At 37.3% G+C, this 144,179-nt stretch overlaps 7 protein-coding genes and 1 long non-coding RNA gene across 10 annotated transcripts; 4 read left to right on the top strand and 4 right to left on the bottom strand.

The window, feature by feature from the left end:
* Positions 1–20,480: 20,480 nt before the first annotated feature.
* Positions 20,481–21,615, top strand: LOC113321697 (MADS-box transcription factor 51-like). Its single transcript, XM_026569598.1, has one exon. The coding sequence runs from the start codon at positions 20,658–20,660 to the stop codon at positions 21,288–21,290; it is 633 nt and encodes a 210-aa protein (XP_026425383.1). The 5' UTR covers positions 20,481–20,657; the 3' UTR covers positions 21,291–21,615.
* LOC113321698 (ubiquitin carboxyl-terminal hydrolase 13-like) lies at positions 20,688–23,957 on the top strand. Of its 2 annotated transcripts, XM_026569600.1 has the most exons (5): positions 20,688–20,791; positions 22,003–22,620; positions 22,708–22,816; positions 23,395–23,450; positions 23,558–23,957. In XM_026569600.1, the coding sequence occupies exons 3-5, from the start codon at positions 22,775–22,777 to the stop codon at positions 23,718–23,720; spliced, it is 261 nt and encodes an 86-aa protein (XP_026425385.1). In that variant the 5' UTR covers positions 20,688–20,791; positions 22,003–22,620; positions 22,708–22,774; the 3' UTR covers positions 23,721–23,957. The 2 variants fall into 2 exon arrangements, with proteins under 2 accessions (XP_026425385.1, XP_026425384.1); XM_026569599.1 differs by lacking the exons at positions 20,688–20,791; positions 22,003–22,620; positions 22,708–22,816 and adding an exon at positions 22,900–23,243.
* A 37,821-nt stretch (positions 23,958–61,778) lies between these two features.
* On the bottom strand, positions 61,779–71,928 carry LOC113321470. Its single transcript, XR_003346681.1, has 2 exons — positions 71,466–71,928; positions 61,779–62,584 (listed from the first exon to the last, which is right to left on the bottom strand). It is a non-coding gene; the product is annotated as an uncharacterized LOC113321470 (long non-coding RNA).
* A 5,108-nt stretch (positions 71,929–77,036) lies between these two features.
* LOC113321535 (plant cysteine oxidase 2-like) lies at positions 77,037–80,639 on the top strand. Of its 2 annotated transcripts, XM_026569433.1 has the most exons (6): positions 77,040–77,880; positions 78,663–78,784; positions 78,884–79,028; positions 79,238–79,441; positions 80,008–80,067; positions 80,204–80,639. In XM_026569433.1, the coding sequence occupies exons 1-6, from the start codon at positions 77,664–77,666 to the stop codon at positions 80,344–80,346; spliced, it is 891 nt and encodes a 296-aa protein (XP_026425218.1). In that variant the 5' UTR covers positions 77,040–77,663; the 3' UTR covers positions 80,347–80,639. The 2 variants fall into 2 exon arrangements, with proteins under 2 accessions (XP_026425220.1, XP_026425218.1); XM_026569435.1 differs by lacking the exon at positions 80,008–80,067 and having other exon boundaries at positions 77,037–77,880.
* A 791-nt stretch (positions 80,640–81,430) lies between these two features.
* LOC113321536 (ubiquitin-conjugating enzyme E2 2) lies at positions 81,431–84,263 on the bottom strand. The gene is made up of 5 exons (XM_026569436.1): positions 83,873–84,263; positions 83,735–83,760; positions 82,430–82,519; positions 82,165–82,253; positions 81,431–81,862 (listed from the first exon to the last, which is right to left on the bottom strand). The coding sequence occupies exons 1-5, from the start codon at positions 83,995–83,997 to the stop codon at positions 81,734–81,736; spliced, it is 459 nt and encodes a 152-aa protein (XP_026425221.1). The 5' UTR covers positions 83,998–84,263; the 3' UTR covers positions 81,431–81,733.
* Positions 84,264–94,988: 10,725 nt separating this feature from the next.
* On the top strand, positions 94,989–114,034 carry LOC113324313. Its single transcript, XM_026572631.1, has 6 exons — positions 94,989–95,247; positions 103,441–104,317; positions 112,719–113,282; positions 113,367–113,461; positions 113,570–113,732; positions 113,842–114,034. The coding sequence occupies exons 1-6, from the start codon at positions 94,989–94,991 to the stop codon at positions 114,032–114,034; spliced, it is 2,151 nt and encodes a 716-aa protein (XP_026428416.1).
* Positions 114,035–118,445: 4,411 nt separating this feature from the next.
* Positions 118,446–119,655, bottom strand: LOC113320917 (histone acetyltransferase KAT6B-like). Its single transcript, XM_026568814.1, has 2 exons — positions 119,429–119,655; positions 118,446–119,169 (listed from the first exon to the last, which is right to left on the bottom strand). Exons 1-2 carry the CDS (start codon positions 119,464–119,466, stop codon positions 118,494–118,496), a joined length of 714 nt encoding a protein of 237 aa, XP_026424599.1. The 5' UTR covers positions 119,467–119,655; the 3' UTR covers positions 118,446–118,493.
* Positions 119,656–120,068: 413 nt separating this feature from the next.
* On the bottom strand, positions 120,069–123,397 carry LOC113320172 (coenzyme Q-binding protein COQ10 homolog, mitochondrial-like). Its single transcript, XM_026568109.1, has 4 exons — positions 122,633–123,397; positions 122,316–122,511; positions 121,116–121,247; positions 120,069–120,399 (listed from the first exon to the last, which is right to left on the bottom strand). Exons 1-4 carry the CDS (start codon positions 122,959–122,961, stop codon positions 120,289–120,291), a joined length of 768 nt encoding a protein of 255 aa, XP_026423894.1. The 5' UTR covers positions 122,962–123,397; the 3' UTR covers positions 120,069–120,288.
* Between the last annotated feature and the right edge of the window lie 20,782 nt (positions 123,398–144,179).

Here is a 144,179-nt window from a genome sequence, read left to right as displayed (position 1 = left end):
TATTCTCCCTGCATATCTGACTCCAAATCAAGAGACGGGAACATAATCCTTGGGAATCTCTACGTAATAAGCTAAGATAATAATATGCGTTTGGAAAAATCTAATCATATTTTTCATATTTAAACTTGACTCTTGACAAGTTGTTAAAATAAATTCTCAATATAATTGGGACATATCAATCACCTCATTCAATGTTTTCATTCAGATTAATATTATGTTGTTAATGGAAACTCACTCTCTTGCAAAAATAATTTTGAATATCTTCCTTTGAAAGAATGACTTTATAGTAATTCAATATTCAAAATTAAAATTCTAGCTCTCTTAGAGCATTGATCAGTTAAACCCGCCAGGTGTTGGTGTGTCAAGGTTGGTTGTCAAATTTTAGTATCAAAACTCAAAAGTCGCTTGATTAGATTAGTAGGTCAACTTCGTTAGATTAGACTAGGAAGTCGAGAAATATTGGGACATGCAAGTATTACTCTGAAGACCTGAAGAATACGAAGATGTATCGACATTAACGAAGACATCATCCTTTCACTTGAGGTTAGTAATACATGAATTGACATATTTCCGTTTTTATTATGTTACTTTCAAGTCATTTAGATTGACAACATAACATGTGAATTTATATAATGAAACTATAGTATTAGAGACTTGATCATCTTATTATGATCAAAGTATCAAGGAAGAAATACAAGTGTTGATGGTTGATTTTTAACGAAGGCTATATTTCTAAAATCACGTCGGAAATTATATATCAAATCGTCTGAGAAAGAAAAATAAACGATTCTCTAAAGACCCTTCATCTTTATCAAATCGTCCTCACGATCGTAATCCTCATCCTCATAAAAATAGGAACAACAATGATGGTGATGATGAAGATATGGATCATTGCTACAAGTTATAGGTTTTGGTCACCTAACCAAATAATGATCCCATTTAAAGAAATACACTGGAAGTAAGGCTCTTGCAACAACTTTTGATGATGCATCTGATTGCTACAATTCATAAGAGGAAGAAACTGCATCAACATTTGTTATTTTTATACGACTTCCTGTCAAATGCTTGATGCATTAACATAATGGTTTATGATCGATACAACACTCTCATTAAACCTATTCAAGTCATTTGATTGTCATTACTGCTTCAACTGGCATGATGATATGCCACAATCATCAGTGTCCTATTAGTCTCAACTTCTATGGTGCACAAAGCATATTGATATTCCAGCAAACACTTCATATTTCATCCATGGAAATTTTGAACTACGGACTAGGTTTAATTCACCAGTCGAGACTCATAGTCTTGTTAGGTTAATGCTTGACCATATAAAACATGTCTACAAAGCATGGGAGGATATCACTAGGGTTTTCGTCTTGCGGCCTATAATACGTGTGATGTGCAATACATCTGAAAAAGCGGGGGTCTAACAACCACACCCAATATTTCGTTCGGAAATATGTATGGACTAACTCCAGTATAATTTCAAGAGAATCAACTAGACAGTCAGACTCAATCAAGGAAAGATATCCAAGAGTTATACAGTAGAACCTCTATATAAGAATATCCTAGGGACCACAAAAAAATATTCTTATATGGAGGTTATTCTTATATGGAGATCTACCTAAAAAGATCCAAATTTTTTTGCTATACATGTACCTAGGAAAAAACACAAATACGCACAACAAACATCAAAATGTTCTTAGGCAATACAAATACTAGTTAAATTTTATTTAGTGTCACATGTATGGATATGTAAAGTTTTCTATGTAGAAAATTCCACACAAAACTTAATCACGATATAGAAAATTGACAAATGAAATCATACGATCAAAGATATTTTTATGAGTCGTGCAAAAAATAGCATCTCATGCCCGCTTAAAAATTAAAGGATCTTACCAAATGGTTAAAAGAATCTCTTCATCTTAAACTTTGATGTATGATAAGACCTATATTATTTATATTATAAGGTCACTTATATTCTTATATGGAGGTAAATTCCTTAAGACAGGACCAGAAAAAAAACATGGCTTATTCCAATATGGAGTTTATTCTTAAATATAACTGGCCCAAGTCGGGACCAGAAATTTTTATTCTTATATGGAGGTTATTCCTTTATGGAGTATTCTTATATAGAGGTTCTAGTGTATCTCTTTCTCAAATCAATCAGCAAATAAACAGGATGGAATCCGTGAACTGATTGGTATGAGAATAACTTGGATGGTATCAAAAACCAATGTTCAAGCATCAATCAATTTCTATCCAACAACCAAAGGTCGGATTTACCAATTGATTAAACTATACACAACCTGTGATATTTCAATTATATAAAAATATAATGTGGAAATAACACAGACACCAGAAGTTTTGTTAACGAGGAAACCGCAAATGCAGAAAACCCTGGGACTTAGTCCAGTTTTGAACACCACGTTGTATTAAGCCGCTATAGACACTAGCCTACTACAAGGTAACTTCGTACTGGAATGTAATTGAGCTCTAACAAAGTCTCACACTGATTAAGCCATTAAGGTACAGTCGCGCTCCTTACATCTCTGCCCAGCAGGACTCTACGCACTTGATTTCCTTGGATGATCTCACCCACAACTAAGAGATGCTACGACCCAAAGTCGAAGACTTATAAACAAATCCGTCTTCCATAGAAAAGTATATTCTGATAGATAAATCTGTCTCCCACAGAAGTACCTATGAAGTTTTTGTTTCGTCTTTTGATAAATCAAGGTGAACAAGAACCAAATGATAATCCGGTCTTGTATTCTCGAAGAACATCCTAGAAATATCAGTCACCTCACAATAAATTAACTATGTGGTAGTAGAAGAAGTTATTGTGGAATCACAAAGAATGAGACGAAGAGCTTTGTGATTACTTTTTATATCTTACCTATCAAAGATAAATCTCGAGCAAATGTTAGAGAATATAGTAATCAATACGAAAGAACAAGTAAGATCAAAATACGCAACTACAGTGAAAATAGTTGGATCTGGCTTCACGAATCCCAAATGAAGTCTTCAAGTCGTTAACCTGTGATGGTTTAGGAAAAAACTAGGTTAAAGGAAAATTGACTCTAGTTGCAACTAGGACGTAAGAAAGTGTCGGGATAAGGTTTTCCAGTTGCTAGAGTTGTCTTTTATATAGTATTTCAAATCAGGGTTTGCTTTCAATCAAAGCTAAGATATATTAGTAAAAAAAACATTCAATATTCACCGTTAGATGAAATCCTGATTTAAAATTCAAGCTAAGTTTGCTTAAAACCAAAGCAAGATCTCTCCATCATTACATGGTCTTAGCTTGTTACACACAAATGAAATATACCTTCATTTAGATATGGGTAACCGTACCTAAACGTGTATATTGAGTTGGCTCAACAATAGTTAACCGAAGTTAGATGAACACATTTATCTTAACCACATTCATCTAACACTTCTAGATCAAACATGATAATCAATCAATCATGAAAGATAATCAAATGAATCTAATTGTGTTACTAATAGAGTTGTTCAATTGTTCACTATCTCATAGAAATATATATGAACCAATTGAAACAAAATCGGTTGATTTGTAATCGTACAAAGTACTTATACAGAAGTCAATTCATGAACATTAAGTTACAGTTTGAAAAGATTGCATTCCTTAATCTATAAATGTATTTGTTCATGAGTATGAAAACATACTTAACCGATTTTAGAACTTTAACCACTAAGTTTGCAAACTGGTATGCGAACTATAGCATCCGGACTTTGGTCTTTTCCAGCCGTTTGCAAACTAGTATGCAAGCAGCAGTCCCGGACCTAAGTCAGGTAGAACCGTTCGCATACTGGTATGCAAACTTGGTTCCCGGATTTTAACAATTAAAACCGTTCGCATACTGGTATGCAAACAAAGTTTCCGTACCTGAATCATACCAAAACGGTTTCCATACTGGTATGCATACCGTGTTGTATCCAGACAAAGGTTAATTGTTCTAAACTCCCATTTCAATCATTGAAACATCCTTAAAAGACGACAATAGCTGTCTCACACAGACTATTAGCTTACAGGTAATCTTCAAGTGATCAAATGATCAATACGAAACATTCCGAGTCGACATCAAATGATTGTCTCACATAAATCGTGTAAGATGTTTTAAGGCAATTTTCAAAGGATCATCTTTTGACTTACTATTTAGTTTCCAACAATTAAATTGTTTCCAACTAAATTCTTCAGGAATAATGATGATCGTAGCTAAAGCAAAAAATTTCCAACACATATTTCGAGAAATAGGTAAGCGAGATAAACTCGGCTCGAAATATCAAATGTGTATAATATAAAAGTTTATATATCTACACAACTTAGTCTCATTAGGAGATAGAATAGAATAGACTTCCGAGTGATAGATAAGTTTTAGTGTCCACATACTTTTTGTTGATGAAGTTCCTCCAACCTCACCTCAGTAGATCTTCGTCTTCAATCGATGAACGCCGTAGTCTAAAGCTCAAGTACACATTCTATCCTAATCCGAGACATAGCTATAAGTAGACTAGAAATCAAGACTTATAGTTTTGATCAACTAAACTTGACAACCAAGCTTGATATAACAACGCTTGCGAGTTCGACCGAGCAATGCTCTAACAATCTCCCCATTTGTCAATTTTAGTGACAAAACTATCAATACATATGGATTTCCAAATAAATAAACTTTGTAGCTTCTCATCCAACATGCTTGATTTCCTTGGTTCTTCAACATTCCTTGAATTATTCGTCATTTCAAGTACTTCACCGACTCTGAACGTGTTCCACTCAGAAATTGTTGTTGAAGATCTATAGCTATAACAATACGAAAACAATTGTTTTCAATTATTGTTACATAGTGTCATAGTACTATTACACATCATCAAAGTCCAATTGTATCACGACTTTTACAATAATACTAGGTACACGACCAGAAGTCCCGGACCCAATTCAGGTGAAACTGTTCGCATACTAGGTACCCAAACAAGGTTCCCGGACCTGAATCACTACAAAACAGTTCGCATACTAGGTACGCATACCATGTTATATCCAGACATGGTTAGTTGTCCTAAACTCCCATTTCAATCATTGAAACATCCTTCGAAGATGACAATAGTTGTCTCACACAAACTATTAGCTTCAAGTAATTTTCAATTGATCGAGTGATTAATATGAAACTTTCCAAGTCGACATCAAATGATTGTCTCACACAAATCATGTAAGATGTTTCAAGGAAATTTCCACATGATCATGTTTTGACTTAATATTTAGTTTCCAACAAATAAATTGTTTCCAACTAAACTCGTCAGGAATAATGATGAACATAGTTAAAGCAAAAAGCTTCCAACACATATTTTGAGAAATAAATAACTGAATTAAACTCAACTCAAAATATCAAACGTATATAATGTAAAAGTCTATATATCTATACGACTTAGTCTTATTAGCAGATATAATAGAATAGACTTCTGAGTGATAGATAAGTTTTAGTTTCCACATACCTTTTGTTTACAAAGTTCCTCCAAGCTCTCTTAAGTAGATATTCGTCTTCAATAGATGAACGCCGTGAAGTCTAAAGCTCAACTACACATTTTATCCTAATTCGATACATAGTTATACGTAGACTAGAAATCAATACTATAGTTTTAATCAACTAAACTTGAAAAAGCTTGAGATAGAAACGCTTGCGAGTTCGACCGAGCAATGCTCTAACAATCTCCCCCTTTGTCAATTTCAGTGAAAAAACTATCAATACATATGAATTACAAAATAAATAAACTTTGTAACTTGTCATCCATCATGCTTGATTTCCTTGGCTCTTCAACATTCCTTGAATTCTTCGCTACTGCAAGTACTCCAGCAATTCTGAATGTGTTAAACTCAACATCATTGTTGTTGAAGATCCGTAGCCATAAAAATAATCAACAAGATGTTTTCTTATTGTTATACAGTGTCATAGTATTATTACACAACATCAAAGTCCAATTGCATCACCACTTTGACAATAATACTACAATGATAAGTATCACTCCCCCTTAGTCAATACTTTATCACACAATGAAAACCACTCACCCTTACATAATGATTTGTAAACCATATGTATGCAGTGTGAACTACCAAATAATTCTCCCCCTTTGTCAATATAAATTGGCAAAGGTACGAAAACTACGGGATCATAATGAAATTCTCAAAGAGATAATTCATGAGTAAAATAGAAAATATCAAATTTGTTTCCATGATTTCACATAGTCCAAACTTAGCGTATTCATCAAGGAGTTTATAAAGATACAAGATAACTCCTGCAATATTCCACATCTGCACTCCCCACAAAGATTTGGCAATAAAACACAAGAGCGACCTTGATAGATTTGATTGATTAGTTGCATAGATCGTCATCAGTATTTAGCATCTTGATAGATCCTATTGCATAATCTAAACTCTGCTACTTTGGTAGTTATTGGATAGATTGATCTAAACCAGACAAAAGAGTTTATTAGATTAAACAGAAGAGCCTTTGTCTAACTTATATCACTGAGATTGAATAGAGTTGTTACCGAACAGATTTGTTATTCCTTTACTGTTTGGAATACGAACCAAAAGAATTGTTCTAGTGCGTGCACTTATTGAATGTCGGAAGCGCAGGATACTGAAGAAACTAGGTGAACAATAGGTTTAGTTTCTTGGTCTCAACTATACGAAGTTAGTATGATTTTGTATAGCGGCTTAATTCTGAGAGTATTCAATTTTAGATTAGGTCCCGGGGTTTTTCTGCATTTACGGTTTCCTTATTAACAAAATCTTGCAGTGTCATTTACTTTTGTTTTCCGCAATTATAATTGTTGTTATTATAATTTAAAGTAAATTACACAAACGTTAACTCCGTATTACTTGATAGTGATCCTATAGAGTTTGGTTAAGTCCAAACCTATTATCAAGTAATCACACTTTGATTGTTGTATTGTCTCGATCTCGTATCCATAGACGATCACACAAAGTGTGAATACCGATTCGTTGTATTGTATCGACTCAGTCCATAGACAATCACTTTCGGCAAGAGGACTTATAGGTGGAAAAGTTAAGATTGTGGTATATTTGGGTACCCTCATCTTTTCACAATCTACATGGACTAACTCCAATATAATTCCAAGAGAATCAACTAGACAGTCAAACTCAATCAAGGAAAGATATCCAAGAGTTATATCTCTTTCTCAAATCAATCAGAAAATCAACAGGATGAAATTCGTGAACTGATTGGTATGAGAATAACTTGGATGGTATCAAAAACCAATGTCCTAGATCCAACAACCGAAGGTCGGATTTACCAATTGATTGAACTACGCACAACATGTGATATTTCAATTATATAAAAATATAATTCGGAAAAGAAATAACACAGACACCAGAAGTTTTGTTAACGAGGAAACCGCAAATGCAGAAAAACCCAGGGACCTAATCCAGTTTTGAACACCACAATGTATTAAGCCGCTACAGACACTAGCCTACTACAAGTTAACTTCGGACTGGAATGTAGTTGATCCTTAACTAAGTCTCACACCATTTAAGGTACAATCGCGTTCCTTACGTCTCTGAATTCCAGCAGGACTCTACGCACTTGATTCCTGTGGGAGACATATTTGTTTATAAGTCTTCGACTTTGGGTCATAGCAATTCTTAGTTGTTGGTGAGATCAGCTAAGAGAATCAAGTGCGCAGAATCCGACGTGGTTCTAGAGGCGTAAGGAACGCGAGTATACCTTAATCAGTGTGAGACTTGGTTAGGGCTCAACTACATTCCAGTCCGAAGTTAACTTGTAGTAGGATAGTGTCTGTATCGGCTTCATATAGTGTGGTGTTCAAAGTTGGACTAGGTCCCAAGGTTTTTCTGCATTTGCGGGTTCCTCGTTAACAAAATTTCTGGTGTTTGTGTTATTTCTTTTTCGCATTATATTTGTTTATTTAATTGAAATATCACAGGTTGTGCATAGTTCAATCAGTTGATAAATCCGACCTTGATTATTGGATATAACTTGATTGACACTTGGCATTGGTATTTGGTACCGTCCAAGTTATTTCTCATATCAATCGGGCTCACAGGTTTCTATTTGTTCGATTTTATGATTGTATTGAGAAAGAGAGATAAAGTTCTTTGATATATTTATTAATTGAGTCTCACTTTTAAGTTGGTGCTCTTGGAATTCTATTGGAGTTTAGTCCATATATATTGCTGAATGAATTATTGGGTGTGGTTGTTATACCCCCGCTTTTTCAGACCTGATTTCTACTGAAAAAGATTGAAGAAAACCAGATTTTACTAAAACCATGGAGAAATCTACATTTGGTGAATCCTAGCAAGAACAAGATTGAAGAATACAAAGAATACACAAATACTACAGTAGAAGAAGAGAGTACAAGTAGAAAAATAGTAGATGATCCAACTGTACATATTGATCAACAATACATATTGATATGTACCAAAAGAAAATATGTATTGAAGGAAAAAGTATGATTCAACAATACATATTGATATGTACTCATGGAAAATATGTATCGAAGGAAAAAGAGTACATGATCCAAAAGAACGCGCAATTGGGGGATACTTAAACTAATTAGGGGATAAAGGAAAATGACAAAAACTGGATCCAAATATCAAATCAGGGTCACCCCTTATCTAAGTATTTTACCTAATACCTAACCTAACCCTCATTAATCAAGATTAATGCTTAATTATAATTAGTAAAATCATAAGATTATTTGATAAATGATTAGTGTGTATTTTTATTTGTATTTGGGTGAGTGGGGTGAGAGTAGAAGGAGATGGAGGATGATTGTGAAGATAGAATTGCTACTGAATCTTTAGCTCAACTACAACAAGAAGCATATATTCAATCTTCTGCTAATGACAACAACTCACAACTGCAAGTATTTGTGGATCCAACACCTTTAGATCATGATTTTTATGAGCATGGAGAGTTTTTTAAAGAACCAACCCAAGAGAGTAAACTAGTTCAACATACAAGCACCCCCAATTAAATACTCAGGTAAAGGTGCCAATGTGTTGAAAATTGATTTTTTTTTTTTGAATCCACCATTGTTGCAGCTGAAATAGCTCGGTGCCGGCATGGACGTAGTATGAATACAATGCCGGCAGCACCATTACCGGCATGGTATTCATATTATGTCCATGCCGGCCTAAAATATCCCCCATTTTGAATGGCAGGCGGGCAGTGTGCCAGCGTTGTTGCTGGTCGTCCATCCATGCCGGCATTTGTTGGAAATTTTCATAAATGTTTGCCACTGCCGGCACGGTTAGTCCACTGCTGGCACGGTTAGTTAATTCTCGAGCATGCCAGTACTGCTAACAGCATAGTATGTTGCTTAAATTTATTTGCCGGCACGTGATGTAAAGTATCCAGAAATTTGAATTTTTTTTCACTTGACTATCGGCATTGATAGATTTCTATCGAGCATGCCGGCATTTAATTACGGCATTGAATGTTAGTTACCAAGCATGCCGACACCATTTTTTGGGCATGGTCTTCATCAATTCCGGCATGATCTTCATCACTTCCGGCGATGTAAAAAAAATATTTCCAACATGGTCTTCATCACTACCGGCATGGTCTTCATCACTTCCGGCATGGTCTTCATCACTACCGGCATGGTCTTCATCACTTCTGAATGTAAAAAAAAAATCGTTTTCAAAGTGAGGAATATTTAGGTTTCAAATCCCTAATCCTAATGAGAATGCCGGCAGTGAAGATGGAAATGGGGGATATGATTTTATTTTTTTTATTTTAAATTTTTATTTTGAGGGAAGGGTATTTTAGTATTTTTGTCCCCAAAACACCTCTTAGCAGACACTATTGGTTGGGGGAAGTAATTTATATCCCCAATTAGTTCAAGTATCCTCCAATCGCACGTTCATCCAAAAGTACATATTTATCCAACAGTACATATTGATATGTATTAAAGGAAAATATGTACCCAAGGAAAAAAAGTACAAAGAATAAAGAGTAGATGATCAAATAGTACATATTTATCTAATTGTACATATAGAGTAGATGAAGGAAAAAATTTATGATTCAACAGTACATATTAATATGCACTCAATGAAAATATGTACCAAAAAATAATAATTTTGGGTTATTGTAAGATCATATAAAATCTCCAATTTTTTTATACGAACCTACAATAACATTGAAAAAATAAAAACCAAAAATATTTGTTAAAAATTAAAATTAACAAAATCTATAAATCAAAACTAACCGGAGACGAAAGGAGGATTAATCGTCACTTTAATCAACTAAATCATATCGTTTTGAATGGACAACCTTCATCTTCAATATTGAATAACAGATTCAGATGATAAAAAAGATTAAAAAGTTTAGAATCCCAAAATTAATTAAATTTATATCTCTTTATTCTTTTTCTTTGCTGATCTATTAATGGAATTATATATTCTTCTTCTTCTGCATGAATATGCTCTCGATCTCCTTCTTCTTAATCGATTTTGGATTAGTTTAATAAACATTAATAAAAACCTAAATTGGTGAATCTGAGCTAGAGATTTAGATTGAAGATTTAGATATAAGGTAATTGAGATATAAAAGATGATTTTGATTTTGATTTTGATTTTGATTTTCAAAGATCTAATTGTGAAACTACGAGGGTACCCAAATACACCACATTTTTTTTTCGAACTATAAGTCCTTACCGAAAGTGGTCCTCTATGGATAGATTCGAGACAATATGACAATTCGGTTCACACTTCGTGTCATCATCTATGGATACGAAATCGAGACAATAAGACAACAAGATAACTTGTGTGAATGACTATAGATACAAAATCGAGACAATATAACGACAAAGTATATTACTTGATAATAGGTTCGGTAATAACCAAACTCTATAGGATCACTATCAAGTAATGCGAAGTTAACATATATGTGTATTTTAATTTATTATAATAAACAATTATAATGCGGAAATCAAAGTAATATACACAACAAGATTTTGTTAACGAGGAATCCACAAATGCAGAAAAACCCGGGGACCTAGTCCAATTTTGAATACTCTTATAATTAAGCCGCTATACAAAATTTAAACCAACTTCGTATATTTGAGACCAAGCAGACTACCCCTAGCTACTTAGTTCCTTCAGTATCCATGCGCCTTCGACTTCTAGAGTCACGCATGCGAATAACAAGTCCTTTAGATCGTATTCCAAACACCAAAGGTAGAATCTATTTGGTAACCACTCTAATCAATCTTTGCTACAAGATATATATGAGTCGTTGACAAAGGCTCTTCCGTTTAATCTAATAAACTTCTTTGTCTGGTTAGATTAATCTAAGTTTAACCACCGAAGTAGTCATGATTTGCACTCAATCAAAATAATCTCAAAGAGATATATTGAAGATGTCGATCTCACGCAACTAATCAATCGAATAAATCCGATTCTAGTTGGATCCCAGCCGATCAAGGTTTGTGCACAAAATTCAGAAGATGCGAAGACCAATAAGAAATCTTCTTCGTCTTCAAATATTCTTTAATCATAAATAACCTGCACAACACCACTTGAATATCTTGTGATCAATCACGCACAAAACGGAGTCTGTTAACAATGGATTATCACAAGATGTCTTTAGATCTAACAACAGTTCTAAAGATCCCGTCGATACTTCGATCTAGTTTGAGTGAATATTATATTAGAAGAGATGATTCTCGAGAATAAACAAACTAGGTGCAATCAAAGTTTCAACAACTGTTAGTCAATCAAATCAATCCAAAACTAATAAAAATGCAATTATCCAGTTTCCCACCAACGGTACTCGTAGAGCTTCTTGATCCCACAGAAGTGTTTAAACGAGCGGTCGTAAGAGATTCATATAATTAAGATACTTTCCTCTCTGAATAGACGGCTCCACTAGAAACAACAAAAAATGAAGTTTGCATAGATCTTAGGATAGTTTGCTAGAAATGCAAACTTAGGTATTTATAGACCAAGGATGTTTGGACACCAAGGAGTTTCCAAAACCGAAAGTATTCTCAAGATATGCAATGAATGAAAAAATTTGGTTTTCATAGTTCCAATAAATGCTTGTCCAATATTTCCGAAATCTGTCAATAGAAAATCTCCAATTAGTAAATACACAATACTAATTTTTATTCTTTAGAGATATGCATTAATTGCTGATAATTAAAAAAAAAAAAACCAAAAACCTTAATTAAAAGATTCTTAATTTATTTTGGCACATGATCACCTTGAGTACTAAAGAATATTTTTGAACAATAAATGATAAGAGTTACTGCTCGTGTTCAAAGTATGTTACACTAGTTACCAGGACCAGGTACACCAATTACAAGGATAGGTTACACATACTCATGACCGGTCACACCAATTACTAGGATCGATCATATTATCACATGGTGATTACTTAGTATTGGTTACACCAATTAATAAAACAAGTCATATGTCATGTACCCGGTATGGTAAGGGAGTGCCCATATCCTATATGTGTCTGTTCTTAGTAATAATGGTAGTATTTAGTATAGTTAGGAGTGGTAATTAGTAGTGAGTTGTACCGGTCGGTTGAGATGTAATCATCTGGTGGCATTGTAGCCGTTGGATCTAAGAGTAAGGGTCTAGTTGTATAAGCTGAAATTCCTGTAATAGTTAGGGTTATGGAATTATTAATCAATCAGAACATTTGTTCTTCAGGTTGTATTCCTAGTGAACCGGATAGGCTTGATTTGTGAGAATCAAGAGAGGTTTATCCTCAATTTATCCATCCAATCTTGTTATGTACATCTTGGTACATAACAATTGGTATCAGAGATGTTCTTTCCTATCCCACGCAACAAATTCGAGCATAATTTTTTTTTCTCGCCATGGTTGCTCAAACTTGTAAACAACTATCTGATACAACTAATAGACAACATGCTCAGCTCGATGAAATTCAACTTCAACTCGATTCGATGCTGACCAAAGATGAATTTGAAAGCAAGCTGAAAGCTAATCTTGATTCACAGATGCTGAATTTACAGAATATGATGAAATCTCAGATGGAGAATTTCTTTTCAACAAGAAATTTCCACCCCGGTGAACATAGTGGAGCTCTGGATAATTATAGTGGTCTTGCTAATGATGGTGGTGGGTTCTCATCTGATGAAGGAGAATCTACTAAATCAACCGGACTTTGTGACCTAATCAGTGAATCGGTTGCTCAAGATTTATGTGTTGATACTTCTAAAGAAGAAAAATCAACTCCTACTTCGATTCCGTTAAGTTTTGTTTCTCCAGTTCTCAATCAGGTTGAATCTCAGAGAGTTCGATCGATTTCTACCGCCGCTGATAAGGACAAGGAGGATTTATTTGATAGTGTAAATTCTCAAGTTGATGAAGATGCAAAGATTACAAATGCTTTCGTCAAGATAAGTCAGGTTACAATTGATGAGGCTAGTTGTGCTGAACTTGAAAGCTTGAAGGATTATTTCTTCATTATTCACAACAAACTACTTGGTAAGGAATACCTTGCCCTTGTTTATGACTATTTCCGAAGTCTATTTGATCGAGGTAAACGTATCTCTATTTCTTTCAATTCAAATGCGAGATTAATTGTTCCATGGACTTCAAGTTTGGGGTACCAATTAGATTTCCGGTATATCCATTTGATTGTGCGTTTGTGTATTAAGGAGGGTGCATGTCTAGATGAGTGTAATATATTTGATATAATGTCTGAGAGTGTGAATTTGAGTGTTGTTGGAGAAACTTTTATATGGAAGCTCAAAATGGGTAAAGTATTTGATCGTGGCAAAGAATCGGATGGTATTACAATGTTTTCTAATCATGTTGGAGAATATGAATGTGGCTTTGTTCCATTTACTCCTCCCATGAAGGTTCTTCTTGGGTTTGTATTACTATAAATATACAATGAGTATCCGTCTAAACTTCATTTTCTGAATTCATTGAGTCTTGGATTTGTCTATGTGGTTGAAATTGGTGGTGAATGGAAATCAGTTGTTGATTTGTCGACGAGAAATAGAATTTTGATTTTCTTGTTGGCTAGAATGGTGAGCATTATCAAGGCACATAACTGGTATGCTCCAGTGCTTGAAATTAAGGGGGAAGAAAAAAATTTCTTACAGCTACCATGTAAATGCTTTGAGGTGCTTGCAGTTCATCTTATGTGCTTAATGTATGTCGTCAAAAGTGAGGGAGCTCACATACCAGTCTGGACTTCAACTGGTGCTTAGAAATTTTCTTGTCACATTACACTGTGGAGTTTGACTTGTGCGGAAGATGATAAAGTTCTTCCTTCTGCTGCAGTGGATTCCTATAAGTTCTTAATGCTTATATTTGCTAGACGAGAAGATTATGTTCTACTTGGTAAATTGTTTGGGGTTCGTGTTGTTGAACACGGGCATACAATTATGCTGCCAATACTCATCCAAGGGTTCCACTATCGATGCTCATTTTATCAGGTCTCCAAAGTGTGAGAGATTTTTCACAATTCTCGAGATTCAGTTACTTATTCCTTGTCCCTAATATCTACAACATTTTTATGATGCCAGTGGGTATCATACTGGGAACTCAGACCTTAGTCGTGGTATTTCAACTTCTTAAAATGTTATTGTGGGTAGGATATTTGAGGTGGAAGTTCAGATTGGTTCCACCTGGGTTGTGGAGTGTGAGATATGTTAGTTGGGTTGCTGATAGTTTTACCTCAACGACGTGTACAATGCTCCAATGGGATACTGCATCTCAGATTTCAGTGGTGTTTGAGGTCCTACAAGATTATACGGTTGAGAAAACAACAGAATGGGTTAGTAAAAGACATACAATATTTTGTATGGAATTCAGTTTATTTCTGATCTTCCTCACTCCATCTCTTCTCAATACAACGTTACTACTAAGAACACCAAACAACTTTGCTAAGTTTATGGAATTCCCTAGTTTATTTGTATTTGATAGGGGTAAATTTCTTTTAAGTCATGAGTGGGGGTTGTGGTACCAACAACGACTGGATTATCTCCGGATAGTTATTGCAGCTCCTTTCAAGATCAAGCAAAACACTAAGAGCCAAGACTCGTGTGTACCATTCTGCAATCGAGCAAGATACCAAAGAGGGGGTCCTGAAGAAATGGAAATAGACGTAATGAACAATCCTCTTACGGAAATTGTACCATGTACAAGGTTTTATCATGCAACACTGTCCATATGGCAGAGGTGGTGAGGGCTTACATTGAAGCTACTTCGCAAGCAACTATTGCAGTTTCAAGGGGTGCTTTTGTGTGTGCCTCTTCATGCTGGAGATTTTGGGGATAGTGGGCCTTTTTACTTTTGGACGTCAAATACTAGGGAGATCAGTTTCTGCTGGGCATGGAAATGAAGTACTTAAAAGTCCTGCCAGGGCATTTACTCGCAGTGGGCTCATGTTATGTACCCGGTATGGTAAGGGAGTGCCTGTTCACCCGAATATTATCTTGTGATCCTTAACCTAGACCTTCATCCTTGAGGACAAGGATGTTTTTTAGGGGAGTGGAATGTCATGTACCCGGTATGGTAAGGGAGTGCCCATATCCTATGTGTGTATGTTCTTAGTAATAATGGTAGTATTTAGTATAGTTAGGAGTGGTAATTAGTAGTGAGATGTACTGTTCGGTTGAGATATAACCATCTGGTGGCATTGTAGCCGTTGGATCTAATAGTAAGGGTCTAGCTTTATAAGATGAAATTCCTGTAATAGTTAGGGTTATGGAATTATTAATCAATCAGAACATTTGTTTTTCAGGCTGTGTTCCCGGTGAACCAAATAGGCTTGATTTGTGAGAATCAAGAGAGGTTTATCCTCAATTTATCCATCCAATCTTGTTATGCACATCTTGGTACATAACATCATACCAAATCATAAGTCAGGAATTGTGATTAGTTATACCAAGATACATAACATAAGTTAAGATCGGTTCTACCATCTCATACATATTGGTAATCCAAAGATTTACAATGAATAGCCGGACCAATAAGCCTAATGATTTCCCTTTCGATTCATGAAACAAGTTCATGAACGTAATTCTTTTAAAAGAATGTAATACATTGTTTCTTAGGATGAAATCTTCACCATAACCCATTCACATAATCATAACAATATATATAAGATTATGTCGATGTCATATCTACGAAGTTCAAAAGATATGCGTTATACTTCATAGTCTAATTCCCTAATACTATGATCATACTTCTATGATCATGTCACATCACTGGAGTATTATACAATATGTACATTATATACAGCTTCGTAGTTGTGTTTTCAATATATCACGACTTGAAAGATACGTTAGGAATGAAACAGTTCAAGTCAATATTACTAACCTCAAGAGAAAGGATGATATCGTCGTTGTAGTTCGTTACTTATTCACATTCTTTCGGTCTTCGGAGTAATACTTGTATGTCTCAGCATTCCTAGACTTTCTATTCTAACCTAAACGAAGTTGACTTTAGTATTTAATCAAGCGACTCTAAATGAGTTTTGATACTAAAATATTACAACCAAACTTGACATATCAACGCTTGGTGAGTTCAACCAAGCTATGCTCTAACAATTTTGATTTGAGCGAAAGAAGAAAAATCAGAGCTCAATTTTGATTTTCTCATCTGATATGTCGTTGCAGCAGGGTAAAATCGAAAAAAAAAAAAAACACTAGCGACATGCACATGTGTTGGACTAGAGAGTAAACAATCTAGTCCAAAAACATGTTTTTGGACCAGCGAGTAAACCCATTTGTATGGGTGGATCAGCCATTAAATGGATTTCCACAACTGGATTAACCAGTAATTCCTAGAAAGCAAAATCCTACTTGGTTTTCGAAGGACATAGTTAAGTGTTTCAGTCAAGATTAAACTCATTTGAAAATACCAAATGAATGCTTGTAGGACCGCCAAAAAGTCCAAAACACTCAGGAATGGCCCGCAATCACCACCATCGCTAGTCTCTGGTTGGTCCCCTTTGCCACCAATCGTCAGTTCCTCCATAAATCATTAAATTGGTCTTTGCTCACCATTTAATTAATCATTCACAATCAGTTTGTTTTATCCTCATTACACCACTTGAACTGTCATCCATACACCGCCTAGCCGGTCCCACCACCGCCAATGGGCAATGGCCAGTCCCTCTCTATTTAATTAGGATGTACACCTAATGTTACACAGAGCTAATTTTAATTGGTTCAAACACCAATCATCGGTACAACTACCAATAGGTTAACCAACTATATTGATACAACTACCAATATTTTAATTAAATACTTTATATATTCAACTATCAATATTCAATTGCTATGGAAGCAATATTTATTCATATTTATTCAACTATCAATATTCAATTGTTCTGCGAAACGATATTTTCCATATTAATTCAACTACCAATATTCAATTGCTTTGTGAAGCAACATTTCCATATTGATTCAACTATCAATATCCAATTGCTCTGTGAAGCAATATGTTTTCATATTGATTCAACTATCAATATTCAATTGCTCTAAAAAGAAATATTTCATATTGATTCAACTATCAACATTCAATTGCTCTGAGCTATTTTACATTATCCGACTATCAAATATCTCATTGGTCTATCAATCAATATTTTATTGGGTTGTCTACTAATTTTTTAACAATATATTCTCTCTGCTATTTCATTCGAATTATTCAGAATATGATAGATCGAGGATGAATATTCTACTGCTAACATCAGCATTATTCATCTTCATACGACTTCCTATGAAATGCTTGAAAAAAATCAAAATATACATTGGTTTATGATCGATCCGACAATCTCATCACACTTATGCTTATCAAACCAAATCATTCAAATGTCATTGCCACCTCAGATGACATAATGATACGTCACAATCATTAATAATTCACCAGACTCAAAGTTTATGATCTACAAAGCATCATTGATGTCTCAGAAGATATCTTATGCTTCATGCCTCATTCATCACGGAGAATCATGCTTGACTCATTGCTAAGACTGGAAGTCTAGCTAGGTCAACGATTGACCGAATAAATACACATTTGTAAAGCAGACTTCACATGAGACATTAATCATGTCATATGGGGGATATTCACCAGGATTTTAGTCTGGCGGTCTACAACAATGTGATGTAGCAATACATCCACGATGAGGAAGTGAATAAGTCGTGCCGGCAGTTGGAGGAGTAAATAGAGTAATGACCTGACAATCAACCAAGTCTCCCTTGCAAAGTGGAACTGGTTCAACCATGGTTTTCCCACTTTTCTACTATTCCATTCCTTTTCAACCGTCACCACTTACTGGAGATCAATGTGTTAACTACCTCTGCTACAAAACAGTTCCTGAACCTATGATAAGATAAGTCACACCACAACTTATCAAAATATACACGAAAGCTTTTTCTTGGTCTAACAAAGAGAAATCAGCTTCAAAAGAAGTTCAACACATCATCCACAATTAATTATTATTGATCTCAACACATTCTCAGCTTCCCCCTACAGATCGACCCTTTTCAGCCTTTGTGAACGAATAGAATATGGAACGACCATTTTTTGGTTTATCCAGAGTCCTACAGATTAATCTGTCGAACTCAATACACTCCCGAGTAATGCATATGTTTAAAGGTTTAGACGATTCGCTCCGTTTAACATCTGTCTACTCCATCATTTTACCTTTCAACCAGTAAGACGTTTTTACTCGCAAAAAGATTGGCGATCACAGTGGGAGATTAGTTTCTCGATTGTAAAAAAAAATTCTTCAAAAATGTTGATCTTAGATGAGGCTCAGTTACCAATCCCAACCCTAACCCAAACGCTGCTAGCATTAGAAATAATGGTGGTACTCTTGTCACCTATTTCATTTCCAACAATAGTGCTGCTGATACCACCCCTCTTGCAAATAATACTGGTGTCAATACCAGCACTAATACCGGCACTGTTAACAATTCCTTCTTCTTTTGGGCTCCTGGGAAAGTCATGAATGATCATCCCACCATAACTGATCTTATATATGCAGACGCAAGAAACTCTTGCCAAGACAAGGAGATATGGCTGCAATGCATAAGGAACTTCTCACTTATATGAAGACCTTGACAATATAATTATCATCTGATCAACGACAACATCAGAAATAAAAAGCTAAGGAAACTTCCACAACCGATGACCTTGGAACCTCCACGATCCATGTTCTAAAAGACGAGGAAGTCTGTGACGTCACAAATCATCCACCAGTAAAGGAACAATCAAACTTCATTACTCATGAAGATTTGGAGTGTTTCTTGGAAAACTGTGGAAAAGAAGGATCATCTTCTGTCCACCGTCACCAGCCTGCCAATCCTCATGATGTACATAGGGTCCCCCTTCCAAAGGGATACACCTCTCAAACATTCACGCTTTACAATGGAATTGTCGACGCTTGGGAACACGATTCACGATTCTTTGAATTATTGGGAGAGCCTGAACGTAATCACATCCTCCGTCTCAAAGAATTATTGAAGTCTCTAACATGCAAAGCATATAAATGGTACAATAACATTGCACCAGGAAGCATCGTCAGTTGGTGTGAATTGATAATGTCTTCTTCCTACCATCCCTAAGGGACCCAGTATTAATAGTTGAACCACCAAGAAATATAAAGCACCTCCACATATGTATAAGTTATTGACGATAAAACTAAATTAACCATTAGTAAATATCAGCATCTCTGCTAACATCAAGCTGAATAAAAACACCACCAGAATGGCTAATCATACCCGATAGTTTTTTTCCAGCTGTAACTCATATACGCGGCTAGGATTTTTCATTTTCCAGCCGTATGTATGTCATACATACGGCCGAGAGTTCATCATTTCCCAGCTGTATGTCATACCTACAACTAAGTTGTCATGTTTTCCCGGCCATATACTGGTGTTACAGTTAGGATTTCATGATATGTAAATACTGAAAAAAAATCCAAATTTTGTACGCACTTTACGCGATTAGAAGCAACAAAATTGTGATGTGAGTTAAGTTAGAGGTGTTCTCGTTTGAGCATATACTTCCTCGTATTCTTCTAAGGTTTTCAAAAAAAAATCTAAAAAATTCCTCCTTTTTCTACTTCTCATCTAAATCAAAAATAAAATAATAAAATAATTTAAAATATAAATCAAATCATTAAGCTAATTCAATCATTAATCTTAATTAATTTAGTTAATCCCCTTCATTAGCACTAATTAAATCGAGGGCATATTTAGCCATTAACAAAAGTAGTAGGATATGGATTTCTCAAGACTGCTATTTCACGACCCTTTTTTATTTTCTTTCGGCCCCAATAATAGGATAAGGGGTACCACCAGTGTTTTTGGGATATACAATAACACCCAAACAAAAAAAAACGCGTTATTTCCCGCTCATTCACTAGAGTTTCCTTTCCTGTGTCATCATCATCTCTTTCTATAAAGCTTCATTCACTAGTGTTTCCTTTCCTGTACCATCTCTGCAGTTACAGTATCATCAAATCTTTCCCGCTCTGTTTCTATAAAGATTAGACTTTCCTTTCCTGTCTCAACAGCATCTCTGCTGTTACAGTATCATCCCCTTTTCATCAAAATCTTCAATTTAGGGCTTAATCTTGATTGTGATTATGGGTAAGCGAAGGATTGAGATCCATAAGATTGAAGATAGAAAAAAGAGAAATGTTTCCTTCACTAAGAGACGACAAGGGCTATTCAAGAAAGCCGCTGATCTGTGCCGTCTTACCGGTGCTGATATTTCTCTGTTAGTAATCTCACCTGGTGGTAAACCCCACACTTTTTCTTCTTCTTCTTCTTCTTCTATTTCTTTGAATGATCTAAATTATAGGTTAAGCAATACCATTAATGTTAAAGAAGAAAAAGTTGCTGATGATGAGACGGCTAGGGTTTCTGATGATGGGTTTTGGTGGAATAACCTAAACCCAGAAGAAATTGATAGTATTGAAATGTTAACGGCTGTAAGAAATCAATTACTTGATGTGAAAGAGAAGGTTGCACAGAGAAAGCAAGAGTTGCTAGCAGCAGCAGCAAAACCAATTGATATTGCTACCTCTACTTCTACAACTACTACTTGTACTGTTGTAGAGAAGATGAAGGAGGATTCTTCTCTGATGGAGGATGATTTAGGAATGTTATTATCAGATTGCTATGATGATGCTCAGAATTGGTTGCCTTCTATTGATGATTCGGGAATGTTATTTGAGGGTTTAGATTATCATGAGAGTTGGTTGCCTGTCTGTTGATAATTAGAGGTCAATCTGAACTGAATTTTTGAAGGAGTTAGATGGGATTTAAAGTTATTGAACAGGCTCATTGATTAGTACTTAGTTGTTGTTTTTGTTTAATTTTGTTTTTAGTTTATTGTTATTAGTAAGTGAGAACCATGTACTTATTCTTCTGTTGCATGTGTAATTTGTGGCAACATAAGAACAGGAACTTCAATCTTGTTGCATTTAGATTTAGTATTTAGTTGTTCGTTTTGTTTATACAAAGTTCTGTTGATAAACTGCACTGTTTATTCTATGATATTGATTCTGTTTGATAATGCATCTGCTATTTGTAGCAACATAAGAACAGGAGCTTCAAGTTTAGTTGTTTATGTTTATTTTTAGTGGTTGTTTATGTTTATTTTTGTTTGTACCAAGATTTATTGTTATTAGTAAGTGAGAATCCAAGTACTTATTCTTTGTTGAATATGTAGTTTGTGGCAACATATGAACATGAACTTCAATTTTGTATTTGGTTTTGTTTATACAAAGTTCCGTTGTTGCCAGTACTTGATAAATTGCACTGTTTATTCTTTGATATTGAATCTGTTTAGTAATGCCTAAGAACAGGAACTTCAAGTTTTTGCTAATAAATCGTGTTTCGATAACCATTAAAACTTTGTTAGGGCCTTTCAATGGTACTGCTATTGGTCATTATGAGTAACTGTTTTGTTGCTTTATTGTACAGCTTGGAATTGACACAGTCCTAGTCCTTGTTGGCCCTGCAATCTTGTTGCCACCAAAATCTGCCAAGGATGCTGAGAAATCCTTCTCTTGCCTCTCCCTTCTTGGAAGCATTCTTCCAATCTACAAGGAAACCTCTCCCTTCTTGGAAGCATTCTTGCAGTCTACATACAAGTAAGGAAAACTTACTCATGCATTTCTATATTTCCTTGTGCATCTTATGATTCTTACCTAATTGGTTATGTGAGTTGTGAATCCTAGAGGGAAGTTATTGCTGAATTGAAGGCAGCTGGTGCTTCATGGATTCAGTTTGACGAACCCAAACTTGTGATGCATCTTGATACCGGGAAGTTGAACGCGTTCACTGATGCCTACCCTCTAAAATCTACTCTATCTGTTCTTAATGTTATTGTTGAGACCTACTTCGCATACAAAACCCTCCACCTGATTAGTTTTGGAATTTAGATATGGGAATTAGTTTCCTGATTATGATTCTTGTCTTGTTCAGTATTCTGACTTATGCACAACTCTACAGGAATTACATCCTATTCCTCCACCTGACAGAACACAAGAAGATATACCTCTTCTTCAAACTGTATGATCCGCAAAAAGAACAACTGCGGTAGGAATTGAGATTTGAGTTGCCATTTTTTTATCAGATAAGTTTCAGACATCGTTTGAGTTTTGAAACACTTCTATTATATATAAGGTATGTGGGGAGACTTTTTATGAAGGAAAGTGGCAAGCCTATGTAAATTCTTAGAAAGCTTAATGAGATGGCTGGATTATCTCCAGATGAAGAGATAAAACTTTTTGAGGTTTGTTCTTCTTTTATATTTCTGTGACTCCTGTTTGCGTGCTTAGTTTTTTGTTCTGTAATCCTCTAGCCAGAAATGCAAGTTTTAGTTATTTAGTGATGCAAGCATCTGATAAGACCTCATCTTTTGATGCTAGGAAATAAAATTTGAGCCCATAGTTACATGTGAGCACATATACAAGGAATTCACATTCCGCACTATCCTAGTGATTTATATTAATGGCATCATCAATCTGTGCAATTTTTTTTTTCTTTCTCATTGTTAATTTTTGTTTCTATTTTTGGCTTTTATTGCCTTTTTGTCTTCATCTTTCAGCTTGACGATGGAGACATTATTTGTTTCCAGAAACCCCTTCCCAGCCGATAGTATGACACGATGCCGTTATCCACATGTTCCTTCTTTTCTAAAATATGTTATGAATCGTCGGGTATATGTGACTCACACTTTCTGGTAGTGGTTAAATGTAGATGGTAGGAATTTGTCCAACTATACTATGACAAGGAAAATAAACCCAGTTGAAGAAGCTTGAGCACATTGATACGTTATAATTGAAAACATTGTTTATTCTGCTTTTTTAGGTTGTACGCTTCCAATATCTGGAGAAACTGAAGGAAGATGATTTCTCTCTAGAGCTGTAAGTACTTTCATGTTCCAAATGTCTATTGCTGTCTTATTTTATTTTATTTTAATTTCTTTCTTGCAGTAACTTATGTGCCTCTTTTTTTTTTTTAAATGATCAAGGTCGAAGGTATTTACTTATGATTATGTCACGGAAAGAATTGCTCCACATCTTGGTTTGGATGACCCAACCAATATCAGTCTTACTCCTCACAACTGTTACTCGCAGCAACCTATAGCTCAAGCCATTAAGTACCAAGGTTTTGACCACTTGTCTGAGATGTGATTCACCATAATCAGGTAATTCATCACTCTGAACCTAGTGTTCTAAGGCTTGCTCAATCTTGTAAATCAGAGTAGCTATTACATTTGAGCGCACCGCTGAAACTTCCTTAAAGGGTTATCAATCGACATAAATTTGATATTTTGTATTTCGAAGTCTTGGACATCCCTCTACCAGTGTTACAAGGTTTAAAAACTCTGAATGTTTCTTTTCATCATGCAAAAAAAGATGTGAGGAACATATTCCACATTGGTAAGTTACTTGAATCGTGTTTGTTCTGGCTGTAATTTCTAGTGAACTCTGAATGATATGTTTGCAGACTGTCATTTACTGAATTAGACTTCCAAGCTAAATTTCATATTCCTAAAGTTTTTGTCCCTTAATCATTGTTTTTGGTGGACAGTGATCAGTTTGTTGTTGGATTGTCTTCTAAAATATTTTGCAATCTAGTGAAGCCCAACATCTTACTTTATTCTATTTCTTCTGTTTTCATTCTTACGGATTCTAGGGGAGGAGAAGAACATGGGTCCTCGGGATTGCTTGGTTTATGTTTATCTGAGATCCAAAAGTGTTCGGTAGTAAGAATTTAGTCTCAATGTCACTACCAAAACCTACCATATCTTGATATTGTTGGGGTTTTGTTCAGTGAAGATTCCGGAAGTTACCGGAACGTAACTGGGGTGTTTCCCAAGTTATGTGGTTTCCTAGTTTAGGATTTCCTAATTAAGGTGTGAGTCTATTTTTAGGAGTTCTAAGACTTGGGGACCAAGGATTTGTCTACTATATAAGAAGGCTTATATTATGAGTAGAAATCCATTCTCTTGGTTAATTCTCTAGTAGAATCCTCTCTTAACGAGAGTGGTTGATGGTCACAACCGTTGTGTCCTACGATGGTTGGTGACGGGGTAAAATCGATATGAGAAGAGACACTTGTAGTGAGAACGGGTATGTGAGAAATCTAGGGTTTCTAGGGTTCATATGGGGAAGCTAGAATTCATGATGTTCTTCATGTTCTTGTCTAAAGTCGAAGCAACCATGGCGGTGGAGGTTTATGGAAGAAGAAGAACAAAGGAAGAGGTAAACTCTTCGTAATATGTCTTGTTGTTTCTAACGTCTAGTGCTAGTGGGTTTCATAACTAGTTGATTATATAATGTGTGTCAATGTAATAACTTGTTATGATAATGAAGATTCTCGGGGTGGTTTTGGCCGTGGATGTAGCCTACAAAGGTGAACCACGTAATCTTTGTGTCGTGTGTGATTGTCTATTATCTTATTGATTATATATTCGTGCTAGTATTATTCGATCATGCTAATCTAAAGATGTAAGAGACGGATTCGAGCTAAGTTATCTAAAGTAGGATGTTTCATGGAATTGATTTCTATGAAAACATGCCGGTTCGAGATTAACGTAACCTCGGTTTCCCGACAAGTGGCGCGGTGTAGGTGGATAAAGATGGCAGTAATTCGGTAATTTGAACAAGAGGTTTCAAAGAAGAGAAAATCTTGGTTCATTGAAGAATGATATAGTTCATGAAGATGATGAGTAAATCAAGGTCGAACAAAGAATAAGATGACATCAAGAAAGATTCGACGACTTTGCTTGATGTGATTATGATTGGTGTTGAAGGTGTTTTCTTTACAAGAGAAGATCGTTCATGGGTTCAATTGATGTCTGCAAATATTGTCAGGAGAATATTTTGAATCATGGTGGTGCTAAGTGACGATCGTTCATACACAACATATGAAGATTGTAGCATGTTTTGTCTACATGGAGGATGACTCAAGATTGTTGGTTCTTGGAGTTGGTGAAGTTCGTCTGGAATTGTTTGATGGCTCAGATCAAATAATATCAAGTGTTAGACATGTGTCGAAGAAGAAGTATTCTACTAAGGTGGAATAATGAGTGATCATGGCGACGAAGTAGTTTGATACAAGTAATGCAGAAACTTGTATAAATTATACGAAAAAGTTGTTTGTGGTGAGGCTAGAAGATCGACAAATAGCTATTCCGGTGGTGCAAGTGCAAAGGAGGAATTTGGCTTAGGTGGTGGTTCAAGTTCAAAGTACAAGACAATTTCGATTCGTGCTAGTGATGATGTCCGCAAGGATGGTCTTGTATATGGTGGTAAGAATTCATGCTTTGTTGGAGTGAAGACAAAGATTTTTTTCACGTCACAAAAGGTGGTGATTATTGGGGTTTTGTTCCGTGAAGATTCCGAAATTTACCGAAACGTAACTTGGGTGTTTCCCAAGTTATGTGGTTTCTTAGTTTAGGATTTCCTAATTAAGGTGTGAGTCTATTTTAGGAGTTCTAAGACTTGGGAACCAAGGATTTGTCTACTATATAAGAAGGCTTATATTGTGAGTAGAAATCCATTATCTTGGTTAATTCTCTAGTAGAATCCTCTCTTAACGAGAGTGGTTGATGGTCACAACCGTTGTGTCCTACGATGGTTGGTGATGGGGTAAAATCAATGTGAGAAGAGACACTTGTAGTGAGAACGGGTATGTGAGAAATCTAGGGTTTCTAAGGTTCATATGGGGAAGCTAGAATTCATGATGTTCTTCATGTTCTTGTCTAAAGTCGAAGCAACCATGGCGGTGGAGGTTTATGGAAGAAGAAGAACAAAGGAAGAGGTAAACTCTTCGTAATATGTCTTGTTGTTTCTAACGTCTAGTGCTAGTGGGTTTCATAACTAGTTGATTATATAATGTGTGTCAATGTAATAACTTGTTATGATAATGAAGATTCTCGGGGTGGTTTTGGCCGTGGATGTAGCCTACAAAGGTGAACCACGTAATCTTTGTGTCGTGTGTGATTGTCTATTATCTTATTGATCATATATTCGTGCTAGTATTATTCGATCATGCTAATCTAAAGATGTAAGAGACTGATTCGAGCTAAGTTATCTAAAGTAGGATGTTTCATGGAATTGACTACTATGGAAACATGCCGGTTCGAGATTAAGGTAACCTGGGTTTCCCGACAAGTGGTGCGGTGAAGGTGAATAAAGATGGCAGTAATTCGTTAATTTGAACAAGAGGTTTCAAAGAAGAGAAAATCTTGGTTCATAGAAGAATGATATAGTTCATTAAGATGATGAGTAAATCAAGGTCGAACAAAGAATAGGACGACATCAAGAAAGATTCAACGACTTTGCTTGATATGACTATGATTCGTGTTGAAGGTGTTTTCTTTACAAAAGAAGATCGTTCATGGGTTCAATTGATGTCTGCAAATATTGTCGGGAGAATATTTTGAATCATGGTGGTTCTAAGTGGCGATCGTTCATACACAATATATGAAGATTGTAGCATGTTTTGTCTACATGGAGGATGACTCAAGATGTTTGGTTCTTGGAGTTGGTAAGTTCGTCTGGAATTGTTTGATGACTCAGATCAAATAATATCAAGTGTTAGACATGTATCGAAGAAGAAGTATTCTACTAAGGTGGAATAATGAGTGATCATGGCGACGAAGTAGTTTGATACAAGTAATGCAGAAACTTGTATAAATTATACGAAAAAGTTGTTTGTGGTGAGGCTAGAAGATCGACAAATAGTTATTCCGGTGGTGCAAGTGCAAAGGAGGAATTTGGCTTAGGTGGTGGTTCAAGCTCAAAGTACAAGACAATTTCGATTCGTGCTAGTGATGATGTCCGCGAGGATGGTCTTGTATAAGGTGGTAAGCATTCATGCTTTGTTGGAGTGAAGACAAATATTTTTTTCACGTCACAAAAGGTGGTGATTAATGGGGTTTTGTTCCGTGAAGATTCCGGAATTTGCCGGAACGTAACTTGGGTGTTTCCCAAGTTATGTGGTTTCTTAGTTTAGGATTTCCTAATTAAGGTGTGAGTCTATTTTTAGGAGTTCTAAGACTTGGGGACCAAGGATTTGTCTAATTATCAGAAGGCTTATATTGTGAGTAGAAATCCATTCTCTTGGTTAATTCTCTAGTAGAATGCTCTCTTAACGAGAGTGGTTGATGGTCACAACCGTTGTGTCCTACGATGGTTGGTGATGGGGTAAAATCAATGTGAGAAGAGACACTTGTAGTGAGAACGGGTGTGTGAGAAATCTAGGGTTTCTAGGGTTCATATGGGGAAGCTAGAATTCATGATGTTCTTCATGTTATTGTCTAAAGTCGAAGAAACCATGGCGGTGGAGGTTTATGGAAGAAGAAGAACAAAGGAAGAGGTAAACTCTTCGTAATATGTCTTGTTGTTTCTAACGTTTAGCGCTAGTGGGTTACATAACTAGTTGATTATATAATGTGTGTCAATGTAATAACTTGTTATAATAATGAAGATTCTCGGGGTGGTTTTGGCCGTGAATGTAGCCTACAAAGGTGAACCACGTAATCTTTGTGTCGTGTGTGATTGTCTATTATCTTATTGATCATATATTCGTGCTAGTATTATTCGATCATGCTAATTTAAAGATGTAAGAGACGAATTCGAGCTAAGTTATCTAAAGTATGATGTTTCATGGAATTGACTTTTATGGAAACATGCCGGTTCGAGATTAAGGTAACCTCGGTTTCCCGACAAGTGGTGCGGTGAAGGTGGATAAAGATGGCAGTAATTCGGTAATTTGAACAAGAGGTTTCAAAGAAGAGAAAATCTTGGTTCATAGAAGAATGATATAGTTCATGAAGATGATGAGTAAGTCAAGGTCGAACAAAGAATAGGATGACATCAAGAAAGATTCGACGACTTTGCTTGATATGACTATGATTCGTGTTGAAGGTGTTTTCTTTACAAGAGAAGATCGTTCATGGGTTCAATTGATGTCTGCAAATATTGTCGGGAGAATATTTGGAATCATGGTGGTGCTAAGTGATGATCGTTCATACACAACATATGAAGATTGTAGCATGTTTTGTCTACATGGAGGATGACTCAAGATTGTTGGTTCTTGGAGTTGGTGAAGTTCGTCTGGAATTGTTTGATGGCTCAGATCAAATAATATCAAGTGTTAGACATGTGTCGAAGAAGAAGTATTCTACTAAGGTGGAATAATGAGTGATCATGGCGACGAAGTAGTTTGATACAAGTAATGCAGAAACTTGTATAAATTATATGAAGAAGTTGTTTGTGGTGAGACTAGAAGATCGACAAATAGCTATTCCGGTGGTGCAAGTGCAAAGGAGGAATTTGGCTTAGGTGGTGGCTCAAGCTCAAAGTACAAGACAATTTCGATTCGTTCTAGTGATAATGTCCGCGAGGATGGCCTTGTATAAGGTAGTAAACATTCATGCTTTGCTGGAGTGAAGACAAAGGTTTTGTACACGTCACAAAAGGTGGTGATTGTTGGGGTTTTGTTCCGTAAAGATTCCGGAACTTACCGGAACGTAACTTGGGATGTGGTTTCCTAGTTTAGGATTTCCTAATTAAGGTGTGAGTCTATTTTTAGGAGTTCTAAGACTTGGGGACCAAGGATTTGTCTACTATATAAGAAGGCTTATATTGTGAGTAGAAATCCATTCTCTTGGTTAATTCTCTAGTAGAATCCTCTCTTAACGAGAGTGGTTGATGGTCACAACCGTTGTGTCCTACGATGGTTGGTGACGGGGTAAAATCGATATGAGAAGAGACACTTGTAGTGAGAACGGGTATGTGAGAAATCTAGGGTTTCTAGGGTTCATATGGGGAAGCTAGAATTCATGATGTTCTTCATGTTCTTGTCTAAAGTCGAAGCAACCATGGCGGTGGAGGTTTATGGAAGAAGAAGAACAAAGGAAGAGGTAAACTCTTCGTAATATGTCTTGTTGTTTCTAACGTCTAGTGCTAGTGGGTTTCATAACTAGTTGATTATATAATGTGTGTCAATGTAATAACTTGTTATGATAATGAAGATTCTCGGGGTGGTTTTGGCCGTGGATGTAGCCTACAAAGGTGAACCACGTAATCTTTGTGTCGTGTGTGATTGTCTATTATCTTATTGATCATATATTCGTGCTAGTATTATTCGATCATGCTAATCTAAAGATGTAAGAGACGGATTCGAGCTAAGTTATCTAAAGTAGGATGTTTCATGGAATTGATTTCTATGAAAACATGCCGGTTCGAGATTAACGTAACCTCGGTTTCCCGACAGATATATGAAAACTTAGCTGCAAAATCTAAATGTACATTGTATTTTTAATAGAATTTCATGAACATTTGCATGTAAAGCATGACGTGTTTGAATGTCAATTTTGCGTGGCTCAACGATGGGTAAGAATTTTGGGAAACCATTTTTATTGATCATCCATGATTGAGAGAATTAGCTGAAGTTAAGTTGCACATTCAGAAGTAATTGAATGTTTCACTTAGTTGTTTTCGAGGTTTAGAAGCTATTCTATTGTAGAGGAATCACATTACATATTTACATTTTATGTAACTTTGTAAGAACATGTTAATTATTCTCAATTATATTTGACTGAAATTTCCATGTATTAACCTGATTTAATTATTTTTATTAGTGGAAGTTTGCAAGCTTATCCTTTACCTGATTACCCTGGTGACCTGGACATAGTGTCCAAATGTTTGCTGGTGTGTCTTGCGACTCTTGTTATCCTTTCCTCATTTTATTTACAATGTTTTTCTTATGTTAACCTAACCCGCAAAGATGATTCGTATCAGAGAAGAGATATTTGTGGAGCTTGGGATCAGTACCTTGTCTTGGAACAATCTGAGTCTTGTGACTCCATTCTGACAGTTCCGTACAAAGATCAAATAGAAATTAGGGAGATGCGATTTAATTTCAGGTTTGGATTGCTATTGAAGCGTGTAAATAAATTTTACCGGGTGCACATTGGCTAAGTTAAATACATAAAAGCACAGTTGAGAACATTTTGGTAAGATGTACAAGATTACAAGTTAACCTTGTCTTTCACTCTTAAATGGTCTACATGTCCACCGTTTGAACTTTGACGGGACTCAAATATGGCGTTGGAGTTCAACCGAATTTTATGTGATGCATTCATCTTAATACATCGTATATGTAAACCCTAGTTTAAACAAATTAACTGGGTCTAAAGAATCCTATTATTGGGTGTTGATAGAGGTGTAAAACGTGCCGGCCCGGCACATCCCGACACACGAAATCGCGTGCTACACGTGTCATGTGTCGTGATGTGCTATGCAAACGATTTAAACGTGTTGTGCCGTGATGTGCTTTACTAGTCAAAAGCTAGGAACAACACAGCCGACGGGCACAACACACGAATAAACGTGTCGTGCTGTGCCGTGCTGGCACACGTGTTATAAACAATTTGTTATCAATTAATGTATACATTAAGTCGGACATTATCACAAGAATTTAATTAGACAACATATCATTTGAAATTATTTCATGTAAAATTAACAAGTTTATTCAATAAAAAGAAATAGCCCATCAAATATAAAATTGGATTATTGTCATGTAAATTAATGTCCTAGTTAAATATAGGTGACGACATTATCACAACGATATTGAAACATATTTTCCAAATATTAAGATATTATATGTGTTGTTATAAATAAGCCAACATAAAATGTTAAAAACTAGCTAGAATAGTGACTCTTTTGTGAAATATACAAAAAATGTGATGTATTATGCCTTGTTATATGATGTATTTGTACATGTTATGACGTGCTTTCTTAACGTGTTGTGCTGTGCTGGGCCACGTGCTTATCCGTGCCGCGTGTTGTGCTGTGCTACTATGCCAATTAATCAAGCCCATCACGTCCCATTTAACTAACGTGTTGTGCCGTGCTGGGCTGGGTTGTGCTCGTGCTGGCACAACCCAATTTACACCTCTAGGTGTTGATACATGAAAACATTTTACCCCTTAATATGACTAGGGAGCCTCTGGCCCAACATGAATAGAGGGGGATTTGGGGACTAGGGCCCAAGTCCACTAAGGGGTATCCATGAAGAAAGAAGAACAATGAGGGAATTAAGGGAAAAAGAAGAGGTTGTATTAGAGAAGAAATGACATTAAGGGTATTTAAGGGGGTTTAGAACATGTGGCATGATGTCATAAAATGAAGGCTTTTGGAAAAATCTGTAAAAGAGGGTACATAGTACAATGGAAAGCGAGTTCTCTCTCATCCCATTCCTAGAAAGTATAACCATTTCGTGTAGCTAGGACAGGTAGGACTAAAACCATATTCACCCCCTCAACATTTGGCGACCACAGTGGGAGAATAAAACCAAAATTAAATCAAATTTCAAAACCAAAATTAATTCACCAAACCTATTTCTTCTTCTTCTTCTCAAAATCAAACAACAAAACCTATGATAAAAAAAATTGAGATTTTTTCTTAGCAAATCTTCATCGATTTTCAAAAATGTTTATTAAGATCGATTCTCAATATGACAAGATCAAGACGATTTGGATTGAATTATCATAGACTTGTTGTGATTCTAATGTTTATGAAGGTGTTGAACCACAAATTGAAGATTTAAGATTCAGTGAATGAATCTTTCAAAACACCATTAAATCCTCGAGAATGCTAAGAATTCAAAAATCCACCATTTATTTTGCCTTTAAATTGGTTTAATAGGTAAGATTGGAGAATTTGGGGTTCGGGAAAACTGGTTCTGGGCAGATTACGGCTAGGAGTTCTTTTCGACCTAGCCGTAAATGGGTAGCAACGGTTGGGACTTTTCTAGCCGTTAAATGTTAAGTATCTGTAGAAAACAAGGAAATTTCTTAAGATAGGCTAGGAATTCCTCACCGTAATGCTAGGTTCCCGGCCGTTCTACTAGTTTCCCGGCCGTTTTATGGATTCATGGCAAGGTCTTCGGCATTTTCCAGTCGTGAAGTATTGTGGCAGTTCGGAGTGTTCCCAACCGTCAACTGACAAACGGATGGGTTTTGTATTGCTTCCTAACGGTAATGGTCTGAATGAAATTTTAGTGTTTCTCTTTTCTTATATAACTGTGTCATTTTTAGGAACCAAAGAAGGGAAAGACCATACGTTTTTCATTGAAATGAAAAGGCATACATATTTCATAGCATGAACTTTAAAGAAAATATCATTAATTGCAAATATGAGTCTTAATGATAGTGGAAGAAGTCATCGTAGGTACTTTCTTCCAAGACATGATAGCAACCATGAAGGTCAAACTTCTTGTCATAGCCTTCCTCATAATCAGCTTCGGTCATCTCCACTGAAAAAACAAAACAATTTTAAGTTGGTATTACACAAAACTATTTTTGATGGACTAATTATTGACAAACGTACTCTTCGTGCACGTGGCATATTGAGATTGTTTTCCTTTACAACTTCCATTTCGTTTTTGAAAGCTTCCAATTTTTTAAAGATATGCTCAAATATTTTCTTAATGAGTTTCACCAATCTTCCATTATGATTTTTGTCTAAGGCCACAAAAAAGACGCACACGGTTCCAAAAAGAATCGGAGGTTTCATCTATGTAAATGTTAACATCTTCGTGATGCTATACTGCCGTGATTCAGACCTTGATGATTGCAACATTCTCTTCGGTAGTTTACGAAGTAACCATGTTTCTTCCCTTTTTGCAACAATTAGAGGTTGGGAGTTTGAGAGAGAGAGAGAGTGTTTTTGCACAAATTCTTTGTTGGAGAAGGGTCATTTTATAGCAAAGAATGACCCAACGGCTAGTTTTTTTTGAAACAAGTCATTCCTCAAAAAAATCAATGTGTTAAATCAGTGCAGTTGGATATTTACTGCCAGGAGTTCAAATAAACCCAGTCGTAACCTGTTTCTCGGTTGGGTTGTTACCCTGACACGGCCGTAAATCTGAATTTTCTCAGAACTTTCCTAGCCATTTTCAATGTGTCCCAATCGATAAACAATTTATGGCTTGGTCTTTCCATGCTTCCTGACCGAAAACCTGAGCAGAGGTATCACAGATAAATTTGCTTATGGGACGCATTGAAAACGGCTGGGAAAGTTCTGAGAAAGTTCATATTTACGGCTGTGTCAAGGTAACAACCCAGCCGAGAAATGGTTTACGACTGGGTTTATATGAACTCTTAGTCGTAAATATACAAATTCACTGAGTTAATGCGTTGAGTTTTTTGAGGAACGGCTAGTTTTTGAAAAAACTAGTCGTTGGGTCATTATTTGCTATAAAATGACCCTTCTACAACAAATAATTTGTGCAAAAAACACTCTACCTATCTCAAACAAACTTCCAACCTCTAATTGTTGCATAAAAAGGAAGAAACATGGTTACTTCGTACACTACTGAAGAAGATATGGCAATCGTAAGAGCGGCGCTCACGCTGAGAAAGCATGACGAAAATCAAGGCATTAATGCGGGAGAAAGTGATGATCCTTAATGGAACCATATATTTATGGTCTTTGTTGCCATAAATGGTAATGAAAATGGAAGATCAATGAACCAAATAAAGGAAAGGTTTAAGGAGATCTACCTAGAAATGGAAGTTTTTAGGGTGCAATCGGCACGGGTGAAGGCGATGAGTCCCGAAATGTTCCTTTTCAGTAGAGTGAGTATGTGCAATTTTTTTTAATCAAGTAAGTTTTGAATAAAATACTAACTTAACCTTGATTTGTTTTTTCAGCACGCCTTGGCTCTTTCCCGAGCAAAGAATTTGAGCATGAGAAATGCTATTGGATCTCAAGAGGGTTCATTGAGATTTTCAACCAAGCTTGACTATTTAAGTGTATTACACTATGTTTTATTTTATGATTTGATGAATGAAATGTGAAAAATTTGATGGAATACGACAACAAAATATACGAAACCAACCAAAGTAACGGCTGGGTAAACCAGCCGTAAGTATCTGTAATTTGGGAATCGCAACTTACAGCAAGAATATCATGCTGTAACATATTAAATCCCAGCCGAAAAACCAGCTTCCAAACCGATATACGGTTTATGGTTTGTAAACTATAAGAACCCAGCCGATATCACGTTTACAGTTTGGTCGTGGTCTGTTATCCAAACCGTAAATCTGAGTTTTCAGTTTTTATGGTCAAAACGGCTAGGTCGTTTTGATTAAAACCTGGCCGAAAATACTTACAAAAATTTGAAACTATTCGTTTTTCTTTTGAGAAATGGAACAAACATAAAACTCAATAGACCAAAATGATTTTTCATTCATTGAATCTGAAAAGCATACATCTTTCATTACATTGATAAGATAGATCATAACATTTAAAATAAACCCTTATTCATATCGGTCAAAATCATATGTAGTATTTTCCAAGATGCGATAGCTATCATTTTGTTGAAACTCTTTCCCATAAACTGCCTCGTATTCGCGGTGAGACTTCGGCCACTATGGAACAAATACGATATGTTAGATAGTGTTATTCAAAACGAGCACTAATGGAGAAACTTATTAAAAACCTTACTCTTATTGCACCCGGCATAGTGGGATTGGCTTCCTTTTGGGATTTCATTTTCTTTGTGAAAACTTCGCATTCTTCAAAGATTTTCTCGAATTTCTCCTTTACGATTGCGAAACTTCTTCCATTACAATTTCCGTTTAGTGCAATAAAAACTATGAAAACACGGTTCGAAAAAGACATGGATGTTTGATATACGTCAATTTCTAAATCTTCATCATGTTGTCTGACTGTCTCCCATGCTCTAACAATCGCAGAATCTTCTTCGTTGGTGTAAGGAGTCACCATAATGTTTTTTCTTCTTTTTTGGGATGAGAATGAATATGAGACCTTATAACGAGAATTTAGGTGAGGAAGAGATGATAAAATGTTCTCTTTTTATAGGGTTTAATGACATAACGACTATTTTTTTTTTTAAAACTAGCCGTTTAGTTTAAAAATAGAAGTCAACTAATGCATTTAATGCATTGGTTGAGAGTGTTCAAGCCTAAAAACACCCAGCCGTGTATTCTTTTTACGGTTGGGTTTGCAGCTGTGATTGAGACATGGGTGACTCTGGATAAGTATTCTTCCAGGAGTTCATATTAACTCAACCGTAAATGTGTATTACGGCCAGCAGTTCATACTAACCCAACCGTATAAGTCTATTACGGCCAAGAGTTCTTAAATGACGAACTTTAAATATTTATAACGGCTTGGAAAAGAAATTTTACGGGCCGTTATTGTATATTACGGATGGGGTGACAACAGTTTCCCAGCCGTAACCTGTAAAAAATCTCAGATTTTTCCAGTTCTAACGGATTTGAATCAATCAAAATTTCTTTACAAGGTTTTCTACGCTAGTTTCAGGATACGTTTCATCAGTTTTGAAAAAGCGGGGGTCTAACAACCACACCCAATAATTCGTTTTGCAATATGAATAGACAAACTCCAATTAACTTTCAAGAGAATCAACTAGACAGATAGACTCAATCTTGAGAAAATTATATCAAAGAGTTTTTGTATCTCTATCTCTCAATTCAATCTGCAATCAGTAAATAGGAATTTGCGAGCCCGATTGAATATAAGAGAATAACTTTAACTGTACCAAAGAGAAATGTTCAAAGATCAATCAATTTCAATCAACAACCAAAGGTTGGATTACCCAATTGATCGATTCAACGCACAACCTGTGATATTTCAATTATATAACAAAATATAATGCGGAAAAGAAATAACACAGACACCAAAATTTTGTTAACAAGGAAAACCGCAAATGCATAAAAACCCCGGGACCTAGTCCAGATTTGAACATCATACTGTATTAAGCCGCTACAGACACTAGCCTACTACCAATGAACTTCGGACCGAACTGTAGTTGAACCCTAATCAATATCACACTGATTCAAGGTACAGTTGCGCTCCTTACGTCTCTAATCCCAGAAGGATACTACGCACTTGATTCCCTTAGCTGATCTCACCCACAACCAAGAGTTGTTGCGACCCAAAATCGAAGACCTGATAAATAAATTTGTCTCACACAGAAAAGTCTATAGGAATAGATAAATCTGTCTCCCACAGGAATACCTACGAGTTTTGTTCCGTCTTTTGATAAATCAAGGTGAACATGAACCAATTGATATACTGGACTTATATTCCCGAAGAACAGCCTAGAAATATCAATCATTTCACAATAATCTTAATCCGGTAGCGAAACAATATATTGTGGAATCACAAACGATGAGACGAATATATTTGTGACTATTTTTTATCTTGCCTATCGGAGATTAAATCTCGAGCCAATCTCAGATAAGATAGTACTCAAACACGATAGAAACATCAAGATCAGATCACGCAACTATAGAGAAAATAGTTGGGTCTGGCTTCACAATCCCAATGAAGTCTTTAAGTCGTTAACCTATAGGGTTTCATGAAAAACCTAAGTTTCATGGAACCCTATAGGTTAAAGAAGAATCAACTCTAGCTTATGCAACTAGTATCACACATGAGGTGTGGGGATTAAGTTTCCCAGTTGCTAGAGTTCTCCTTTATATAGTTTTCAAATCATAGTTTGTAATCTAAGTTACATTGGTAACAAAGCATTCAATATTCACCGTTAGATGAAAACCTGATTAGATTCAAGCTAATATCTTTCAACCGTTAGATCGAACTTAGCTTGTTATACACAAATGAAATGTACCCTCATTTAGGTTTAGTAACCGTACCTAAACGTGTACACCATGTTGGCTCAACCGTAGTTAACCAAGGTTATCTATATGAACACTCTCATATCAACCTTATTCATCTTAACCATAACTAGTTCAAATGACTCATATGAAACTAGTTAATGAGTCGTTCAATTGCTATATTCTCGTAGAAGTATACAAGAACACAATTGAAGCAAAATCGGTTTGATTCACTCAAATTAATTCATAAAACATTATAGCCACGGTTTGCAAATAATGGATTCCTTAATATATAAATGTATTAGTTCATGATCCAACCGATTTTAGAACTATAACCACTCAAGTATGGAAACGGGTACGCATACTTAAGTAGCCGGTCTGAGTTTGTGTTCGCCGGTATGCAAACGAGTACGCATACTTAGTACACTTCCAAAACCCAACAGAAATTACCGGACCTATACCTTACGCAGGTATGCGTACCGGTATGTGTACTTGGTACACGGAATTTCACAACTTCAAGTATGCATACGGGTGTGCATACTTTAGTTATGGCCATGGATCACATACATGCAAGAATGCACAATATGTTTATAATCCAATGATGGTTAAGTACTCTAAACTCTTATTTCAATCATTGAAACTTTCTTAGAGGATGACAATAGCCGTTTTTCACACACTATTAGCATCAAAGCATCTTTCAAGTTATTGAAATAATCATAAAGAAACATTCCAAGTCTACACCAAATGATTGTATCGCACAAAACCATGTAAGATATTACTCAACGATTTTCACATGATCAAGATGAACTTGGTTGAAGCGAAAGCTTACCAACACATATTCCGAGAAATAAGCGAGTTAAACTCAACTCAAAATATCAAATGTGTATAATAGAAAACTATATCGTAACACGACTTATGTCTCAATATAGGAGATGGAGTATAAATATATTTTCCAAGTGATAGATTAGTTTCAGTCTCCACATACCTTTCGTTGATGAAGTTCCACAAGCTCTCCTTAGTAGTTCTTCGTCTTCAATTGATGAACGCCGTGAAGTCTAATGCTCAACTACACGATCTATCCTAGTCCGAGACATCTATAAGTAGACTAGAAATCAAGACTTGTAGTTTTGATCACTAACATTGAAAAACAAGCTTGAGATAGAAACGCTTGCGAGTTCGACCGAGCAGTGCTCTAAAAAAATTTTCTTCAAAGTTTTCAAAAAGTTCATCAAAATCAGTTAGAGCACTGCTCGGTCGAACTCGCATGCGTTTCTATCTCAAGCATGTTTGTCAATGTTAGTGATCAAAACTATAAGTCTTGATTTCTAGTCTACTTATAGCTAAGTCTCGGAGTAGGATAAAAAGTGTAGTTAAGCTCAAGACTCCATGGCGATCATCATACAAAGACGAAGAACTACACAAGGAACTGGTAAAACTTCATCGACTAAAAGGTATGTGGAGACTTGAACTTATCTATCACTCAAAAGTCTATTTACTCTATCTCCTATCTTGAGACAAAAGTCGTTTTGCTATATAGACTTCAATTATGAACATTTGCTATTTCGAGCCGAGTTTATCGTGCTCATCTATTTCTCGAAATATGTGTTGGTAAGCTTTCGCTTTGTCCAAGTTCATCTTTACTAGTGACGAAAGTCATATTAAGTTTTAATTACTTGAAAATTGCTTTGACGAAAAATAGTGTGTGAACAACAACTATATAACGTCCTCTAGAATGTTTCAATGATTGAAATGAGAGTTTATATTATATAACCATGGTTGGATATAAGCACTGTGTGGTAACTCATACGTGTATAAGTCCTTATTCCTTGAACCAAAGTATGCGTACTTTGTTACTCAGGAAAACCGGAACTAGATTCCACGTACTGTCGGAGGTTCTCTTCCCGAGAATTTCTGCTGGAGTTTGTGAACTGAAAATAAACTTATCCCGGGTACTTAAGTCCGCGTACCAGTCCGCGTACATAAGTTGGTTATTTTCTAAAAACGATTATTCGTGAACTTAAACTTATATAAACTAAGGAATGCAAGTTTGGAAACCGTGGATGTAAACTTCATGAATCGATTCGAGTGAATCAAATCGTTTTTGTTTCGATTATGTCTTGTATACTTCTATAAGATCTAAGCAATTGAACAAATCTCTAACTAGTTCATTTGAGTCATTTGAACTAGTTATGGTAAAGAAGAATATGATTGACATGAAAGTGCTCATACGGCAAACTATTTGGTTAACTACTGTTGAACCAACTAGATGTACATGTTTGTGTACGGTTACACAAATCTAGACAAACGTGCATTTCATTTGTGTGTAACAAGCTAAGTTTCAATCTAACGGTTGAAAGATATTAGCTTGAATCTAATCAGGTTTTCATCTAACGGTGAATATTGGATGCTTTGTTACTAAGCTAACATTGATTGCAAACCCTGATTTAAAGACTATATAAGGGAGAACTCTAGCAACTGGGAAACCTAATCCCCATACCTCTTGTGTGATACTAGTTGGCTGCCAAACGGTATCTTATTGTTAACCAACAATGTGGAGTTATTCCTTGTATTTATCAGTACTCGCAGTTTCTATTTGAGGAAATCAAATCAAGGAATAACTTGGATGGTATCAAAGACCAATATCCAAGAATTAATCAATGACAATCAACAACCAAAGGTTGGATTACTCTAATTGATGATCTAACGAACAACCTGTATTACTTCAATTATAAAGATAAAACAATATAATGCGGAAATTGAAATTACACAGACACCAGAAGTTTTGTTAACGAGAAAACCGCAAATGCAGAAAAACCCCGGGACATAGTCCAGATTGAACACACACTGTATTAAGCCGCTACATACACTAGCCTACTCCAAGCTAACTTCGGACTGGACTGTAGTTGAACCCCAATCAGTCTCCCACTGATCCAAGGTACAATTGTACTCCCTACGCCTCTGATCCCAGCAGGATGTTGCACACTTGATTCCCTTAGCTGATCTCACCCACAACTAAGAGTTGTTACGACCCAAAATCGCATGATTTGACAATAAACAAATCTGTATCACACAGACAAGTCTATCAAAGGATCAATCTGTATCCCACAGAAAAATCCTAAAGTTTTTGTTCTGTTTTTTGATAATAATCAAGGTGAACATGAACCAATTGATAATCCGATCTTATATTCCCGAAGAACAGCCTAGATAAATCAATCAGCTCACAACAATCTTAATCGTATGGTAGCGAAACAAGATTTTGCGGAATCACAAACAATGAGACGAAGATGTTTGTGACTACTTTTTATATCTTTCCTATCGGAGATATTACTCTTAAGCCAATCAATCTGATTGTACTCGTACGATAGAAGATTCAAGATCAGATCACACAACTACGATAAAAGTAGTATAGGTCTGGCTTCACAATCCTGATGAAGTCTTTAAGTCGTTAACCTGTTTTTAGAAGAAGAAAACCAAAGGTTAAAGGAGAAACGACTCTAGCACGCAAACTAGTATCACACGTGAGGTGTGGGGATTAGTTTTGCAGAGTTGCTAGATGTTCCCTTATATAGTCTTTCAAATCAGGGTTTCGCCTTGGTTACAAAGCAAACAATATCCACCGTTAGATGAAAACCTGATTTAGATTCAAGCTAATATTTCTCAACCGTTATATCGAAAACTTAGCCTGTTATACACAAATAAAATGCACGCTTCTAGGTTTGTTAACCATACCCAAACGTGTACATTGTTGGTTCAACAATAGTTAACCAAAAGGTTAGCCATATGAGCATTTCATACCAACTACATTCTTCTTCACCATAACTAGTTCAAATGACTTCAAATGAACTAGTTAGAGAGTTTTTCAATTGCAAGGAAATCTTATGTACTACACAAGACACAATTGAAGCAAAGATGATTTGATTCACTTGAATCGGTTCATGAACTTTATAGCCACGGTTTGCAATTTGCATTCCTTAGTTTTTATATGTTTAAGTTCAGAAATCATCTTCAGATATATAACCTTCTTAAGTTCGCACACTAGGTTCGTGGACTTAGGCAATCAGGCAGAGTTTACGAACTTCAGCAGAAAATCTCCTGAAAGACTTTCAGCCGGTTCGCGGACTGGTACTCATGCAACTAGTTTGTCAACTCCAGCAGAATTTCTCGGGATGAGAAGTTTGGCAGTTCGCGGACTGAGTTCGCGGACTTGGCAACAAGCCATTCTTCCGGTTTCTCTTGATCAACAAAGTTCGCAAACTTTGGTTCAAGGAATAGGACTTATGCACATATGTGTTTCCACAACAATACTTATGTCCATCATTGGTTATGTAATCTAAACTCCCATTCCAACCATTGAAACATTCTTAGAGGACGTTATGTAGTTGTTACACCATTTCTCGTCAAAGCAATTTTCAAAGTGATTGAAACATATCATGACTTTCGTCACTAGGTAAATATAAACATGGTCGAAGCGAAACGCTTACCAACACATATTTCGAGATATAGATAGGCGGGGTATACTCGGATCGAAATATCAAATGTGTATAATCTAAGTCTATATATAGCATATGACTTTTTGTCTTAAGAAGTAGGGGATAGAGTAGATAGACTTTTGAGTGACAGATAAGTTCAAGTCTTCACATACCTTTTTGTCGAGAAGTTCCACCGGTTCCTTGAGTAGTTCTTCTTCTTGTATGATGAATCGCCATGAAGTCCTTGAGCTCAACTACACTTCCTATACTAGTCCGAGACTTAGATATAGTAGACTAGAAATCAAGACTTATAGTTTTGATCACTAACATTGACAAACATGCTTGAGATAGCAACGCATGCGAGTTCGACCGAGCAATGCTCTAAAAATTTCCCCCTTTGTCAATTTTAGTGACAAAACTATCAATACATATGGAATACAAAAAAGATAAAGAAACTTTAGTAGCTCCTATTCCACATGTCTAATCTTCAAGATTCCTCGAAATCTTCGTCACTTCCACGTACTCCAATGATCCCAAAGGTTGTAAGTTTAGCATCATCGTTGTTGAAGATCCGTATCTATAACAATGAGAAAGCATCGGTCTCGATCATTGTTATACAGTGTCATAGTATTATTACACAGCGTCAAAGTCCAGTTGTATCACAACTTCAACAATAATACTATCGTGATATGTATCACTCCCCTTTAGCCAATACTCCATCTCACATGGAAACCAATCCCCCTTACACAATGATCCGAAAACCATATGTATTTGTAGTGTGAACTACATATTAATTCTCCCCCTTTTTGTCAATAAAATTGGCAAAGGTACAAGAACGGGATTATAATGAAATTTCCGTAAGAGACATTTCATGACTAAAAGAAAAAATACATACGCAATCATATAGCCGAAGCTAATAGCATTCAATCAAGGAGTTTAAAGATACAAGATAACCCCTTTAAAATTCCACAGTTGCACACCCCTCAAGATATGACCATTAAGCAAAAGTTCAAAAGAACTCTCCCCCATTTGATGTCATTCCCAAGGGAACAACAAGAGCGACCTTAATTTCAAAAGAAAAGAAGGATTTTTATTGGACACCAAAAACCATGAGAATGATTTTCTATATCCAAAAAACTCAATCAAATTAATCACAAGTAAACCCATGATTAATTTAATCGGATTATGCAATCAAATTAAACACAAAAGTGATCAACTTAATTGATTATGCTCGACATAAGAGAACTTACGTAACATACGATTAACATACCCATTAGAAAATGAATAGGATGTTCGTTCATATACTCAACATAAGAGGAGTCTTACGGAGTAAGAAAATACTCAACTAGATTAATTATAAGAGAACCCATAATTAATCTAATTGGAATACACAACCAAACTAATTACAAAAGTAATCAATTTAATTGTCCTTTATTTTGCTCGACATAAAAATACTTATGGAGTAAAAACTAAATAACCAAACGAGATGATTAATTTAGTTCAAAAATGCTCAACATAAAGTACCTTACGGAACAACCAACAAAGATAATCAAAAATTAATCAACTTGGTTGTATCGTGCTCAACATAAGACACATTACGGAGCCTCACAGTATTACATAAAATATGGATCAGTGAAGATCAATACTGTGGAATACACAAGGATTCATTCTATCTTCCACCACTATTTACATAACGGTTTTTAATAGACATAATCCTTGAACACAAAAGATTTTAACCTATCTTCCATCAAAGAATTGACAATATAGGTTTAACTTTTGTATATGTGAAAAGTCTATTCATCCTTAAATCAATACATGAATACCGATCATGAACGACTTTAATTTTGACAAAATATGGGACAACATAGTTCACGGATGTAAACACCAAAATCTCATAACAAATTGCAATGTAACAAATCATAAAGATTAAATACTGCAAACCATCATCCTCCAAATATTTTTAGAATTTAATACCGATAAACCTGAAAAAGAACAAGAAGATGAAAAATAATAGCTATGTGTAGTCACAATCATTGTTATTCAAGCACTGGTTATTCTTCCAACTAAACCAAAAAGAAGACATACTAGGCAACAATAAAATAAGCTAAAGGAAAACAGACTCCAGTGTTATTCTGAACACGAACTAAGATCATATGTACGGTTCAGAATCCTCATGAGACAACTGGTCTTTGAGCTTGTGATTGACATCATCCATTGCATTATCGGAGAGGTGATTCTCTTTACGAAAATCATTGATGTGAGATTTTATGAGACCAAGGTCAAGGGTAACCTTTTACAACTCAATTTTCAGCGCATCAACACTTTTCAGAGTAGCAATGATCTCTTGTTTTGCTTCCCCAAAGTACTTAAGAAAGTCATGAACAACTTCAGCAGAAATCATATCATCCTTTTCAGCATCCTCATGAACATAGGCAAAATAACATGAAGCATTAGGATGATTTTCATCTACAAGGGTTCTTTTCTTCTTGGATTCAACAACAACACCTTTGTCAAGGAATCCTCTTGCAAAACCACCATAGCAAGATGAAGAATAAGATATTCTTGACAACCCAGAAACCAAACTAGAGTATGCATACGTGACTTTTGCAACTCAATAGGTAAGTATTTAAGGGTTTCCTGAGAAAGGGATTTTAGGGTTTAAACAGTTGACTCGTGCCAGAACATGGGTACCCGTTTGAGTACAACATTACCCATAAAAATAAAAATAAAAACAATAAAGCCCAAAAGGGACTTTTGCAACAAAAGACTCGAAAAATTCCATAACTCAGGAAAGCAATTTTGAGCACAGTTCTAGCAAGAAACAAGACTCAAACGAGGACTCCCAAAAAAAAGAAGCAAATTCTACAAATAATACTTTAGGCACAGTAAGTATGCAAACATAAGTTCAGCTATGGACGATAAGAAGATAGCTCAACTCAACAGACACAGATGCCAAAATTATACCTGATATTAACACATCTTACTCAACAGGTTTTTTATGAGTAAGCTCTTCAAACCTTGTGATTAATTATCACAAGTATGAGCCACGAGCTCATCAAGAGATTTGTGTTTATGGTCAAGTCTCTTTTTCCTCCTGAATCTAGAGAGGGACTCCCTTTTATGAGAGAAATTATCATAAAACTTACTGTCATCAAAATACGAGACATAGTCTGAGTTCTTACCAGGAGATTTTTGGTTTAGGGAGGAAGACAACCTGTTGAAGAATTCTTTGTACCCTTTAATTATCTTTTTCAGATTATCCCTCATTTCATCAATTTTTCTTCTTTCTTCTGAACTTCCTTTCTCAACAGGAGCATCGTTATTTCCATAGATCATGACACGATCTTCCTTTAGACGATGTTTATTAAAACGTTTTTTTTGTTCTTGAGTGTTCGAGGAACTCATTGAAATGACTTTCATGGTAACATACACAGGGTAGGTAAGAAAACCAATTGGTTTAGTCATATGAATGTCAGTTACACCTTTAAGAATTAAATCTAAGGTGTGTTGAAGTTTAACCAAGGAGTTTCTCTTCAACCTAGAGGTTCCTTTTCGTTTAACAGAACTATTTGTCTCACAGAAAAGACATACTTTCTGATCATCAGAATGATTAGATAGTACAGTTAATATCATTGTTAGAAGATTTCTTCCCTTCATTTGATGTGCAACATCCTTGAGTGTTGGTGACTTCAGGCACATCCGTTTTACTAGAAGGGGATTTCGTTTTTACTTCCGAGCATGAATCATCTTTAGTTGTGTTAGAAGTACTTGGCATATTAGATTGCTTTGAGAATCCTTGAATAGAAAGTTTACCCAAGCGATGGTCAATTTCCAAGGAATCTCTTTTGAGGCTAGCTTCAAGAGACGTACACGAAGAATGAGCTTCAGAATTACCTTTGGGTTTGCAATCTCTTATTACACCAAGTAGAACATTGACATGGTGCTTCAACCGATTGAATCTATCAGCTTGGATTCTAACAAGATTTAGAATCAATTCACTCTTTTCAGCTGAATCTCGTTCATTAATAGAAAAGCTCTCTTTTGAAGGGTAATCGGGATCACACATGTCAGTGTATGTCTGTCTCGTATGTACAGAAGATTCATCTATATTCGAGATTGAGGAACCTTTCTCTTTAATAGAGTTAGATGAGATAGAACTTTTATTTCTGGTGACACGTTTATCAGAGATAGTAATCTTGTCCATAGAGTAAGATCGCTACAAACACAAACTTCTGAGGTTTTGAACGTGTTTGCTTGCTCTGATACCAATTGAAAAAAACGGGGGTCTAACAAAACCACCCAATATTTCGCTTATCAATCTGTATGGACTAACTCCGAAATACTTTATAGAGAATCAACTAGACAGTCATACTCAATCTAGGTAAAAGTATCTCAAGGAGTTAATATCTTTCTCTTGTTTTGATTTACTCGAGCTAATACAAATCAGCGAGTCTTTAATCAAACACAAGGAATAACTTGGATGGTACCAAAGACCAATATCCAAGGATCAATCAATGACAATCAACAACCAAAGGTTGCATTCCTCTAATTGATGATCTAACGCACAACCTGTATTATTTCAATTATAAAGATAAAACAATATAATGAGGAAATTGAAATAACGTTGACACCAGAAATTTTGTTAACGAGGAAACCGCAAATGCAGAAAAACCCCGGGACCTAGTCCAGATTGAACACACATTGTATTAAGCCGCTACAGACACTAGCCTACTCCAAGCTAACTTCGGACTATACTGTAGTTGAACCCCAATCAGTCTCCCACTGATCCAAGGTACAGTTGTACTCCATACGCCTCTGATCCCAGCAGGATATTGCGCACTTGATTCCCTTAGCTGATCTCACCCACAACTAAAAGTTGCTACGACCCAAAATCGCAGGCTTTGACAATAAACAAATCTGTCTCACACAGACAAATCTATCAAAGTATCAATCTGTCTCCCACAGAAAAATACTAAAGTTTTTGTTCCGTCTTTTGATAATAATCAAGGTGAACAGGAACCAATTGATAATCCGGTCTTATATTCCCGAAGAACATCCTAGATAAATCAATCACCTCACAATAATCTTAATCGTATGGTAGCGAAAAAAGATGTTGCGGAATCACAAACAATGAGACGAAGATGTTTGTGACTATTTTTTATATCTTGCCTATTGGAGATATTAATCTCAATCCAGTCAATATGATTGTACTCGTACGATAGAAGATGCAAGATCAGATCACACAACTACGATAAAAGTAGTATCGGTCTGGATTCACAATCCCAATGAAGTCTTTAAGTCGTTAACCTGGCTTTAGAAGAAGAAAACCAAAGGTTAAAGGATAAACGACTCTAGCACGCAAGCTAGTATCACACGTGAGGTATGGGGATTAGTTTTGCAGAGTTGCTAGATGTCCCCTTATATAGTCTTTCAAATTAGGGTTTCGCCTTGGTCACAAAGCAAACAATATCCACCGTTAGATGAAAACCTGATTTAGATTCAAGCTAATATTTCTCAACCATTAGATCGAAAAGTTAGCTTGTTATACACAAATGAAATGCACGCTTATAGGTTTGTTAACTGTACCCAAACGTGTACATTGATGGTTCAACAATAGTTAACCAAAAGGTTAGCCATATGAGAATTTCATACCAACCACATTCTTCTTCACCATAACTAGTTCAAATGACTTCAAATGAACTAGTTAGAGAGTTGTTCAATTGCAAGGAAATCTTATGTACTACACAAGACACAATTGAAGCAAAGATGATTTGATTCACTTGAATCGGTTCATGAACTTTATAGCCACGGTTTGCAATTTGCATTCCTTAGTCTTTATAAGTTTAAGTCCAGAAATCATCTTCAGATATATAACCTTCTTAAGTTCGCACACTAGGTTCGCGGACTTAAGTAACCGGGCAAAGTTTACAAACTCCAGCAGAAAATCTCGGCAAAGACTTTTCGCCGGTTCGCGGACTGGGTTCGCGGACTGGTACTCACGCAACTAGTTTGTCAACTTCAGCAGAATTTCTCGGGATGAAAAGTTCGGGAGTTCGCGGACTTGGGAAAAAATTCGTTCTTCCGGTTTCTCTTGATCAACAAAGTTCGCAAACTTTGGTTCAAGGAATAGGACTTACGCATATATGTGTTTCCAAAACAATACTTATGTCCATCGTTGGTTATGTAATCTAAACTCTCATTCCAACCATTGAAACATTCTTAGAGGACGTTATACAGTTGTTACACCATTTCTCGTCAAATAATTTTCAAAGTGATTGAAACATATCATGACTTTCGTCAGTAGGTAAAGATAAACATGGTCGAAGTAAAACGCTTACCAACACATATTTCGAGATATAGATAGGCGAGGTATACTCGGCTCGAAATACCAAATATGTATAATCTAAGTCTATATATAACATACGACTTTTTGTCTCAAGAAGTAGGAGATAGAGTAGATAGACTTTTGAGTGACAGATAAGTTCAAGTCTTCACATACCTTTTTGTCGAGAAGTTACACAAGTTCCTTGAGTAGTTCTTCTTCTTGTATGATGAATCGCCATGAAGTGATCTCAACTACACTTCCTATCCTAGTCTGAGACTTAGATATAGTAGACTAGAAATCAAGACTTATAGTTTTGATCACTAACATTGACAAACATGCTTGAGATAGCAACGCATGCGAGTTCGACCGAGCAATGCTCTAACAATCTCGCCCTTTGTCAATTTTAGTGACAAAACTATCAATACATATGGAATGCAAAAAAAGATAAAGAAACTTTAGTAGATCCTATTCCACATGTCTAATCTTCAACATCCACGAACTTCGTCACTTCCAAGTACTCCAATGATCCAAAAGGTTGTAAGTTTAGTATCACCGTTGTTGAAGATCCGTAGCTATAACAATGAGAAAGCATCGGTCTCGATCATTGTTATATAGTGTCATAGTATTATTACACAGCGTCAAAGTCCAATTGTATCACAACTTCAACAATAATACTATGGTGATATGTATCCGTCCATGCCTCCATGCCACTGGCTGCCAAACGGAGGGTTCCAACAATCAACGGCTACCCTTCCCTTTGAGATGCAAATCTCAGCCATACAAGTTCGCCACCAAACGCATGGAAACTTCTGGCCCAATGACAAATTCTTCGGTTTATGCAAAAACCCTAATTTAGTCGCGCCTAAAACATGTCAAAGCCATGCCGGCCATGCCTCCATGCCGCTGGCTGCCAAACAGAGGGTTGCAACAATCAACGGCTACTCTTCCCTTTGAGATGCAAATCTCAGCCGTACAAGTTCGCCACCAAACGCGTGGGAACTTCTGGCCCAGTGCCAAATTCCACGGTTTATGCAAAAACCCTAATTTGGTCGCGCCTAAAACATGCCAAAGCCATGCCGGCGATGCCTCCATGTTGCTGGCTGCCAAACGGAGGGTTGCAACAATCAACGACTACCCTTCCCTCTGAGATGCAAATCTCAGCCGTACAAGTTCGCTACCAAACGTGTGGCAACTTCTGTCCCAATGCCAAATTCCACGGTTTATGCCAAAACCCTAATTTGGCCGCGCCTAAAACATGCCAAAGCCATGCCGGCCACGCCTCCATTCCGTTGGCTGCCGAACGGAGGGTTGCAACAATCAACGGCTACCCTTCCCTCTGAGATGCAAATCTCATCCGTACAAGTTCGCCATTAAACGCGTGGCAACTTCTAGCCCAATGCCAAATTCCACGGTTTATGCCAAAACCCTAATTTGGCCGCGCCTAAAACATGCCAAAGCCATGCCTCCATGTCGCTGGCTGCCAAACGGAGGGTTGCAACAATCAACGGCTACCCCTACTCCTAAGATGCAGATCTCAGCCGTACAAGTTCGCCACCAAACACATGGAAACTTCTGGCCCAATTCCAAATTCCACGGTTTATGCCAAAACCCTAATTTGGTCGCGCATAAAAACATGCCAAAGCCATGCCGGCCATGCCTCCATGTCGCTGGCTGCCAAACATAGGGTTGCAACAATCAACGGCTACCCTTCCCTCTGAGATGCAAATCTCAACCGTACAAGTTCGCCACCAAACGCGTGGGAACTTCTGGCCCAATGCCAAATTCCACGGTTTATGCCAAAACCCTAATTTGGCCGCGCCTAAAACATGCCAATGCCATGCCGGCCATGCCTCCATGCCGCTGGATGCCAAATGGAGGGTTGCAACAATCAACGGCTACCCTTCCCTCTGAGATGCAAATCTCAGTCGTACAAGTTCGCCACCAAATGCGTGGAAACTTTTGGACCAATGCCAAATTCCAAGGTTTATGCCAAAACCCTAATTTGGCCGCGCCTAAAACATACCAAAGCCATGCCGGCCATGTCTCCACGCCGCTGGCTGCCAAACGGAAGGTTGCAACAATCAACGGCTACCCGTGCTCCTGAGATGCAGATCTCAGCCGTACAAGTTTGCTACCAAACGCATGGAAACCTCTTGGATGTGATGCCTAAACTCCGCGGTTTGTGCCAAACCCTAATTTGGGCCACGCCAAGAGCATGCACGAGCCATGCTGGCCATGACTCCATGACGATGGCTGCCAAACGGAAGGTTGCAACAATCAACGGCTACCCCTCCTTCTGAGATGCAAATCTCAGCCGTACAAGCTTGCCACCAAACCAAACGATTTGTGGCAGCCTCTTGGCTATGATGCCAAAATTCAGCGGTTTGGGCCAAACCCTAATTTGGTCGCGCCAAGAGCAAGCACGAGCCATGTCGGCCATGCCTCCATGCCGCTGGCTGTCAAACAGAGGGTTGCCACATTCACCGGATACCCTTCCTCTCAATATGCAAAATCTCAGCCATCGAAGGTCGCCACTGAACCGGCAAGCCTCTCAATTTTAACTTTCCAAACAATAGCAACATGCTACACGTTTTCCACGAAAACACTCGAGACATCAAGACATGTCACAAACTGGGGGATGCTCATCAGGGTATTGGTCTGGCGGTTTACAGCATGCGGCGTGCAATATGCCCGTTACAAGAAAGTGTCATAAGAGCAAGGCGGTTAGTAATGACAGGAAATAATGGTGAAACGTATCCTTCATTATGGAAACATCAATTCCAGGCGTTACCCATTACCATTCTTTTCCGTTACTCAACCGTTTCCATTTCTTACGAGGCCAGGGTACGGTTTATTGCGACTTGTATAAATAGATCTCACCTATTTCCACCAAACAACAAGTTTTGGGTCAGTAGAATACAACAATCAGAAATCACCTGTTAGATTTCCACCTTGCTAGCGTTTCACTTTCTGATACAAGTCGTAAATTAACCACTCTTCCAGAATCAACTATTCTGGTCTCAACACTCTCTTCGCTTCCCTCCGTAAGACCAACCATTCTCCTCCACTTTGTGACCGAAGCAAGTCTGGAACGGCCATTTCTTGGTTTAGGACGGATTTGTACAGATTTATCTCTCGAATCTAAAGTACTCCCGTGCAGTACATTGTTTAGGGTTTAGACTCGTTTCTCACCCATACACGAAATTACCAAAATCAGCAGAAACCATTTTCACCCTCAAACGGCTTCTCAATTCATCCGAGATTTATTTAATACCTAAAAACACAAAGTTAATTAGTAAAAGTATTTATTCTTGAAAACAGTAAAAATACAGAATTTGGGACAATATATGATTTTAAAGCGCAAAAGATGAATTAACTGCTAATAAAAAGGTGTACAAATATGCAATATTTGACACTCATCAAATTCCTCCAAACCTGAATTTTACTTGTCCACAAGTGAAACAGAAATTAAGAATTCCAAACTATACCACTGTCGCCGGTCTCTCGAATGCATTTAGTGTATGCACTAAGCCTTTAACCCCTAGGTGTCTAGTGGACAAGTTGTAGTCTCGTGAGGGTTTACCAGAGGTGTACCCACTAAACCTTCTCCAACTTCAGAGCGTATCAGAGTCTTAAGCATCCAAGAAGCTATGAGGACATAGAGTTTCTGCATGCTAGTAATAAGAAGTTAGAAATACCAAAAGAACGCATTCCCATCCTTAAGAGTTGAGCGAGAAGTAACCATACCATATGAAAGAATTTGGGTTCGAGAGTGATCACAAGCCTCGACTTCTGCCTCACCAATAGGGTTTTATGATAATTGCACTCAAAAAGACCGCTTTTTTAGTCTCTCATGTGTGCAGACAGGAATAAAGAGAGAAATCTTGCACACGTTGAATGGTGGGAAGGAGAACCTTATGAGATAATTTCTGGAGACTCCACAAAATTGTGGGAACAAGAATCTTTCTCTGATGATCTCTAAGAAAGGAAATCAAACATTAACAAGGATGGGAGTACTCACTTACCTTCACATCCAATCGGCAATCAACATCACTCTCACAGCATCAATAGAAACGTCTTCAATCTCCGGTCTTCAACTGTTGATGATGAACTTCTGAAATTCTTAGAACCTTGACAATTTCTAATTCTTCTCTTCAATTTCTTGTTGCTTGAAATTTCCTCTTAAATTCTTTTTTACCATGGTGTTTATTAAACAAAATTAAAATCAAACTGTAATAAAAAAAAATCAACAATTAACACAAGCTGAAAATAACAAAATAATAATGAAACTACTAAAGCCATGAAGGAAGGAATTTATCACTTAATTCTTCATAGAATCTGGCGTTGCTCTGCTCGTTGATGATGATGTGTTTCCATGGATCTGTTGATGTTGTCGAGAGAGAGAGAGAGTGGTGCTAACTGCAAATCAAACTACAAGAAGGAGTTTTCATCTTTAGACGTCATCCTCATGATTGACGCAATTAACACTGAAGAGATCCAAAGTAGTGCTGAAAGTGGTGCGAAGTTGGGTAGCTCACCATTAGGGCTGTCAATAATAGTCTGAAATCCGAAATCCGTTTCCGAGAATTCAAGATCCTATAGGATTTTATCCGTTATACCGGATATCAAATCAGAATTCTTATCGGATTATTTCCCCTTAACGTAATGGAATCGGTTTAGACCCCATCCGATTGTTAAGTTCCGACATCCGATAACACATAAGAATGTACTAGTAATTTCCTACCTTTAGGATAAAGATGTTGACTATCGGAAATTGTATTCTTAGAATTTATCGGAAATTATCGGAATTTCTAACCGTATTAGTAATTTTTAACATATTTTAGGAATTATCGGAATTTATCGGATTTCCGATAAGTTAACATATCGGAATCGGATTCGAATTTTCAAATTCCGTCGGATGTTATCGGATTTCGGAATTCCGATAATAGTTAGCCTATCGGAATCGGATTGGTGAAAATCCGACGAAATTTCATCCGTTGACATCCCTACTCACCATTCCTACCCGGAATTGACGTACGGTGACACACACTCTAAAAGGATTTTTTAGATAGTCACCAAAAATTAAGGTTGGTGCCTCGCTTGATGTAAAAATAGGTAATCTCCACTAAGGGTGATTACAACTCTAATACCAAATATCTTTACTGCACCTAGTTTGCCCACCGGCATGGTTAAATCCAACTTTAACGCTCAGACAAACAAGAAACCCGATTGTGTTCTCCAGTACTTCCAAATTCAGTTATTTCAGTCAGACTCTCTATGTAAACATAACTAGAAGCATGCTAGTGACTCTAAAATCTCTACAAGTTGGAGGTTTTATGCAAATTTTCACAAGGATATTTTGAAGATTTTTGAATTTTTTTTCTTTTTTAAACAAAAGACTAAAAAATCTATATGCAAAATACTCTCCCAAACTTAAATCTAACATTGTCCTCAATCTTTCAAAATATAAAAAGAATTATAATAACATACCAGGAGAACAATGCAGAGTACATTTAAAGGAAAGAGATTACCAGATGCAAAAAGAATGGTGCTAAACCAGAAATGGATGAATGCTTTGAAAGCAAACAACAAGAGTGATTAGACAAAAAGTTTGGTTAGCACACATAAAAATTATGCAAAAATAAAAAGAAAAGGGAAAGAGGATGGACTTTTAATCCATATGTATGTACACAGGTGAACCAGTTTAGTCCACATAAATGAGGTCTTCCAAGTTTATGGTCCGAACTTCTAGTGGAAGATACTCCATAAATGGTTTCAATCTATGACCATTGACTTTGAAGATGTTCTTGTTTGCTGTATTTTTGATTTCAACAGCTCCATAAGGAAAACCATTACGTAGCAAGAATGGACCTGACCATCGGGAACGTAACTTTCCTGGGAAAAGGTGCAAACGAGTGTTGTACAATAAAACTTTTTGACCAGGTGTGAAAGACTTACAAAAAATGCTTTTGTCATGAAACACTTTCATTCTATGTTTGTACATATTGGAACTATCATATGCATCATTTCTTAATTCTTCTAGCTCATTGAGTTGAAGTTTCCTTTGGGTTCCAGCCTTATCAAGATCAAAGTTCAATTTCTTAACAACCCAATATGCTCGATGTTATAACTCTACAGGTAGATGACAAGCTTTACTATACACAAGTATGTAAGGGGACATGCCAAAGGGAGTTTTGTATGCAGTTCTATAGGCCCACAAAGCATAATTTAAACGTAAAGACCAATCTTTCCTAGTTGGATTAACATTCTTTTCAAGAATGTGCTTAATTTCCCTATTAGAAACTTCTACTTGGCAACTGGTCTTAGGATGGTACGGTGTTGCTACCTTTTGAGTGATTTCATACTTGCGCATAAGTAATTCGGAAAATCTATTGCAAAAATGGGAACCACCATCACTGATTATTTCCCAAGGTGTTTCAAAACGAGAAAAGATGTTTTCTTTTAGAAAAGAAAGAACTACTTTATGGTCATTGGTTTTGGATGCAATGGCTTCTACCCACTTAGAAACATAATCAACAATAAAAAGAATGTAAAACTTACCTTCAGAATTAGGAAAGGGTCCCATAAAATTAGTACCCCATACATCAAACAATTCAATAATCAAAATAGGTTGTAAAGGAATCATGTTTCTTTTTGAAATACTTCCTAATTTCTGGCATCGGTCACAAGGAACACAAAAATCATGACTATCCTTAAACAATGTTGGCCAATATAAACCACTCTGAAACATCTTTGCAGTAGTTTTCTTGGCACTAAAATGGCCTCCACATGCATGGTCATGACAGAAAGAGATGATATCTCTTTGTTCAAAATTGGGGACACATCTTCTAATGAGTTGGTCAGGGCAGTATTTAAACAAGTATGGGTCATCCCAAAAGAAATATTTCACTTCAACCAAGAATTTAGAGCGGTCTTGTCTAGACCAATGAAAGGACATTCTACCAGTAGCAAGGTAGTTAATAATATCAGTAAACCAAGGCATTTCAGACACAAGCATCAATTGTTCGTCAGGGAATGATTCTCTAATAAGCAAAGATTCATCAACAGATTCGACATTCAACCTAGACAAGTGATCAGCAACAATATTTTCAGACCCTTTATTATCTCGAATTTCGAGATTGAACTCTTGTAACAAGAGTATCCATCGAATTAGGAGAGACTTAGCATCTTTCTTAGACAAAAGATATTTCAATGCAACATGGTCAGAATATATGATGACTTTAGAACCTATCAAGTAAGATCTAAACTTATCCAATGCAAACACAACATGTAGTAACTTTTTCTCAGTTGTTGAATAATTTAGCTGAGCATCATTAAGTGTTTTACTAGCATAGTAGATCACATAAGGGAGTTTGTCTACTCGTTGTCCTAAGACAGCTCTTACAGCATAGTCATACGCATCACACATAATTTCAAATGGTAAGGTCCAATCAGGTGGTCTGACTATAGGGGAAGATATGAGAAGAGCTTTCAATTGCTCCCATGCTTCCTTACAAGCGTCATCAAAGACAAATGCAACATCTTTTGCAAGAATACTACACAAGGGTCTTGAAATTTACTAAAGTCTTTGATGAATCGCCAGTAAGAACCGGCATGGACCAAGAATGGCCTTATCTCCCTCACAGAGCGAGGTTAAGGCAAGTGTTGAATGATATCAACTTTAGCTTTATCTACTTCTACGCCTTTTTCAGAAATGATATGCCCTAGAACGATGCCTGAGTTAACCATGAAATGACATTTTCTCCAATTCAGAACCAAATTCTTTTCTTTACATCGAATTAGCACAAGAGTAAGATGATGCAAACATTCATAAAAAAAAAGACCCAAAGACAGAAAAATCATCCATGAAAATTTCAAGAAACTTATCTACCATGTCAGAAAAGATACTCATCATGCAACGTTGAAAAGTAGCGGGTGCATTACTCAACCCAAAAGTCACACAAAGATAAGCAAATGTACTATAAGGACAGACAAATGTGATTTTTGGTTGATCTTCGGGTGCTATATGGATCTGGTTATAACCCGAATAGCCATCTAAGAAACAATAGTGACTATGTCTCGACAACCTTTCTAGCATTTGGTCAATGAAGGGAAGAGGGAAGTGGTCTTTCTTTGTTACTGTGTTCAACTTCCTATAGTCAATACAAACTCGCCACCCTGTGGTTACACGAGTGGGGACAAGCTCATTCATTTCATTTTGAACTACAGTAATATGCCAGACTTTTTGGGTACAACTTGAACGGGACTGACCCACTGACTATCTGGAATTGGTATATGATACCCGCATCAAGCAATTTCATAATCTCACCCTTAACACCATCTCTCGTATTGGGTTAAATCTGCTTTGCATTTCCCTAGATGGTATAGTATTTTCTTCAAGATTTATGTGATGCATGCAAATTGTGGGACTTACACCTTTAAGGTCTGGGATGGTCTAATCTAAGGCCTCTTTATGCTATTTGAGTACTTCTAAAAGTTTACTCTCATGTTCTGTGTCTAAACATGATGCAATAATCACATGCAAAGTATCATAAGAACCTAAGAAAGCATATTTTAAAGTATCAGGCAATGGTTTCAAATCAAGCTTAGGTGGTTCGACAAGAGATGGGGCAGATTTAGAATCAGAGAGTGGAAGTGGTTCCACTGCATTCTGCCATTTAGCAATATCCATGAGTGGTACAGACTCAAGCAAAGAGTGTACTTCACTAATGTACTCATAATCAAAGAGATCTAAGTAAAGTTATCTATAAGCATGCTTGCAAAGGTTCCACAAACAAGATGTCAGGCAATGAGTCTTGGATCAGACTCTCAATCATGTTAATCTCATGCAATTCAGTATCATCACAATCCATGGGTTGTTGGCTAATGTCAAAAATATTTAGTTCGACAGTCATGTTACCAAATGACAAATTCAACACTCCATTACGACAATTTATGATAGCATTGGACGTCGCCATGAAAGGACGTCATAAGATAACATGAATGTGACAATCTGGGTTTTGTACAGGTTGAATATCTAATACAATGAAGTCCACAGGAAAATAAATTTTTTCAACCTTGATTAACACATCTTCGACAATTCCACGAGGGATTTTTACAGACCTGTCCGCTAATTGTAGTGTAACAGAAGTGGGTTTCAGCTCCCCAAGACCTAACTTCTCATACACAGAGTATGGCAAAAGGTTCACATTTGCACCTAAGTCTAGTAAAGCCCTATTGATTGTATGGTCACCTATGGTGCGTGAGATTGTTGGACTACCCGGGTCTTTAAACTTAGGTGGTGTTTTTTTTTTGAATAATTGAACTCACGTGCTCAGTGAGAAAGGCACGCTTGTGCACATGAAGCTTCCGCTTTTGTGTGCACAAATCTTTCAGGAACTTAGCATAAGTAGGTATTTGCTTGATTGCTTCGAGAAAAGGAATATTTATATTGACTCGCTTAAACATCTCCATCATCTCATTGTACTGGGTACCTTTCTTCTGTTGCACCAATCGTTGTGGAAATGGGGTAGTAGGTACATGAGATGGTGCATGGACATCAACATTAGTGGAACTCTTAGAGTCACTATCATGCTCAGATTCCTTTTCTACAACAGGTGTTTCCTGTGGAGTTGTATGCACCGATGAGTCTGATTTAGACTCGATTCACTGTGGTACACCTACGTTGTTATCAACAACCTTACCACTACAAAGAGTGGTGACAGCATTCACATGATCACGTGGAGTCTCATTACAAGTTGAGGTGCTTGCCTGAAATGCACTCTTTTGAATTTGTTGAGGTTGACTAGGGAGTTTATCTTTTTCTCTCTCATTTAGTACATCACAAATTTGACCCAATTTGAGTACTAAACTCGCAAGCCTATGGTCATTCAACTTCTGATAATGCAAAATATTTTGATTCATTTGGTTCATACCATCATCAAAACTAGGCTTTTTATCTACAGGGTACTGTGTGTGTGACTGTACTTGGGGGTTTCTAGGATATGAGTATCCTTGGTTATTACTCGTTGTACCCGCTTGTACGGGCCCTTTAGACCGTGAGAAATTAGGGTGATTCCTCCGCCCTGGGTTGTAGGTCTGAGAATAAGGGTTGTTCTATTGCTTATGATATAAAGCATTGGCATGTTCAAGTCTGGACTCCTGAAATGCTTGTAGGTCTGGACAATTATCCACTAGGTGGTCTGAACTATGGCATGAGGCACAAGCGGCCATTTCAATTTGGTCACGTGGAGTAGGGGGAGTAGTTTTCACATTCTTCTGCAGCTCTAGCGCTTCTACTCTCCTAGCCAATCTTTGCATTTTCTTCAAAGTCGGACTCAATTCTATTGACATTAGCTACATGGGCGATCTTTTTAGGTTCACAGATGGACTCCCACTGCTGAGTCTTTTCAGCGACTTCGGTTAAGAAAGTCCAAGCCTCATTAGCACTTTTGTCAATAAATGCACCATTGCACATTGACTCAACTGTGGTTCGTGTTCTGACATCTAAGCCTTCACACAAAATTTGCACAAGTCTCCATTTTTCAAAACCATGGTGAGGACATTGGAGCAATAAGTCGTTAAATCTCTCCGGATATTTGTCCAAGGTCCCACCTTCTAATTGCACAAAACCATTCAGACTTTGACGAATTTTCACAGTCTTGCGGTTAGGGAAAAACTCTTTTGTAAGATCATCCCATGTTCTAATAGACTTTGGTTGTAGGGCATGCATCCAGGACTTTGCTTTTTCTTTCCAAGATAAAGGAAACAGTCTCAGTTTGAGGGACTCTTCCGGCATTTGGTTAAGTCCCACAGATATCTTCAAAATCTCTTACATGGTGGTAAGGGTTTTCAGCATCAACCCCTCCAAACACATGCAACATATGAATTGTGCTTGCTTTCAGTTCACATTGGCCATCATCAGCTGGTAAATTGATGCAAGAGGGTTGGCTTGCCCTAGTTGGGTGCATGTGCTCCTTCATACTACGGTCCTGGTTTAACTCTTCACCCATTGTTTCGGATTGGTCAGGACTGTCTATTTCAGAACTGGGTATGTCAACAATATCCTCTTGGCTAGTTCTAATTAGTCGATTTGTTTGGTCACGAAAAGTGACAATCATAGCCTAGCATGTATATCAGTCAACATGTTATAACACCCACACAGTCAAGAGATCACAACTCAGGGAAACAATGCCACAAAAGCTAACACTTGGAACTATGCACACAGAACTGATATTGCTTTTCAGCAACTGAGATATGCTCGCAGAACTAACAAATTTCAGCTAGCAAATAGTTACTCTAATACCACAGGATCAAGAACAAAAATGTGTTGCAGGTATTTTGACAGGGTTATGTAAAGCAACCAGTTTCAGCAAAAACGTTATAGCATTCACAGAGTCATGACAGTTAACAAGTTTCGAAAACGATATCGCCGGTATAAACCGGGTTTAGGCTCATTAAACACGCTGTCCTGCTCCTTTTTATTTTCCTTCTCCTCTTTTGGTTTGTTTCACAGTGTTGCAGGTACCACCGATTGTGCTGCTCTTTTTCCTTGGTTTGTATTTCAGCTTCACAGGTACCTGGTAGCTCAACAACAAGTCTCAGTTTCTCAAAAATGGACAGAAAAAGCAAGGAAAAGACAGTATATGCACTCAGTATGATGGACTGTGAGAGGAATCTAAAACACGTCAGTGACTTTGATCGACAGACAAATGAGCAGAATAGATCAAACTGATTTCAACCCAGGGTGCTATTAGCGAAGTCAAAAGAGACAGAGACCAAACTTAACAGAGCTGGAACAGAAATTTTACATTGAGATGGTAACTATGAGCGATTTTTTTTCTTTTTTACAGGGTTATGCAAATGAACTGCAGAACAATTTAAGTGCAAAAGTGAGAGGATGCAGTCACATGAGTTTCAGAAGTACAACAGTTTGGAAGCTACAGAACCAAGAGTTTCGACCAATATACAACCTAAACTACAGAATATTGATAAATAAAGATGCAGCTAACTCAAACTAAACAAGATGCATTTATGCGATGAAACTATTAAAAACTTCAGCAAGTGTCATAGAGCTCAGCTACAGTCACCGCTAACACAGAAAGAGGAACAATGACTTCACAACTTTTAACACTACTCAGAAAAATATGTTACAGGACATGGAAATTGCAGGGTTACAGCATACTAAAAGCTACAGCATGAGAAGCGAGATGAGCAGATGGATTTAACAGCTAAGTTATGCTAAATTATTCACAGCTACAGAAATGATTCGAGTAAAATTGGAAGCTACAGTTTCAAAACATTCTTAAATGCGACTTATAACAAATGCAGATGCAGTATCCTACAGGTTGAAAGAGTTATAACCAACTGAAAATTTAACACAAAAACAAACTAAACTACAGAATGTATTAACTACAGATTAAACTGACTCGAACAGATACAGGACAATGATAGTAAACAAAAATTGAAAGATGCAGTCCTAACAAATTTACAACCTGAGTTATAACAGAACTAGCTACAAGAACAGACAACTTAAACTAGACACAAGATGCATGTGCAAATGGATTAATTATGCTAAGACACGGTAGCAAGGTTACAAATGCAAGTGAACTACAAATTGAAAAAAAAAAAACAGGAGCTGGGATGCAGGTAATTTAAATGAAGTAAAATTAATAGCTACAGAGAATACTTAAGAGATGAGATGACAATTATATACACAGATGGATTTAACTACTGTAAGCTAAAAAAAAGTAAAGGAAAACAATTGAAACTTTTGCTAAGCAGCTACAAGATTACAGATGAAACTGACTCAGGCACTAAAAACTCTTTTTTTTTTTATATATATAATGAAATGATATGATAATGCAAGTAAACAGAATGCAAGATATATAAAATATGATTACACTAACAGGATATGAGAGGGTTGAGAGGATTTCAGTAATGAAAGCTACAAAGCTACAAAAACAAAAGCTAAACAACTTAGTTATACTAACAGTGACTGGGAAACCAGTAGAATTCGAACAAATATTTAAAAGACTAAGCTGAAAATCAGTAAAGAGAAACTTTATATCACTCCAACGCTACCGAGTCCCCGGCAGTGGCGCCAAAAACTTGGTAGGTCTATAAACAGTACCTACAATGACTGCAAGTGCACAGTGCCAATTGTGTAAGGTACAAATACAGGTCGATCCTCAGGGACTTGGAGGGTGTAAAGTTGAAGCTAAGGTCTTGCTCAAAATGATTCAAACTGAGAGTAACAAAAGGGTTTTGGTTGTCAATACAACTAGATGGTTGGTAGTAACTGAAATAGTTTAAACAGAATGTAAAGCAATATGCAAATGTAAACACTGATAATGAGGTTACTAGAGCAGTCAAATACACCACTAACTTAAACTAGGTATTCATCTGATGATACTTCTCTTATTCCTTATGACTGATAACAGGGGGGTTCTGTATATCTAAGGTAACTCCAATATGAATAATCCAATCACAGCTAAGGTATTTCTCCTAAGCATTAACTGTCTGTTTAAGGCACAACTAATCAAAAGATCAATATATATGGTTAAGCATGAGCTGCAGTTCTTAAACACAGGATTGCTCTAACTACAATGGATGCATGACATACGCTGTGAAAGTAAAGTGCTGAAGCTCTAAGATTGAATGTTATTCTAAAACATTTAAGCACAACAAGATCACTACCAAAAGCATGAATAACAAAGCATTAAGCTAGGGCTTCATCTCAACCCTGGTAGGTGAATTTAGAACATAATGAACAAGATGAAAATATGAATTATATTAAAACTTGATGATCCAGCTAATCTTAGATGATTACACAATTCACAGAGAACCCTTTTTATACCCCATTTTCTTCTCAAACACTAGAATTTGATAATTAGAAAGCAACCACTCACTCAAAACGCGTTTTCCCTACAAACCCATTCTGCAATTTCAACTCAGCAAGTCCTTGATGTGATGTTCTACAGCCGTAAAAAAAACATAGCCTTATGTTTCTCAACCCTAGCTTCTAGGGTTACTATTGTGGGGTAGAAGTTATGATGTAGATAGAAAGAGGCTAGGAGATTATTGATTGCATAGGGCGGCTGATAGGTTGGCTATGGTCGGAAATGGAAGTGATTGATGGAGGAAGAGAACTGATGGTTTTTGCAGAGCTTGTAGGGAAGAAGAAAACGAAGTGAAGGTGTGTTTGGCTTCTGTTCATACAAAGGGAGAAAATATGAGGATATGGTGTTCAGCGGAAGCAGCAGACGTTGATGCGTCGAACAGATATGTTGTTGGATGTTGTGCAGTTATGCTAAATCTGACGACCCAGACATGGCAACGGGTTTGGGTCTTGGATCTTGGGTGTTATCACTTCTAGTCCCGTGTTTTCTTCAAATTTAATATGTCAAGCCCACGTCTAGTGTTAGATCTTGCAAACAACATTCTTCACTTACGGATGAGGTGCAAACAACATTTTTCACTGCCTTCTAGCGCGAGTCTTTGTTGTCTCTCTTCTGTTGTCCCTACTTCTCTGTTCCTTTTGGCTTCTCAATTCATCCAAGCTTTATTTAATACCTAAAAACACAAAGTTAATTAGTAAAAGTATTTATTCTTGAAAACAGTAAAAATACAGAATTTGGAATAATATATGATTTTAAAGCGCAAAAGATGAGTTAACTGCCAATAAAAAGGTGTACAAATATGCAATATTTGGCACTCATCACTCATCAATTATCGTGCTCCCTCTATTGAACTTCCTCTCTCTTAGTATCGAAGAATATGATCCTTACATGATCAAAACCCTCAATAATATTACCAGCCTCATCTACAAAATATGAAAGAGTACTCTGATTGTGTCTCATGCTAATATGATTATGAAAAAACTAAACTATTATTGCGATCCCCATCATAATTAATCCAAGTTTCCTTAGCTTTCTACCTCAAGTCTTTAACATGTTATCCAGCTGAGCTCTAGATTGACGATTTTATTTTTTTTATTTTTTTTGCATCTGACAGATCTAACCTATTTATCTTCATCGTGGGAATCTTCATATGAAATAGTATTTGTTAGAGCAGTGGTCGGTCGAACTCGCAGGCGTTGCTATCTCGAGCTTGTTTTGAAGTTTAGTTGCCAAAACTATAAGTCTTGATTTCTAGTCTACTTATAACTAAGTCTCGGATTAGGATAGAAAGTGTAGTTGAGCATTTTACTTCACGGTATTCATCGATTGAAGACGAATAACTACTAAGGGGAGCTTATGGAACCTCATCAACAAAAGGTATGTGGAAACTTGAACTCATCTATCACTCAAAGTCTATCTACTCTATCTCCTATTTGAGACAAGAGTCGTATAGCTATATAAACTTAGATTATACATATTTGATATTTCGAGCTGAGTTTAACTCGCTTACATATTTCCCGAAATATATGTTGGCAAGCTTTCGCTTTAACCAAGTTCATCTTATATACTTGATGAAAGTCAAAATATGATCATGTGAAAATCGTCTGGTAACATCTTACATGATTTGTGTGAGACAATCATTTGATGTTGACTCAGAATGTTTCGTATTGATCATTTGATCACTTGAAAATTGCTTTGAAGCTAATAGTTTGTGTGAGACAGCTATTGTCGTCTTCTAAGAATGTTTCAATGATTGAAATGGGAGTTTAGAAAACTTAACCATAATTGGATTTAAGCACAAAATGCGTACTTTCATATATGTTGATCCAAGACCGGAATGTAGTATGCATACCCGTATGCGTACTGGCGAGGTCAGGTAAAGTCCGGGAGCTAGAGTATGCGTACATGTACGCGTACTGGCGAAGTCAGTTGAAGTACGGGTACTATAGTATGCGTACCAATACGCGTACTGGTTTCAACTGAAACTTGGAAGTGTACGACAGTATGCGTACCCGTTTGCATACTAGCGAACACAGTCCAAGTCTGCCTACTTAGGTATGCGTAGTGTTCGCATACCTGAGAAAGTTATGTTCTAAAATTGGTTTATTCATGAACTAATACATTTATATAACAAGGGATGCAATATTTTGTAAACCGTGCCTATAATGTTCATGAATTGATTCGAGTGAATCAAAATCTATTTTGCTTCAATTGTGTCTTGTTTACTTCTATGAGAATATAAACAATTGAACAACTCTATAGAACTAGTTTCATTTGAGTCATTTTAACTTGTTATGTTTAAGATGAACAAGGTTGATATGAAAGTGTTCATATGGCTAACTTCGGCTAACTATTGTTGACCCAACAAAGGTGTACACGTTTAGGTATTGTTACTAATATCTAAATGAAGTCACTTTTCATTTGTGTGTAACAAGCTAAGTTCGATCTAACGGTTGAAAGATATTAGCTTGAGTCTAATCGGGTTTTTCATTTAACTGTGAATATCAAATGCTTTGTTACCAAGGTAACATTAATTGCAAACCCTAATTTGAAGACTATATAAAGGAAAACTCTAGAAAATGGGAAACCTAATCCTCACACCTCATGTGTGATACTAGTTGCGTCTAGAGTCGATTCTCCTTTAACCTTATGATGGGTTTGAATGTAGAATTTTAAAGGTGGAATTTATGGATCCAGGGGATTTGGTAGAATTATGTTTCCCTCTGTATGTTTGGCTGCTCGAATCCTTGGAATCACGTTTCCTATAGGATTCCCTTTTCCATCAAATCCTCCATATGGAGTCCGACCCCTCCCCCCTAAGATTTGCTGGGAAACTTATCAAGGGATTTATGAACCCATTTTTTTTGAACTCTAAACCCCATATATATGCAATTTTAATATTTAAGGATAATACCACACAATACAAAGACATTAATACAATAAAACTCTAGAAATCCTAGGAATTTTTATTGAGTTACCGAACACACAAGGAATTTACGTAAATCCCAGAATTTGTAATCCCATGGGATTACAAATTCCTAGAAACTATGAATTCTGCAAACAAACCCACCATTAGTTTTTTTCTAAAACCCAGTAGGTTAACGACTCGAAGACTTCATTGGGATTGTGAAGCCAGACCCATCTATTTTCTCTGTAGTTGCGTGTTATGATCTTGTTGATTTCTATCGTGATTGAGTATTATCTTCTCTAAGATTTGCTCAAGATTTAATCTCTTATAGGCAAGATAAAAAGTAGTCACATACATCTTCCTCTCATCGTTTGTGATTCCATAATATCTTGTTTCGCTACCATATGATTAAGATTATTGTAGGTGATTGATATTTCTAGGTTGTTCTTCGGGAATATAACTTTGGTATATCAATTGGTTCATGTTCACCTTGATTTATCAAAAGACATAACAAAACTCATAGGTATATCTGACGGAGACAGATTTATCTATTCAATAGACTTTTATATGTGAGACAGATTGGTTTATCAAGTCTTCGACTTTGGGTCGTAGCAACTCTTAGTTGTGGGTGAGATCAGCTAAGGTAATCAAATGTGCATAATCCGGTGTGGTTCTATAGGCGTAAGGAGTGTGATTGTACCTTGAATCAGTGTGAGATTGATTAGGGTTCAACTGCAGTCCAGTACGAAGTCCATTGGCAGTAGGCTAGTGTCTGTAGCGGCTTAATACAGTGTGGTGTTCAAATCTGGACTAGGTCCCGGGGATTTTCTGCATTTGCGGTTTCCTCGTTAACAAAACTTCTAGTGTCTATGTTATTTCTTTTCCGCAATATGTTTGTTTATATAATTGAAATATCACAGGTTGTGCGTAAGTTCAACCAATTGTGAATCCAACCTTTGGTTGTTGATTAAATTGATTGGTACATCGTCCAAGTTATTTCTTATATTCAATCGGGATCGTAAAATCCTATTTGTTTGATTGCAGATTTAATTGAGTCTGACTGTCTAGTTGATTCTCTTGAAAGTATATTGCATTTAGTCCATACAGATTGCTAACCGAAATATTGGGTGTGGTTGTTAGACCTCCGCTTTTTCAGTATTCATCATGTTTGGTCGCGCATATGCATGCCCTAAACAAACATTGATATTTCCAAAGACATTCGTGTTCCAATCTCTTGAATTCTAATTCAATCGCTTCAACTTTCTAATGAAAGTAAAGATTGGAAAATCTTGTAAACGAGTATCCCAACTCTCACTCACCACTCGCATAAAATTAGCACACTAAATCCACACTTTTTGAAACTTGAAAGGAGCACAAATAGGTCTATTAGAAACAAAAGGATAACCAAAGAGAGGGGAACGATCAAACAAATCTCTAGGTAAATCCTTACATCTTCGGTCCTGTAATTTTCCAACCAAGCTTCATTGATAATATATATCTATTTATCTTTTGAATAATTCTACCCAAACCTGACTGACCATTAACGCAAGTAAAATTATTTTCCAAATTATCAACTTCAAATAGATTATTATTTGCATATATCTAGTCCCTGAATTCACTAATAACTGCTGCAATTGGTGTTTTACCACTACACTTATCTTTAACTCTTATAATATAGTTAAAATCACCAGTAACCAACTGTGGGTCTAGTTTATTGTCCAAGCTCAATTGATTCCTTAAACTTCTTTTAATGACCTACAAACCACTCAGATTTACAAAAAAAACATAAGCATCGTTTATATCTACAAAAATTTGCTTGTTTGTACTTTTACCGAATACCTCTGGAGCTGTAATATTAGTAGATCAACAAATCCAAAGATTGCTTGGATGCACTTTCTTATAATTATGATCAACTTTAATAGACATAGACTATTAATGAATTCTAGGATTTTAATGCACCTTAAACTCAACAAATGCATAGATACATTATTATGTTTGTACTCTTTACATAACTGCTTCAATTTTTTCGTAACATGATAACCAGTCATGCCAAGTATGTTCTAGAAGAACACACACCATCAATACTATTTTATTTGTAACATGCCAGTATGACTGAATACCACCGTCTATGGGCCATTTTGTGTTATATTTTTTTTGTATGATAAGTAGTACGTAGCATATTCTTTATTAGTTTTCGCTTCATTCTTCTTCTTTTTTCTCTTACTTCAAAGACGCATAATCAAATGAGGTACCATCCTTTTTTTTTAATAAAGGAGGTCACCCTCAATACATTGAAATTAAGTTTTCGTTTGTTCCATAATTGGAACAACGATTCATCATTACAGTTTCATTCCAGTCCTGAATAGTTAGGTAATTAAGCATCGTCCACAGACTGTGATCCATCCAGTAGTGTTTGATCATATACTTGTTACAAAAAGAAGCTAGATTTGTATCCCAAATGACATTTTTTGTTCTTACTAAAGTAAAATCCCGGGCTATAAAATTAATGTCAAATTTTGTGTTGTTTCCAAAATATTCACTGATCTTGTATCTTTTTTGGCGAACTTTTGCATACATTCCTATTAGCAGCAGCAAGGTTGGTTCTGAATCACTCGCGAAAGAGATTTTGTGTCCGTTCCACTGTGTTTCCCATTGGAAAGCTGCATTTGCTCCCACCTTTTCTAAATAATCTCTGGTTATACAGTCGACATAGAGTCCTCTTGCTTCTATGACTGTACATGTGTGGTCACAAAGAGTCAGTCCAACACCATCTTTTGAAGAGTAGTCTATCCTGTGTAAAGCTATGTTTATTGTGAGTATCATTTTTTTTTTCATTCACATTTACAGTCTGTTGGGTCCAGTTTCATAGGGTTGTAGTAATTTGAAGCGACTCATCATTTTTTGGGCTGTAAAACAAATCATCCATTATACTATGCCCTGGTTTGGTTGTAGCACTATAACTATTTATAAACTTAATTATGTTATTTGATATCACTACACTATTCTGCTTTTCATGTTTGAAAACAACCTTGCATCGCACTTTCCATATGAACCAAATTACAGTACTACATAAGACATACCAATCAATATCATATTCTCCCCTTCGGGGATTTGCGAAGCAATCAGTTAACCATTCATGGAAGGAAACAATATCATTCCGTATAAAATCCATATCAAAATTAAAATGCATCCATACCTGAGATACGTAGTTACATTGCAAGAAAAAATGTGTCATACTTTCTTCATGCTCATTACATAGTTTACACTTAGTATCTATATCTGGTATAACTGCCGCCACTCGCATACTATTTGGGAGTATGGAATGGGCTGCCTTCCAGATGAAAGTTTTAATGGCAGGAGAAGTCTCCATTCTCCATATCATACTCCATATTTTTTCAACTGTCCCCCCTGAGTTTATATGATTGTAAAGCGACTTGACAGAAAACGTACCTTTATCATTTATAGTCCATCTGGTAGTGTCAATTTTATCCTCCACTGGAATTTTTATTTTCTGAATCTTTGTTGTTGTGTGCGCATCAAAACATTTACTCAATTTCTCTAGATCCCAATTTTTTTGATCAGTAATTAGATCACTCACTTTTCTTAGACCCTCATAATTTGTATCAGGTCTTTGCATAGGGATTTTAGTGTCTGGGATCCAAAGATCATCCCAAATGTCGATATTCTTACCATTTATTATCTCACAGTAGCAACATTTTTTAATTCGGTTTATACCGTTTAGAAAGCCTTTCCATATCCAGCTATCTCTACTTTTAGGTTTACCATCTATATGAAGAATGTCATCATTGGGATAGTATTTTTCTTTCAAAATAGTTGCACACAGAGAATTAGGGTTTTGTTTTAAGTTCCAGCCCATCTTTGCTAACATAGCAAGGTTAAATCTCCTAACATTTTTTATATCTAACCCCCCTTCTTCAAGAGTTTTACAGATGGCATTCCAATTTTTTAAGCACGCTCCTTTTTTTCCATTTTCATTTAAGCCTTTTTCACTTGTTCCCCACCAATAATCACGTTGAATCTTGGTTAACTTATCACAAATTTTGACTGGGATTTTAAAACAATTCATTTGATACACATACAAAGAAGTACTGACATTTTTTTATCATAACAGTTTTCCCCGCATTGTTTAGGGTACTACTGTTCCATCCAATAACTCTGGTTCTCATCGTATCCACTAATGGTTTAAAACATTCGACTTTAGATCTGGTAGTAAATAGTGGCGAACCTAAATATTTATCAGTTGGGGGAATAGCAGTAACACCTATGATGTGTTTTACCCGTCTTCTAATATCTGAATATGTTTTGGAACTAAAGAAAACCCCCGACTTGTTTAGGTTTATTAGCTGCCCTGATGATAGACTAAAATCTCTAAAGAGTTTAACTAAACTTTCACAAGACTTAACAATCACTTTACAGAACAGTAAACAGTTATCAGCGAAAAGTAAATAACTAATGAAGGGAGCTTTATGAACAAGTTTTATACCCTTGATCAGCCATAAATTCCCAGCACTCGTAATAGTTCTAGATAACGCTTCCATATAAAACAAGAAGAGATATGGAAATATCGGATCTCCCTGCCCCAGCCCCTAGTCGGTTTAAAAAAGATTGTCGGATACCTATTTAAAAGAACATCTAAAGTTGTCGTCGAGATGCATTGGTGTACCAAGTTACACCATTTACTGTTGAAACCCATTTTATTCATAATACGAATTAAAAAGTCTCGTACTACCCTTTCGAATGCTTTCAACATATCAATTTTTAGGCCCATAAAACCCTTCTTTGATTTTGAATTTTTCATTTTATGGATTAATTCGTGTGCCAGAGTAATGTTTTCCGATATCTGCCTTCCAGTGACGAAGGCATATTGGTAGGGAGAAATAGTTTTTTCAAGCAGGGACTTCATTCTCCCTGCCATTAACTTAAATATTATTTTATAACAGGTATTTGCTAGAGCTATAGGCCTAAACTCCACAGGAGTTGTATGGTTAAGATTTTTGTGGATTGAAGAGATGAAAGAGGCATTCATCTCTTTAGAAATGTGCTCAGTAATGAAATTTTTTTGAACCATGTTAGTTAAATCAGCTCTAACAATTTCCCAATTCTGTTGAAAGAAATTTGGTGGAAAACCATCCGGTTCCGGACTTTTATCCGGTTCCGTAGAGAAGAGAGTTTTCTTGATCTCGTTTCCTAGAGGAGTAGCACACAACATATCATTGTCCTCTTGATCTATAGTATTTGGTATGAGATTTATCATACTCTGGTCAATATCAGGGTTTACCGTAGTAGCAATTTTCTGAAAGTGACCAAACATTATTTTCATCTTTAAGAGTTTCGATTCTATTTCTCCTAAATCTCTGGTTAGCTTTATTGTGGAAAATCTAGTGTTTATGTCCCGTAAAGCAATATTCTGGTCTCTACTCTTATCTTTCCAAAAAAATTCTTTTATAGCATACCATTTAGCAAGATCGCGTCTCAAGTTTGCTAAGTCAGTTATTTTGTTAGGTTAGTTTACCATGTTATTTGTCTTATCCATATATTTTTTTTATCTTTTGAATATTACTACTGATGTTTCCAAAACTAGTTCTATTCCAATGTTTCAAGATATGTTTCACATCTACAAGTTTCTTATTTACTTTATGGGCTGGTGACCCTCTAATTTTTTTATTCCAACTATTCAGGATCAATGGTTTACACTCCTCATGTTTAATTCATTCCCCGAAATATTTAAAAGGCGTAGGGCCATTATTCCATTGATTATGAGTGTTCAATTTTATTGGAACATGGTCAGAGGCTAGAGGGCCAAGGTGTGTTATGCTAGAGTTAGGAAATTTCCTATTCCAATTATCGTTTACTAAGCCTCGGTCTAATCTCTTCTCTATATTTTGATCATTTTGTCTATGGTTATTCCAAGTGTCGGTGTAGCTTGTGAAACCTAAATCCATGAGATTACATTCTGTTATTAAGTTATTGAAAATTCTGGCTTCTTTTCTCCTAAAAGGAAATTTAATATTGTTTTCCTCTTCATGAAGAACAACATTTAGGTCTCCTATGATTACCCAAGGATTGTTTATAGTGTCTGCCATTTGGCTTATAATGTTCCAAGACTGAAGTTTAACCTTTTTGTAAGGACTCCCATGGAAGCAAGTAAGTGTCCAGCTAAAGTCATTATTATGATTTGTAATTTTAGCATTTATTTGGTTGAATCATAATTTTCAATCTGTAATTTAACATTATTTTTCCACATGAGACACAAGCCTCCAACCTTACCTCTAGGTGGAACTAGGAAGAAATTTTGAACATTTATTTGTTTCATAATGTTTTTCATCTTTATGTTCTGCTGTTTTGTTTCTGAAAGGAATAATATGTCTGGATTTTCCTTGTTTAGAATGTCTATCAGGCTGTTTTTGGTTTCTAATCTACCTAGCCCTTGGCAATTCCAAGCAATCATAGATATAAACTGCCAAAAATAAGAGACTTCTGGATATCGAAATTTTTCTAGGACTAAACATATAACTGTGATATTGTGACTACCTAAGCAAACAATCATATTTCTAATCCACAGTATTTGATTCAAAATTAAATATAGCCAATTCAAAATTAAAGAAATTTGATAGGAAGTACTAACCTCAATTTCAGTTTGTGTTGTATCTGCTTCTGCAGTTTCAGGCCTAGCTTTTGCTTTTACTTCATCTTAAGATTTTGTTTTCTCCTCTTCACTCACTTTCTTCTGAGATTTAATTTTTAGGGTTCTGCTCTTCAATTGACTCCTTTCTCTTTCTCTGAGGGATTGTGGTTCCTCGTTGATTTGTCCTTGAACTTCCTCTAAATTCTGGGGAACAGACTTACTGATTTCTCTAGCATCTCTCTTCCAATGCCCTGGTTTATGGGATTGAGGTTTTTTTTTCAGAAGGTGGTGATTTTGATTTGGTAGGAAGGTTGTTAAGGTTTTATTTTGAAAGGGATTGAACAGGGGGTGGATGGGTTGATTTCCATAAGCAGTTAGGTTTTGATAGAAGTAAGAGGGATCAATTTCTGGTGGTTTTCCTACAGTATCAGTTAGGGATTTTTTCTCTTTTTTGCTACTCAGATGTTTCTTCGATTTTTCTGAGGAAGAAAGGTGAGTGTTTCGTATCATTTGTTTTCTAGGTTTTGTGACTGGGCTGGGCTTTTCCTGGGCTTTAAACTTCTCATTATTTCCAAACAATGGAACAACATCCTTAGTTCATATTCCACTACTCTTCTCTGCAACAGCTGTTTTTGATTTGGTGAAAGGTATTGCAGTACTAGGATTACTTGTTGCACCCTGTTCACCAAAAGGTTGTGAAGTCAAAGTATCAACTAAGGGAAACGGGATTGTACACTTACTGGTTGTACTGGACTCTCCTGCTTTGAAAAAAATAGTCGGTGCAGACCAAGTGAAAGAATTTTTGAGTGTTTCATTTTAGATATTCTTTCCCCTAATATTGACAATTTTTTCCTGCACTTGGGTAACCACTTCAACCTGCTTCTTTTCCTCAGGTTGTTTGTCACAATTTTTTATAGAGTGATCCAACCATCTGTAATGTTTACACAGTTTAAGGCTAAAGAGTTTGTAGGAAAACTCAAGCCATTCAGGCGAACACATTTCGGTAAACTTATGATCCATAAGGCAGTGAATGCTTAACTTTAACTTCTACCAGACATTCTACATTTTTTTCATCTTGACTTCTTCCATAAGGGTTTTTATGGGTTATGTATTTACCAGATGGAGCACAAATCTTTGTTAGATCTTCCTTATTTATGAAGCCGATAGCAGTGTTTTTAATGTGCAACAAAATCTTTGTTTTGTTAAAGCACTATTCATCAATGGACTGTGGACCTTGAGTAGGGCATTCAACTAAAACCATCAACTTTCCTAGGATAATCCAAGCTCCTCCTTTCTTTAGTAAATCAAAATCTTCGGTTTCTCTTAGATGAAATTCATAGAAATTTCTTCTCTTATCGAATAATTTGATTTGGACTCCTCCTATTAGATCCCAGGTAAATTTAACTTATTCAATTATTTTTGATAAGTCAAAAGATTTTTTACTGCACAATCTCCCTATAACAGTATTTTTCCAGTTTAAGATCTGAGGGGTTTGGGATGTTAGAGAATTCAGATAAACTTTGGGGGTAAAGTTGGGAGGGATGGTGAGTGAGTTCGCCATCTGTTTTGTCAAACTTTCAATGGTGTTATCCAATAATTTTTCTTTGTTTGTTTCAGAGGTATTGAATATGTTTAGATCTTCCATTTGGTAGATAAGAGAAGTTTCAATGGAGAAGAGACTCTCAACCACCCAAGAAATCTTATAGATGAGGAGAAATAACTGCAAATCTCTTATTGAATCCGAGTCGTTTCTAACCATCATAGTGATGGGACAATTGAGTGTAGTACAGTGATTCAATAGTTTTGAGACAATCAAATCATAGTTTTGAGGCACCCAGTCTATGTATTTTAAAAATATTTAGCAGTAGTTGTTTCATGGATTTCAAAACTTGTAGGTTTGTACTTACCCTATTCCTACAAGCTTGTGCGGTAAACATTTCCTCCAGTTGTCTGATTTGATTTTGTAGGTGTTGACCTACAATGGTTGTTGTTTTTAGATTTTTTTCTTGTAGACTGGTTTTTCTTAACTGAAAAATATTTCCCTCACCACCGTACGGATTTTGATAAACTAACTTATTTCAAGGAATTTCCATTTTTTATATTTAAAGAAGGCTAAAATCAATTTAAGATGCATACTGAAGTGAAAGTCACAGCCAAACAGGCACAAGAAACCACAGACCAAACACTTAAGCGAGCTTTTGGACACAGAAACAATTAACAGACTAGTAGTGGATTCAAAAAAATGAAATTAAGCTAGTCAAGACTAATGTACGAGAAATGCCAGAGAACCTGTAACCAAAAAGAAGTCACCAGGACAAGAAGAAAAAAAACTGATGAGACTAACAACAAGAAAAAAAGAAGATAGATAAAACAGATAACTTAAAAGCTTTAAAAACTTGAGAAACCAGTAGAAGAGGCAAGGTCTAAGGTTCTAAACAGTACCCATAAAAAAGAAGCAACCAAAGAGAAACTCTGAATTACAGAAAATTAGGAAAATTTGAAAATGGGAGATCACAACAAGACTAACAAGGGAAAAGGAGCAGCAATTGAGCAAGACTAACAAACAACTCAGTACTAGAAAATAGCTTGCACGGAGAATAAACTAAGAGAAATAGGCTAGCAGAAAGATGTGAAATGAAAAGACTTGTAACTATATTAAAAGAGAGCGGTAGAAATTAATTTGGACTTGAATTCGAAAACTAACCAAACTAGTATAAGTGCAGCAGAAATTATCAAACTTAACAACACAAGAAAGAAAATCAAAAAGACTGAATATAGATACTTATCAAAGAATGAGTGATCCCTGCAAGAGAAACCAAGGAAAAGAAGCCAAAATCGAGAGCTGTAGGCGACGCTTGTATTTTGGTGGTAGTAGTAGTCACAACTCAACCTTCACTGAAGAAGTTATACCATCTCCTTCTTCAAAGCTGTTCTAAGAAGGAAAATTGATCAATTTTAAAGTGTCTTTTTGGATCAAAGTGGAACAGAATGTAACTCGGTTTCAGTAGCTTTTCTCAATGTCTTAGTAGCTAGTGTCTTCAGTGTCTTAGGTAACAAAGTGTCTTTTGAATCAGTCTGTGATCAAAGTTTGAAATCTAAAAGAGTCTTATTTCTCTTTTTTGTATACTTAATCTATTTTCTTAATGTATCTTGGATAATCAGAACTTGCATCTGTTAGAAGATGCCTAGTAGGAACAATTTATGTTGAGTTCATCTGATCTTAGAATTTCCGATCAAATTCCGTTCTAAATTTTGTCGTAAAGCCGTTTAACGGTAAAATAACGGGCAAATAACGGTACAATTTAGCCTCACATTTGAAATTCCTTTCTAAAGTTTGTCTGAAAATGAATAAGGCGAGAAAAAGAGAGAAGAGAGAGAAATGGAGAATATGGGATTAAGAGATCTGGACGATAAACGTTAAGGATTAAGAGATCTGCAGAATGAGGTACCATCCTTGTCCGCTATATTGTCAATAATAGTGACAACAAGCGTTATATTTTTTTTCTAGGCTTCCGGGTAACAACATGCTCAGAGGAAATAACATCATCAATAAATTTAGTCAATTTTCTTGCCTCTGCATTGAGGACGATTTCATTATGGTTTACCTCATTAGTATCACCATCATGTGCAAGCTTATTAATGTCAATCTGTTCAACTGGATCATTAATTTGCGCCACAAAACACTTCATGATATACCTATTCATATGAAATAAATTCATCACTCGCTGGATTGTTTTTCATCAAATAAAGCATTGACGCAAACTTTTCGAAAAGATCAGTTAATTTTTGAACAATCACCTTATGTTTGTTAACCACATTTTTTTTATCTTCCCGAGTTTTTGCTAAGCTTTCAATTTTCTCCTCCATTTTTAGATTTTTGCCTTGGTTTGGCGGAAATGAAGCAGAATGATAATTTTTTTGAGAAGCAATGATTGCAAGACCTCATACACACAATATAAGATATCCTAGCTCTGATACACACACTAGGAGATATAGTAAAAGATACAATGAAATAGACTGTAAATAAGAAGTGAAGGTAAATGATTATGGTGATAGTTAAGAAGAAGGATAAATTATGATTAGAGGTGAAGATAATGGGTTTACTGACGAACCTTTCGTCCAAAGGATGATAGAAGAACCTTTACCTTCGAACATAAGTGTTAAACTAAGTTTCTGATAATTCAATTGGATATCCTTTCCATTGATTTCATATTTTTTTACAGAAGGATTATAAGATATTTCCATGACCCAACGTAACAAGAGATCCTATAAACTAGGGAATAATAAACACACTAATTCAAAACAGAACTATCCACCGTACTCTGCTAACATGTTCACAACTAATTCAACGACTAGCTCAATTCAATTTATTCTCTCCTAGCATATCCTTTTTACTGACGTAAAAGAATTAAATACCAACCAAAACAAAAATAATTTAAAAGACTCAAAAATGGACCGTAACATAAGACTAAGTCCTATGAGATAGTTTCGTTGATGGTTCAGCGCAGAGAAAATCAACTTCTCGATGTTTAGTTCAGCGCATATTGACTTATTTTTTGATTTGACGACTGAAATGATTGCGTTGTTCCATTTAGCGCGACCACAAAAATGGTTCATCCCATCTAGATACTAGATTAGAACTACCATAAGACTTTGGAAGTTATTCTCGCTGACGTAGACTTCCAATCTAGATGCTAGATTAGAAGACTTAGCCTCATCCCATCTAAAATACATTTTTTTTTTTTTGCGTAATTTACATTACAAAATGGATCCTTTTAACAATAATACTCCTTGTATCCGGTTTACATTGCTGTACCAGTTGACATACTGCTGGTGTGAGCTACAGAGGTCAAAAAGCATGCGCCCGCCATTTTTCCTCTTTGGTAACTAATCCCACCATAGTCTGTGGGTCCTTCTCCATCAAAAGATAAAGACTTCCCCTTTACATGCTTTAGGTGTGTACTGTATTCACATCCACATATCTTTTCCGGAGCCATGCGATGCCAATTAACAAAAATTTATGGAGTTTGTGGGTGGGAAGGGGTCAAACCCCTCACCTCCATCTTAGGAGGTTGATGGGATATCTCCACTAAGACGATTAGACGAATATATCCTACCCCCGAGCTCGAACCTTAGGGTCATCTGTTATGGGTTTGCTTTAGCAACGGTTCACACGCATCCCGACTGCCTCACAATTCTTCTTCAAATAAATTACTATTTTCTGTGTAGTGAATAACGCTCAATTTATACGTGTCCCTTTCGTAAGTACAGTTTGTCCATTTTGCCTTACTGTGGGACCCTTGTAAATATCTAGGTGGAATATCGCGGTTTAAACTGGATGAAGTGGGACACACTCAAGACACAGTTCTTCGTGCGAAATCACGTGGTTACTTTGTTCCAAATGTCTGTTTTTTATTGGACATAGGATCATGCTTAGTGGCATTTCGGTAAATAAGCGAAAATCAGTCACAAAACCAGGGACCGTATAATGTGAGAGAATATTAGGGGCGGGAAACAAAACTGCTATTCTTGTGTTATTATTACACGCACCGTTATTCATCCCTTGAAAAAACCAAAACGAAAGAAAGAGAAAAAGAAAGAAGAAAAAAATCTGTTGCTGTAAGTTGTATAGTCTGTCTGGTTTTCTCTATGGCCCCTTGTTTTTGCAAGACTCATCACCACCAGGTCTCTTCTTCTTATTCTTCTTGTATATTAGTATTCACTCATCCTTTACTTTTTACCCATCTTATAATCCCACAGAAACATCTTCTTCTCTTCAAATTAGATCTAGTCTAGCTATATAAAAGAAACTGATCAACTGAAGTTCTTTTGTTCTTTCTATTCTTAAGAGAATATCTGTCTTGGTTTAATTAAGAGAGAAAAGTACACTACACTAGTACTGGTTTGTTTGTACCTCTTGTTTATTCATCTTCTTATTAATTTTATGTACTCCTAGAGAGATCAGTATCTGTTATCAGACATATTTCTGTTTGGTTTTGTGTTTTTTGGCAATTAATATCAAGTTCGGATCTAGGAAAATGGATATGACATTTAAGAACAAGTTGTAGTCTAGTTTGTCGGTCGAGGAATCCGATAAGAAGATCTATCTATATATATATACAAAGATAAAAGATAGAGGGAAATTAAGAAGATAGAGAGAAACTGGTTTCAGGTTCGTTTGTTTGTTTGAGGGTGACAATGGAGGCAAGTGTAGTAGGGAAAAAAAGGAACAATGTAGTAGTGCTTGGAAACAGTATTTCTAGGAAGAAGAGATGTATAAAAAGAACAAAACAGTGCAAGAAACCGACAATGTCGATGACATTGCAGAAGTTGTTCACTTCTTGTAAACAAGTGTTCAAAGGACCTGGGACGATTCCAAACTCACTAGAAGTTCAAAATCTCCGGCACATTCTTGGTAAGCTGCTAATACTTAATTATCCGTACTGTTTCGAAATTAGTTAACTAATAGTTACAGATTTTTATTATACGATCAGAATACATGAATTTATATATACGCATTTAGGTTAGCACATGGTTTTGCAAAATACGATCATGCTATCTGTACGACTTTTGTACCTAGCTTTTTAATTACCAGCTCCAGGCAAACAAATCCTGTGACTAAACGCATGGGTCACTGCACCCTAATATGCACCCATTATGTTTCAGACATCATCCTCCTGTCGGCTTAACATTGTTCCAGGGACGTAGCTAGTATGTGGCAAGTGTCCTTCTCGTGCCATGTACTAGCTCAGTCCCTAGAAAAATGTTAGGCCTTTGGTTTGCACAATTGCACCTATAAATTTGACCCTACCAACATTTGTTTTTGGCTAAGTTGCTTTGATATTCAACAGCTGGGATATAAAACTGTACAAATATAATTTTGTGCGTCTATAACTTTTTCCTCGATTCACTTGAGAGCAAGGCTTTGAGATTTGAACACTTTATGCATCTATCTATTTTTCATACTTGTGCTCGCACACTTCTACTGTTGCTAGATGACTAATAGTGTCATGTGGAACCTATGCAATAATAAGATAAGACTATGAATGATTCTATGAATGTCTATGGATGATTTTTCTTGACTTTTTACATTAGAGAAATGGATAAATTAGAAAGTGACATGACATGAAGCTTGTTCCTTCATTTGAATTATTTCTTATGGGAATCTTCCTTAATTTCATTTTGGCTCTGTTTTAGATAATATGAATCCAGAAGATCTTGGATTAAGCACGGATTTGCTTTTCTTCAAGTCTGGTGGTGTTACTGCAGGAACTCCAAGTATTACATATACTACTATATGCAAAACTCAGAATTTCTCGGTAAGGGCCGATTCTTGAAATCCAAGTATCTCATCTGCAAATGTATTTGTTTGAAGTTGATAAAATCTCATTAGCCCTTAAATGTTTTTTTCTTTCCAGATGTGTCTTTTCTTTCTTCCTCCATCTGCAGTCATTCCACTTCATAATCACCCAGGAATGACTGTTTTCAGTAAGCTTCTTCTAGGATCAATGCACATCAAATCTTATGATTGGGTTGATTCTGACATGGCTACGTCCTCACAATGTTCGTTCTTCTGACTTTCTCTCTCTGTTTCATGTTTCTCTTTATTGTTTCCCAACAAATTAACTAACAAAGTGATCTAGTTAGTGTTTCTGAATAATAGATTGTAAAATATTAGGTTACATGAATTTACTGGTAGCTTTCAAAATGAAATAAAATGAATTTCCTGGTAACTCTCCGTTCTAAGCAATGCTGTCTTTGTGCTTTTGCAGTAAGATTAGCAAAGTTGAAGGCTGATAATGTCTTTACAGCTCCATGCAACACGTCTGTACTTTATCCCACATCTGGAGGCAATATCCATGCCTTCACTGCCTTAACACCTTGTGCATTGCTTGATGTGATTGGACCTCCTTATTCGAAAGAAGATGGTCGAGACTGCTCATACTACAGAGATTTTCCATGCTCTGTTTCTATTGGTAAGTGTAGCCTGTTGAATGGAGAATGTTTATATTGCTATCTTCGAAGGAATTTTTAAATCTTCTAGTCATACCCCCAATATGAATTAGTAGTTAGCCTCCTACAAACTGTGTCATCTATTTACACCTGACACCTGTAAGACTGATAGGCACCAGAATGAGTATAATTATAAGTTGATAAAAACAGCTAATAAACACCAGAATGAGTACAAGTTGATAAAAATGGTTAAGGAAGGGGAGCAGAGTTTTATGTTCTATTCCTATTAAAAAGAAAATAAGAGGAGTTTTATGTTCTAACACAGAACGAAGATCGAATCTAAGCAAAATAACCACCAAGAATCTTGTCTGGTCAACTGGTCCTTAGTTTCGCAGTAGTACCCCTAAACAAACAGTAACCTGGATTGGTCTTAGTGCATCGTGTTGGTTGGTGCTAATGAATTACTTGCATGTTGGTGGATTTTCTTTTTTAAAACTCACGTTGAAGAGATTATCACTTTCTTCTTCTTGGTGTATCAAATATGCCATTTTTACTGGTGTTAATGTTCTTCTACGCCTTTCTTTCTCAGACAGTGCCGTGGATGTAGCGCTAGAGAGGAGAAACTGGTGGAACATGTCATCTAAACCATGTAAACCTCTAAAACAACAGTGTTTTTACAAGGCAATCAAATATTAATATGCATCGATCACTATGCTTCTCGTGGATTTAGATCCTACCATTTTCATTGATATTAATATTTTTTTGGTTTGGTGCTTCATTTTCAGGCTGTCCCATGGACGAAGCTTTAGAAGCTTTAGAGGGAAAAGACGTTTATGGATTGTTGGAGGAGATCGAGATGCCCAAGGACTTGAAGATGGAAGGTATCGAGTATTTGGGTCCACAAATCATCCATGAAGCGGCTGTATAAATTTAGACTTGGCAACTTTCTCAGTAGAATCAGGGGTGTTCTTTATGTCCTCTTCGCTTTTGAAGTAGAACTGTAACTTTTTTTAACAGAGTTAGGAGTGTTCTTTGCTTTCTTTTGTTTGTTTATAAGTTCGGAAAAACAGAAGTCTAGAAAATTCTGTACAAAAGTTGGAGCTTCAAAGCAGTAGACATCTTACAGCTCTTTCGTGTAATACGAGTCCCACAATGCATGCCGTATAGCTTTATCAAATTCCTTAAATTTTCCTTTTTATTTATTTATGATAGTTAAGTGGATGTGGATGCCCACAAGAGTTTGGGCCAGCGGCCTGTCATCCTTAAGAGCTTTGAAGATAGTACTAGGAGGATAACCATGGAAACAGGTTGCAGTTGCATTGACCTGAGAGGCCAATGCAATGGCTGCCTGATTTGCTTCACTACGACATAAAGATGGCATAATTGTTTCCTTTACTCTATTCAAAGCCATGATGTCTTCTTTGATGTCCTCTGACCTGGAATGTATTCTCCAGTCTATGCCTGCTTCTTTCACTCCTAATTTGCTTGAATGACTCCAAGACTGGTAATTTATTTCTGGTAGGCTGCTTCGCCTGCTGTATTCCTGGGACATCTAGGGCCGGCAAGCTGCTATGACCATTGGATTGTTTCCTTAATGCCCTGCACCTCCACTTCAGTGAGAGTAGTTCTGCACTTTCTTACCCTTGTATTCCCGCATCAACTAAGAGAGCATCTGTAAATAGGAGTGCTTTGGTCCCATGTAAAAGCACAATTAATTTTTGCATCTCCAAAGTTGGGAAAAGTCCAATGCTTTGTGCTGGTCATATGAAATTGAGTCCTTAGTCTTGTTGCCTTATCATGTTCCTCTATTCCATTTCTGTTGATATGGATTGTGGAAACAGATAATGTTCAGAGTGGTATCCTCTCAAATGTGGATTTGTTATCCATTCCCAACTTCCCAAATTCAGGAGCCAGACTTGTGATTTTAGGATCAAGTAGGTGCCTAGATTTTGATTGTCTACAAAAGAAGCTCACTCTCATCTCTTTTAAGAGAGAAACCCTACAAAAAAAGATGTATCAATTAAGGTGGATATTGATTCAAGATTCGTCTACAACAACAATTGTTTTTGTACACATTCCATAAGAAAAGAAGTATTTTTATGAAAATATTACATGAAAGCAAACTTAAAAGGAGCAGCCATAAATGCAGATACTGAATCAACAAAACATCTTTTACAGCAGACTGTGATTTCGAAATTTTCTTCGGTAAACAAACAGTAAATGCAAGTTCAAACCGGTTACAACCACTTCAGATGTTTTTTTATTGGCAGAACGAAGATTGTGGTTCTCTCGATTTTCATTACTGTTATAACCTTTTAGTCAGCTGTCCAGCTTTGCTCCACCATTTCTCGCACTCTTCGGTTGTACTCACGCTTATTCTCGGTGAACATGCGTGCTGCCTCTGAATTTGCCGGGGAGTTCGGATTTGGATCACAGAGAAGAGACTGAGAAAGACACAGAGAGATGTGTCCTAGAGTTAGTACTCAATCATATGTGAATGTCAAAAACAATACAAATATGCACGATCCATGCAATGATCTGTGGAGCGTATATGTCTGCGTGTTTTAGAATCAGAACCCACACTTTTAGACAAGCTGAATACATGATTTAACGAATGGTGACTCAGTTCATACTGCTGTAGAATCGTTGACGGTACAAATGACTATTTAAGAAATCACGGTTCATAAACGCAAGGGTAGCGACTTAAAACTTCAGAATTAGAACAAATGATCAAAGGAAGTCATACCTGAATGGAAGTCAGTATAGCTGCAACGTCATATATAGGACTCCATTGGTTCTGTAAGATATCCAAGCAAATGCTTCCGTCCGCATAGACTGATAAGAGGCCAGAAAAATGAAGTTAAAGATACTGAGAAAAGCTTTAGAATATTTCATGGAAACGACACTTGCCCAACTTGGGGAGTTAAGAGAACGTTTATGTAACTGCTTACAATAGTTTTGATGAACATTAAATAACGAAGACAAGAAAAGAGGTTTAGCGTATAACATACTGTTTGGATGAAACATTCGGGAAACAAACCGCACTGTAGGAGGTTTGTTAGGATAATCCTCTGTGAACTGCAGTGTCAGCTTAAACGTTCCTGAGGAAGCCCAAAAGAATTAATATACGGAAAGACAACCTTTCAATCAGAATATTCTACTAAAAATATCTGCAATAAAATTTTAAAAACAAACGAGTCATGTTAACACCAAAACGTACCAGCTTAAACTTTTAAATACTGAAGCACCATTTAACTAGGTGCTTCTAGAAGAGGATAAGAACTAAAAGCTTACGATGAAGATATAGAACATCTGTGAACTTAAAATAGCATCAGAAGTAAAAGCTACCTCAAGATCCTAAACTACACAACACTTGCAATCAAGCTAAAAAGTTTTTAAGGATGAACGATGTTACCCAGACTTCACGATTTACTACAATTTACAACAGGTGAAATGCAATCCAAAGTTTTTTACACTAAACAGTATTGGTGAGGGCAAGAACGAAGCCCTAAGCAGTGACGAGAGTACGTAGGGATGGAACTTACAAAATGCCATACAGAGTATCCACATATTAAATCAATTAATATACTAGAAGCAAGAATCTTCAACTTCAACTACAAAATATTTGCATCCAAACATTAAAATGCCTCTCCTGTGCATGTCATTGTGATCGGAGAGAAAAATTTACCAGTGCCTATAACAGCCAGCTCAACCCTCTAACTTAATAGGTGGTAGTGGAGCAGCTTAATTACAGAGCAAATAGTATTAACTAGATAAACTCTATGCCTGAAGAAGCATCATGTTACTATACTTGAACCTTGTGGAGAGCAATATAAGTCTCCAAGCAAAGTACACAAGTCTATGCATGAGAGGAGAACTCGTAAAAAAACATATTTTTCAGAGCAAATGTAATTGCCACTAACATCATAAATCAATAAAATACTTGATATAAAAAAGCCAGCCTTGATAAAAGTAGACATTTGCGCGCCAACTTAATAATCGAACACAGAAATTAAGCCTATGCACCCACGAATGAGTCAATCAAAATGAAAAATTCAATAAGATTATAAACAAAAGCATGAACAAGTTGAAAATCAATATCACTTAAACATCAAACGCCATAGCAGCTTACAATCCTCGTACAAAAATAAAAAACAAATCATTTCTTATACAAATCCAGCTCTGAGCTTCGGAGTTCTCTTATGATTCATTAGAAGTAAGACTTCATCGATCTTAAACTCAACAGTATGGCAATAATTTCAAATAATTAAACAGCAATACTATAAAATCGTGATTGAAAAGACTAAACAACTCACCTCCATCCCATGGGGTATCATCAGGTCTGCAATTGAAAATCAAACCACAGAGATAACTTCAATTCCTCAATCAATATGAAATCGAATGATAAATAAAAACCCTAATGAAAATTAAAATTAAAAAGAGGAAATTCATACCCAAATATCACAGCGTTCCATAGAGTGATATTATTATCATGAGGAGCTCCACTGATACCAGCAGGTGGATCTTGCTGTAGTCTCTTGAAATCCCTCATCAATCTCTTCCTTGCAGGTGTTGACATGATTTCACCCCCTACCTCTTCTTCCTCTTCGTTGTGTGCTTATAAATATGAAGAATTAGGGTTTTTAATGGATCCAATTCGGAGATTGAATACTTTTCTTATCTGTCTTTATCTATTTCTACTCTTTATCTCTATCTCTCTCTCTCAAACGAAGAGGAGCAGAAGGTGAGAGAAAATATATTTTCCTCTGAGTAAAAAGAGATCTCGTTTTGAGATACTTCTACTTCTACACGCTATTATTGCCGACAGTTGTAGTAAAATCAAATCATATTTTAATGTCTCTGACTGAATTGCATTTTCTTGGTAACCCATCTACCGCTTCTCGTTTTAGGAGTTATAGGACAAGTCGCGTGGCAGAGTGCCTGCCTACATCATACCCAAACCCGCCTGTACTTGTTAAATCCGTGGATTTTAATCGGAATCCGCCCGTTATGGGTGCGGGGTTGGTTATGAAAATAGAAACCTGTTATCTATGAGTGAGAGGTTGGTTTTAGCTAATACCCGCCCGAAAACCCATCAATCACATGCTCATCACCATTTTCTGCATTGTCTTCCTTGTATCCCTGATCCCTCCATCCATCATCTTGTAATTGAAGAATCTGTTGTCATGCCAAGGTTCGAAAATTGTTCATTGATATTGTTGTCTTTCTGGTTTCCATTTGCAGCAACTTAATTTCTTCTCATATCCTGACCAAAGTTAATGGACATGTAGCAGCGTACTCTCCATTTATGGAGTTCATGAATTCCCTACTCTTTTTCTATTTAATTCAACCATGCGGATGCAATATCATGGTCCACGAACTCTCAGTTTTCTTGTTGATCTCTATTCTCATGTCACTGGTAAGCACACTGTTCTTTGGCGTTATTCTGGTGGTTTCTTGTGGATCTCCATGCTAATGGTTGATGTGCTACATGTTTTTAGGAATGAAGTCTACGTCGTTAGATGAAACTTCTTGGGAGAAACTTGACGACCCTTCAGTTCTTGCGAAATTGGAAGACACCAAAGAAGAAAGTTACAGATTTTCTCATGGATAAAGTCCCCAGAGAAATTACTTAATGAGGAGAAATATCTGGCACTGACTACTGCATTTGTCATACTTACATTGGTTTGCTTTTTTCTTCCATCACTACTCGCATGCATTTGTGAATGATTATTGAATACAAATCGGGTTTAAACCCAAACCCGCCCAACCCGTAGCGTACGGGTAACAAAATCTGCCCGTTGTTTGTGGGTGCGGGGTTGGTTGTGAAAATAAAAACCCGCAGTTTATGGGTGCGAGGTTGGTTTTAGCTAATACCCGCCCACGTGCATCCCTAATTTGGACAGCTTTATGATCGAAAATGCTAAACGTCCCCCAAAGAAATCCCCCACAATCGTCCCCCACCTCACATACCACACCAAATAGGACCCTTCTGCATTTACCCAGCCCCACTTCCCTTGTCAAATGAGTGGACAAGATTGATGCCACGGGTGGACAGATTTGGGGGACGATTGTGGACAAGATTGATGCCACCTAATTGTGGGGACGATTGTCCCCCACTTCCACTTTATGATATACCACCAACATCAAGACTGACTACGGTAGTCATTGAGTCGTCGCCATGCGCACCATCGGGCATCAAAAATGCTTTTACATACCCCGGATTCTTAGACTGGTTCGGCGATTTCTGTGGGGATGGCTAACAGGTGGTCTGGCAAACTCTATGCACTACTATGGTAGTATTGTTAAACGATGGAGTTTCTATCGAATGGTATTAAGACTCGTTAGTTGTTCGGTGGGTAGTCTATCTCCAACGACTATTTTTCTGTCGCTAAATATGTGAAATTCAAGCACAAAATTTACCCCAAAATTTTTATACGAAAAAAAAATTATTTATATCTTCTCCCAAAAGTATTCAAATGGAACAATTTGAAAGCCAAGTTGATTTAGCAATCCAATTTGATTTTTTTGGAGTGGTGCTCGAAGCCGGTTAGCAGGATATGTGACAATTATAAAGAAATAGGTGAAAAACAAAGCAGCCTACAAGTTTTGGATGTTGACCCAATCAAACTTGTAGCTAAGAAATGGCAAAGAAGAGTTCAAGGCAAGGAAAATTTGAAGGCAAAGAAGAAGATAAACAATGGAGACTTCGTTCATGAGCGCATTGATTGGAAGTTATGTGAAATGGTGAAGATAAACAAGATGAAGGACATTGTGTATGATTTTTATTTTTAAAGTCTTTAGTTTAGGTTATGTGTTAGAGCAATGCTCGGTTGAACCCACTATCATTGTTATGTAAAGTTAGTTATCAAATTTAGATGACATAATACATTCTTGATTTAGTTTACTAAAGTCAGTTTCAGACGAGATTAGGTTTAAATAGTAGAGTAGGTAATCAATGTTATCATTGAAGAACGAAGATTGAAGACTACACGAAGACATATTGGAAAACTTCATGAAAGGTTAGTAACAAATTCTTGATTCTCTTGTTTACTCTATCTCTCTATCTATCGAAACAAGTGCGCGCTCTATGGAACAATCCCTATGACGGTAAATATATATTTATATATACGCTCGAGGATATTCGAGCCTATAAACTTTATGAGAATGGCCTTTATCACTAGAAAGATCCTCATGTTGTAGTGAATGATAATACAAATGCAAAGGGCCAAGAATCACTCAATTCCGAGTTATAACGAATAAGTTATGAGTGATTTATTAAAAAAAACATTTTTAAGTGTGGCTAAGGTTGATTTCGTGAATAGGAAAGTGTACACGAACTTTTAGCAACAGTTCGCGAACCTAAACCGTGAATACGTGATTAAAATCCTATTTGGGTCAAGTATTTGGGTGTTTCCTAACCTAGATAAGGTAGCTTTGTTTCCAAGCAAACCAACCTTGATCATTCACTACAAATAAGGATTTCATGTAACCACACAATCTATCCCATGAAAAATTGTGTTTGGTTGCATAAGGTTGTTTTCCATATCTTTGTTCTTCACGAACAAGAGTGAGATTTCAAAAGACTTTACTTGGTGATCGTAAATCACAGGGAAGTTACCTTCTTTGATAGTTACGAAACGTATTCTTATGTGCTTTCCATAAACCCTAGATTAATACAAATCAACAACCAAATACAAGTTTTAAGATCTTTAATCACTATAAATTTGAGTACTCAAGGAAGAAGAATTATCCCAACATCCTCACTTCCTTATTAAAATATGAATATTTCACTTTCTAATTTCTTTCTCTCAGCATTGTTCATGCTCATGTTTTCAGTCATGAACTCGTTAGGTTTTCCCTTAACAGTATAACCAATATGTGGACCAATCCATCTTTCGGATGCGATTTCAGTGGGAAAAAAATTATTTTTCATGGAATTATGATAGAAATAAGTTTGAGGACAAAAAGGTAAAATTGCTTTTGCACTGAGACAAAACATCTCTCATCTTGTATTAATTCTATTTCTAAAAAAGTCACATTAAACATTTGAACTTCCCTATCCACATAGGAAAACACATCATTTGGGATCAAATGAGCCAGAATTTTAGTTGGGATAAGTAGCATTATTTGGATATGATAACCTATTATAAATATTATTTCCTAGTTTGTACAAAAAAATAAATAAACAAAGCTAGTGATTAAGAAACAAAGAATTAAAAAAAAAAACCTAATTTAAAGAAACATGTTTGTGTACAAAATTAAATGTAAGAAGAAAGAAAATTAAAACCTAACCTCCTTATCGACTAACTGTCATAAAGTTTTCACTTTATTGGATTTCGGTTTCTATAGAAGGATGAGTGTATTTTGAGTTGAGTTGAGCCACGAATAATATTTTTATCGTTCATTGAAGACTGCCTCAAGGTTAAGGTGAAAATGAAAAATGTGTTATCAGTAAATTACCGTGGTTAATAAATTGTATTAGTTTTTGAAAATTCAATGATAGTCAATGTATACTGTAGGTACTAAACTCCAACCGGACAAAGATTAGCACCAAACTTCAACCTGGACAAATGTTGGTAGCAAGTCACATTCTGGCTAAAATATAGGTGCTAAACGACATAAGAACCTATTTTTATTTAATAATTTCAAAACGGAATTGATAAAAGAAAGTAGACGGTTTTGATACTTGTCTTTGTTCATGCAAGGAGAATGAGAAAGAAAAGAAAGACAAAATCTAAACCAAGATCAGTTCTTATTTTTTACATCTAATTTACTTTTCAGTCATATCAATTTTAACATGAATAGTGGCCCAAGTCTAAAACTATAAACATCAGTTGGGATACATATCATATATGTAACAACATGTTTTGTTTTTTTCACTATACACCAATTTATTTGTTTATGTGCCTCTTCTATCTAGATACTGGGTAGTCACTATCATGGTAGTGAAAATCAAATAGCATTCCCTTTCCGCTTTCTTCTTATTTATACCACTATTTCGTATAATAAGTCTTTTTTATCCTTTTTACAAAAATATAATTTCCTAGCTCATTGTCCTTTACAAATACCCTCGAATTCTCCCCATGATCGTCTTCCTCATCAAAAACAACAAGCCCTTCATCTCAATTAAAACAACTTATTTATCCAAATCTTGAATTATATATGGATGGATTTTCAACTTTTTAAACTCAATAATAATATCATATTTTTCTCTAACAATGAAGATCAAATCAAACAAACACAAACTATTTGTTTTTCCCTTCGTCCCATATTGCTTTTTGTTAATACCCATTATAGTTAATCGGAAACCAATTCAACTAAGTATGTTTAATCTAAACAGAGGACCACGTTCAATGATCTTCATATTTACGAGAAAGTGAAATTTAATGTTGATGCTTCATATGCTCATGCAGATGAGAGCTTAAGTAATACTGAATTTTACTAATCGAGTTAAAGGAGTATAGTGATACTTCCTGAAAGACAATTTTGCACCTATCCTTCTAAATAATCCAGATACCAATCATTAGTGACCCTCTATCATCAGAATAAGTATTGACATCAAGAAACCAGCTCGCAAACCATTCTGACACAGTAGGACACTGGTCTCTAACAACGTCCATGTTAATATGAACGCCTCTCCAAACTGCCCTAGCATGTCTGCAATCAAAGATGATATGCTCGATAGGTTCCACCCCATTACCACAAGATCCACATCGAATATCATTCACTTCATTGTTATGCTTTGCCAGCTTACTTCTAGTAGGATGACACTCATGAATCCATTTCCAAGCAAAGAGTTTAATTATGTGTACTGCACTGCATCTGCATAAATTTTTCCAGACTTTTGGCTGAATAATCCTTCGATTAACTTGGAACTCCCTGGAGCATTTGGTTAGGTGATTGTAAGCACTTTTAACTGAAAATTTACCGTCTTTTCTTGGAGTCCAGACCATAAAAGTGTTATAAACTAAGTTTATCTATTAAAATGCCCTTCGTGTCTAAGTTTAGGGTTTACATGTCTTAGACACCAAGTCTTCTATCTATATATATAAATAGAGGCTTAAACATTGTGTTTTATACACATAATAATAAGAATTCCTCTCTTCTTTGCTCTCTATTTTATGTCTCATTCCTTATACACAAGACGTTATCAGCAACGTAACTCTACCGACTAAACGAAAAAAAAAATCTACGGGTTAATTTTTTTATCACATATACGGACACTATATATCAGAGGGATATCTTAATATTTGTTTTTTAAAATAAATTATTACATAATCTTTTGATATTTCAGAACTAACTTTATTTGTCCTTTTATAGATCAAATCCGATCCGGTCATAGCACTCACAATATACTATACTAGGGGGATGTTGATTCTCTAATCCTAGTTGACAGTTTGGTCTGCGGGACAAATCAAAACTATCCATGGATTCCATCAAAGATTCGTGAGCCAATAGCAATGGCTAAAATCTCAATAATGTTTTTATATTTTGACTAATTAATATTTTGTTTGAGTTGTTTTATTTTTTAATTAATTATTGTACATATTGAGTTATATTACTATGTAAGGGTGACAATATTCATTGATTTCCTTTCTTCTCAAATTTTTTTGTAGAGAAAGAAAAAATTGTTTACAGTTTTTATCTCTGTAATGAAACTGTAATCATCAAAAAAAAATTGGTGTTGTTTCTTTTCCTCTATTTAAAGAAAAAGAAAAAGTAAAAATCTATTGAAAGATGGTCTACAGTTTCTAATTCTATCATGAAATTGTAATCACCAATAATTGGTGTCATCACGATTTAGCTACCTTTACGGTAGTTAATCGCATGCATGGTTGAAAAACCTACGGCCAATTAAATTTGGTATCCTTGTCTGTTAGATAAGGATCATGTATATGGTTTCTATTTCTTTACAAGAAACCATACATTGACCACAAAAGTGGATTTTTCCATCGCGATGACTAAAACAACGATTTTTTATTTTATTTTGTCGATACGAGAGTTTGACAAATCATATAACCTAATTGATGGTAGATTGACATATTTTCTAATTTTTGGCCAAAAAGGAGTGAATTTTTCGACCACATTGAATTTTTTTTCTTTTAAAATAGATAATGACAATGATTTCTTTATTTTCTTAAAAAGAATCATATAAGCCAATTGAAACTGGTTTCTCTGTAAATCCTAGAAGGATGAGATGTCGTTATCATGTATTACAAATATCAATGAATTGGAGAATTGCTGCTTTCCTGAAGGATATTTAACAATTTTTAGTTATCTTCCTTGTATTATTATCCAAAATTTGAAGTTGTTCCACTTGTAGTTGGAATTGGACGCTAAAGAACAAAAAGTGTGCACCCGGCTTGTTAGCCTATATAGTTAGTCCTTGAGCGACTTAATTGATCTTTCTATAAATTTTTTTGCTAACATAAGTGTTCAGAATTTTATTCTATTTTTTTAGAGAGTTCGCATATTTTATATGTTTTTGTACCAATTAATGTTGGGTTTCAAATGTAATCCATGGTTGATGTTAAATATGTATGTCTATTAAGACTACATTTTTTAAGTCGAAAGACAATATTTGAAAATAAGTATATGTCTCGAATTAGTCGGATAATACTTTACGAAACTTGTTTTCGTTTTTATGAGATGAAAATATTTCAGCCATAATTAAGGGGAGAATATACACTACCAGCAAAAAAAATTGGTGTTAATTAACTTCAATGTTATATTCGTTTCTCTCCCATCATTACCAAATCGAAAAAGGATGCTTTTGACTAGGCGTGAAATGTTTCATTTGCTTTTATATATTCTTTTGCCTCTTGAAAGGCAAATCCAGTCACATATAGAAAAAAATAGCATTTTAGAATAAGTTACAGACAGTACTTCAATAGAGTATATCAAAACAAGATTCACATTCTCATAGTTCGTATCTCCTCACTGGAAGATGAGGAGATTATAATGCCTGCGGGCGCTGGTACCAGTATTTATGTGATTTTTTTTAAAGATATGCATACACTTGAAAATCGTGTAGGATCGTGATAAGCTAATATGATTGTCGAATATTCGGTCACAGTAGCTACCGACATAAAAAAAATGGTGGTTTTGAACCCCTTAGCAAAGGAATATTGATATATGTGATTGGTTGGCATACAATCCAAAATAAGTTGGATTAATTTCTCGATTAACGCAATTTTAGATCCAATACTTAACACCATAAAATTGCCAAGCCTATTACTTACAGGTTGGTGTGGTTATAATGTGTTATACGGCAATCATATTAGCTTATAATGGGTTTACCATTTATAATGCGTTATATGATCGTTAATGACACTTGTTTGTTGAAATAGATTGAAAATCTATTAGGTGAATAAGAAAGCCGCTTTGGAATCAGACTGAGTTGAGCTATACAACTCGGCGACCGAATCAACGAAATTTTCTTATAGTTTTTTGTGTTTTCTCATCAATTTCATCGTCTCAGGTGAATTTTGATTTCAGTTTCCTGATTAATTCAGGTGTTTCTTCTATTTTGTAATAATGTTTCGATGTGTTTAACTGTGACAATATGTCGAATCATCCCAATAATCAATCATACTTTGAGATGATTAAAAATCTCAGATTTGATTCTACTTCATCTCAAGAATTCTTTAGTACTTCAGTTTTTATTCCTGATGAGGAAATTGATGCAAGTTTAAGTGAATGGAGATTTAGTTTGATTGGTCAATTAGATCTTGTAAACTTAAGTTGGCTGTTGAAGAATCGAGTTTGAGAACGCTAACTCTCAAAGGTAATTGTCCATTCATCCCTATTGGTAAAGGTTTTTTTATTATTAAGTTGGACAATGGTGAGGATATGAAGTATATATATGAAGGATTCTGGGAAATTGAAACACAAGTTCTTAGACTCAGATTTTGGGAGCGTGATTTCAAACCAGAATTACAAAAAATTTCTACTGCTTTTGTATGGATTGTTTTTCCTGGATTATGTATAGAATATTGGACTGAAAATATTCTAATGGCAATGGGAAGAGTTCTTGGTAGACCAATTCGGGTAGATGAAACAACTTTGAAAAAGGATATTGGTATTATGCAAGCATATTGGTTGAAATTGATCTAGCTAATGTGATTCCCAACAAGGTTTGGGTCGAAACCAAATATGGCAAGTTTGAACAAGAGGTGAGAGTCTATAAACTTCCTAAATTTTGTAATCATTGCAAAACATGGGTCATTATGTTGCTGAGTGTAGACTCAAAAGAAAGCAAAAAACTCTGAAGGGTGAACCACAGATGATGCATCATCATCAATGGAGCTCCCAAAAAAATTCAGCATCAATCTCAGAATGCATTTGATATCTGCTTTACTCCAAATAATATGACTGTATCACAGCCTGGTGATCCAATAATACATGAAGTGGAGGAGGGATAAATTATTACTCCTACTTATGATCAATACAAAGCTCAAGAGGACATCTGTGGTGGGTTCACTGGTACTTTAGAATCTACTAAAGAGTTTCTTGAGTTATCAGCTGAGAAAGTGTTGGAGGTTGGAACAAGCATTCCTTCTTTAAACAATAATGTTGGTGTTTCAAATTTGGTGACACCATCTGTGGTGGAGCCTGATGAAATTATTTCTGCTCAAGTTCTGTCAAATATTACTGTTGAGACTGATAAAATGGGTAAATGGAAGGATGTTTCAAGAAAGCTTCAAAATCAAGAAAACTCAATGTAACTGCAGAAGGAGTAAATGGGGGTAAGACTATTATTTCTCCAAGCAAATTTAATGCTCTTATTGATGTAGCTGAAAAGCAAGATACGGGTTTTTCAATAGTTATTGGTAGACCTACTAAAGGGAAAGTTAAAGGTATTCCTACAGTTACAACTAGAAAGCAAGCTAGTAATTTAGTTAAAATGAACCATGGTGGGGAGAGTTCAAATACCTCTCAAATTTCTCAATCTCAATGAAGGTTCTCTATTGGAATATCAGAGGCTTGAGAAAACTTCAAGCCAAAGATAAACTTAGAATTTTAGTTCATCAATTTAGTCCTTCCTTATTATGGGTTGTTGAACCTAAAGTAAGAGTTTCAAGTAGCATTTTAAAAAAATTGAAATTAGCTGGAATGAATCAGACTATAATACATAATTCTAGTGACAGCTCAAAGGGAAATATTTGGTTATTCTGGCACATGTTTTTATCATCTCCAACTGTAGTGTCTTCCACAAAACAAGAAATCACTATACAGGTGGGAGAAGTTTTAGTTACAGGAGTACATGCTGCATGTCTTACTTTGGATCGAAGATGTCTATGGGAAAAACTTATAAGTATAAATGAATTAAATCTTCCATGGATGGTCATAGGTGATTTTAATATAGTTTTATCTGGTGAAGAAAAGAAAGGTGGTAAAAGACCTCTCAGAGTGTCAGTGCAAGATTTCAGGGAGTGTGTAGAATCATGTAATTTAATACAAGCTCCAAGGACTGGGATTAAATATTCATGGTGCAATAACAGGTGTGGAAAGAAAAGAATACTTTGTGATTTAGACAAGGCTTTTTGTAACTTAAAATGGATGGAGTTATTTGATGGTTGGTGTTATAAAGTACGAATAAGAGGCACATCATATCATGGTCCTTTATTGGGAGGTGTTGTTAGTAGTGACAAACCAAGTAACATTCCCTTTAAATATCAACCTGCGTGGACCACTCATCCTGGTTTTTTGAAAGTTATACAAGAATCATAGGAGGAAGAATGTAGTGGGAATCCTGCTTTTAGATTTCTCAGCAAACTAAAGAGATTAAAGATAATACTCAAAAAGTTGAACTGGGAGGTATTTGGTGATTTAAGAATCAAAGTCAAAACAACTGAAGAGGCAGTTTTAGCAACAACATTGGAATCAGATGTTGATTCTAAAAATATTGAATTACTTGATAAGCTGGTTACTGCAAGGGGGAAACAAGAATTGGCTACACAACAATACAATGAATTAATGAGAGCAAAAGCAAGAGTCAAGTGGGTTAAAGAAGGGGGAGAAAATACTTCTTTTTTCCATGCAACTATGATAATAAGAAAGGCACATAATAACATATCAGAATTGGAAACTGAAGATGATAATGTTGTTACTAATCAAGATCAAATTGTTGAGAATCTAGTAAGACACTATCAAAAGAAATTTGAAGCCACAAATGTTGAGTTTGTTGATGAAATTTTTGAAGTTATAGCCAAGATCTTAAGTGATGAAGATAATGAATTTTTGGATGCTATTCCATCTCAAGTTGAAATTAAGGGTGCAGTTTTTGGTATGGATTCAAAAAGTGTCCCTGGACCATATGGTTTCTCAGGAAACTTTTATAGGTTTGATTGGGAGGTAGTGGGAGCATATCTGGTAGAGGCTATATAATTTTGCTGGAGAAACAAGTTCATACCTAAAGGCCTCAATTCAAAATTTTTATTTTTATTACCTAAAGTTCCTGGTGCCAAGAAAGCTGATCATTTTAGACCCATTGGTCTGGCAAATTTCAACTTCAAGGTGATTACTAGCATTATAACTCAAAGGATAAATACAGTGATTTGAAAGATGGTCTCAAGTCAACAAGGAGCATTTATAAAAGGAAGGAATATTCATGAGAAGATAGTTTTATCCTCTGAGCTTGTGAATGAGTTAGATATTAAAAGAAGAGGGGGAAATGTTGTCTTGAAAATTGACATTACACAAGCTTATGACTCTTTGAGTTGGAAATTTTTGTTTGAAGTGTTGAGAAGATTTGGTTTTTCTGAAATGGGTATAAACTGGTGTTTGAGGGTGAAAACGGTTTCCGCTGATTTCGGGTGTATGGGTGAGAAAGGAGTCTAAACCCTAAACAATGTACTGCAAGGGAATACTTTAGATTCAAGAGATCAATCTGCACAAATCCGGCCTAAACCAAGAAATGGCCGTTCCAGACTTGCTTCGGTCACAAAGAGGAAGAGAAGGGTTGGTTTTGGGGAGGGAAGCGACGAGAGTGTTAAGACCAGAATAGTTGATCCTGGAAGAGTAGTTGTTTTGTGACTTGCATCAGAAAGTGGGAAGCTAACAGATGGGAAAGCTAGCAAACGTTTTCTAAGTGTTGTATGCTCCTGACCAGAACTTGTTGTTCGGTGGAAATAGGTAAGACCTATTTATACAAGTCGAAGTGAAACGTACTCTGGTCTCGTAAGAAATGGAAAACGGATGAGTAAATGGGAGGAGGTGGTAACCGGTAATGCATGGAATTGATGTTCCATAAAAGAAAGCGTTTCACCATTACTCCCTGTATTTACTAACCGCCTCATCCTTATGACACTGCCTTGTAACGGGCGTAGTGTACGCCGCACGCTGTAAACTGCCAAACCAATACCCAATGAGCATCCCCCAGTTTGTGACATGTGTTGATGTCTCGAGTGTTTTCTTGGAAAACATGTAACATGTTGTTGTTGTTTGGCAAGTTGAGCTTGGGAGACTTGCTGGCTCGGTGGTGACCTTCGACGGTCGAGATTTTGCATCTTGAGAGGAAGGGTAGCCGTTGATTATTGCAAACCTTAGTTTGGTAAACAGTGGCATGAAAGCATGGCCGGCATGGCTTTAATATGACCTAGTTTAGGCGTGGCCAAAATCTAGGGTTTTAGCATTGTTTGGGCGCGACCAAAACTAAGGCTTGGCGTCGAGCCAAAAAGTTTCCCTGCGTCAGCTGGTAACCTTGGAAGACTAAGATATGCGTCTTAGATGGAAATGTGGCCGCCGATTGTTGCAAGCCTTCGTTTTGGAAGCCGTGAATGGAAGGCCGGCATGGTATGGTTTAGGCGTAACAAGGTTGCTGGCACGACATGCCATTGGCACATGTGGCATGGTCGGCTTGCTTTGGCGCGGTTTAGGCGTGGCCAAAACTAGGGTTTTTGCGTTGGGCCAAAGGTTACAGTGCGTTGGTTGGTGACCTTGGACGTCTAAGATTTTCATATAAGATGGAAGGGTGGTCGTTGATTGTCGCACGACTTCGTTTTGGAAGCCGTGAGGGGAAGGCCGACATGGTATGGTTTAGGCGCGGCAAGGTGGCTGGCATGGCATGCCATTGGCACATGTGGCATGGTCGGCATGCCTTGGCGCGGTTTAGGCGTGGCCAAAACTAGGGTTTTGGCGTTGGGACAAAGGTTACCATGCGTTGGTTGGTGACCTTGGACGGTTAAGATTTGCATCTAAGATGGAAGGGTGGCCATTGATTGTCGCACGCCTTCGTTTTGGAAGACGTGAGGGGAAGGCCCGCATGGTATGATTTAGGCGCGCAAGGTGGCTGGCACGGCATGCCATTGGCACATGTGGCATGGTCGGCATGCCTTGGCGCAGTTCAGGCGTGACCAAAACTAGGATTTTGGCGTTGGGCCAAAGGTTACCGTGCGTTGGATGGTGACCTTGGACAACTAAGATTTGCATCTAAGATGGAAAGGTGGTCGCTGATTGTCGCATGCCTTCGTTTTGGCATCCGTAAAGGGAAGGCCGGCATGGTATAGTTTGACTTGGCGCGGAGATGTGGCTGGCGCGGCGGCGCGGCTGGCATGCTTTGGCGCGGAGACATGGATGGCATGGTTTTCCATTGGCACGGTGGTGCAGCTGGCATGGTTGGCATGCCTTGGCGCGGGGCTGTGGCTGGCACGGCATGCCATTGGCACATGCGGCTGGCATGGTTTGCGTGCCTTGGCGCGGCGACGTGGATGGCATGGTTTTCCATTGGCACGGTGGTGCGGCTGACATGGTTGGCATGCCTTGGCGCGGAGACGTGGCTGACATGGTTTTCCATTGGCACGGTGGTGTAAGAATTTAGGGTTTGGTGTACGAAGGTGATGTCGGCCAATACTAAGGGTTCTACCGTGGAACATGACACATATATATATAAAAAAAAGAGAGGGTACCCTGGTAATTCTTACGTAGGCGTGTTGAGTGATTAAATAAATACGGTAGTGGTCCTAGTTACGTCATGTCAGATGTAAGGTTTTACGATTTTAACCCTAAGCTAAAAATCACCATCAACATTAAGTCCCCTGCTTAGCTCGGAATATGAGCATTTTTGCGAGGTAAGCATAAGATGGTGACAGGCGAGGACAAAATCGAAATGACAAGTCGTGAAAAGATGGTCAAGAAGACCCGAGTAACCTTTTTAAAGAGGTAAGGATCGTGATTCTCGTGTTGGCGGCCTTGCATAGATTCTACTTGTGGTGTTGCTGGATAGACCGTGAAGTGGTGAGATGTAGATTGTCGGCTTGGAATGGGAGTCGCAGCGTTAGTCGGCTTGGAATGGGAGCCACATGCGTTGGTCGGCTTGGAATGGAGGAAACTGGCTTCGGTCAGCGGAATGGTGAAAACTGTCTTCAGTCCGTAGAATGGTGTAAACTGGTTTCAGAACTTCGGCTACCAAACGATGGTGATGACACTGGAACTTCGGTTATCAAATGGTAGTGATGGCGCCTGGCAACTTTGTCGAAATCAGGGCTTGGGATGCCAAAACCCTAATTAGCGCTCCTTACTAAAATCGTTGTAGAATTCTCGTACGAACTCAGATTTTGACGGTCTGCCCCTCCATCAGACCGGAAAAGAATTTCCTATCTCTTTAGGCGGGAATATTTAGATTTTGAGCTCGTTTAGGAGGTGAAAACGGCCCGTCAGTGAAACTCAGGAGGGATGTTGCGGGCCCGAGATAGCATAGTCGCGCCGAGTCATCTTTTCCCGTTCATGGAGCAAGAAGGGAACTTTATTCTGTGCAAAACTCTAGAAACTCCGTCCGTATGAAAAGAGGAATTGACCTTCTTCTGTTTTCTGTTGCTCGTTTGAATCCGCGCTTTTGTCTACAGTGTCTCTCCAGTGGATTCCAAAATTTACCAAACTCCATTGCATTCTTGGATGGATGGAATATATGCTCGGCAACGATCATGTCAGGGTTAATCTTGGAGATTGTGGTTGCGGTTTCGGTCCATCCTCGGCTTTAGGTTGTTCAGTGCCTGGACCTTCTAATCGTGATGATGATGTGTTGTGAATGCTTGTATGGTCGAAAACTTCTAGCGCCTCCGGATGAAATAGGGAGACGTTCCGTTGCCGATGTGCTGCTATCAAGTCTTCCAGGACTTTGTTCCAAGCGACATCCTTCGAAACATCTTCTGAATCTTGGACTATCGTATGGAATGATATGTGGTAAGAAGTCCCCAGTTACACTTCGGTTTGATCCAATGACATGGATGGATATGTGAATGTATCTTTATGGCGTGATCTTGAAGTCTTTGGTGTACATGTACGGCTTCGTGTTGATAAATTCCTGCGACTCGTGAAACTTCGACAGTGATGATGTTGAAATCAGAAATAACCTGGTTGAGGGGAGTGAAAGCGCCTCATGTTGGTAGTCCCCATGTGTATCCTATTTTCGTTGCATTGCCTTGAATCCACGTCCACGTGATTTCATACAAGCTTATCATACTCTTCTGGATGTGACGCTGGGATGCTCAGGATATCGCATGGACGAAACATTCTGGATAGCGAAGATGTAGGAATGAGAGAGTTATGTTGTTTATCATGGATCCCTCTGTTTATTCAAGAAAATGTTTCATCCGCGTCTCTGAAGTTATCTTATGAGTCTTTGATGGTCGTCGATGGACTGCGAAGAGAAGTCCCCAGTCGCATTTTTCTTCAGTTTATGAAGTTGTTTTCCTCTGAGTAGGCTTGGGATCCTCCGCGGCCTCGTAAAGTGTTGAAGGCGTCTTATAGACAGAGAGGTGATAATATTCTTGCGCTGCACCCTTGAAGAGTAGATGACCTTGTTGCGGCTATGGCCTTTTGGTTGACTGTGTCTTCTGAGATTTGACAGTGAAGGGATTCAGTGTATATCCTCAGTCCTCAGGTATGGTTTACATGTTTCCATATTTGTAGTGATTGATTCTGTGGTGAAACTCTGGCTGGTATCAACAAATGAGCGGCAACAATTCTTGGTAGCAGATGTAATCAGAAGAGACTACATTGTCGTGGTAACAAAGTAGGTTGGCTGGAATTGTATGCGCATCCGTGGAAGTAAAAGGATTGGCTGGAGTTGTACGGGCATCCGTGGAAGTAAAAGGATTGGCTGGATGCGTAAGCGAGCAAATTGTCCATGACTATGAAGATTGGTTGGCTGTGATCATGATCCTTGACATGAGGAGCATGGTGGTACGACCCTTTGCAGGAAGAAGCGTCGTTGAAGCAGCTTCGGCTCTTGAAGAAGATGTTGAAACTTAAGAAGATGAACGCTGAAGCCTCGTCTTCGGATCCCGGAGAAGCTTATGGAGAGAACCCTGAAACGGAGCGGCTGTTGGAGCGAGCGATGAAGCGGAGCGACTGTCAAAGTGATCGTTGAAGCGGAGTCGTTGCTGGAGGATGTTGAAGCGGAGCGGATGCGTTAATCAGTGTGATGTCAAACTGGAAACCCTTCAAGAGAACAATGGTTAGGAGTCCCCAGTTCCATCTATCAATCATGCTTTCCAGGAGAGATTGGGGTTTTGGAACAGCTTCTCTGGTTGGAAACAGCTGCTTCCCTGATGCAGTGCGGTTGAGGGATGCAAATATGCATTGACGTTGCGCATTGGGGAATTATATAATCTCACATAAATGTTCATCATAGACTGCACGATTTTGCGGGCGAAGTCCCCAGAAATCATGCATCTCCTGACAAGGAAAAGAGTCTTTGTGAACTCAGGGGGGTTGCTGATTTTTCTTTGCTTCGATTTTGGAGAAGTCGTTCACGATCTTTTCGTGTAATCAAATTAGATTGCTGATTCCCTTCTACTGGGCATTCAAGAGTAACGCTGGAAGGATGCAAGCTGCTGGCGCAGGGAAGATGCAAGCTGCTGTAAAGATGCGAGTTGTTAGCGCTAGAAAGGATGCAAGCTGCTGGCGTTGGAAAGATGCAAGCCGCTGTAAAGATGCAAGCTGTTAGCGCTGGAAGGATGCAAGCTGATGGCGCTGTAAAGATGCAAGTTTTTACGCTGGATCGGCTTGAAATGGGAGCTGGCTTGGCGTGGACGCTGGCTTGGATTTGGTATGGCGCGGACTGTCGGCTGGGCATGGCACGGACTGTTGGCTTGGCACGACGTTGGCTTGGCGTCGCGCAGACTTGTTCTTGCGGGCCAAATTGCCTCTTTCCATACGTATCTCAAATAGGAAATCATTTCCTTATTCAAATTCCAAAAGTGTTATGCGTATGAAAGGGGTTGGCTCTCCTTTTTATCTCGTATATTTGGTCTCACGTCCTGGTGTTAGCGGTAGCAATAAAGTGGGAAAGCGTATTCCAACAATGTACTCCAGCGTTTCTCTTTCAATTTGTTCTCTTGTTTTCTTGTGTTGGTGCAAACCCTAGCCATAGGTATGCCTTCCATAAATCTGTAGAAATATTGTTCTTCTGAACTGGTGTAAACCCTAGTCGTGGGTATGCCTTTCATAAACTTGTAGAAACACTTCGTCATAAACAATTCCTCTTCGAATATCACCGTAGTAACGTCGACTCTGATTTCGGTAATTTCGGGTGTGTGGGTGAGAAACGAGTCTAAACCCTAAACAATGTACTGCAAGGGAGTACTTTAGATTCAAGAGATCAATCTGTACAAATCCGACCTAAACCAAGAAATGGCCGTTCCAGACTTGCTTCGGTCACAAAGAGGAGGAGAAGGGTTGGTTTTGGGGAGGGAAGCGAAGAGAGTGTTGAGTCCAGAATAGTTGATCCTGGAAGAGTAGTTGTTTTGTGACTTGCATCAGAAAGTGGGAAGCTAACAGATGGGAAAGCTAGCAAACATTTTTTGAGTGTTGTATGCTCCTGACCAGAACTTGTTGTTCGGTGGAAATAGGTAAGACCTATTTATACTAGTCGAAGTGAAACGTACTCTGGTCTCGTAAGAAATGGAAAACGGATGAGTAAATTGGAGGAGGTGGTAACCGGTAACGCCTGGAATTGATGTTCCATAAAAGAAAGCGTTTTACCATTACTCCCTGTATTTACTAACCGCCTCATCCTTATGACACTGTCTTGTAACGGGCATAGTGTACGCCGCACGCTGTAAACCGCCAAACCAATACCCAATGAGCATCCCCCAGTTTGTGACATGTGTTGATGTCTCGAGTGTTTTCGTGGAAAACATGTAGCATGTTGTTGTTTTTTGGCAAGTTGATCTTGGGAGACTTGCCGACTCGGTGGTGACCTTCGACGGTCGAGATTTTGCATCTTGAGAGGAAGGGTAGCCGTTGATTATTGCAACCCTTCGTTTGGTAGCCAGTGGCATGAAAGCATGAACGACATGGCTTTAATATGGCCTAGTTTAGGCGTGGCAAAAATATAGGGTTTTGGCATTGTTTGGTCGCGACCAAAACTAGGGCTTGGCGTCGAGCCAAAAGATTTTCCTGCGTTAGCTGGTAACCTTGGACGGCTAAGATCTGCGTCTTAGATGGAAATATTGTTGTCGATTGTTGAAAGCCTTTGTTTTGGAAGCCGTGAAGGGAAGGCCTTCATGGTATAGTTTAGGCGCAGCAAGGTGGCTGGCACGACATGCCATTGGCACATGTGGCATGGTCGGCATGCCTTGGCGCGGTTTAGGCGTGGCCAAAAATAGGGTTTTGGCGTTGGGCCAAAGGTTACCATACGTTGGTTGGTGACCTTGGACGGCTAAGATTTGCATCTAAGATGGAAGGGTGGTCGTTGATTATCACACGCCTTCGTTTTGGCAGCCGTGAAGCCCGTATGGTATGGTTTAGGTGCGGCAAGATGGCTGGCACGGCATGTCATTCGCACATGTGGCATGGTCGGATGCCTTGGCGCGGTTTAGGCGTGGCAAAAACTAGGGTTTTGGCGTTGGGCCAAAGGTTACCATGCGTTGGTTGGTGACCTTGGACGGTTAAGATTTGCATCTAAGATAGAACGGTGTCATTGATTGTCGCACACCTTCGTTTTGGCAGCCGAAAGGGGAAGGCCCGCATGGTATGGTTTAGGCGCGGCAAGGTGGCTGGCACGGAATGCCATTGGCACATGTGGCATGGTCTGCATGCCTTGGCGCGGTTTAGGCGTGGCCAAAACTAGGGTTTTGGCGTTGGGCCAAAGGTTACCATGCGTTGGTTGGTGACCTTAGACGGTTAAGATTTGCATCTAAGATGGAAGGGTGGCCATTGATTGTCGCACACCTTCGTTTTGGCAGCCGTGAGGGGAAGGCCCGCATGGTATGGTTTAGGCGCGGCAAGGTGGCTGGCATGGCATGCCATTGGCACATGTGGCATGGTCGGCATGCCTTGGAGCGGTTTAGGCGTGGCCAAAACTAGGGTTTTGGCGTTGGGACAAAGGTTACCATGCGTTGGTTGGTGACCTTGGACGGATAAGATTTGCATCTAAGATGGAAGGATGGTCGTTGATTGTCGCACGCCTTCGTTTTGGCAGCCGTAAAGGGAAGGCTGGCATGGTATGGTTTGACTTGGCGCGGAGATGTGGCTGGCACGGCGGCGCGGCTGGCATGGTTAGCATGCTTCGGCGCGGAGACGTGGCTGGCATGGTTTTCCATTGGCACGGTGGTGCGGCTGGCATGGTTGGCATGCCTTGGCGCGGAGATGTGGATGGCACGGCATGCCATTGGCACATGCGGCTGGCATGGTTTTCCATTGGCACAGTGGTGCGGATGGCATGGTTGGAATGCCTTAGCTCGGAGACGTGGCTGGCATGGTTTTCCATTGGCACGGTGGTGAAAGAATTTAGGGTTTGGTGTACGAAGGTGATGTCGGTCAATACTAAGGGTTCTACCGTGGAACATGACACACACACACATATATATATATATATATATATATATATATATATATATATATATAAAGGTACCCTGGTAATTCTTACGTAGGCATGTTGAATGATTCAATAAATGCGCTAGTGGTCCTAGTGACGTCATGTCAGATGTAAGGTTTTACGATTTTAACCCTAAGCTAAAAACCACCATCAACAACTGGTTATGGAAGATTTTTGATTCTGCTAAAATATCAGTTTTAGTTAATGGGGGGCCTTGTGGATTCTTTGGGGTGGGTAGAAGTTTAAGACAGGGTGACCCTCTATCCCCTATTCTTTTTGTTCTGGCAGAAGTAGTTTTAAGCAGAAATATCACTAAACTGGTGCAAATGGGTAAAATGCAATCAATGGTGAACAGGGGAGGTTACCAACCAACACATTTAATGTTTTCAGATGATATATTCATATTCTGCAATGGACAGAAAAAAAATCTTAAGAATTTGATGGATCTTTTAATGAAATATCAAAAATCTTCTGTGCAGGAAATGAATAAAGCTAAGAGAAAGTGCTTTGTAGGAGGAGTACCCAACATCATAAGAAATGCTATAGCACAAGCTTTACAAATACATCTATCTACTTTTTCAGACAAATATCTGGGAGTTATACTTAATCCAGGGAGAGTTAAAACACATCAAGTATGGTGGATGGTTGAAATGATGCAGAAGATGCTTGCAGGATGGATGGGTAAACTTCTGGCATTCTCTGCTAGATTAACTCTTGTGAAATTTGTTCTTTGTAGCATGCCTATCTACACCATGCCAGTCTATAAATGGCCTAAGTCTGTGATACAAGTATGTGAAAGGATTATAAGAAATTTTTTGTGGTCTGGTGACCCTGCTGTAAAAAAACTTGTCAATGTAAAATGGGATACAGTTAATGCTCCTGTGGAGGAAGGTGGTTTAGGCTTGAGAAGATTGGAAGCTATGAATAAAGCATTGTTAATGAAGCTTTTACGGAATATAGAAACTGAGGATGAAGAATGGACCAATTTTATGATAGCTAAATTTAAAAACAAGAAAGGGGAATGGATAGAATACTATAAGCAGTCATCTATATGGCCTGACATTAACCTGGCGTTTTTAGGGGCCACTCAAAAGGATTTACGGGCCAACAATAAAACAAAAAAGGTCACCCAAAGGGAAAATGTAGCCAGCCCTTATCTCGCGTAATTCGTAATGGCGAAATTACCCTTATATATTCGGAGGATATGATAACATTGTTACCCTCCGAATGCAATCGGAAGCCAAAATCGTTCCCATACTTCCGATTGTAGTCGGTGCAGTATTAGAATGATTTGTATTTCATTTTTTCCATTTCTTTTTAATTTTTGAGTTGTTAGAGTTATAGAGAAGAAGGTGAAGGAAAAAAAGAGAAAACCCATTTTATCACTACAAAAATGGATGGATACGAAGAAGAAGGTGAGAATCATGACGAAGAACAAAATGTTGAGGGTTCACGACCGTTTAGAGAAGACGATTTGGGGTATATGTTGAATGATCCAAACTTTTGTGGAGAGGAAAACATAGACGACCCTTTCATGGAAGAAAATGGAGAATCGCATGATATTGAAGCTAACGATGCATGTAAAACACAGGTATTGTGTTAAGAAACTCAAATACTCGATTTGCATGCGTTTGTGTGCTTTTGTAAACAAGAAAAACCGATTATTGCATGCATTGAATGCCATGAACTACCCAGATTCGGTAGATAACTTCTAGATTAAACTTACGAATATAACACACTGAGTACCAAATATGTATATTCGGTAGTTACAAGATACTAGTTTACTGCCGAATATGAGAAAAACCCCAAACTGGTTTTCCAAAAATATCTACATTCGGTAGTTATGTAGAGTTATTTACCTCCGAATGGCCCCAAAAACGAATTCCTCAGAAAATTTCAAAACTCAGTATTCTTATCCTTTACAATCGGTAATAGTTTAACTTATTTGACTGCCGAATATAACAGTGGCCTCAAAATAAAATTTCCGAAAACTTGAAAATCGGATGTTTATCGATTAAAGTTATCTCCCGGTTATTTATATTCGGCTGTTTTACTATATATTTTAGCTTCCGATTATATCATTTTTTGCACTCAGTAAACTGTGTACATTCATTTGCATAAATCGGGTGTTTTGGGTAACCGATAGGATTCCGAATATAAATTATTCGGAAGTTTGACTTATTTAATTACCTCCGAATATATCATTTTTTTTCACTCAGTAAACTGTGTACATTCATTTGCATAGATCGGGTGTTTTGGGTAACCGATAGGATTCCGAATATAGAATATTCGGAAGTTTGACTTATTTAATAACCTCCGATTATTGTATAATAATTTTTTGCTTTCATATGCAGGCCGTTGAAGAGTTTGTTGATGACTTCTATTTGAGGCCCGACACTTCCCTATACTATGCAAACGATTTGGTATACTCATTACTACTTTTTTCTTTTTTTCAAAATTTATATGTTAAATGGTTATGCTTATTAGGTTTGTTTTGTTTTATGCACGTTTAGACATTTGGAAGTAAGAAGGAGGCAAAGGAATGGCTTATGAACAAGGCAAAAGATAACATGTGCATGGTAGTTCAAAATAATCATGTTAGTGACACTCGATTTGAAATGATTTGTGAGCGAGGTGGGACGCGAAAGAGTCACGAGGGAAAGAATAGTAAGTACATACGGAAGACGAATAGGAAATACCGAAGCAATACCAAGAAGATAGGATGCCCATTTAAGATTGTCTTCTATAAGCCCGATGGTATTAAAGGTAAAGAGTATAAAATGTATAAAGTTGATAACGGTTGTCACAACCATGATGATCCGTTGGATTTAATTGGACATGTAATGGTTGCCAAGTTAAAACCACATCAAATGCAGACGGTGAGGTCTATGCGGATCCAAAAAGCGAGTGCGATCTTAAGTAAAATAAAGGCGGACGATCCCGACAACTTGTCTTCTTTGTCTACAATTAAGGCGGCCCTAGCTACGATCAAAAGGACTGATTGGGATGGTAGAACGGTCATGCAACAATCGGAGTGGTTAGCGGAGTTACACGGCCACACCTTGAGAAGGGAAGAAAAGGATGGTATAGTGGTTCGTATTTTCTTGGCACATCCCGAAATGATCCAATTGGCTCAATGCTTTCATCAAATTTTGTTGCTACTTATAAGACAAACAAGTATAACATGCCGTTGTTGAACATTGCTTGCCATACTTCGGACAAAAAAACGTTTACGATTGCATGGGGTTTAATGGATCATGAGAACAATGTGAGTTTCATTTGGATGTTGGAGACGTTGAGGTCCATTTATAACGGTGATAATTTTCCAAGGGTTATTGTAACGGATAACGATCAAGCCTTAATGCATGCAATAGCGGTAGTGTTTCCGGAAGCCCAAAACTTGCAATGTACGTGGCACATTCAATGCAATCTCAAAACCAATTGCCATCATCATTTCCAAGCTAAAAGACCAAGGAAGGGTACCAAGAGGTCAAAGGAAGAGGATGAGCGCATTAGTAAATTAACCTTGGAAGAACGTAAGGAAGAGGATAGGCTATTTGAAGAAAAGTGGAAGGAGGATGGAATAATTTGGAAAATGTTCATGAAAGCATGGGACAAAATCGTTTGGTCGATGACCGAGGAAATTTACGAATATAACTTGAAGAAATTTGAGGATGAATACAGCACGGACTACCCAAAACCGGTTGAGTATTGTAAAACACAATGGTTAACGATTAAGGAGAAGTTTGTGTTTGCATGGACATATGAATATCATAACTTCAAGAACGAGGCGACAAGCATTGCGGAGGGGTCTCATGGTCGACTAAAGAAAATACTAATTGGTAGTCAAAATAGAGTTGTGTCGATCCAAGAAGCAATCCATGAATTCACCAATCGTGATCTCGTAAAGATTAGGAAATGTATGCAATTTAGTGTACACCAATTCCCGATGGAACATATTAAGGAAAAATTGCTTCTAAGGGGAGTTGTTCATAAAGTTTCAAGATGGGAAATAAATCGCATGATGAAACAATTGAAGTTATATAAAACTTATGATGACGAGAATACGGTTTGTGTTTGCAAGGATATGATAGGTATTGGACTCCCATGTCGTCATAAGTTGGGTAGGTATGTTGAAGTGATTGACATCGATGATATTCACCCATTTTGGAAGCAATTAAATTTCACTCCGAACACCCCGGTAGTTGATGGTCCGTCTTTCTTCGAGTCGGAATTGTATGCACGAATAGCCGAGCGTTACGCTACATCAAACGGCACCAAAAAGCAAATATTGATGCATAATTTGGAGGAAGCCCTTCACCCTTGTTTAAGGGAGGTTGATGAACCTATTAAGCAAAAGAACACCGGTAGGCCGAACACCGAAGTGTCGAGGACCATCCAAAGAAAAGAGTTGAAGGAGTATTTGTCTAATAAAAGAATATTGTCTAGGCACGAGTGTTCGGAAGCCGAATTTGAAGATGAGCCGGAACCTAAGAAAAGAGGTCGTCCAAGAAATGATCAAAGTGGACCAACCACCCGACAAGTAAGGCCAAAGATCTCTACAGAGCCTTCTCAAGTAAGTCAACCCAATGTTGTCGAAGAAGTTGTTGAGCAAATGAACGCCTCGCAACAAACCCAACCAATGGAAATTCTTACTATAAAAGAGGACAAAGGTACTCTTCGTTGCCCTAGAGATCTTAATGGAAGACCAAATCGATCCACATATACAATATACAAAGAGTATTTGGAACAACTCCCTCCACTTATCATTCCATTTGTTTTGTCGACCGACGAGGTTGATGGGGATGGAAATTGTGGGTTTCACGTTGCTACGGAACAAATGGGTTACTTTAGAGAGGCGGATATCGAAGATGTCACCCAATGCCAATATTTAAGAAATAAGATGGCGGTACAACTAGTGAAGGACAAGGGTTTTTATATGGAGATGATGAGGCGAGGAGATAGATACGACAAAGAACAAGAGTTCAAAGACTTAGTTGCGCGTGTGAAGTGTCGAAAGGGATTGAAGACAATCGGATCCAAGTATTGGATGACAATGCCTAAATTTGGATATCTCCTAGCGGACGTTTTGAATTGCGTGGTACATTTCTTCGTTCCTCCTATGTATGGACTTAGCATGACGTTTGCACCCACAAGAACGGCTTGCGACGAGTCGGTTAAAGATAGAAGAATCGTAATGGCATTTGTGAATGAAATGCATTTTATCGGTTTAAGAGTAAAGAAAGATTGTCCGTTACCTCCGTTGAGTAAGTGGCACGATTACTTCCCGATGAACCATTGCAAGGATTGGGTGAAACAATATGAGTCCAACATGGTTGATTGGGATCGTGTTATGGACAACAACTTTCCCGCTGAGTTACTCGAATTGATCCCCTCGGATGATGACGATGTTTGATCGTTTTTTTTCGAGGCACGATTATAATTTTTTTTGAAACTATGTAATCGGAACAACAGTATTATAACACTTCAATACGATTAATCATATTCGGGAATTCCATATTTTATCAAACCGCCGATTAATATTAAAAATTTGAATTTACAGCACTCAAACATCACATGTTATTCTTTTTTCCCAGTCCGAGATGCAACAATCAACGCGGCTTCGAAATGTAGAAACGACTCTCCTCTCCACTTGGAATAAGCATCTTGTGCCGCAAACCTGTCGTCTCTGTGCCTAGCAAGAATACGGTTGTACTCGGTGCACAATTTTATAACATGGTGCACCCTTGAAGAAACATGGGATGGTTCATAATTGTGGCGTGGCTTCTTGTACTTACCAACAAAAGGACCCAATGAAACGTTAATCCAAAATATACGATCGTCCTGCTGTTCTTTGGGTAGATCTTTCACAATGTAATTTTTTATCCATTCGGTCTCTTCCTCAACTTGTTTTAATCTTTCTCTATGATGGAATTGTTCTTGACCTCGCTTCTTAGCCTTGATTTCCTCTTCCTCCTCCTCCGTTGCCACTAACGATGGTTTAATTTTTTTGGGTTGTTTGTTCCTTTTTTGTATTTCTTCTTCCCTTGCTGCAATTGATGTAGTTGTTCGCTTGCATCTTCGAAGTATGTTGTCGATTGATGATGGACTTGCCATTGAAAAGGTTTTTCATTCAGATTTGTTACTCAATAATAACTGAGAGGGGTTACCCTCCTTATATAGATTAGAGTTCCAACGGATCTAATTTTTGAAAATATGGCCGTTGAGGTTTCTGAAAATATGGCCGTTGAGGTTTCGTATCATTGGTGCACTACAATCGGTTGTTAACGATACACGTATTACCTCCGAATAAGACATTCGGTGGAAAACTTAAATTCTTATCTACCGATTAAGTTGGTATTTCTAAACACGACTATATTATTCGGAGGATAATTGTTTTGTAAAGTTCCGAATGTACGATGGCCCAAAAATCAGAATTTGGGAAAAACTTATACTTTTCAAATTTTGAAATTGAAATAATCGGAAGTATAATTAGTTACCCAAACTTCCGAATATGGGCTGTCTAACATTCTATATTGGCCCTTGGAACCACCTAGAGCCAAGGCGTGGTTTGTTTTGAACTTGCTATATTCGGAGGATAATTGTTTTGTAAAGTCCCGAATGTACGATGGCCCAAAAATCAGAATTTGGGAAAAACTTATACTTTTCAAATTTTGAAATTGAAATAATCGGAAGTATAATTAGTTACCCAAACTTCCGAATATGGGCTGTCTAACATTCTATATTGGCCCTTGGAACCACCTAGAGCCAAGGCGTGGTTTGTTTTGAACTTGCTATATTCGGAGGATAATTGTTTTGTAAAGTCCCGAATGTACGATGGCCCAAAAATCAGAATTTGGGAAAAACTTATACTTTTCAAATTTTGAAATTGAAATAATCGGAAGTATAATTAGTTACCCAAACTTCCGAATATGGGCTGTCTAACATTCTATATTGGCCCTTGGAACCACCTAGAGCCAAGGCGTGGTTTGTTTTGAACTTGCTATATTCGGAGGATAATTGTTTTGTAAAGTCCCGAATGTACGATGGCCCAAAAATCAGAATTTGGGAAAAACTTATACTTTTCAAATTTTGAAATTGAAATAATCGGAAGTATAATTAGTTACCCAAACTTCCGAATATGGACTCTAACATTCTATATTGGCCCTTGGAACCACCTAGAGCAAGGCGTGGTTTGTTTTGAACTTGCTATATTCGGAGGATAATTGTTTTGTAAAGTCCCGAATGTACGATGGCCCAAAAATCAGAATTTGGGAAAAACTTATACTTTTCAAATTTTGAAATTGAAATAATCGGAAGTATAATTAGTTACCCAAACTTCCGAATATGGGCTCTCTAACATTCTATATTGGCCCTTGGACCACCTAGAGCCAAGGCGTTTGTTTTGAACTTGCTATATTCGGAGGATAATTGTTTTGTAAAGTCCCGAATGTACGATGGCCCAAAAATCAGAATTTGGGAAAAACTTATACTTTTCAAATTTTGAAATTGAAATAATCGGAAGTATAATTAGTTACCCAAACTTCCGAATATGGGATCTCTAACATTCTATATTGGCCCTTGGAACCACCTAGAGCGAAGGCGTGGTTTGTTTTGAACTTGCTATATTCGGAGGATAATTGTTTTGTAAAGTCTCGAATGTACGATGGCCCAAAAATCAGAATTTGGGAAAAACTTATACTTTTCAAATTTTGAAATTGAAATAATCGGAAGTATAATTAGTTACCCAAACTTCCGAATATGGGTTGTCTAACATTCTATACTGGCCCTTGGAACCACCTAGAGCCAAGGCGTGGTTTGTTTTGAACTTGCTATATTCGGAGGATAATTGTTTTGTAAAGTCCCGAATGTACGATGGCCCAAAAATCAGAATTTGGGAAAAACTTATACTTTTCAAATTTTGAAATTGAAATAATCGGAAGTATAATTAGTTACCCAAACTTCCGAATATGGGCTCTCTAACATTCTATATTGGCCCTTGGGACCACCTAGAGCCAAGGCATGGTTTGTTTTGAACTTGCTATATTCGGAGGATAATTGTTTTGTAAAGTCCCGAATGTACGATGGCCCAAAAATCAGAATTTGGGAAAAACTTATACTTTTCAAATTTTGAAATTGAAATAATCGGAAGTATAATTAGTTACCCAAACTTCCGAATATGGGCTCTCTAACATTCTATATTGGCCCTTGGAACCACCTAGAGCGAAGGCGTGGTTTGTTTTGAACTTGCTATATTCGGAGGATAATTGTTTTGTAAAGTCTCGAATGTACGATGGCCCAAAAATCAGAATTTGGGAAAAACTTATACTTTTCAAATTTTGAAATTGAAATAATCGGAAGTATAATTAGTTACCCAAACTTCCGAATATGGGTTGTCTAACATTCTATACTGGCCCTTGGAACCACCTAGAGCCAAGGCGTGGTTTGTTTTGAACTTGCTATATTCGGAGGATAATTGTTTTGTAAAGTCCCGAATGTACGATGGCCCAAAAATCAGAATTTGGGAAAAACTTATACTTTTCAAATTTTGAAATTGAAATAATCGGAAGTATAATTAGTTACCCAAACTTCCGAATATGGGCTGTCTAGCATTCTATATTGGCCCTTGGAACCACCTAGAGCCAAGGCGTGGTTTGTTTTGAACTTGCTATATTCGGAGGATAATTGTTTTGTAAAGTCCCGAATGTACGATGGCCCAAAAATCAGAATTTGGGAAAAACTTATACTTTTCAAATTTTGAAATTGAAATAATCGGAAGTATATAACATTATATTGTCTTCCGAATAAATACTGGCCCCAAAATGGGATTTTTCCTATATCAGAAATTTTGAGATTTTTCAATATATATATATATATATTCGGTAGTGAGTGTACTTCCGAATACTGTGTGTCTACTTAAATTATTCGGGAGACAAAAAATTCATTAAACTACCGATTATTACCAGTTTGTATCCAGGAAGATATGACCAACAATATTCGGCCGATAACCATCAAATATTTCTCCCGAATACTGTCGATGTTCTTGAGAAATGAAGAACACGACTACATTCGGAAGTAAAGGAGCATGAATATCGCCCGAATCTGGATAAATAACCGAAAACCCTAGAATTATTTTTTCTCGATTCGCCGAATTAAAGCGAAATAAACCCCAAAAATGATAGATTCTTACCTAATTGGGGCCATTTGACTTTGGAGCGGAATTTTTTTTTCTTCCACAATCGAAAGATAATAGGAAACTGGAAGAAGAGTTGAAAGGAGTAGAATTGTTTTTGATTTGGTTTTCATACAGTTTTACCATAAGGGCATTTATGTAACTTCAATATCATATAGGGTACCCCTTAACTAGAGTCTTTGGCTGGGTATAAATTGATGGCCCCTAAATCCTTTGGGGTGGCCCCTAAAAACGCTAGGGACATTAAATGGGTGATGTCATATTTTCAACAAGGTACTAGCTGGCTGGTTGGTGATGGAAAGATCATTTCAGTGTGGAAAGACAAATGGGTTAAAAATTACCCTTTAATTGAGAGACACCATGGTGATGCTTATATAACACAAAACTGTGATATGAAAGTTCAAGATTTGATTCAAGATGGTGAATGGAGAATTCCTGAAAAAATGTTGCAATACTTTGAACTAAATGAGTTGCCAGTTATGGGGAGTGGCAAGGATAGGAGAATATGGACAAATGATCTGGCTGGAATTTTTACAGTGGCAAAAGCAGCTCAATCTGTGAGAAATCATTATCCTAAGGAGAGTTGGACTCAGCAGGTATGGCAACCATGTATCCATCCTTATACATCAACCAATCTATGGAAAATTTTGAAAGGAGCATGTGAAACTGAGGAAGCAGTTAGAAAGAAAGGTTTCTCCACAGTCTCTAAGTGTTATCTCTGTGGTAACAACAATGACACACTGCAACATATTCTGTGGGCCTGTGATTTCAGATCAAGAATTTGGCACTGGCTGGGTGGAGTATCTCAATGTGCAAGTCCTTCAAATTTGGATGAAATTTTAAAGTTTTCCAAAGGAAAAACTACCCTGCTCAAGGAGGTATGATATAACAGTTCATTCAACATTCTGGTAGAATTGTGGCTTGCCAGAAATGCTGTGATATATGAGAGTATCCAACCAAATGTGGGGCAATTCAAGCAAAAGATCATAAGGTACACAAAGGAATGCAGGGTAAGAACGAAAGGTAAAATGTAGGGTATTATGTATGAGCTACAAATATTTCAACATTTTGGTATCACGGGGATACAAACTCACAACAATAAGGTGAAACAATGTTTCTTCAAATTTCCAGCACAAGATCAAATCCTTATTTGTTGTGATGGTGCCTCCAAAGGAAATCCAGGGAAATATGTGAGTGGATTCATAGCCAGAACTAGCATTGGTGATTGTATTGGAGCTGCTTTAGCTGGTCTTGGGATTGCTATAAACTATCTAGCTGGCTCTTATCATGGCAGGTGAATGGGCAGTAAGTAAAAATTTGATGGAGGTATATTTCAGTCTGGATTCACAAGCAGTATTAATGGCTTTTACAAATAACATAATTCCATAGATTATTCAAAACAGATGGGATAAGATAAAACAATCAATAACATCTATTTCATTCAGATATTTATACAGAGAAACAAACTTCTCTGCAGACAAGATGGCTAAGAAAGGGGTTCTGCTTAATAGAGGTGAAGTAATCTACTATGATGAGAAACCTTCCTTCCTAGGGGCTTTGGAGAATGAATATGGTATTTACTTTAGATTTTCATAAATGTAATATTCCTTTGTTTTTAGTTTTGCATTATTAATTGCCTTGAAAAACTTCTTGGCTCTTTTGTATCTGAAATTTTTAGTAATAAAATTCATGATTTAGAAAAAAAATATAATGTCTTATACGAGAAATTTGTTCGTTGTAAAAAGGATTTGAGGGTTTCATTTTTTTTTCAAACCCTGGGATTCATTCAACAATATTATTTTCTCCCTGAATAATGCATTTGACGTCGTAGTCTTTGAAGGACTCATACTGCATTTGGAGAATATATTCAAATTTATAATCCTTGTAGGGTTCAATTTATATCCAGGAAGCCACCTGACTTGATCATATCAGGTTTAACAATCCTTTAAGTGTTTTTAAAAAAAAGTTTCGCAAAGTACCAAAACCCGGATTAGTTGATTTTATCGACTTTGTTGTCCGGCATCATTAGGGGCGCTCTAAAAGAATTAGGGGCGACTAATTTATTCCCAACCCATAGACAAGGTTAAGGGATGTACAAATTGGTGGAGATTATCGAAGTACCCTTACACAATCGGTAGTTAGTAAAGTGGTATTATCTACCGATTACTAGTATTATCAATCTTGTGTCCGTTAATCAGTAGATAGGTGTAGTTCATAAACTACCGATTATTCTAGTTCCCAAATTCGAAAAAATTAAGATTTTGACAAAAATGAAATTTGGGGCAACTTAATAATCGGAGGTTAAGTTACCTTATTTAACTACCGATTATAGTAGTTCCCAAATTCGAAAAATTGGTGATTTTGGCAAAAATAAAATTTGGGGCAACTTTATAATCGGATGTAAGGTTAACTTAATAACCTACCAATTATTCTAGTTCCCAAATTCGAAAAAATTGAGATTTCAGCAAAAACAAAATTTGGGGCAACTTTATAATCGGAAGTTAGGTTAACTTATTAACCTACCGATTATGTAGTCGGTCATCTACAAAATAGAGCCACTGGTACTCTAAACTCTATATAAGGATGTATCGTTTTCCACTATTTACCTCCCTACCATCGGGCTTATAAAAGACAATCTTAAATGGGCATCCAATCTTCTTTGTATGAGTTTGGTATTTCTTCCTCTCCATCTTCCTTACATACTTATGATTCTTTCCCTCGTGACTTTTTTTCACCCACCTCGCTCACATATCATTTCAAACCGAATATTATTCACGCAAGGGTTCTGAACTACCACACACATATTCTCTTTTGCCTTGTTGATAAGCCATTCCTTTGCCTCCTCCTTACTTCCAAATGACTAAATGTGCATATAACAAAACAAACCTAATAAGCATAAGCGTTTAACATATATTATTTGAATAAAAGAAAAGAGTAGTCATGAGTATACCAAATCGTTTGCATAGTGGTGAGAAGTATCAGGCCTCAAATAAAATTCATCATCCACCACTACAATAGCCTACAAACAATAACAACAAGTTAGGCCACTATAATCGGAAGCATGGGATAACACATATCTACCGATTAATGCACAATGAGGGGATAAATATAGTTTATAGACTCCCGATTAAATACTTTGAAAAATTTCCGGTTTCTGTATTAATAATCTTGAATAATTGGTAGCAATTGTATTTCTCATATGCCCGGTTATTATTGAACCGGTAGAAAAACAAAACCCATCTACCGATTATGAGATCTGAAGAATTCAAAAAAAAAATCAGTTTTGGAGGAGTTTGATTTTGGGGCGACACAGTAATCGGAAGTTTAAAATTTTTCATAATCTACCTAGTGTGGATTATGAAACAAACCAATAATTGAAGTTTTGAAAAATCTGTATTTAGGGCGACTTTATCAATCGGTAGTTATGTAAATTTGACAAACTACCGACTATCCCAAATTAAAATTTTCAATTTGGGGGTTTTTCAAAATCGGTATATTATTACACAGTTGTTACACAGTTGTTGACAATCGGTAGATATATAACCATATTATCTACCGATTCTGGGTAGTTCATGGCATTCAATGCATGCAAAAATCGAATTTTCTCGTTTAAAAACTCATACAAACGCATACAAAGTGGGTTATTAGTTTCTTAACATAATACATGTGTATTAGATGCATGTTTAGCTTCGATCTCGGTTGATTCTCCAGTTTCCTCCATGAAAGCGTCGTCTAGGGTTTCCTCTCCACAAAAGTTTAGATCATTCAACATATACCCCAAATCGTCTTCTCTATACGGTAGTGAAGCTTCAACATTTTGTTCTTCACCTTCTTCTTCATACCCATCCATGTTTCTTGTTGATTTAAGAAAAATGGTAAATTCCCACTCCCACTTCTTCTGCTTTCTCTTTTTATTCTCTCTCTCCCACCAAAAACTAAAACCAAACAATAGGAAAAAGTTGCCTAAAACCAACTATATACGACTAAACATCCGATTATAAAGTTAACTACCGATTATATACACCGACACTACCGATTATGAGACTATCTACCGATTGAATACACAAATACACCTGATTATGGAATTAACTACCGATTATGGGTTTCGTAGAAAAAAAAAATCAAACAAACCACATTAAACTACCAATTGTAGTTTTATCTACCAAGTATGGAGGGTAAAATTATCATTTCGAAAAATCGCCGATAAGGGATGGCTTCATTTTAGGTGGTTTGGGTGACCTTATTTTGTCTTATTAGTCGCCTCTAATTCTTTCAGGGTCGCCCCTAATGACGCCATGCTTTATTGGTCTCTTGAAGAGTCCTTAAAAATACTAAAAATCCACGTTCAAGCAGCATAATTTTTTTTTAAATTATTCTGCAGTTTCAGAATTATGTTTGCATAACACTTGTCTATTAAATAGACAATACATTATGGTTTGATGCTTATTTTCTATAGTACTCATATAGTTGAGTTAGCATCCATAAATATGTCAAAAATTGTACTCTTTTGTCTTCGTTTTCAGGTTTTGTTCCTTGTGGATTTCCTGACAAGGTTTTAACGAGGAAACATCTTGTTAACGTTTAATTTTCTTTCAAAATGTTGATATTTGTCCTCTTTTTCCTTCGTCCAAATTTTTTCCCATTGGGTTTTACTGGAAAGGTTTTAGTGAGGCAACTTATTCAACATGGTGGTCATCCAAGGGGGAGTTGTATAATTTATATTATTTGGTGGATTCCTACCATTAACTAGGTCATTTTGTTGGGCCAAATCAAAATAACAAGCCCTTAGTAATTTGGATGTCATTCTGATCCACATAAGGTATGACCACAAATTCATTTTGGTTCACTTATGGTAATTTATCTACATCTTGGCTCTATCTTGAAGAAACTACATCAACAACTTCTGCAAATCATCTCGGGAAGCTAGCAATCCATGTCACAAGTTCTCAATGTGTTGAAGAAGAATGTAAACTCCGCAAAAGTATCAATCGAAGGCATTACTGCTTGTGCAACACAAATGAAGACTTCATCAAGTATCCGACATCTTCATGAAAGCACAGTCCTCTTCTGCATTCAAGAAATTCGTTCTTCAAAATTGGAAAGTCTCGACTCAATTTGCACTCCAAGATTTGACTGAAGTATTTATCAGGGGGAGCGCCATCATCAAATTAAGGTGCATTCACTAGACTTTATCGCGTTGTACTTTTTTTCCTTCGTCAAGGTTTTGTCCAACTGGGTTTTCCTTGTCAAGGTTTTAATAAGGCAACATTTGCGTGTCCAACATTGTTTCGAGTCTTTACATGCTTATGCAATTTCAGGTTTTTCTCATTTGAGTTTTCATGATATATTAGCAATGACTTAGCCACAATGGTCATCAGGGGAGTGTTATAAACTAAGTTTATTTACTAAGATCTCTTCGTGTCTAAGTTTAGAGTTTACATATCTAATATCTTAGACACCAACACAAGAAAAAGCAAATAAAAAATAAAAAAGGCAAAGAGTAAATAGGAAAATTTCTTTATCAAGGTAAATGTAGGAAAAAAAGTTTGGGCTTTTTAATAAAGTAACCACCTTTTTGAACCATATTTAAGAAACTGGCCGTTTTTTTGAATCTTTATTTAAACTGGCCGATATTGACATTTTTCGTCCCGTTTTTTTCAAAAAACGGATTCAGGTAGTTAACTGGCTATGTGGCAGTTAACCTGCTAGGTAAAAGACGACTTAACCCTCGTCTGAGTTCGTAACCAAACCAGTATCGAGTCAACTCGGTGACTCATTGCAACGGTCGGAATTTGTCATACTCAACAGATCAAAAAAATAAAAATAAATAAGACATGAACCATAGTATTTGATTCAGCATTAATTCAAGTCTACAAAAGAAAAAAAATATTGTCTTCTTAAACACAAAAAATCAGAAAACGGATCTCAAACCATTTCTTCTTAGCCTTTCCATTTCCCCTTCCCTTTCCTTGTGTTATATTCTGAGATACAGATCCAATGCCAAAGAAGTTCTGATAAAGGTTATTTATTGTAGAGGGTGGAGTAGAAGATGGTGCTATAAATGAAATATACCTTTTTCTTTGCCTTCTTCTTCTTCTTCTTCTTTCTCTTCTTGTTCTTCTTCATCTGACCTATACTCAATGTCTTCATCACTGTCATATACTGGAGGAGCTTCTGGATTCTCAATTGGGTGACATTCATCTTCTTTGGTGTTTTCCAGCTGAATATTGTCCACATATTCAACAAACTTAACTTCATTTGTAGCTTTTGACTGACTGCAACCACTGCTACTAGCCTGAGAATGTTTGGACATGGGCACATCCACGAAACTCAGCTTTCTTGATGCACCTTCAACTGATTTATCCACACTATTTAGCCTTGGGGATCTTCTAGGGGTGGTTCCCTTACTAACTGTCTTCTTCTTTGGTGTAGTCTTTGGAGTCCCAAACACTGTGTCTTTCATCCCCATCCACAAACATATACATCCATCCTCATTTACAAAAGAATCCTCCCAAAAATTATCAAAACCATCATTGTTTAACAATGGCAGTGGCAGACATTCTTCCTTAAACCAATATAAATTAAACTTCTCTTTAACATCCATAGACAAACCCTTATACACCATATACTTAAGTGTCATCAACTCTGTTTCATCTCTATGGCAATCAGGAAATACCAAAGTCTCATTCTTTGGCTCCGCATATACACTGATATTCCTAAATTTGAACTGACTGCAACACAAATGAAACAAAATCAGATATAAACCTATGAAAACCCAATGAAAACCTAATTAAGCAATATTATTTAAAATCAAACACCCAATCACGAAAATTAAACCCCAATTAAACAATAAAAATTTGGTTTCAAATAAACCCTAATTACAAAGGAAAAAAAACAGAAACCCTAAAAACCAATCGATCAATTAAATCAATTAACTATCAATACAATGATTTTCATCATATATTAAGTCACGGGTTTCGTTAATCTTACCTTGATTCAGACAGTTTCAATCCCGGTTTGTACCTCATCTTCACTGTATCACCACTATCTCTGAATCCCTAAATATGTAGAACTTTTCTTCCAAATACACTCTGGTCTTTCACTAACATCTATGTCTTCAACAAAAACAACTTCAATAACATCAGTTTTCTTTTTCTTTTCAAACAGCTTCAATACCTAACCCTAGTTTCAGAACTGGGAGAAGAGAACGAGGGAGAAGAGAGGACGAAATAGAAAGTGTGGTGAGAGATTACACCACACGCGTCTTTAAATGGGCAAGGGCACAGTAGTAAATTCTCGTACCGAGTTTGACTTATTCAATGCAGCTGACCGATCTGGTGGGCCCAGGTGTCAACTCTAACGGAAAGACCAGTTTCTAAAAGAATTTAAAAGCTTGGCCGGTTTATTAATTATATGGTTTGAAGCAGGACACTTTATTAATTTTCCCAAAAAATTTCTTTTGTTACCCCTTTCAATAGATTAATATTATTAAAAATACTAACAAACTATTTAAAAACTTGGCCGGTTTATTAATTATATGGTTTGAAGCAGGACACTTTATTAATTTGCCCAAAAAATTTCTTTTGTTACCCCTTTCAATAAATTAATATTACTAAAAATACTAACAAACTAATTAAAAAAATTGACTTTTTTGTTCAAAAGTTATATCATTAATCCGACATATCATAAAAACGACAAAAATTAAAATAAGAAAAATTGATACCCCTAAAAATTTACTGCCCAAAGTTGAACTTTTGTCACTTTGTGTTAGGGCCGGCCAGCTGAAGAACTGATCTAAAATTGTAAGTTTGTAACACAACTCAACTTCTTGCATCTCTCCCTGTGGTTCCTCAGTAAGAATTTTCAAGGACTTTCACCCCTGGTCCATATATCACACGGCAACGGTCAACAAAAGAACCCACAAGTCGAGTTGCCACCTCTGTGAAAAAAACCGTTGCTACCTGTGCAAAGAGAACAGCAAATAGCGTTAGTTCTGATTTTGCATCTGTAGGTTGCGTGTAAGCCTATGTTCTGATCAGATGAACTTTGTGAGACTGCAATGCCTAAAAACACATGGTCACTGAGTCCTGATGAGATAACTACGGAAGGATACTGTGGAGAAGAGACACAGGGAGCCAGTGTTCTCTGAATTCATAACCACTTTTTGGTAAGGGATCCAAACATCATAAAACCTTTGGGTGTTCTGTGTCAGCTACTAGAAGCATGAGCCTCATCTTATACCTTGAAATTTTTATCTCAAGCTACATTTCAAGCGATGGTCCGATGGAAAACAACAGTATGTTCACGTATTTCATATACCGCTTGTATGCTAAATCGATAAATATGTGTAGTGTGACCTTATGCCTACTCGAACACATTACACATGTATGGTGCAGTAGTCTACAATGAAAAGTTGGTCATACTGAAACCGACAGAAACAAGCTAGAAACATCAAATTTGTTGAATGTATCTTGCAGATTTTTTCAACTTTAAGCTGCCATTGCAAATTTGCAGAACGGTTTTCTCATGTAGTTTGACTGGTTACCAACATCTTATTCATCAATATATCATAACAAGCTTAGCTACCCAAACATCACATATTCCTATTTGCAGCTGTATTTTTATGCAAGTTTATGAATGACAGGAAAGAGGCACTTCGAAAGCTAACATAACTAACCTGCCGGTAAAGTGGTGACTGGAACTTGAAGTCCACCAGGAAATGAAGATCACAAGTTCCGGGAACAGGTCCCGGGTTGAATTCCCAAATATTTATCAAGTGATCGAAAAGATTACTCTCTGACACAGTTGTCTGGAATATAACACATAGAAGTTAAAAAAAAAACATCACGGAGCATCTTGTAGAACCGTAATCTGATGCACGATATATAAAGGAAAAGATAACTAAGAATAATTGTTAAAGGTAATTCTCCGAGACTTTCTTTTTCCTTACTGAAATAGAAAGATATATAAGCACACTACCCGATAATCCGGCACTATTCGCTAAAACAGAATAAGTAAATAGAATTTCAGCGGTGGAAAAGTTTCTTATTCACTAAATTATCAGCAGCCTTCAGATGGATCACAACAGAAACACTTACTAGCAAAAAGTTTCTAAGTCAATTTTCTTCACCACGAAGCGGTTTTACATTATCTGTACTAATGTGCAACAACGTGTTTCATCTTTTATATTCCCTTAGAAAAGAACTCATCATCTCATGCAGTAAGAATGACTCATGTATGCAAAATTGAGGTGCACTACTCTCAATAGTGTTAACCATCTCCTCTTCCCAAAGATCATTTATTTCACTAAAACCCTGATACTAAGGCACCAAACCGGCAACTAAATCTGTCTCCACTCAGTCCTACAAGCTACAAAAATGGTTAACAACCATTTTGGTTAACTAATACAAACAGAGAGGCCCGAACCTAGAAGTTTAATTGTTCCTGCAAAATGATATAGCACAGTCTCATTGGAGTGATGGACTAAAGCTGCATAGAAAAGCTGAAAATTTTCATATAAAGATTGTAGACAGAACTCGAATTAGATTTCTCCAGACAAATGATTACTTGCTCTAATCTTTCGCAAGATCATTTTCACCAGTTAGAGTTATTGGGTAAACTCAAGTAGATAAGTAAATTTAACTAATTAACTCAGTGCTGCTGCATTTGGTTCTTCTATCATCGCTATCAAACATTCTGAGTTACAAAACTTTTTATTTAAGTCCTAATCCCCCTTATGTATAATCATGATATTCTACAGACCTGTTCTTACAAAAATTACCCAGCCAAGTTTGCTCAGACAAGAAGCACCAAAAAAAGAAAGATTGCTTTCAAACTAATAAAAAAGCAAGGCACACTGATTAATAAAGAAAAATACCTTAATAGACTTTGGTTTAACCAATTCAACATGAGAGACATAGCTCTCAATGAGGAATTTAAAACCAATTTCCAATTCAGCATCAAAAGATCCGTCGGGGTTATTTCGAATAATCTTGGATCGCTGACACCACGGAACAAAATCTTCATACAAGTCAACAGCTGCCACAACCGCAAATAACTGCTCTGGGGAATATCTGTAAACCAATAAAATCATGGTATTTTTGAAGGTTAGGGTCAAAAATTTCGAAGCAGAAAGCTCGAAAACACTTCAATTGAGACACAAATGAAACTTTGAAGACAGTTGCATTAACTTACCCAAGGACCCGCCTCTCCTCATGTGTCTTAGAAAGAACATTTCCATGTGATCCATCTCCACAGCCAAGAAAACATCTCTTTTGCATATCATTAATCTTTTGAAAATCATAATTCATGTGTCGAAGTGAACACTTATAATCTTTATCAGTATGAACCAAATCACTAACACATGGAACATCAATACCGGCAATGCTACTCAATTGTCTAATCTGGGAATATCTCCCAATTGTACTACTACTTTTTACAGATTTCACAAACATTCCAACACCGTTTTTACGAGATAACAATCTTGCAATGGCCGTAGAGGCCGAAGTAAAAGGTACCATCATCAAATAAGATCAACCACCCACTAAACCGATTTTCCAGAAACCGATATAAATCAAAACCCTAGATAGAATCTGAACCTGGTAAGTGATTATTTGAATAATCAAACGAAAACTCTTCAAACCCAATTAAATAGTATGAATGGGGGTAAATGAATAGAAACTAACAGAAAGAAATAATCTGAGTACCTGAATTTCTTGTCTACAAATAACAACAAGAAATTATTTGAATTTAGCCAGAAATTAGGATTGAAGTCGGTGAGTCCTATATCTCTAGGGTTTCAACTATTTGGGGAAGTTGGTTTCGTTTCGTTTTTGTTTAATTCTTTAGAAAATGGAAACTTACTGAATATAGACAAAGTGAAGGAGAGGTTCGAATTGATGGAGATGTGGAAACTTGAGAGACTAGAGGGGGGAGTTTATGTATGACGAATGGATGGACGGCTTACGTGATTTAGGATCCATCTACCAGGTAATAATAACGCAACCTGGCATACAATGACGACCTTTTGTGACAAGGGGTCAGCCAAATCAAAAATTAGTCAATGTTTCCAATGTTTTCCTCACGTCTTCAAAGCAATAGCGTTTGGCAGTGACTTGTCACTTTTTTCTCTAAAATTAACATGGCTAAAGCTTTTGACAGGGTGGATTGGGAATTCCTTATAGCTATCACGAAGAAATTTGGTTTCAATTCTCACTGGTGTAGTTTAATTACCATTGTATCTCTACCACCACCTATGTTGTTCTAGTAAATGGTTCTCCTAATAAGTTTTTTAAACCATCCAGAGGCTTAAAACAAGGTGATCCTCTATCACCTTATCTTTTTCTCTTATGTATGGAAGCCCTTTCAAGAACTCTTTCCCGTGCTGAGGATTTGGGGCTTCTCACTGGCATAAAAATCTGCAAGAATCACCCATCTATCAACCACCTCTTGTTTGCTGATGATTGCATGGTTCTTTGCAAAGCCAATAAGATTGAAAGCTAGAATCTAATGGATATCTTCCAAATCTTCAGTGCAACCTCTGGCCAACTAATTAACTTCAACAAGTCTGGTGTTTTCTTCAGCAACAACACAGATCCCAATCTAAGCACCGGTATCAGTAACAGCATGGGAGTCCAAGTTCTTTCACTTCATGACAAATACCTTGGTTCCCCTCTTTTTACTCATAGAAGCAAGATCTTATCCTTTAAGCCTAAAGTGGACAAACTGAAAACAAAGACTGATCAGCTGGAAAAATAATCCCCTGAACCCTGCTGGCATACATGTCCTCATAAGCTCTGTCACCTCCACTACCAGCATTTACCAGATGAACTGCTTTAAACTGACAAAGCAAACTTGCCAAGATCTCAGCAAGCTACAAAGAGACTTTTTCTGGGGCAAAAGCTTAGATAACCCAAAAGGTTACTATCCAAAAGCCTGGACAGCTGCCTGCAAGCCAAAGAATTGGGAGGTTTAGGCTTCAAGAATATGGAGGTTTTCAACAGCTCCATGATAACAAAAATAGGATGGAGATTGGAAAAGGACAAGGACTCTCTCTGATTTCAGCTTATGGATGCTTAGTATCTCATCGGTAGAAATGTTCTCAATATGGAAACTAAACCAAAAGATGGAGACTCTTGGATTTGGAAAGGTATTCTTGAAGGAATAAAGAATATCCAGCAACATAGTACCTGGAGGATAGGCAATGGTAAAAAGATGAATATGGGAGGACATTTGGATTCCCTCAATCTCCTCTCTAATTCCTAAACTTGCTAATTGCCCTGAAGAGATAAACTTGGTTGAACATCTCCTCTTACCTTCTGGTGATTGGAATACAAATCTCAGTGCCACTTGGTTTTCTACTAGCATTGCTGAATTAATTTGTAACATTGTCACTCATCCTGAACATGAAGATACAATTGTGTGGAATTTAACTGATTCTGGAAATTTCACAGTAAAATCTCTATACAAAGCTAAAATGGACCATCTATACAGGAATGATACCCATACTAGCAATTGGAAGACACTGTGGAGAATGGATATTGCTCCAGTTATCCAAATATTTATTTGGAAATGTGCTCATGGGATCCTACCTACTAATCTAAAACTGCAAAGCATTCTGCACTATATTGATCCCATATACAAATTATGTAACTGTGGAGATGAAACTATGACACATATGTTTCTAAAATGTCTAGCTGCTACTTCAGTTTGGAAATTACTGCTTGGCACCTCCCATGGAAAGTTTGATTGCAATACAAATTTCTTGGATTGGTTGAACACTTGGTTCAACTCTGAAGCAACTAGTATGAGCAGAAAAATCTATGCAACTGCTTGCTGGTTCATTTGGAAGGCTAGATGTGACTATATCTTCAGAGATATTAAGCCTAATGCCGGAAATATTATTATCAGCATCCAACAACACTTATGCAACTATAATAGAGTGCACCATCTGACACATCATATTCCCAGTCAAAGCCAACAGTCTAGTAATAGTAGCACTATTATATCTGATGATACCAACTACTCCCTTGACACTGCTCAAAGGGGAGAGTATGGAATCCAAAAACAAATTTGTACTTTGCAAGATCCTGAAAATGTTCTATTACTTCACTGCTCTCACTGCTAAAGATTCCGCAGGAAACACCATTGGGACTAGAGGATATCCAGGACACATTAGAGAAAAGGGAGCAACAAGAGGAGCTGATCTAACTTTTGAATGGGTCAAAGGGATGCAGCACCTCAACATAGAAATCCAATTTGAATCCAAGAAAATTCTAGATAGCTTCAATATGCTATATCACAATGTTGTCTAAGTGTAGATGGGGAAAAACGATTTGCTGGTTTTTACGGAATTGAGGAGATGACCGTGCGGAGACTCCTTGAACCGAGTAAATGCTCAACCTCACACAAATGCACTGCAAGAAGGGGGTGCTTTAAGTTCGAGAGATCAATCTGTAGGACTCCGGCCTAAACCAAGACAATGGTCGTTCTAGAGTCAATTCGGTCACAAGAGAGGATGGGCTGATCTGTAGGAGGGAAGCTGAGAAATGTGTGATCGAGATTTTAGGTATGTTGTGTATTCTGCGTAAGAAAGTTCTGAATGATTGAATTTTACTCGGTTGAGAGTGATTGCTCAGACGACGAGTTCGTGTAGACGAAAGATTGTATGTATGAACTTGTCGAGAAATTCTTGTTTGTTTCAATCATGATTCATAGGCCTTTTATATTGCTTAATTGAAAACACCATGATCCCATGAAGTGTGACAGTTGCTGGAGCCAAAGAGTAGGGAAGTAGAAAATCGTGTTGAAACCAGTTGCTCATCGTGCGGACACTTGGTTAACTTTCCACCCACTACTTTGCTAACTCCTCCAACTGATTGCACGACTTGATCACATTCTCATCGTGTGTATGAACACACGTGTCGTAGACCGCCAGACCAAAACCCTAGTTAATATCCCCCCCATGTGACACAATTGATATCTCATGAATGTGGAGTCTGCAAGACAGACGTGTATTTAGTTAGTCAGTTGCTGACTTTATGGGACTATGAGTCCTTGTACTGCTGAGTTGAACATAATTTGCAAATGTTCTGAGACTCAGGAATCGAACATGTCTACCGAGACAGAAAATATCATTGTCGAATAAACATTGATAACCTGAGCAAACTGTGTTGCTGAATCGTTGAATATTGATAGTTGCACCAATATTCCTTAGTCTGAGCAAATATTCCTTACTCTGAGCAAATATTGCTAGTCTGAGCAAATATTGCTTATCTGATGAATTGTTGAATATTGATAGTTGAACCAACATTCTTCAGCGTGAACAAATATTGTCCATTTGAGCGATTGTTGCTCATTTGATGAATTATTGAATATTAATAATTGAACCAATATTCTTTGGTGTGAGCAGATGTTGCTCATTTGAACAAATGTTGCCCGTCTGAGCAAATGTTGATTTAAGATGCTGGCATCTGAGCCGAGCATAATTATTAAAATGTTGACCATGGGATCAACGTAAAATTGTTAATGTTTGAGTCTGCTCAGAATTATGTTTTTTGCAGAGCTCTGGATTCGAAACCCTAATTTTGATCAATTGCTGAATTGATGATTAATCGATGATTTATTGAAAACCGTTCATGATATGAAGGAGGGACCAGCTACATGGGATGATGAATCGACCATGTAGCTTCCAGATACTCAAGTGAGCAAAATACCAAAGTCTCCTGGAGACTAGTTGGTGAAAATATGATTAAATGCTGGTTTAATCATTTATTAAAATAGTGCTCGTGTGAGCATCAGGTAGTAAAACCTGATTATGGAGAGACGAGGGACCGACCAAGGGGGCATGAGACCGGCCCTTGGTGATCATAAGACCATCAACCCCAAGTTGTTTGGGAAGAGTTTGGACCCAATATGAGCAATTGAGCAAATTAGGTCAAAATTGTTAAAACACGTGGGACCGGCTCTTTGCAAGCCTCAGGGCTGGCCTTGGTCGGTCAATGAGTCATGCCCGTGTCACCATAATGTCCGTGTCTCAGTCCTGAGAGTTTCAATATTTTCTGATGCGCGTTTGAGCAACATCTTGAGAAAATATGAAGGATTCAGGGTTTTGCTGAAACTGGGGAATCTTCATGAGATGATGAAAAAATAATTAATAAAATAGGGGATTGCAAGGTGTGGGACCAGCCACGGCTAGGGCATGACCAGACAACTAGCAAGCTCGGTCCCGCAGCACCTTACCCCAATTTTATGATTTTCCCTGATGTGAGGGAAATATCATGAAACTGAGGAATTTCATGAAGTTAAGGAATTTCCATGAGATTATGGAAACAATAATAATAAAATAGGGAGTCATGAAGTTTGGGACCGGCCATGACCGAGGCATGGCCGTCCGACTAAAGAGCCCATTCCAAGGCACTTTTCCCAATTTCATAATATTTTTCATGATTTTAGGGAAATATCATAAAATCAAGAAGTTTGTTGAAACCAAGGAATTTGTTGAAATCGGGGAGTTTCCATGAGATGGGGGAAACATAAAAAACAATAATAATAAAATAAGAAGCGTGTGGGACCGGCTAGGGCCCGGCCCCACGAGTTTCCTTAATTTACATGATTTTCATGACTTGAGGGAAATTTCATGAATTCAAGGAATTTCCACGGGATGAGGGAAATAATAATAAAATAATAAGGAGTCATGAGGTGTGGGACCGGCCACGGCTAGGCCATGGCCGGCCGGCCGGCTATTGAACCCGGTCCCATGACATCTTTCCTAATTTACTATTTTTTCTTTGATACGAGGAAACATCATGAGACTGGGGAGTTTCCTTGAGACGAAGGAGATTTGCTCAAATGAAGGGATTTTCATGAGATCGGGGAAAATAATAAAATATGATAAAATATAAAGTTCGGCGTGGGACTGACCACGGCACAACCGGCCGGCCGGTGGGCCCGGTCCCCCAGCGCCTCGATTAGTATTTTATTATTCATTATTTTCTTCCTATTTTGCATAGGTTCATCGTTCCTTCGTGTTTTGGAATGCTTGTTTGTGCATTCAGGTGCTCGTTTGTGCATTATTGCTGAGTACACTTGCACCATTTTGGTCGGGGCTTACTCGAGAGCGGCTCAGATGCACGTACGTTGAATATTTATCACTAACCCGTGGAATTCTGTTGGGAAGAACCACAAATTGAAGTGACAAAATATTACGAAAAATCGTAGAATATTGTTGAATATTTAGTTAACGATTAAAGATAATTAATTGATGGCTCTATACTAGCAGGCATGCTGTCTAGGAGCATTAATTATCTGAGAATTGAGATATATGAGCTTGTTGAAACGTTATATTTCTATAATATAGTCAGGGAAAACCTTATTGCATCCTGAAGACGTTATTGCTATATACTAGCAGGAATGCTGTCTAGGAGCCGTCCAATCTTTAGATTCCATATAGAAACAATTACTGATATTGCTCAGTATTCATGAGATGTGTCGTTGCCTCAGCTGAGAGACTACACATCTACATATACTTTGAGAGACAGGCTTCTCAGTCAGATATTTTATGGCATGAGCTTTCATGCTTCAATGAGAGACATGAGCCTCAATACTCATCTGGTTGCCGGATCAAGAGCATGTATAATTATGGTTTTATGATTTTAACCCTTATTGAAAATCCAACATCTACATTAAGTCCCCTTCTTAGTGAGGGACAATCATGTTCCTCAGTCAGCACTGAATGGTGATTTTCCATTTACAAATAAAATAAGTAATTGAACTTAGTCATAAGATAAGACGTTACCGGATTTTAACTGAATGAGCGAACCATGATTTGAATGAAAAATCCAGTGGAATAATAGAGCGTCACCCAACGAGTATAAATTGGTGTAGAACCGCTGACTTGATGGTGGAACCTTGGTCGGTTTAGGATTCACGGGCCGGACCCGAAAAGGAAATCCTTATGGAATTAGGTTTTGGAAATAAAATTGATATAAAAGGGAATTAATCCCTTTTTTTTTTTTTTGCTTCCTGATTTCATGAGTTGTTCATGCTTTGATCAAGTTAAAATTTTATACATGTGTATATATGAGTGTGAGTTTTGTTGAAAAACCCTTGTTTTATTAAAAGTATGTTCGTTCGATCATTAGTTCAAGAGACTAGCAATAATCCCTAACTTGAGAGAGATTTTTCTTTTGAAATAGACTTGTGTCCAGTGATAAAATTTTTTTTATGAGCTTTCATGGAAACCAAAACTTCATCTTAAAAGATGTGAGCTTTTCACGAGACCGAAATAAACCTTCGTTTCAAAGAAAATGCTCATACGAAGGAAAAGAGATTTTTTTTTATATGTGGAACTGTGACATATAATAAAATATAATGCCATATATTTATTTACGTGAGTTTGCTCACGTTAGATAAAAAAAATTGAAATTTTACGTGAGTTATTCACGTTAATTATGATTTCGTAAAATTAAAACATGGGTTTTGAGTAATCCTCGAAATTAAACAATTTATTTATGATGAAATATCGTCTTGGTGTGAATTTCATAGTCCAGCTGTGGAAGTTTATACAATGAAATTATGTTCATGATTTTATGAAAAATCGGGTTCTGATTTTCAAATGATAATGCTTTGTTCGTTATTTTGCAGGTTTCGAAGAACGAACTAGTTTGGAGTGTTAACTCTTATATCACAATTACCGTGTTAGTGAAATTGTAAAGAGGTAAGAGTTAAGAATTACCATTTTTATAGAGGTCTGAATAAGTATTCTGTTGTCAGATTATATAACTCCATCATATTGTCGAAGCTTGCACCTTGTATGATGATACACTGAAGTAGAATGCTTTGTGCACATTACAGCTACTTCGCAAGGATGTATGACTCCAAGCAAAATGATGCCTCCAGAGATGATGCATGTATAGATGAGACTTTTGCTGGTGAAGAAGAAGAAGAAACTCCTGGGCTCAAAAACGTTCCAAACATAGATGATGCATTTTTCGCTCTTCAACCGGGATCTGAAAAACGTCTTCAATCTCCAGCATTTCGTCTTTTGATAAATCCTAGAGAGGTTGTTCAGAAGAAACTAGTGACTCCTCGTGCATCCATTCGATTTTGTCTTGAACGAGGACTTTTCCTTGCGTCGATTATAAAATTCAAGCTTTCTTGAAGGCCTTTAGAAAAATTCTCTGGATGGGCGAGACACATGCTAGGTTTTCCTCGCATTAGAGGCATGTTGGATAGAGCACAGGTGACCATAGCTATCCAAGCATCTGGAGATTTGTTCATTTTTCATGACGCGCGAGGTATTGTAGCTCTACTTTCTCGCTGGTGCATTCCAACTCACACCTTCATATGCAGATGGGGAGAGTTTACTATTACCTTGGAGGATGTAGTTGCTTTGTTGCACCTCCTGATCACAGGTAACTTCCCTGAAGATCTTTCAACAGAGGAGACAGCAGTTTCCAATATCTTGACAGCCGAGATGGAGAGAATTAATAAGGCGTCTGGCAAAGGTTGTTATGCCCACTGGTTAACACACTGGTGGCCACGAGATATTACTCTTGACGAGCCCGACGGTATGTTATCTACTGCCGCTTTCTTGCGTTTATGGATGTCCAGGGACGTGTTTGAAGACATCGGAACTTTGATGAAACCATTTGTAATCCATTTTGCTACTAAGATGGCACAAGGTGAACAACTTCGCATAGGTAGTCTATTCTTGGGTTCTTTGTACTCTAACCTGGATTCCTTAGTTATAGACTCAAGTGTTTCGAATGGCTTTATGAAGATTGAATGCTACGCCAATACGATGTTTCTCCAGGCCTTGATGTGGGAACACTTCAAGAGTTATGCACCTATTCCCCGCAGCATCTTGCAAGGGTTGAATGCTGCTGATTCTCGCCGTATTTTTCCTGAGAGGGATAATGTTAGGATTATGCGTTGGTCTACGAAGCAACCTCAATCCAAGACACGCTTCATTGATGTGTTAGACAATGAATCTGAGTTTAATTTCCTCCCCTGGTGCTAATTCCTCCTTATGTTTCTCAGTTGCAAACTTTCAATACCGGAGAAAGTATGACTTTGAAATCTGGCGTTGAATTGAGCGATGGCGAGAGATCTTTTATGTTGAGTTGTACTCCGGGTCACTTGATATCAACAATATATGGAGACTTTTCAGTAGAAGAATACAACATTGATAGAGCGGCTCGTCAGATGGGCATGGATCAATGCATTCCAACTTTTCGAAGGAAGAAACCACCAGTGGAACAACTTAAAACCTGTTTAGATCGCACACGTGTGGAAGGATGTTATTACTGGTTCCCTGGTTTTGAACGAATTACATATGTAACTCCAAGTTACATAGACTTCTGGGATCAGCAGATTGAGCATTTACACGACTTCGTAATGTTTGGACAACCTTTAGTGAAAGAGCCTCCTTCTGCTGATATGATTGCTTCTCGACCAAGATTGAAACACATCTCCGGCGGCGATAAGCGAAAGACATCTCCAGGATGTTCACCAGTATGTATCTTTTTGCACATTCTTCATAAAATTAAAATAATTGCCTTTGATTATCGCATCAATTTCTTTTTGCAGGACGGTTGTGCTGTGAGACCTCGTCTTGAAGTGAAATTCTCGGAAGCAGAAACAGTCATTCATGGTGGAGAAGGTAGGAACAAGAATTGTAAGCTGCTGCCTAACACCATAAAGTCCCCGGTTGTTTCTTTGGTGAGTTGTCAACACTTTTCCGCCTTGACTTCTTCTATCCGCATTACCAGGATCGTAAAACCAATATTTGTTATTTGGTTACAGAACTTTGCTCCGTCAAGTATTGACGGTCTTCAATTCTCTGCTGCTGGGCAGACAATTTCTGATTCGAGCGTTGAAGAAGAAAATGATGTGAGTACTCTTCCACATAGCCAAATATGATGCTTCATATATAAAATGTTAATTTTTTGAGAATATGTCCAGGAGGTTGTCGTTATGGAAGTGGAGAGTGTTGATGCCCGTTCATCCTCAAAGAATAGAGATAAAGAAAATTCCTAGGGTTCGAAACCGAATGGAAATAATGAGCCTCTTGATGCTGACACGGGCAATTCCGATTCCTTAAACGTTTCAGAGACCCCCCAAGTAAGTATTTCCCTTGAACTTTATCCATAGAAGTATAAAATTGTTGATTTATGAATGAGTGAATGAGAATCCACGTGCATATACAAAAAACTTTGTCAAAATTCGTCATCAGAAAATTCAGAACTCAGTCTCCTAGGAAAAACACCATAAAACCTTCATCTGAAGTCAGATTTTTATGGTCTGCATATGTATCTTTAATCCCGGAGAATTTCCAAGCTTTATTCAAGAAGCTTTTTAAGTTTTGAGCACGTTCAGGGACTGAAAAGGGCGAAACAATAAACTTCCAGGAGACTTTCAAAACTTTTTCAGACTGTACGTTGTCCAATGTTTTGACCACATCTCCTTTCTCGTTCATTGGATTGTTATAAAATTTTGACATGTTGTAGAGAACATCCATACAAAGAGAATGGTATATAACACATCCTCAGATTTCTTGTAGATTTCTCCCAGTTCGTCATCTTGTACAGGAAAGAGTAAAATCTCTTCAGATGAACTTGCCGCTAAGCGTATTTTTATGACTTTCACGCTATTTGCTCGCGTATTGAGTGCATAATGATGAACCTTGATGATGTTGGACTGATTGTATGCTGTATTTTATGATCCTATTTGTTTTCCATGTCTAGATTGCTCTAACCTCATGTAATCTTCGTATTAGTTACCGAACACCGAAGTTGAGGATACTGAAACCAATAATGATAACGCGAGCAGCCCTGGAGTTATTGATGAAGATACAACCATCCCTTAACTTCAAGGCCATGAGAGGGTTGTTACTGAAGTTATGGAAACCTCGATTGTTGCTACTCCAATGGTAGAAGAAACCAAGCCACAAGTAGAGGAGACTGAAGAAACTGCTGCTATGACCGTAGAAGTTGCTCCAGTAATTGAGAACCGTATAGTGGTGCATGAATATCCAAGTGCGGGAATTGATTTGATCTTCCATTTGATGCATCGCTTCCATATCACGAATTAGTTGGTGGATTCAGCGTTCCTATTGGATATGCAGGCTTGTACGAGAAGATATGGAGGAAGTTTGGTCACATCATTGTTACCAGGGACCCTGTACGCGCTTATGCTTTAATAATGCAAGTAAGTGTGATCTTGCGTGTTGTAAGTGATATATGCGATTGGAAATTCAACTTGGAGAATTCTGAAAGACTTGGCTTTAACGTGAAGTGGCTTCGTAAGAAAATAGATGCAATCAGGAACTCGTGTGAGAATAACATACCCTTTCCCAATGATGCTGTGATTGAGAAAGAAGACAAGATTGCTAAGTTGACTGAGGAGCTGAACACGGAGAAGGCGACCTTGCAAGTCTTGAAGGATGCAGAGGAGCAAAAATCTTTCTTCGCTGACTTTCTTTGATCTATTTTCATAATCTCTTGAACTTCTGAACTTCTGAGAGATGTGAGGTTTTATTTTGGTTTTGATATTGATTGGTTTTGGATTGGTAGATGATTGGGGATTTTCTTTTGGGTTTGATAGAGATTTTCTTTAAGTAAAATGAATTGAATTTTGATAAATTGCCGAATTCTAATACTGAATGCAAGTATTGCAAACGTTTTGGAGAAATTGAAATACAGTGAAAGAAAATCCTAAATGCCAAATCCCAGGCGTCATGAATGCTCAAACGCCCAGTACCTCAAATGCTCAATAATTTCAGGCATCAAATGCCTTAAGCCAATTGTCGTGGATCACTGGCAGGGTCCTGCCATCTGTGTTGATCAACCTGTAGTATCCTCCGGATATGGACTTAGCAACCATAAATGGTCCTTCCCAATTGGAGCTTCTTCCAGAGTGAAGATTGCGCTGAGTTTCTTTGAGAACTAAATCTACTTCCTTGAATTTGTTAGGCTTGGTCGTTCGCTCCTTGAATATCTTATGCTTACTCGGAATTCATTGTGTGATGGCATTCCATGGTTGCGTCACATATGGAGACTCGTGCAGAGGGGAGTACCCAACGTACTGTCTGTCATGCTTTGCCATGTCTTCAGCAATAAATATTATGATAGAATGCTCAGTTTGAAGAAAATCCGTATTCAACCACTTGGTGTAATATTGTCGTGGCGAGGCTATCCATTCATAACACTTTGTGACAGCTAAGTTGTCAGTGGGAAGAAGTCCTCGAACCAGAGAAACATAATTAAAAATTGGTAATATAGGCACATGGAGAGGAATCAGACTTGTATGAATATGAATCTTTTGATGAAAGAGTGTGCACTTTCTCCAGGTTTCTGTGCTAATTCCACCAAGGCTTTAACTTCTTCTAGATACTCGAATGATGAAGTTTCTTCTATTTCTTCTGAATCAGAGCTTTCTTCAATTGAAGGCATTAGAGTCGCCTTTCCGGTATGAATCCAAGGTCGTCCGGGAATCATGTCATATCCTGGATCTTCCCGGATTATATAAAACTTGGTCTCAGTGCAGACCGAATTGTTTCTGACTTTGAGGGTGATGTGGCCGTATGCATCTCTGAGTGTCCCTTCGTGATCCATGATTGATATGGGAGCATGTGTAGCTTCTTGTCGAGTAATGCCAGCGGCTCTGAGAGTTTTCAAAGGAATGATGTTGATGGAAGTGCCAACATCAACAAATGCTCTCTTGAATTCGTTTTCTTTAACATGCACTGTTCTGAGCAGTTCCCAGTCATACATTTCCTTGTCAGTGGCTGGGGGTTCAGGAGGTACTTCTGGAATCGGTAGACGTTTCCCAGACACTATGTGGTTTCAGAGCCATGAACATGTCTCCCCTTTGCGCCTTCGACAGATAGAGCAATTCGCAGACATGTTCGATCAATGACTGAACTGCTTCTTTGACTGGTTGTTCAGAGATGGAGAAAGTCCCGACTGGGTTAGGATCTCTGTGTACTCCTTCAGTCCCCAAGTTAAGCTCTCCAAATTCAAGCTTTTACCTGAATATGCATTTTAAGACTCTGCAGTCACTTGTGGGATGATTGACGAACCTGTGGAAGCGGCAGTAACGAGGACTTTCCATGTCATCTTCAGTCGGTTCTTTCTTAACATATGGCAATTTGATAGTACCATCTTGGATCCAAGCATCCAGGAGTTAGATCACCTCTTCAACGGAAAGGGGAAAGTCAGGTGCGTCTTGATCAGGAGTCTCTGTGCGCTGGTCAGGGGTTTGTACATCTTGCTTATCCTTCCTTTGTGCTTTTGAAGGATCTGAGGTATGCTTGCGTGGTGGTTCGGCTTCCCGTTTTCTCCCTTCTGCGACAACGTTTGTGGAAGGCTGGAGGTTGTACTGCTTGTTGATCATACGCCTGCTACTTCAAGTGTCTCGCGGTTCTTCAGCCTTTGTGGCTTTTGTTCTCTCCAGTAAAGCGGGTGCAGTAGTTGATGATCTCTTCGCCGCTTCACGAAGCTCTGAGAAGGTATGGAAACGAAGATTTTCCAACAAGGCTCTGTTAGACCGGGATCATGCCGTTGATACACAAGTCTACAAGTTGTTGTTCCGTGACGTTTGGGTCATGAGAGTCCAGGGCTTGGACTCTGAATCTTTTCACGTAATCATTGGGATGTTCATTATTCCTCTGAAACATTCTTCCAAGATCAGAGAGAGTAACTTGCTCTGACACAAAGAAGTACTTTCTGTAGAAAGCATTAATCATTTCTCCCCAATTGTTGATAGTTCCTGGTGCGCTGTTGTTGTACCAGGTCTATGCCCTGCCTTTCAAGGATTTTGAAAATTCTTTGAGGTGAACAACATGGTTATGCTCATGTTTGCCCAAAGCTTCCAGGAACCGAGAAACATGCTCCCGAGCATTGCCTGCTCCGTCATATAAAGTGAAGGTTGGATAGGTATAACCTTTTGGAAGAGGAATCATGTTTGTAGCAACAGGGTATGGAGGCTGGTGACGGTGGACATGTGATGTCTTGTCTTTTCCATGGTTCTCCAAGAGGCGTTCCAAATCTTCCCGAGTAATGAAATTTGATGATTCCTTTGTTGATGGATCGTCTGCAGCTTTGCGGACTTCGCTGCCATCCACTGTATGAATTGGAACTACTTCTGTATCATCATCTGAGGATGTTTCCTTTTCTTTTCCTTTTCATTTTCCTTGAGTCTTCTCTCACATCTTGTCAGTGATAGTCTTGAGATAATTGAATAGCTCTTTCTGTGTTGTAGCCATGTCAGTTTGATTCTTTGCAAGAGTCTCTTGCACCTTTATGAGATCAGCCATGCTAGGTGGTGGATTCCCCCTGACTTCCTCAGGGTGTCGTCCGAACAGGGGATGACCTTCCATGTTAGAGTGAGGAGGAATAACATTACCATCGTCAGTTTTAGAGGTCGGAATGGTTTTCGGGATATCCTCATTGTTATTGTTGCTAGTGCTAGCGTCGTTTGTGTTGGAACCTGTAACTAACCCAGACCTAAGACCATCCATATTTGTGAGAAGGTGAGATTGCAACCGAGATATTAATCTCCCACTGTGGTCGCCAATCTGTAGATGGGGAAAAACAATTTGCTGGTTTTTACAGAATTAAGGAGATGACCGTGCGGAGACTCCTTGAACCGAGCAAATGATCAACCTCACACAGATGCACTGCAAGAAGGGAGTGCTTTAAATTCGAGAGATCAATCTGTAGGACTACATCCTAAACCAAGACAATGGACGTTCTAGAGTCAATTCGGTCACCAGAGAGGATGGGCTGATCTATAGGAGGGAAGCTGAGAAATGTGTGAGATCAATGGTGATCGAGATTGTAGGTGTGTTGTGTATTCTGCGTAAGAAAGTTCTGAATGATTGAATTTTACTCGGTTGAGAGTGATTGCTTAGACGATGAGTTCGTGTAGAGGAAAGATTGTCTGTGTGAACTTGTCGAGAAATTCTTGTCTGTTTCAATCATGATTCAGAGGCCTTTTATATTGCTGAATTGAAAACACCATGATCCCATGAAGTGTGACAGTTGCTGGAGTCAAAGAGTAGGGAAGTGGAAAATAGTGTTGAAACCAATTGTTCATCGTGCAGAGACTTGTTTAACTTTCCACCCACTAATTTGCTAACTCCTCCAACTGATTGCATGACTTGCACACATTCTCATCGTGTGTATGAACACACGTAACGTAGACCGCCAGACCAAAACCCTAGTTAATATCCCCCCATGTGACACTATTGATATCTCATGAATGTGGAGTCTGCAAGACAGACGTGTATTTAGTTAATCAGTTGCTGACTTTATGGGTATATAAGTCCTTGTATTACTGAGTTGAATATAATTTGCAAATGTTCCGAGACTCATGAATCGAACATGTCTGCTGAGACAGAAAATATCATTGTCGAATAAACATTGATAATCTGAGCAAACTGTGCTGCTGAATCGTTGAATATTGATAGTTGAACCAATATTCCTTAGTCTGAGAAAATATTCCTTAGTCTGAGCAAATATTGCTAGTGTGAGCAAATGTTGCTCATCTGATGAATTGTTGAATATTGATAGTTGAACCAACATTCTTCAGCATGAACAAATGTTATCCATTTGAGCGAATGTTTCTCTTTTGATGACTTGTTGAATATTAATAATTGAACCAATATTCTTTGGTGTGAGCAGATGTTGCTCATTTGAACAAATGTTCCTCGTCTGAGCAAATGTTGATTTAAGATGCTGGCATCTGAGATGAGCATAATTATTAAAATGTTGACCACGGGATCAACGTAATATTGTTAATGTTTGAGTCTGCTCAGAATTATGTTTTTTTGCAGAGCTCTGGATTCGAAACCCTAATTTTGATCAATTGTTGAATTGATGATTAATCGATGATTTATTGAAAATCGTTCATGATATGAAGGAGGGACCGACTACATGTGATGATGAATCCACCGTGTAGCTCCCAGATGCTCAAGTGAGCAAAATACCAAAGTCTCCTGAAGACCAGTTGGTGAAAAGATGATTAAATGCTGGTTTAATCATTTATTAAAATAGTGCTCGTGTGAGCATCAGGTAGTAAAACCTGATTATGGAGAGATGAGGGACCGACCAAGGGGGCATGAGACCGGACCTTGGTGATCATGGAACCAGCTGATGGTCGTTTGAGCAAACCCCAAGTTGTTTGGGAAAAGTTTGGACCCAATATGAGCAATTGAGCAAATTAGGTCAAAATTGTTAAAACACGTGGGACCGGCTCTTTGAAAGACTCAGGGCCGGCCTTGGTCGGTCAAGGAGTCACGCCCGTGTCACCATAATGTTCGTGTCTCAGTCCTGAGAGTTTCGATATTTTCTGATACGCGTTTGAGAAACATCTTGAGAAAATATGAAGGATTCAGGGTTTTGCTGAAACTGGGTAATCTTCATGAGATGATGAAAAAATAATTAATAAAATATGGGATTACAAGGTGTTTGACCGGCCATGGCTAGGGCATGACCGTCCAGCTAGCAAGCTCGGTCCCGCAGCACCTTATCCCAATTTTATGTATTTTCCCTGATGTGGGGGAAATATCATGAAACTGAGGAATTTCATGAAGTTAAGGAATTTCCATGAGATTATAGAAATAATAATAATAAAATAGGGAGTCATGAAGTGTGGGACCCACCATGGCCAAGGCATGACCGGCCGACCAAAGAGCCTGTCCTAAAGCACTTTTCCCAATTTTATAATATTTTTCATGATTTTAGGAAAATATCATAAAATCAATAGGTTTGTTGAAACCAAGGAATTTGTTGAAATCAGGGAGTTTTCATGAGATGAGGGAAACATAAAAAATAATAAAAAAAAATAAGGGGCGTGTGGGACTGGCTAGGGCCCAGTCCCACGAGTTTCCCTAATTTTACATGATTTTCATGACTCGAGGGAAATTTTTCATGAATTCAAGGAATTTTAATGGGATGAGGGAAATAATAATAAAATAATAAGGAGTCATGAGGTGTGGGACCGGACACGCCTACGGCATGGACGGCCGGTTAGTGAGCCCGCTCCCACGACATCTTTCCTAATTTATTATTATTTCTTTGATACGAGGAAACACCACGAGACTGGGGAGTTTCCTTGAGACCAAAGAGATTTGCTCAAATGAAGGGATTTTCATGAGATCGGGGAAAATAATAAAATATAAAATTGGGCGTGGGACTGGCCACGGCACGACCGGCCGGCCGGTGGGCCCAGTCCCCCAACGCCTCGATTAATATTTTATTATTCATTATTTCTTCCTATTTTGCATAGGTTCATCGTTCCTTCGTGTTTTGAAATGCTCGTTTGTGCATTCAGGTGCTCGTTTGTGCGTTATTGCTGAGTACACTTGCACCATTTTGGTCGGGGCTTACTCGAGAGCTGCTCAGATGCCCGTACGTTGAATATTTATCACTAACCCGTGGAATTCTGCTGGGAAGGACCACAAATTGAAGTGACGAAATATTACGAAAAATCGTAGAATATTGTTGAATATTCAGTTAACGATTAAAGATAATTAATTGATGGCTCTATACTAGCAGGCATGCTGTCTAGAAGCATTAATTATCTGAGAATTGAGAGATATGAGCTTGTTGAAACGTCATATTTCTCTAATATAGTCAGGAAAAATCTTGTTGCATCCTGAAGACGTTATTGCTCTATACTAGCAGGCATGCTGTCTAGGAGTCGTCCAATATTTCGATTCTATATAGAAACAATTACTGGTATTGCTCAGTATTCATGAGATGTGTCGTTGCCTCGGCTGAGAAACTACACATCTACATATACTCTGAGAGACAGCCTTCTCAGTCAGAGATTTTATGGCATGATCTTTCATGCTTCAATGAGAGACATGAGCCTCAGTACTCATCTGATTACCGGATCAGGAGCATGTATAATTATGGTTTTACGATTTTGACCCTTATCGAAAATCCACCATCTACACCAAGGAAGATATCACCTAAGTTACCATGAAACTCTTAGAAATCAAAACAAATGCTGAAATAGACATTCAACAACAAATTATCTCTTTTGTTCTAGTAAGCCTTACTTCTATCCACGGACTTCATAATTTAAGCTCCTCTCAGCTAGCTATGCATTGTAAAAACTCGATATTTAGGAGTTGTGGTGCCGCTTTGACCATTAGATCCACTGTGTACTCTTCTTAGGCTTTCTGCCTAAGTTTTTCTATATATATATATATAAAAAAACAGTGACTTGCCACTTCCACACTATCAGGCCAGGCGGCTAACTCACTTGATGCTTGAACCCAGGTATGTTCCACGCAATGAGAGAACATGCTTTAGAAATGTTGAATATTGCCTCAACTTTGGAGCCATAAGATTTTGGTCATGCTAGATTTTATTTGTCAAACCTTGGATTAGAAGACCACAAGATTTTTCTCTTAAAAAGTCTACACCCTCAAAAGAGTGGACGAAATGATAGAGGTCTTGGAGGAAAAGTACATCTGAACTCTAAACATATTTATATACTTAGTAGTTTTGCCTCATTCAAATGCAGTTTTGTCCATCGTGAGGCCAATAATGTAGTTGATTTGATTGCAAAAAATGCATTATCAAATCCAAGTAGTATTGAATGGCAAAACAATATGCCAGATTGGATTTTTATAACGGTTGCTGAAGATAATAGCTCTCCACAGTTTCCTATATTCTTAAAGAGGGAGGATCCATTTACACTTTAATTCTCACACTATCTCACATTTTGGGACTCTATTTTGTGAATAAAAACCAAATGGTAATGAGTTTGAAGCTAAGATTTTTGGGACATGTTCCTCTTACAAAGCTTTAGACCGGGTCTAGTGGCTCTTCCCATCCACTTCCCAAACACCTTTACACATCATCCTGGGAAGTGCCTGGCTCTTGCGGTTTTTTCCAGAGAAATCCAGGGACGGCTAACCGTTAGCCGTTCTAAAAAAAAAACGGACAACAATCAACCGTTCTTCAAATAACGGTCAATGATCGGCCGTTTTGATGAAAACGGTTATCCATTAACCGTTACTCCTATCTTGACTAGTCAAACCCCGTTGAACCGGCTAACCATTAGTCGTTCCCTGTTTAGGCAAAAGTTCCAGGAAGAACGAAAACAATTCATTCATTCTCTTCTTGTTCTTCCCATTTTTTTCCTTCTCTTCTCAACCAAAATAACTAAATAACCAAATAAACATCACCTACACAAATTCAGGATTTGGGTTTGTTGATGAAGCTCTTACCGAAAGTTGGGGTTATTTTTGAGGAGGTTAATCATCTCCATAATCAAGGGTAATCCAATTAACTTAAAACCCTAATTTTTTTTAATTTTTTTTTAATTGAAAAGTTTTTCATTAATTACTTGATGAATAACATAAATTCAATTAGTTTTACAACCATGTGAGGACTTGAATTTGTTTAACATTGTTAATTTTAGGGACTTTACTTAGTATGTCTAATTGTATAGGTTATTTACAAGTTATATGATTTGGTATGATTGAAAATGAGATAATTTAGATTGTATGTCTAATTGTATATGTAATTTACACGTTATAGATATTATCATGGTCATAAAACGCTGCACTTTAGTTGGAATTCATTTGCAAATGTTGGTGGTATTAAACTTTTACTTGAATTCTTGTGTTAAGTTTGTTAAATTCCATTTTGACACTATTTTATTGTTATTCCGGTGTTGTTGTTAATTGAAGAATGTCTTTAAGGAGATATATGTCAATCAAATTGGGGGTTCGTCTGGCCGATGATTCAGATGACGAAGATACAAATCAAAATCTTCTCATGATATATCAATGTATGCTGCAACATACTCATAATTTGCATCAACCCTTTCCAACCCAAGTGACGAAGAGAGAATCAATCAATAGAAATCGTGCCGAAGCGGATGCAAGGTTGATGCAGGATTATTTCAATGATGGTTGCACTTGGGGACAGAAAAATTTCCATGGCCGTTTAGGTATGTATCGACCCCTTTTCTTAAAAATTATGCACAAAATATGTGAGGTTGACCCCAACTTTCGACAAAGAAAAGATGCTGCAAGAATTCCAGGTCATAGCCCACACATGAAAATGTATGTCGTTATGAAGTGTCTTTGTAAAGGTATCCCACCCGATAACATTGATGATTATACCCGTATGACTGCTTCTACTATTTACTACTATATTAAGAATTTTTGTGATGCAATTATGTTTGGGTTTAATGCGGAATACATGAGACGTCGCACTGTGAATTATATCAAGTGGTTGATGAAGGAAAACGCACCTAGAGGCTTTCCAGGAATGCTTGGTAGCTTGGACTATATGCATTGGAGTTAGAGGGTGTGTCCGATGGACGAGGCGGGAACACACACAGGACAAAAAAGTTATCCCACCTGTGTTCTTGAGGCGGTTGCTTCATAGATAGGTGGTTTTGGCATGGGTATTTTGGAGTGGGTGGATCAAGCAATGATCTTAATGTTTTGAAGTCCTCTAATTTTTTTGATGACAATCTCAATGGTATTGCACCACCTTGTCATTTTACTATCAATGGGAACCAGTACACGCAGGGGTATTATTTAATGGATGGAATTTATAAGAGTTACTCTGTGTTAGTCCAAGCTTACGATGCACCCAGTGGTATTCCAATTCTCTAGTTATTTAACAAATATCAAATGGATAAGAGGAAAGATGTGGAACGGGCATTTGGGACACTGCAAAGTAAATTTAGGATCCTTTACCACATATGTAACTACTGGAAAAAGCAAGATATGAAATCGATCATGAGAACCTGCTTGATATTGCATAATATCGTTGTAGATGATGAACATCGTGACCCGGAGTGGAAATATGTGCCAGACCCACCTCATGCACCTATAGTCGGAAACTTGAGGCAGACAAGCGAGTCATTACAAAACGCAGTTCTTCATGAGTGACTTCGTACAGATCTTGCAGCTCATATATGGGAACAACATGATCAAGGTCTAAGGGATGGTGAAATACCTAGAGATGCGATAGACAATGAGATGGATTCGGGAGAAGACACGGACGAGGTTGATGTTGATCAAGACCATTACGACCCAGAACAAGTTTTTTTGGGCTCCGATTCAGAATGATTTTAATATATGTTTTTTATTTATGTGAGCGGTGAGACATGGTTACTACAAATTCAAATTTAAACTAAGAAAAACATAACATTTGCAGGAAAATATTAAAAACATTACATTTGGAGGTACTAAGAAAAACATTACATTTGCAGGAAAAAAGAAAATACATTACATTTGTTAAATTACACAAAATAGAAACACACAACATTAAGATAACCTATAAAATAAGCATATTATATGCTCTAAATAACTTGGTAGATTATAAGATATGTTCTGGATTGACATGCAAATGCACTCCAAATATATAGTTAACGCTTGAGTGAAGAAATGTTCCCCTTCCTTGCTCAGTAAACTTAATTTTGGCTAAAATTACGTCATTATCTGTTTCGTGTAGACAAATCATAAAAACCTTGCAATTCATCTTAAGGAAACCTAGGAGACATCGAAGAGCATTCACGGATCTTTGGGTCACACCCCCTCCCGAATGAAACTCGACCGACATATCATTCCAAAAAGTTTCAGCTGCCATATCCAAAAAATATGGTCTATCTACTACAGTGCAAAAGCTTCTCACAAGTTGAATATCTTCTTGTTCACTAAAATTAACCATTATTTTTTCTACAAACTAACAGAAAT

This window comes from Papaver somniferum, chromosome 11 (assembly GCF_003573695.1).
Source record: "Papaver somniferum cultivar HN1 chromosome 11, ASM357369v1, whole genome shotgun sequence".
Lineage (NCBI taxonomy): Eukaryota > Viridiplantae > Streptophyta > Magnoliopsida > Ranunculales > Papaveraceae > Papaver > Papaver somniferum.
Note: the sequence above shows the minus strand (reverse complement) of the source record. Positions and strands in the feature narration are given on the sequence as shown.

Bases quoted from the DNA above. Each gene is read 5' to 3' on its own strand.
- LOC113320917 (XM_026568814.1), bottom strand. From the start codon at position 119,466: ATGAGGTACAAACCGGGATTGAAACTGTCTGAATCAAG. The intron at 119,170-119,428 runs GTAAGATTAACG...TTTGTGTTGCAG, and splicing joins TTGAAACTGTCTGAATCAAG to TCAGTTCAAATTTAGGAATA.
- LOC113321698 (XM_026569599.1), top strand. From the start codon at position 23,139: ATGGAGACATTATTTGTTTCCAGAAACCCCTTCCCAGCCGATAGTATG. The intron at 23,244-23,394 runs GTATATGTGACT...CTGCTTTTTTAG, and splicing joins AATATGTTATGAATCGTCGG to GTTGTACGCTTCCAATATCT. The intron at 23,451-23,557 runs GTAAGTACTTTC...TAAATGATCAAG, and splicing joins GATGATTTCTCTCTAGAGCT to GTCGAAGGTATTTACTTATG.
- LOC113324313 (XM_026572631.1), top strand. From the start codon at position 94,989: ATGGTCTCAAGTCAACAAGGAGCATTTATAAAAGGAAGGAATATTCAT. The intron at 113,283-113,366 runs GTTTTCCAAAGG...GTGGCTTGCCAG, and splicing joins AATTTGGATGAAATTTTAAA to AAATGCTGTGATATATGAGA. The intron at 113,462-113,569 runs GTAAAATGTAGG...TCAAATTTCCAG, and splicing joins ATGCAGGGTAAGAACGAAAG to CACAAGATCAAATCCTTATT.
- LOC113321535 (XM_026569433.1), top strand. From the start codon at position 77,664: ATGGAGGCAAGTGTAGTAGGGAAAAAAAGGAACAATGTAGTAGTGCTT. The intron at 79,442-80,007 runs GTAAGTGTAGCC...TTTCTTTCTCAG, and splicing joins TCCATGCTCTGTTTCTATTG to ACAGTGCCGTGGATGTAGCG. The intron at 80,068-80,203 runs GTAAACCTCTAA...CTTCATTTTCAG, and splicing joins GAACATGTCATCTAAACCAT to GCTGTCCCATGGACGAAGCT.
- LOC113321536 (XM_026569436.1), bottom strand. From the start codon at position 83,997: ATGTCAACACCTGCAAGGAAGAGATTGATGAGGGATTTCAAGAGACTA. The intron at 83,761-83,872 runs GTATGAATTTCC...TTTCAATTGCAG, and splicing joins TGGAACGCTGTGATATTTGG to ACCTGATGATACCCCATGGG. The intron at 81,863-82,164 runs GTATGACTTCCT...TGTCTTTCTCAG, and splicing joins CTATACTGACTTCCATTCAG to TCTCTTCTCTGTGATCCAAA.
- LOC113320172 (XM_026568109.1), bottom strand. From the start codon at position 122,961: ATGATGGTACCTTTTACTTCGGCCTCTACGGCCATTGCAAGATTGTTA. The intron at 122,512-122,632 runs GTAAGTTAATGC...ATTGGTTTACAG, and splicing joins GAGGAGAGGCGGGTCCTTGG to ATATTCCCCAGAGCAGTTAT. The intron at 120,400-121,115 runs GTTAGTTATGTT...CTCTTTGCACAG, and splicing joins AGTCACCACTTTACCGGCAG to GTAGCAACGGTTTTTTTCAC.
- LOC113321697 (XM_026569598.1), top strand. From the start codon at position 20,658: ATGGGTAAGCGAAGGATTGAGATCCATAAGATTGAAGATAGAAAAAAG.